Here is a 144,179-nt window from a genome sequence, read left to right on the forward strand (position 1 = left end):
CACCTAGGATTTTCTGAAGAGGGAAATGGGAGTTTGACCTCCTGAAAATATCATTTCATCTCTTCAGACATAACAAGTCACATGCATATTATTCTTATGACTAGTGGCAGTTGCCTTATGTTTCAAATCTAAAACCAGCTATGTTCGACCTCTTCAGGCATCCCTCAGCCACATCTAGCAGTTCGTTGTTGCAAGTTGGCTCGCAGAATCTGTCTCACTGTAGATAAAGAAACACCCTTTAGTTTGAAACATCTGCTGGATGATGATGCATCTACAGACCAGATTTGGATGTGAGTTGTACAGATGGGGGTCATTTTTAGTTGCAGCTGGAGTGGTAAGCAAGGCATTACTTGCCACGTAACTCACACCCGTGCACATGGACTTCCCATCCCTGAGATAACTGGGAGGAGGGATAAATTAGTTCATCAGAACAGCCGAATGCAGGAACATGTGCAGTCAATTTACACACCAGCTCACAACCTGAAAATTTGGCTAGACTGATTCTGGTCTTATTTGTTCGATGATCTCCAGATTGCCTCAGCATGTCAGCGTTTCATATGCGAAGTTAGAAAAGAATCTGTTGGTCCATTTGAAATGAAATAGTGCTCCCTATCAAGCCCAGGACTGCTACAGGGACAAGATATAAAACAGAGAAAGAACACTGATGAAAGTCTGTTTAATTCCCTTTTACATTTCTCAGACCATTTGCTTTATTACAGCAAATATGATGTAAATCTCCCTGAAGTCATATTAATAAATCTTGTATTGCCTGCCAAGAGTCTGCCTTGAAGCATTATACACTTCAGGGTGGTGTTTTACTACTACTGTTCTACAGGAACTGCTATTTTCACCCCAAAGACTGTTTTATTTTCTATAATTTTGTACCATATGGTATTACGTTGTTGCTGTCTTGGAACTGGACCAAGTTGTGTTGTAACAATTTATCCCACCTTATCTTTACTTATATGAACCCTTTGACCATGCTATGAGACTGCTGTTGCAGGCGCATGATTAAGTATTATAGAAGTACCTGAGATATATCCTACTGAGGAGCTTCAGAAAGTGTTTTGGGAGAGTCTGTGGGGGCACCATTCCTTGTCACACAATGTTTCTGCAGTGGGCTGATTGCTGGATGATTTAGGAAGTTTTTACTTGTTTTCATTAATGGGCTTTTGTGTCCTCTGCAAAGACATTGCCTTCCACCGCTGCGCCTTTGACATGTCCTGAAGTAAATGTAAATGTTCATGTAAATAAGTAGAGTTATTTTAAATTAATCTTAATCCTTTTGACTAACTTTTATTCCAGATTTTAATCCATGTAAGCATGGGACTTAATAAAGTTCTGTGTGTGTGCTGTAAGATGGACTTTAGACTTACATTACAGGAGCTAGAGATGTGTGCACACCTCCAAGGCTACGATCTCATTGGCATCGTAGAAACTTGGTGGGATGACTCCTGTGACTGGAGTGTTGGCATGGAAGGCTACAGGCTCTTCAGGAGAGACAGGCAAGGGAAACGAGGAGGTGGTGTTGCCTCATATGTCAAGGAGCAGCTGGAATGCATGGAGCTCAGCCTAGGGATAGATAAAGAGCCAACTGAGAGCCTATGGGTCAGGATTAAAGGGAAATCGGAAGCAGGGGAGATTACAGTGGGGGTCTGCTACAGGCCACCCAACCAAGAAGTCCGAGTGGATGAAGCCCTCTATAGACAGATAGGGACGGCATCACGTTCATAGACGCTGGTTCTCGTGGGTGACTTCAACCACCCAGTTATCTGTTGGAAGGGTAACACAGACAGGCATAGACAATCCAGGAGGTTCTTGGATTGCATTGAGGACAACTTCCTTCTCCAAGTGGTTGAGGAGCCAACGAGGAGAGGAGCTATGCTGGATCTTGTTCTTACCAACAAGGAGGGGCTGGTAAACAGTGTCAAACTCAAGGGTAGCCTGGGCTGTAGTGACCATGAAATGGTCGAGTTTGAGATCCCTGAGGCAGCGAGGAAGGTGTGCAGCAGGCTGACCACCCTTAGCTTTGGGAGAGCTGACTTTGTCCTCTTGAAGAATCTGCTTGGTATGGTGCCATGAGATGAAGCGCTGGAGGGAAGGGGGGGTCCAAGAAAGTCGGTTAATATTCAAGGACCACCTCCTCCAAGCTCAGGAGCGATGCATCCCTACAAAGAGGAAGGCAGGCAGAAAAGCCAGAAGGCTTGCATGGATGAACAAGGCGCTCCTGGACATGACCAAAAGGAAAAAGGAGGCCTATAGGGAGTGGAAACAGGGGCAGGTAGCCTGGGAGGAATACAGAGGAATCGTTCGAGCAGCCAGGGATAAGGTTAGACAAGCTAAAGCCCAGATAGAACTAAATCTGGCCAGGGACATCAAGACAAACAAAAAATCCTTCTTTAAGTATGTCAGTGAGAAAAGAAAGACTAGGGAAGATGTGGGCCCTCTCCAGAAGAAAACGAAAGAACTGGTTACCCGGGACAGAGACAGAGATGAGGTACTCAATGACTTTTTTGCCTCAGTCTTCACTGGAAAGGACTGCAGCCACACCGCCCATGACGCAGAATGCAAAGGTGAGGATTGGGCAAATGGAGAACCGCCCGCTGTAGGTGAAGATCAAGTGCGAGACCACCTGAGGACCATGCCCAAGTCCATGGGACCTGAGGAGATACATCCGCGGGTCCTGAGGGAACTGGCAGATGAAGTCGCTAAGCCACTAGCCATCATATCTGAGAAGTTGTGGCCATCTGGTGAGGTTCCTGCTGACTGGAAAAGGGGAAACATAACCCCTATTTTCAAAAAGGGAAATAAGGAAGACCTGGGGAACTAGAGGCCAGTCAGTCTCACCTCTATGCCTGGCAAGATCATGGAGCAGATCCTCCCGGAAACTCTGCTAAGGCACATAGAAAACAAGGAGGTGATTGGTGACAGCCAGCATGGCTTCACCAAGGGCAAGTCATGCCTTTACAGATTTGGTGGCCTTCTGCGAAGGGGTTACAGCGTCAGTGGACAAGGGAAGAGCAACCAATGTCATCTACCTGGACTTGTGCAAAGCATTTGACAGTGTCCCACACGATATCCTGGTCTCTAAATTGGAGAGACGTGGGTTCAACAAATGGGCCACTCTGTGGATAAAGAACTGGCTGGACGGTTGCACTCAAAGAGTTGTGGTCAATGGCTCGATGTCCAAGTGGAGATCAGTGATGAGTGGCGTTCCTCAGGGGTCAGTACTGGGACCTGTACTGTTCAACATCTTTGTCGGCGACATGGACAGTGGGGTTGAGTGCACCCTCAGCAAGTTTGCCGATGATACCAAACTGTTTGGCGACGTAGACACACTGGAGGGGAGGGATGCCATCCAGAGGGACCTGGACAGGCTGGAGTGGTGGGCCCAAGCCTACCTCATGTAGTTCAACAAGGCCAAGTGCAAGGTCCTACATCTGGGTCGGGGCAATCCCAAGCACAAATACAGGCTTGGCGAGGAATGGCTGGAAAGCAGCCCTGAGGAGAAGGACCTGGGTGTGCTGATTGACGAGAAGCTCAATATGAGCCAGCAATGTGTGATCGCAGCCCAGAAGGCCAACCGTATCCTGGGCTGCATCAAAAGAAGTGTGGCCAGCAGGTCAAGGGAGGTGATTCTGCCCCTCTACTCCAATCTTGTGAGACACCACCTGGAGTACTGCATCCAGCTCTGGAGTCCCCAATGTAAGAAGGACATGGACCTGCTGGAGCGCGTCCAGAGGAGGGCCACGAGAATGATCCAAGGGCTGGAGCACCTCTCCTATGAGGAGAGGCTGAAAGAGTTGGGGCTGTTCAGGCTGGAGAAGAGAAGGCTCCGGGGAGATCTTATTGTGGCCTTCCAGTATCTAAAGGGGGCCTACAGGAGAGCTGGGGAAGGACTTTTTACTAGGGCATGCAGCGATAGGACGAGGGGAAATGGCTTTAAACTGGAAGAGGGCAAGTTCAGATTAAACATTAGGAAGACATTTTTCACTTTGAGGGTGTTGAGGCACTGGAACAGGTTGCCCAGAGAAGTTGTTGAGGTCCCATTCCTGGAGGTGTTTATGGCCAGGCTGGACGTGGCCTTGGGCAACCTGGTCTAGTGGGAGGTGTCCCTGCCTATGGCAGGGGGGTTGGAACTTGATGATCTTCAAGGTCCTTTCCAACCTAAACCATTCTATGATTCTATGATTTTATGATTACCATTTCCTGACTTCCAGCAAGAAGAGGATGAGAAAGGATCAGAGATCCAGGACATCAATATTAGCACCCACTAAATACAGAGGTAGCTAATAACACAAAGAACAGGGCAGTGCATATTAAAGCCTCAATTACTACACTATACTGCAGCAGTTAAATTACCCAGATGGCATATGTTATTAACTGAAATACAACATAAAACGTGACCACAATGATTTTAAATATATTTGGGATTTGCCTTTTTTATGAAAGTGAATTTTAATAGAAGTTCTTTCTTGTTCCCGGAAATCTGAACAGAGGCTTTGTTAAAAAGCTTCCAGCTTTGAGATACGCAACTTCAGAGGCTGGAGTATGAGGATTTAGATAAAAGGCAGATGTGGGACTCTTAACAGTTAAATGTTTTTTTGAAAAGCAAGGCAACTGCACTACATATCTTGCCTGAAAAAGAAGATATGGATCTTCTTAAGGATTGAATGCATCCTCTTATGGTAGTGGCTTTTTGAAGCATGTATTATATATGGTGCAAATAACAAAAAAGAAGAAAAAAAGCTGTACGTTGTATACAGCGGATGTCAGATTTCAGGGTCAGTATAGGCAAATGTATTTCATCTTTTCCTGTAAAAGAGATTTCTTATAGTTTTGATGATTCATCTTTCCTTGCACTATACATTTATCCCAGCATAGAACATAGCAGTGCTCAAGTATGACAACTTCTGGAATTACAATCAGAGACTGTAAGGGATGTGGGAGGAGGAGTGTGTGCGTTCTACCAGGTCTAGTAAAAATGGTGGGGATGACCTCTACAAGATCCTTGTCATGATTATTACCCTTTTATCATATTCTCTTGCTGTACACAATAATGTGAAATATATACATGCAAAAATATTTCAGGCTGAAAATTTATTTCCGTACCTGAAAGAAGAAGAAAAGAAAAAGATATAGGGTAAAATTCTCAAAAATGCTCCAGTGATTTAGGTTCATTTCCAAATGTAGCATAACATGTGTAGCAGCAGGAGTCCACTTCCCTAATTCTACCTGTGTTAGAGTTACTTAAGCCTATACAATCGTATGGATTCTCTCCTTCTCCATAGGGCGAGATAGTCATATCCAGAGGGGAATGAGTTCCCACTATCTTATGTACCTGTTTTAGGAGAAAAAGAATTATCATCTGAAAATGTATTTTTCTCTCTAAATGCCGTATAGGGACTCCAGGCATCGGGCAATCAGATATCTGCCACCTAATCCTGGGTGAGGCAAGTTCTGTGTTTAGTATCCAACTCCCCTTTCAGGCATTCGCACTGAAATTAGACACCTAAACATCTTTTTCTCTCTGACTACTATGTAGTAGTAAAAAGCCAATTTTTGTAAATGGGACTAAACAATGTAGGTGCCTCGTTGAGTTCAACGGGATAAGATGAACCTGTTCCTAGTTTAGTCCTGTCTTGTTTGCAGAGAGGATATAATCCAACTGGTACATTTGCTGGTTTAGAAATAAGTGAAGATTATCTGGGCAAAGCACAAAAATAGTCTGAATTGTCCAATGTCAGCCTAGAAGACACAAATTCAATACAGCACAGATAAAAACAAAGACAAACCTTTCTTCCAGCACCACACACACAGACACAAATGCAAAATCCACAATATCATTGAAATTTATAATACAAGTGGATCCATGGCTTTGGTAGAATTTAAATTATATTACAGAAAGACTACTTTATATTTAGGATGAAACTCGTCTACACTTAGAGGACATGGAAATCTTATATTGTTCTTGACAACTCTGAAAAGCCCTCCAATATTAAAAGAATAGCTCTCAGGTTTTGTGGGGTTTTTGAAGCAAAAAAAAAAAAAAAAAGAGTGTAATACAAACCATATGTATTTGGTTGCGGATGTAACTGATTCTTTTTTTAAAAAACGTTTAAAAAACTGCTTTATCAAGCAGAACAAATAAAAGCGGAGATCTGAAAAGTCATATTGTGTGTAGCATCTAAGCTGCAACTCTGCATGCAGATTCAGCCAAGATTAAGAGCTACCAAGACAAATCATAGCATTACATTTGGTGCCTGACTCCACCATTGCGCCACTTACGCGCAGTTGTCCATCCAAGATCAGAAGGTTTGTAAATCCGCGTTCCAGTCCTGTGGCTTTATACACCTTTTATAGTGATGAACTCTGAGGTCTGGGGATTTCTTGTAGTTCTCCATATAGAGTTTTCTACTTAGGTTGCTCTGTTGAACTTTTGCTGTATATATTTTCCAAAACAGTTTTCCCCATAGAAACCAGGAATAACAACTTTTTAAAAAGCTGTGGAAAATATTTCAAATAATGCTAAGCTTCTACTGCTTCCCCCCTCCAAGCTTAATCACAATAAATATTTAAAAGGGACAGAGGAGTTATTCAAAGACCAGGCTTCATTTTCCATTATATTAAAAAAAAAAAATAGAAAATGCAGTCTTTGCTACTTCATTAACATCTTCTTGGTAGATCCTTTTTTTTTTAGATAAAATGGGCAATGTGTAATTGCAGCAAATCTTTATTTTTTTTAAATAGGGTTGTAAGCGTAAGTAAAATTAATCTTGAAGCTGTGTGAATCTGATCTTTTTATATGATGTCACAAGTTCTATGACACAGCACTATGGGAATTCTGTCACTGTAACAAATTTAGAAGTAAAATAAAGACTTAATAGACCGTAACATATAATTTACTCTGAAAATTCGATATATATTGCTATATTAGCATAAAACCCTGGTATAAATGCTATACATAAGTATAAAATAAGTCAAGGAATTTATTCCCACTTGCTCAGCAAAATAACCATGAGAGATTTTTCCAAAACAGCTACTTTAGTGTCAAAATAACCCGCACGCATGGGTGAATGATGGTGATTTCAGCTCTTCACTTGAGAAACGGGAGAGACTGGAAGCCTACATGTAGCTACCTCAGTTTGGCTAATGAGTGGTAGCTCATTATGGTCCAGTGACTTGATTGCTATTGTTGGTGTGCCATAAAGTGCACATAGAGGGAGACCTATGGACTGGTCCGCCATATGGAAAATGGCAGCGAGAGCTTCTGTCAGCTGAAACCAGAACAGCTTGTTATGTGAACACTGCCCAGAGTACAGACACCCTTCCTTTCCTGTTTAGCCAGTTAAATAAACCAAGACAATTCAAGTGGAGAGCGCTCAGCTGGGAGCTGTGAACCCATACCCGCAGTAGCTAGTGGGTCATTTTCCTCACATTGGTGAGTCCTAATTTATTAAAACCTTTTTTTTTCCGCTTCCGCTATTCCTCCACCATTTAGGCTCCTTTGGGTTTAGCCGGCCAAGCCGATGGAAGCCCACCGCAGCGTGGGAATCATTGCCAAGCTGGACTGTGGATTTCAACCAGCCTCGGAGCGAGGAGCCAAACCTCAGGGGGGTTCCTTATGAATTTTTTGCACCACCCCCCCTCCCGCCCTCCAAAAGCCATCAGGTAAAGCATCATCTGTCCTTAAACTGCCCATCCGCCACCGTCACGTACGCCCTCTCCCTCATCCCCGGGGCGGGGGGGAAGCGGGGGGAGAGAGCGGGCGGACCGGACCGGGCTTGGTTCCCTCCCCGCGCCGCCCTAATCCGCCCGCCCCTCCCGGACCGCGGGGCCACCAGCCCGCCCCGCTGGGAGGGAGCCCGGTGGCCACCGTCGTCGCCGCCGCCGCGCAGTGAGTGGGCGCCCGGCGGGGGAGCGGCGGGGGCCGGGGGCTGCGCGGCGGGATGGGGGGCGGCGCATCCTTCCCCGCTGCCCCGGGGGTCCTCCTTCGCTGCGGCGGGGCCGCCGAGCATCGCCCCCTGCCAGCGGCTGCCTCCCGCTGCTGGCGGGGGTGGCAGTGCCCGGTTCGGTTCCGCGCCGCCGCCGCCTCGGCCGCTGCAGCCGCAGTAGCTCCGGCTTCGGGGGGTGGCGGGGTGGCGGAGGGCTCGCCTGCTGCAGGCTGACGTGGGAAACGGGGTGAAACATTGTGCGTGGGGATCCCTGAGAATCGGCGTGTGGTTTTTTCCCATTCACTCACAGGTCCGAACATACCCTGGAACATTTTGAATTCCCGTTATTGCCTTTCTTTTTATCCCCCCCCCCCCCCCCCCCCCCCGGCACATTGAAAAGCCCAGATACAAAAAATAGTTGCAGAGCAGAGCAGAATGTGTTCTGACGTTTAAGAGGTTTTCGTTTTTCTTAATCCTTTGAAAAATGTATTTCAAAACATTTTAGGTTGTCGTGCAGAGGAATGAAAGCACTTCATTTAGAAACAACAAAATGAAACATGCTGGTTGCTTTCACGTTCTTTTTACCTTCTTTTTTTTCCCCTCCCGTTTAAACAATTTGTTAGAAATCATGGAGCTGAATGACAATGAACCAGATTTTTATGTTTTGGTAAAGAAAATTGTGACCATAAATGCTACTCACTTCTGTCTGAAATTATACGTATTTTCAGAAATATCACATGACAGTGCTACTTTAAATGATGATTAGATGGGTTAAAGATTTCATTTTATCTTCTTTAATGAAACATAGATATATAGCAGAAGTCAGAAGCTTTCAATCCACAATCTGTTTTCTCAAGCACTGAACTTCAATACATAAAAGGGAAGGGGAAAAAGGCAAAAAATGTAAATGCAAGTAAAACATTTCAAGTACCATAGAGGACGGTTGAGGACTGTCTCTGTTGCTCAGTGTAATGCTGTGTTGAGGTTTTATGACAATGGGAGGTAACAGCAGGTGCTAATTTTCTCTAGATCTGAGGTTTCCGCTTTCTTATCCCTACAATCCTAAGGTAAAAAACACCCAAGAAAAAGGAACGAGCTGGGTTTGCCAAGATTTTGATGAGTCCTGCCAGTGTTTGGCCTCAGCCATCCAACTACATTCTCATCTCAGAGATCACTGTAATCCCTTTCATGGTGTGAAAACATCTTTGACCTCAATCCATTGGAAACCATTTGCTCTCTAGTGCTGGAGATGCAAACCCTGGATTCTGCAAGGTCTGGGCAAATTCTGTCCCGAGGGCCTCCGGCTCTGCTACCTAACGACTGAACAGCTGTCCTCAAAACCACTCTGCATGACCACGTGTCCTGTGATGCACCACCAAGTCCCGGATCTTTGCTATTTGTGGCCACGAGTCATAGGGCTCAAGTGAAACCATCACGATGGAAAATCTGAACCGTGGCATATCTTGGTTCAATGGCACGAAAAGAAAATGAGCAAACAACCCAACCGACTGCGTGTAGGCTCTCTCGGGACTTCTTTCTCTCTGAGTAAACATATACACTGTATTCTGCAGCCAAAAAAAATATTATCCCTTGTAAATAAGGGCTATTGTATTGAAAATAATATTCCTGGTGTAAGCATCAAATTAATTTGGAATTTTATTTCAAGTTTTAAAAAATCTCTTTCCATGTGATCAGAAAGAGGGGTTTGGTCTGCATTTTAAACAGAATAGTCTGGAGGGATCTAGGGTAAAGTAAAATATCTGAGTAGCCTTCTCTTTTCTGCTCAGGATGATGGAAGACGTGCAAAATTATGTTGTCAAATTCAAATTATCCGAGATTAATTCAAAAGAATTCAAAAGCTGAGGCTCCCCAAGCCTGCCAAAAGTTAGACTACCTTGTCTAAATCAATTACTTCAGAATAACCATCTGCTAATAGTCTGTGCGCTGTAACGCAGCCCCTTGGAATCTTACTACTCCAGTGAGGGAAAAATGAAAATAAAAGCAAGCAGAAGAAATCCCAGGGGACTGCAGCTTCAGGAGGCGAAAAATTGGTGCTTTTTGCTTGCCGGTCTCTTCCCAGTTTCCTGCCCCCTTCGGCGTATGAGAAAGACAAGAAGAGTTTGTGCGCTTTGGAAACTCGATAGGAGGCAGCAGCTGATCTTCCCATCACCAGCCTAAAAATAATCCACTCCAGGGCTTGGAGCGGCTTCACTAAGTGGAGGAAAATCCTGCCATCGGGATGATATTGATCACATAGCACAACCGAGTGACAATTTGGGTTGGTATTTTGTTTTTGTGTTTACAAAGGTAAGCTACAGAGTTTGATCTAACATTCAGCAACCAAACGGGGCATGCGATGACCCTCCCCCATTATCTCCCACTAACCGCCTCCTCCTCCTTCCCTTTATATCTGTGGGACAGGGCTGCTCCTTGTTCTTTCCTGGGATTACAACTCCAATCTCTTTTTCCTTTTTTCCTTTTCCATTCACAGGCATTCTCAGCCTTTACCGTCCCCTCCTGCTGATGTTTTCTTTGCTGCTGTTCACAGGGTTACGTTTCTTTTTTTAAACTGTCCTGTCTTGGCATGCGAAGGCGAAGGTTTTGCAGCAGGCAGCGTAGCACGCCGATGCTGGAAATCGCATTGTGTTAAGAAGCTTACCAAAAAAGAAAAAAAAAAAGCAAAAGCAAAAAAAAAAAGCAATGTATTAGATGCGTGTGAGACCACTGCAGATGTTTGTGTGAAATGCTTTTCAGTGCCAGTAGCCTGTTTAGGGCCACTGCTGTTGCGATTTTCTCTGTGTTTGGAGCCTGATCCAAAAACCTACCAAAGTCAATGAGATTCTTCGCACTGGCTTCAGTAACGTTTGGATCGGGCTGCTGGTATATGCCAGTTAGTGGTGCGGACGCTGACAAGTATCAGAGGTAATTCATCACCTTAAGGCCCAAGGTAACTGGGACAGTGCTTAGCAAGGAAGCAGCGTCTATCTAGAACAGGTGGTCACAGCTTACATAGGAGTAAAAAGGAAAATGATTTTTTTTCTGTACAGGATCATTTTTGATAAAATAGATTTTAAAGGGGCAGCACTTTTTGCCATTACCATAGCAGAACTCTCTGCAAATAATGCATGGACGATGTAGAAAACAGAGATTGTGTGAGGTCCAGTGCTTTTAGGAAGCTAAGAAGAACAACCTCGTGGGTTTATACCTAGAAAGGAAAAAGATTCAGACCACTAACCTGAAATCTGTGGCAAAACTCAGTTAGGCCTTCCGTTGTGCTTATCCAAACCTATAAATTCATAGTTTGACCTCAGTTAAAATTTTCTCTGTGAAATTCAAGAAGAAAAAACAAATTCTTGCTTTTGTGATGACTTAATTATTCAGAAGATAATAACTAACTGCTTCTGTAAAACTGTGTACTTTCTCCATCCTCCATCTGTATGCATACACATATCTATATATATGTGTATATATGCATATATGGGCATATAATGCACATTATATGTAAGACCCCAAAAAAAATCTGAACCGAGACCCAAGTATGCTCTGTAAACTGATATATTTTAATTAGGAAGTGCAGCTACTGATTATTTATTTTTTTTTTAATATAGGCAACAGAACTACTGAATTTTTTTTTTTTTCAAACTATCCATATTTCCCCCAAACAAGGTCCACCTGAGGAGTGTGTTTATACTCTTTTCTTTATAGTCATAAGCATCTTGCAGAGCATGCTGAACAGAGTGATCCTTCAGGTAAGATGAAACTCTTGAATATGAAGACTTTTAAGTGCACTTTGAAAGACCCTAAGGTAATTGAAATGTCTTTAACTGGAATTCTTACAGTTTTGCACTCAGTAAGGATGTTCTCGTCATTTTTATGGAAATTTACATTATCTGCTGTTTTGCCATTGTCTTCTTCATTATTGCTTATGGAAAATATATCTCAGGAACTGGCTTGGTGCCCTGAGAATCCCCATTTCTGCTTGTTAAAATGAGATTTGTAAGCGTTTAAGTTCAATGCTACATCATAATAATGTTTACAACTTTGTAATTTTTTTTTCTTCCCTAAGACCTTTTCTTATTCACAGTGAGTATTTATTCCTGAATCTTTCTTGTACTGATTTCCTTTATTATATTATGACAATGACAGTACACCTTAAACCAAAACCAGAAAGTCTCAGCTTGCCAGAGATGGGGGCTTTAGGATGAAAATTTAAATGCTTAAAGGACACAGGTTTTTTTAGATGTTTCATTACAGGATGATCTACTGTTCAGACAGTTCACATCCTCATTAAAGTAAACCAACAGGGAATCAGATTCCCAAATGATGTAAAGGAGAGCTGAAACTTGCCTTCCACTGGCACCATCGTGGGCCCGGCCTCCTGATTGTTCTTTCCATTCCCCTCCTCTGGGAAGTTTTGCTTGTGGTTTTAGCTCGTAGCTGACTGCTCAGCAAAGGCCTTTTTCAAAGGGAGAAAGAAAAAACACCTCTGAAAATTTCTGACCGGTTCTAGAGGTTGTAAAGACTGATGTTAAAGTGAGCAATTTGTCAATAATTTTGAAGGACAAAGGCCTTCCAGCCTGAAAGTGTTAAAATGAAAAAATTAGCTGGTATTTGGCACCCCTGCTAGGGTGCTGAATGTAGCTGGTACCCTCAGATAGCATGTGCTTGTTATGGGAAGATCTTTATCACATCGCTGCATTTCCCTGACTGAAATGCTAGGTTAAACCTAGTATGCTTGGCAACCTTATAATAAAGTATAAAATTCCTGCTGTAATAAGTAGTGAAGCAAATATATTATACACCTTGGTGTAATCACCCCAGCATAATTTGGTGGCCTACTATATTCAACAGAAAGGGAAATTTTCTCTGGGAAAGCCATTTTTTTGTAACGACTACGAATAGCGTTGTCTTCTTAAATGAGTATACGAGGATCTCAAGTTATTCTGAAAGGCTGCTTTGGCCTGATGAGAAATAGTGGTCCATAACTTCAGATGACCAACAAATTTCAGAACAACTTGCTACCTTTTCATCTGTTCTCTCCTGAATATTCATGTTTAGGTTATGTATTTTGTTGTTTTAATGGGGCAGACTGCTCCCATTCTTTGCAGATGTTGCTGTTTGCTAGACAAAGCCATTGGCCTGTAAAGAAACCTTCAGCTCCAAAGATTAGAACCTGAATGTGAGGTTAGAGAAAAGGTCTTGGCAATCCGTATGAGAGGAAGAGGCCTTTGCTTTCCAGTCAATACCCTTTCACATGGATAAAGATTTGCTAAGAGACTAACGAGCATTTCTCAGCTGTTACACCCCATGGCTCATGGGTGCTCCATGAGCTAACTTAGGAATTGAAGTATGGCAGCTGCAACAACTCACCACCGATCTCAAGCTCACTGTGAGCTGGGCCTCTTAGCTTGGGAACAGCACCATGGGGATATAAGACCATTAATTCTAAGACTGAACTAATGCTTGCGTGGCTCTTCACTAGACCGTGTAGCCTACAGCAAAGCAGGCGGCTGCCTACAGCAGCAGACTGCTGAGGATGATCAAACCATCTGGCTTTGCTGCTTAATTCACCTATGTGCAGTTCCAGGAAGCCCAGCTTTGTGCTGCCGCCGGTCATGCCAAGGAAGGGGTCTTGACAGGTGCAAGAGGGCAACTGCTACTAAGGAATGTGATAACCTCTCTGAATTGCAGCAATCACTGCTTTTCTCTCTTCCATCCCTTGACAACAGAAGTCTCTTCAGCTCCCCTTGTGTGGCTCTGCAGCCCAGTTTTTCCTCTTTGTCCTCTCCCTGCATGCTTACTGTGGCTTAAAAAAGTCTATCATCTTCTGCTTTTTGGTAAGAAGAAAATCACCTTTGGCTACACTGTGGGAAACCTTGAGTCAGTTCTGTATTCTGACTTGCTTAGGGCTAATTCAGAGGTCTGAATTAGCTGTTCATGACAGGTTTAGACTGCTGTTTGGTGTGGTCAGCATTCTGTCTATGGCAATGATCAACAACTTGTTCTTGGGGAAAATATAAAGTCTTCAGTGTATTTAATTACGTACTTGCACAATGCTCAGCGCTGAGTGAAACAGCCCTTCCTCACATAGGCAAGGTACCTCTCTTCACCTCTCTACAGACCTAGTTCTGGCTGAAGCCCAGCATTGCCTTACTAGAAGAGTTAAAGCCAATGGAAGAAGAGTTTATTATTATTAAGGGAGCCAAATTTGGTCAGTGACTAGTCATGAAAGTGTTCCATCTTCCTTTCTAAATCCAGCTGCAGTTTTTGATGAGTTACAACAGTAAGCACAACTGCGATTCTTCATGTTTTTTCTAAATTTGTTGTTCTTCCATTTCACATTTTCATTTCATGAAATGAAATCTTACGGTTTTACAGAAGAGGAAGGAATACCGCCTTTTCACTCTCTTTCATTGGTTATCTGCAGTCAAGATCTTCCAAACTGTCTTCATTTCCAGGCTCAGTTTTTTGAGTGAAAATTTTCAAAACTGGGACTCATTAAAAGTCAGCATAGCTGAGGCCTTTTAAAGCTCTTTAAAATTTTTAGCATGATTAAAGATCTCTTTAGCCTTAAGTCCCAATACTGAAATACTGTTTGAAAACAAAACCGAGAGTCTCAAGTTAGTCTGAAGCTTCTGAGCAGGTGACTTGCACTGTTTGCAGCCCAAAGAATGTGTTCATCTCTAGCCAGGCTGAACTTTGCGAGCATGGGATCTGAGTGTGGGCAGCAGAAATTTTGCTGTTATATTGTTAAATTTTCCTTCGAAGAAGACTGAAGATTACAGTTTCCTTGGGTGAGCAATTGCATCTGGAAACCTGTCATGGTCCAACTCCTGTTAACTTTGGTGGAGCTGCGCAAGCATCGTTGTAAAATGCCCCATGCTGTCTAGAGAAGTCAAGGACTTTTCTTCTACCTTAGGGACTTTTCTTTCTGTCCTTCTTTGGAAATGAACACTGCTTGTTAAACCTTGAAGCCAATGAAAATGAGCTTCTGGAGGCATGCCCTGCTGCAGCAGAAAGTAATGGCTGATTTCAGCTTCGAACCAAACGGGAGCCTCACTCGCGTTGACTGTAAATGCAAAGCATCCTCCCTTACATGTCAGTAAAATTTCATCCAATATATTTCCTCTGTCTGTGAAACTTGAGCAAAGAAGTAGAAACTGCTTTCTGCCTGAGGCGATGGGCCTGCACATCAGTGCCTCTCCAGAGCCTCCTATGTACGTAAGTTTTCCAAAACTTAGAGCAAGGTCCAGTGGTTTGAGTCACGTGGGCAAAACTGTGGAGGGTGTATCGGATCTGCCTTCTGCACCAGAAGTGGATGGGAAGGGAATGATGGAGAGGTTTCTTGCTCCCTGTGAGGCACACTGGAGGTAAAATTATTTCTTAGAGCTCTGATGTACTGCAGTGTATTTTCATAGGCCACTCTTGAAGATGCAGAGAACTACTAGCAGCCTGTCTGTGTAAACACCAGAAAATGTCTATGAAAGTTGGCATACATCAACAGATGCAGAACATGAGTCCTCCGCTTCCAGTCATAGTTCATTTCTCGCACAGTGGTGATGGAGAAACGGATGGAAGAAAGGAAGGAAGGGAGGAAGGAAGGATCACTGGACTACTAATGCTTCTACAGTTCTTTTCTATTTCTTATCAGTGCCACGCTGTAGTAGATGTGTGTCCTGAAGTGGGTGCTGCTAAAAAGGGAGGTTGTACCTGGTGAGCATTTTATGAAGCCAAATCATAAGCTGCATTGGGTCAACACAGCATCATGACGCTGATCAGAATGTTTTGATAGATTTTAAGCCTTTGGAGGTTTCATGAACACGGTCACTTGATGTGCTGATTAAGGATAAAGCATTTTCCGATTTAAAACCTTGGGAATTTATTGTCAATTACCCTATCTCATTTCATTGGCAATGCAGTCTTTTGATTTTCTGGGTTTTTTTTTAAAAACTAACCAACCTAGGCTCTTTGATTTTCTCTCTCACTTTAAGAGAAGACAATTAAATTCTGCCTCTTTTTTGAAACCAACCTGTAACAAAAGTATTGTCAATAGACTGCTTATACCTGTTCTTGAAAATGATCATCAGTATGACGGGCACTGTCTCGTTACATCAATATTAACAATAGGACCAGATTCTTTCCTCAGCCCTGCCAACGTACAAAGGACAGTCGGTTTTAAGAATGTGTTGTTGGACATACTCCAGCACAAAACCAGGCACAGCACAGGCTCTTGTGGAGATTCAGATGTGATTCTTGAAAGATGCATCTTTCTTGGGAGCTTTTATGGACTGTTGTCTGAAGTATAATATGCAACTTCTACAAACTGATGGTAGGTCCTAGCTAGCAGGTAGCACTCTCCATGCAGTTAATAGTCCTTACTTCCACAGGAGCATCTACTGCCTATATTCCATTTCCCTTCCAGAAAAATGGAAAAAACAACTGTTCCCTTAGCTTCTCTTGGACACGGCTTTAATCCTTTCTCCCAGATTTATTTTTGACTCGAAGCCAAAAGCTACACTGGAAGTCAGTGCTCATTTGAACCCAGGATCCTCCTGCCTTTCGGTACCAGTCCAACCCCTAGACCACAACAGCATCTTCCGCTGTCTCAGAAAAGAGTCCTCTTTGTGGGAAAGGGAGGAAAATTCCCAGCAGAACTCCCTTGGACTTCTGACCTTCGATAAAAATGAGGAAACAACACTTATGATTTTCAAGAGATTATCATTACTATTATGTTTCTCTTAAAGGAGACATGTCAAGCTTTTACAAATTAAAAACAAACAATCTCTGTGTAGTTTTTTGAAATGTTCCATATTTGTTTTGCTAACAACTCCTCAGTCTGTTCAGACAGCATTCATATTAACATAATGTTTCTTGTGTGGTACTAGTCATACGCATTTATGAATATATTTTTATATAAAAATAAAACGATAGAATGATAGTGGTTATATCACTCTATTCATTATAGAGAATGGGCCAAACTCTGCGTCAAATTGTGTTCTACTGAAGATCGAGTGGGCTGCCTGTCAACTTTTGCACCACAGTAAGTACATGCATGCATTTTCGCAGGATGCGGTCCACCGTATGACTGAGTTATACTTAACTTCCAGCAAATCTCAGACCATGAATTGCTGATATGTTTGGAAAAGGGACTGCGTTTATCACATTCTCTTCAATGAAACACCGTTACAAATTTCACTGATGTATTTCAATGTGGATTATGCATTTCAGCTCCAGCGAAAAGTTAGTTAAAACAAAAAGGGGGTTTAGCAGATGTTCAAAGTGCCTCTTTGAACTCTGTATTCTTTTGAAGATCTGTATGTTTCTGCTCTGTCTAAGGGCATCCTTGAGTAGTTTATGCTTGCCTTCTAATGCTTACCTTGTTTAAACAACTAAGCTCATAGAACTAATCTGAACTATTTGAGGAAAGAAGGAAAGGCTTTTTCTCCCCATTCAACTAACTTTTGGTTTTTAAACTGTGTTCGTGCATTTTTTGCATGTCTGTATTGTTCTCATTCCGCAAAACTCATTAATGCCAGTGTTGTTGCAGAAAGCATATACTTTGCTGAATTAAAGATACTCTTTACATTTTGTATGCAAAATTTGGAAAAACAAATGTGAGCAAATGAGTTTACACGACCTATTCTACAGCACTGTGTTGCTGTGTATAAGCCTCAGGCAAAGAAATCGGCAAGGAAACATTTTGGTTGCAATCTTGTTTCATCTTCTTGTAAAGAAGAACGAATAAATAAACGATGCACGGGTTGATAAAAGCCAGAAGCTGGCTGTAACTCTGGGTCATGCTATGGCCCACACTCTGTAAGCACGAACGCATGAGCTTATCTTGGTGTACAAAGGTAATCTCATAAGAAATCATGGAAATCAGAGAACTGCTTAGATGAGGCTAAGCACGTTCATAAGGATTTGCAGGATCAAGCATAAATGCTGATTTACTGCCTATGCAATCTTCGATACAACCTACTTTGATTAAGAGTTTGGCAATTATCTGTAGTGACTAGTGTATGTGACCATTGTTCTATGCGACAATGGAGAAATACAAAATATCCGTGAACGCAAAGCTGCCAAATCACAAATATCAAAGGTTCGGAGCTTGCACTGAGAACGTAGTGCAACAAATCGTATGAACAGAGATGTTGCACAGAGAATGTTGGCTCATCAAAGAAGCAGTAACACACACGAATCAGCTTATGTGCATTTGAGTATTCTTGTGAGAAGTGGAAAAAAAAATTTTTTAAAACTTTTATTCTTTCTCTATATTCTCGTAGAGCCTTTGCAGCAAAACTTTTTTGCATATAATGAACGCTAGAAGACATAGCATAGTGTATTTAATAAATAGTACCTATAATAAATAGTAAACATAAATAATAATAAGTAAATATAAATAATATTAATTTAATATAAACACAGCCTTCCTTCTCGTGTGCTTATACTTGACGGAGCCCAAAAGAAGTTTCAAAATACAACTGAGTTATTCTCTATGGGTTGTTCAGTGTGCTCCTTCTGTACCTCTTTATTTTATTTTATTTATTTTGTGTTTGGCTAAAAGGAGTGCTAGCAGTCTTGGTAGTCAACTACCCTCTCTTTTTTTTGTAGTAGTCAGACCTCCTGGAAGCGATGAGGCTCGCATTTTGTGGTAACGACAATGCTTCAGCCTATAATATCACTGCTGGTGTCCTAAGAAATGTCTGCTTTGTGGATGCCCTCAACTTGGTTCCCCATGTCTTCTTGCTATTTATCACCTTCCCAATTTTGTTCATTGGTGAGTTATTCAATAGAGCTGTGCAATCCTACAAACATTTGAACATGTATTTATACTCAGTCATGTTTATATGTGCTTGGAGGCCTGTGGTTCAAACTGTTAGATGCTTTGCATTTATTAATTTTTAAAAAGAAGAGACAGAATGGCTTGACCCAGAGGATGTGACGCCAACCCATTTGGAATTTTAGATACAAATCTGAACTAAACAGCATGAAAAGATGGATGAGAACCAGAGAAATCACATCCAAATGCTTTGAAACTTGTCTCTGGAGCAGTTTTCTTCAGATTTGAAACTGGCAGCCTGTAACCTTTGCTATTATTAGATATTAGAAGACTTAGGGCAGTGGGTCTGAATTCCCTTCAAGTTACGTGAATTTCAGAGAATATCCAAAATGTGCAACTTGGATCGAAGCCTAGGAGAAGTGTAAGAAGCTTTTAAAACAGAATAATTACTTCTTTTGCCAACATTTGTAAACACAAGTAAAGCAAAAGAGAATCTTTTTCCACAGGAATGAAAATAAGAAAAATCTCTCTTGAAGAATTTAGGACATATATGCTTGTAAAAAGTCCCATCTAATCTAGTACTCTAATGATACTTTTTCTCTATGGTTGTTTCTTTATCCCAGTTATTTGCAGTGATGAAGTAATTACAATATAATACTTTTTCAGCGCTGTCAGACAGTGGCATTCTACCTGATTACTTGAATAACCATCAAAAGGCAATAACTAGTAATAAAAATAAATATCCTCCTGACAACTGCAGGAGAAATGGCATGTCAGTTCTTCCATGTTACCTTCCTGGTGTCGCATATGTACATAGTAATATATTTCTTCTATGAGGAAGGTTTGAATTTGGGACTATATTTGAACTGGAGATTTAAGGAGTTCCATTATGCAAAAAGACTCTGAAGTGATTGAATAATAGGCTACAGAAGCTGTGAGCTAAGACACTCAGTACATAGTGATCAAAGGTACAACAAGATCCAGTGGCTGAAAACTAATTAAATAATTAAGCAAGAGAATAAGAAACAAGTTCTAACAAAAGAATAACTAAAGACTGGAAAAAAGCCCCAGGGGTTATGGTGAACTCTCTCCAATAGTGGTGGATCTTTATGTCAGTGCTGGCTCTTTCTTTGAGATGAGATACAAGTCATCCTCGAATTACAGGGCTTTCTGCAGACGTGTTTGGTGGAAACTCAATGCAAGGTCTGAGGGCAGAGGTAATATTTTACAACATTCTGCGTTATGCATCAAGTGGGAGCAGGCTGCTTTGATTTTTTTACAGGTATTATCTAATTAATTTTGAAATGGTATTGCAGCCACTGCAAATTCCCTCTATTTTCTAACAACGTTAGGAAAAAAAATAATAGCTTAAATTGTAAGTTATGTACGTATGTTTGTATGTATGTATGTATGCAATTCTTTGTTTTCTATTTTGTAGCTTGATTATCAGGACAAATAATTGTTGAACAGAGCATTAAAAGCCAACTGGAGTCCACAGTATTGACTGACTCCAAAACTGAAAGTTGATGACGAGCCGTGTTTGTGCGGATGTATGGGCAAAGAGGAAATAAAAATGAAAAGCAGCTTGGAAGAGACAAAGATAGGAGCGAGTTCAGAGAAAGCCACATTAGACTAGGAAAATCTCAGGAAACTATAGAAAAAGCTTGAGATAGATATGGAGAAGAGAGAATGTTTTGTTCCTGCAGTACTTTGCATGTGAAACAAGGATGAAATTGTGAAATCCTAACAGTTTCCAAGAATGAATAAACCGGGCTCTGGTTTATGTGTTTCTGAGTCACCTGGTGAGCCTCTAGGCATGATGAGATACTGCATCCTTGTGTATCAAAAGCATACCCTGGATTTTAAACTCAGGGGTTTTTTTTGTTTTATTCTGTTTTGTTTCTTCACTTCCCTGAAATGTACTGTTCTTGGGATTCTCTATGGGTTTCGGGAAGTCTGTCATGGAATTTCATGAGTAAGAGGGACATGTACTGCCATTTGGGCTGTCTGACTCAGGACAGCCCTGTACCAGGGTGGGAAGGGACAGAGGCCAAAGCAACATGCAGCACAGTAACATCCTCGGTCTGTCCCCAGCTCCCCCCCAGCACCGTCACATCCCTCAGGTCCTTGGTGTCCCGCTTCTTGCCGGCTTGCTGGCCTCAGAGAGGATCTCGCCTGAAAAGGATAGGTGCCATCTGAGGTGATGACATGGAAATAATCAAGATTCATTTCTTGATTAAATCAGCTGAGTCCTGGTGCTGTGCTGGGAGCTTTAATGTGCCAGGAACGTACAGGGCAAGGAGGCTGGGCTGCGCCTGGGGAGCGGAGACTGGGAAATTGCTGTTCCGCATCCCCTGAGACAGTGCTCCCAACCAGGCCTGAGACAGAGATAATAAATTTTATTGATTTGAAGTAAATATATCTCTTTGAGGCCTCATTGGAGGATGTAACTTTTATATCAGTCGAAGACTTTGCCCATTCTCGTCTGTGACTGGGAAAGACACAATGACGCCATCACTTAATATCTGTCAGTCCCTGTTATGTGAGGGTAAGACTCTGAGATGTTTCTTTTGGTTTTCTCATCTTTGTTCTTGGCCAGGAACCTCTTCTCTTTGACTGTGATTGTGGGAACTCTGCTGTCCCATTGTCTACAGGGTTAGATCGAAATTATGGGAGGCTGCCTGGCAACTGAGACACTCCTGGGACATCTTATTAGTAACTACAGCCCCCATAGTCTTGTAGGGGTTTTGTATTGATTGCATGCTATTAGGTGGGACCTATGTATTAGAATACGGAACTGATAACCAGATCAGTCACTGGCTGGCTGTGTGATAACTCTTTCATTACTATGATTTCCCAGGCTGGGGAAGCCAAAGCTCCAAAGTCCAGATTCACCACAATACCTGGCTGCACTTCCCTGGACACAACCTGCGGTGGATCCTGACGTTCACCCTCCTGTTTGTACATGTGTGTGAAATAGCAGAGGGCATCGTTTCCGATACGTAAGTGACGGTGTTTGGTGGATAGCCAAGCTAATTGCATTCATGATTGTATAGTGTTAATGTGTGATGGGCTGGCGAGTAAGGCGTAAGGAGTTTTTCTCCAAAAAAGGGGGCATCATTTTATGAACTGTGCAGATTTTAATGGGATGAAGGTGAAACGATCGTTGTTAGAACTTTGTTATTCTCCTGTCAAGCTATAATGGCAAGTAAATATTGACAAAAGTTAAAGCATTCACATAGGAAAAAGTCTTTTTGTCTCTAGGAAAGTTGTATGTGTCCTCTTAAACGGATTTGCAGAACACTTAGGAATGTAACAACGGTGAAAAAAGACACCAAATTTACTAATTTATACCTTATTTATTTTCAGGCAAATGAAATCTCGCCATCTGCATCTCTTTCTACCAGCTATAATGGGATTTGTGGCTGCCACTGTATCCATAGTCTATTACCATAATATTGAAACATCTAACTTTCCAAAGTTACTGTTGGGTAAGTCTAAGTCTGATATTTATTTACTCTTACAAGACCCATCAGTTTAGCCAAAGTCAGCTTGCATAGGTTGGAGAGGATGGTGAAACGTGTGATAAAATTAAGAGAGGAATAGTTCTCTGCTTTTCAAACTAGTATTATTGTAGGAGTTATTGCACCTTTTATAAGGTACACACTGAAAACTATTCTTCAAAACAATCACAAAAGGAAAAGCACTGTATTTCTAGCATGAGCTTTTAGCTATTTTTTAACACTGCTCATTATCTTGAGGCAAAAACTTGTCTTCGTTCAAAAGGGCTATTTTAAAAGGCTGCTTCTAATAGTAATCCGATCACAAAGCATCCTGTACAGATGGCTGTTGTTTCTCAGCATCCTTTGCAGTTGATTGTGAGATTATGCAGTCTACTGTCTCAGTCAGGAAATGGTCAGAAGAATTTGACTAGACATTGCAGGATGTTTCACACAAGTATACCCTCCAAATTACGTATAACTCAACAACCTGAACGAGCCATTGACAGATACAAGCCAGGAGGCAGAATATAATTAAACTATTTGATCTCTTTTTCAATCTTAGCACATTTCCATATGCTCACCTGGGATGCACCCTGCTTTTTCAAAGCAGCAATATATTTGTCAAGTTAAGTGACTTCTACTTCATTTTAATAACAAAGTTCCCCTGCAGATTGCCTTCAGTGGACTTCTGTAATTCTGTGAAGACCCACCATTGTGAATGTCTTTGAAGGGTGATGGCCCAGGAAAGAAAACAGTGACTTCGGAAAAGGAAGTGCAAAGCGAATCTTTTGAATCTGAATTCCTGACTGTGGCTGACATCACGCGTCACTGGCCTGCAGGATCACCGTGCCTGCATTGCACTAAGCCATCAAATTTTTCTGTTTGAGAGAGCTAAAACTTCTGCAGCACTGGTGTAGTTAATTTTTTTTTTTTTTTAATGATGCATGTGTACCTGTTTTACAGCTCTCTTTCTTTACTGGATAATGGCCTTTGTCACCAAAACGATCAAGCTTGTCAGATACTGCCAGGACGGTGTGCCTTTTTCTCAGCTGCGTTTCTGCATCACTGGAATTATGGTCATTCTCTATGGGCTGCTGATGGCTGTGGAGATCAATGTCATTCGAGTTAGGGTATGTGGTTTCTTTATCTTGGGGATGAAGATGGGTCTTAAGTCCCAGTAACTCTGGCTTGTGTCAAGTTTACGCCTAAGTTTAGCTTAGCTGTAAATGTCTGGTTAATTCTATAGAAATCAAAGGGACCTGGCATCTCTTTAAAATGTATGTCCTTGATGTGTCCCCTGGACTTGGTGTATATATGTGCCTGTGTATATGTATACACGCAGAAAGTGCATGCATATTTGTATAGAGACATATACGTGCATATTTGTGCATGTAAGTTTATATGTGTGTGTGTATGTAATCTATACAGTATACACTATGTTAATGCAGATAAACTATATATGCAGTGAATGTAGAAGTTAGCATACGTTCTTAACTTAAAATATAATTATATCCCAAGAATTCTTTTTTGTTGTTGTTGTTCAGATAGAGATAGGTGGTACTGACAGGCTATAGAGCTGTGTCCGCATCCTGTATTGCTCTGTTTCTTGCCAGTTATGCTGTCAAAATGGAAATGCTCCTATTTACATGCAAATTTATATTTAAATTCAACGTATAATTACCTTTAAATGCAAATTTGACACTGTAGTTGTGTTATACGTAATTTTTACTAAAAATTACCGCTAGCAAGATGATTCCTGAGCATGTGCTGTCTATTTTCTCCTCTCCAGAGGTATGTATTTTTCATGAACCCTCAGAAAGTAAAGCCACCAGAGGATCTACAGGACCTGGGGGTGAGGTTTCTGCAGCCATTTGTCAATTTGCTCTCAAAGGCGACTTACTGGTGGATGAATACTCTCATTATATCTGCTCACAAGAAACCTGTGGACCTAAAGGCAATCGGAAAGCTTCCAATTGCAATGAGAGCACTGACAAATTACATTTGTCTCAAAGAAGCGTATGAGGAACAAAAGGTAACCAAAGGTGTTCATGACACTGTTTGGCCTTAGAAACTATTGTGTCACTTTGAATGTTTTCTGCTTCTACGAAATCCCAGTTTTAGGAATTTTTAACTTAGGACTGTTTGTTCCAAGGTGAAACTTGGCTTAGGAAGTTCCAATCCAATGGTTACTGTTTGGTTTTAAGTGAATTTACAGCAAGGGAGAGTTGCCAGATTGAGAGTGACTGGAAACTAAAACCATAAGAGACTGATCACTTGCTAGATTTCATTTTAAAAGTGAAAGCTTTGTTTAAATCTTAGCTACTTATGACAGCATCTTAAATTAGAAGACGTTCTGTTCATAGTTTCCACTGGAAACACTCATCTCCAATTTTTTTCCTCCAGAAGGAGAAATAGCCAAAAACACACGTCAAGAATAGCCAAAACACTGGTGTCTTAACTGCGTCTTAGTCACCATTCCAAAACACAGCACCATATGGGCTGCTGTGAAGAAAATTAACCTCATCCCAGTCAGACACAGTACGGAAACCACGGTTGGGCAAACTCATTGGGTAGGGCAGGAGTTTCCAGAGAAACTTCTGGATGCATTTAGGAAAAACTGTGGTGTTTAATTTGTGCTTAAAGCTGGCGATTTCTGCCAAAAAAAAAAGAAATTTTGTTTTGCGGAAAGGAGGAAGGATTTGAGAGCCTGCCTCCCTGATCTGTACATACACATCAATTCTCAAGCATATACAGAGAGAATACAGGCATTCAGAGGCCGCTTTGGGAAACATAGCACATAGTACAAAAGCATATAAATCCGGTTCCTGCACACTCCAGATAAACGTGTTTCCACGCAGTGTACGGTTGAGAACTGCAATGCGAGGGGAAGACAGGAGGAGCAGCTCTCTGCTCCCAGCAACTGCTGGAGCTGCAGGCTCCTTTCTGTGCCCTCTGAAATGTAACCATAATCAGCACAATTGTTTCTATTTTAATAGCTTTAGGTTGCTTCTCTTTCCTCTTGTAGTTGATGTTTACGGAGACCAGAGACCAAGACCCTTCTGCTTTAAGCAGAAAACTACTCAGTCATTGGAACTGAGCTTTTCACAGCAAAGGCGAAGGGCATCCCTTAGACCAGCTCCTTAAAGAATCATAGAATTATAGAATGGTTTAGGTTGGAAAGGACCTTGAAGATCATCGAGTTCCAACCCCCCTGCCATGGGCAGGGACACCTCCCACTAGACCAGGTTGCTCAAAGCCCCATCCAGCCTGGCCTTGATCACCTCCAGGGTTGGGGTCTCAACAACTTCTCTGGGCAACCTGTTCCAGTGCCTCACAACCTCCAAAGTGAAAAATGTCTTCCTAATGTTTAATCTAAACCTGCCCTCTTCCAGTTTAAAGCCATTCCCCCTCGTCCTATCGCTACATGCCCTAGTAAAAAGTCCTTCCCCAGCTCTCCTGTAGGCCCCCTTTAGGTACTGGAAGGCCGCAATAAGGTCTCCCTGGAGCCTTCTCTTCTCCAGGCTGAACAACTCCAACTCTCTCAGCTTTTCCTCATAGGAGAGGTGCTCCAGCCCTCTGATCATCTTCGTGGCCCTTGAAGAAGCATTCAGTGCCTAAATCCTACTTAAAGAGACCAAAGAGTCTTAGGCACCTACATGCCCCGAGGATCAGGGTCTCTGTGCCATTCGTAATGCCAGGCGTGATGAGTGGGTGCAAGCATTTCTCTGTAGCTCATTTACATCTGCAGATACGGTGTGTGCCTGCGCAAATATGCGGTTCAGATGCCAAAAGCCAAGTGTCCTATTGCTCATGTGTGTGAACACAAACTTTCAACGTGTAGTCTCTCTCCGCATGCGTCACGCACGTATGAAGACTTGCATAAACATAGCCATGCCGTTACACGCGCACGGTCATAAAGCTGGCTTACATCAGATATTTTGGTTTCCATAGTTATTTAAAGTCTTGAGATTACCACAGCTTCTAGCACATTTGTGCTAATATTCGAAAACAGGCTGCAACCCTTAAGTAAACTGATACTTCATAGATAAAGTTAAAGTAAACCAAAGGGCTGAAGCCAATCTGAAGACCCAGGCAGTGGAACTTGCTGCAGTTCACTCCCACAGAAAAATGTGCTGCCTTGTGCATGGTTGGGCCAGAAAACAGCCACAGAATTAGGAAAATCCTTCAGGTTGAAGTGTGGTCTGCAATCTGGAAGAGGTGATAAGTCACTGTCTCTGCTGCCAGGGTGTATTTTACACTAATCTTCTGCAGCTGCTGAGGGGAGCCCCCCCCCTGCCCCCCAGCATCCTCTGGATTAAGTGGGGTTACCCCTGCCTGCCCCTGGAGATAGCTGATCTCAGCTGCGCTCCGTGGTGCTGCAGAAAGAAAGCTTCTGTTTCTTTCCAAACCCTTCTTATCACGCCCTGATGAAAGACACTGAACATCACCGTGAATATTCTGTATTGAAAAATGTCTTTGAGATATAGCTCATGTGACATTGTCCCTTCTGCACGCTATGAAAATTGAAACCAGCTGAGGTTCTCTACCAAATAATAGCATGAGGGAAATGAGTCACATTAACTTTTGATGACCGTTTTCTCAAAATCACTGTTTTCCACACCTGTGTCCCAGGCATACAGGAGTGTAAACTATAGGGTCTGAGATTAACTTTTCAGGGCTGCTATATTCTGCTAAAATAGCATATTGCCACTTGTGTAACCATGAGGCCTCTGAACGCTGGGTTCAACCTTTGCTTGTTTTCTTTGGTGCCAGCAGACAACTCCTGAAATCCACGTTCAACTATTCAGACAGAATTCTTCTGGCTCCTACCATATGAAGGTTTGCCCACTGGCACATGAGACCTAAGCTAACAGTTCTCAGTGACCAATCTGAATTCGCTATTCCGTTAGAGTTTTTTTTTACATTTTCAAATTTGCATCAAGCAATTCTTAGCATTATGAATACATTCGCTACTCAAAATTCTTTAGTTATAAGTAATTTTTTCAAAGCATCAAGTGATTTCATTTTAATTTGACTTTCATGCTACATGGTATTTTATAGAATTTTAAAGCCAGTTATCAGCAATTTTATTGTAATATTCAGTAATATAAACCAATACAATACAAGGCTAAATAACTGGTGATTGATATTATAATTGGCTATTAGTCTGGTAGTCGCTACTGCAAAAGGCATTCCAACTCTTACAGTAAGATATAGGTCATTTGTTACTGTTTTCATAGATTATGTTTGGCAACATAGCATAACACAGCATAGCATATGAAAAGAACATAGCATATGTTCCTTCGAATTAGAATATAATATAAAACTACAGGTAGAACAAGCTCTTTTGATAATTAAGCTTACTTAAATATGTTGTTTGAGTTTTTTCCTAAACAAAGTATTGCCAAAACCCCACATTGTAATTGGCTTTCCTTATCTCATTTTTTCCTGCCATCAGTAAATATTCTAAAAGACGGACATGCTGTATTTTCTTGTTTTTCTGGACAGTCTCCTGTAGAACCAGAAATACCTCATCTTACGCTATTTTTATGATACCTTTCTAAGAATCCTGGAGAATTTCTAACTGTGGATAGGAAGGTTGCTTCTGCAGAATAAGCAGTGATGCACATCATACCCATAGGGTTAGGCCCATGAACTTAAATTCATATATTCTCTTTAACATAAGTTCACAGTTCCTACTATATTAATGGACATTTTGGCTGAAGATAAAGGATAAGAATATAAAGAAGTGCTTAACGATATACAGTGAAATTCTCACAGCCAAATTTTCGGACCAATGTAATATATGTGGGTAGTACTCATCACACAATTGCTCCCCTCCGCCTCCCTGAATTTGATCCTGTTTCTGTTGTTGCTTGGGTTTTGTTTTGGTTTCTACACAAGTGGTGTAGATGTTTCAAACCACAGACTAATGCATCATACATCACATATCCCAAAATAGATTTAGCGCATTGATAGTACATTTGGTTTACCCCATCAACCAAAATCCCGTGTAGTTTGCTCTGACAGTCAATAGACAGTTTTACTTTTGGAATGGTGTAATCGTAAACGCAATTTTTAAAGTCAAGGACCATCAGAATTTCCTATACCTGCTATTCATGTGCCACTGTGGATCTTACCTGTTATGGAAAAAAAGAAATGGAAGGAAAGTATGTTAGATCGCTAGAAGTTATGGGAAGAGAGTGTTGCCCTTCAGCATCAGGCTGACACTATGAGTTACAGCACTAAGGGAACATTCCGCTTTCCATATTGACTGAGGAGTACCTTACAGATGGCTTTATTCGCCAGCAGGTGCTGTCTCACTGCCCTTATTTCTGCTGTTGAGTGCAGAAGGTAAGGAAAACTACAGTGATTTAAAAGGGAGGTGACAAAGACAAGGAAAACCTAAGCAAGTGCCACAGATAAGAGCAGCAGTCCAGCCTGGTAATTCACACAACAACAAATGCTGCCAACCACACCAACAAAAATAATCCTTGCAAATTTAAACAAGGTGCTGAGATGCACGGATGTGTAAACTGGTTAAGCTGACATTTGTGTTGCTGCAGCTCTTCTCTGTCTTCAGTACTCTAACCAGACAGAGTTTTTTATTTAATTCTTATGACACTGGCCACACTTGCAACTGTGGAGACATGTCAGTGGTCTTCAGTAATGAGTGGTGATTGACAGATCGTCCTTCAGCACCTGAATAAAGTATAGGTTTGGCACATGCAACATAGTATATCGCAAGCCAATAACATTGGCCTTAAGAACCATTCTGTAGTAGAGTTTTAGAAAAAAATCCACTCTTCTTTCTCCCCCCGCCCCATTAGATGCTTCAGCTAATTCAAAGTCTTGATTAAAACAGAAGAAATGGCAATAGAGATTACTAGACAGTTTAATTGATTTTGGGGGGTGAAAAGTAAATAGATTTCTTGTAGTGATGACAATTAATGTGAATTTTGTAGTAGTAGTGAAAATGGCTATTGAAATAGCAATATCTTATAAATGAAATAAAGATTTACCATTGCCATTTACGAAATTTACCGTTAATTGAATGCCCAGAATAATACGTGCAATTTTTTTTCCAAAAGACGGCAGATGTGTTTTCCTAAAAAGTTAGCTTAGCTCCTATCAAGCTGTTAAAGTGCAGATTGTTTATTTGAGGAGGATGACAGTAGCCTGTGTAGAGCTAGCTTAAAACCCATTAGGCAACAAATTCAAACCCTTTTGTCTGGGAAACTCACGTGAGGCCCTTGTGCTCTTTCCCTCATCAGAAGAAGCAGCTTCGTTCTTACCACTTTCTGAAATGTTAGCTCTAATTTGTCCCCGTGCTGCTTATTTCTCTGTACTAAGCTTCTTGGCATTGGGTATGACCAGCCTGGCTTAATCTCTAGAAGCCAGTAAGCAGCTAGCCGGCCCTCCTGTACACTTGTACATCTTTGGCACCATGCACATATTCTCTCACTGTTGAAGCGGTGTAAAAGGAAAAATGGAGAAAAGAGGAAAAAAAAAAAAAAGACACGAGACAGCCAGGCAGGGTCCAGGCATACTTGCTTTTCTTTGGCTAATTTGCTGGGGCAGGAGGTTGTTATTACCGGGCTGTACTTAAAATGTCTCTGTGAATGCTCAAGAGGGCTTGGCTTGGGTTACAGCTTGCAGGCATCTGTGCTACTTGAAAAATGACAGATGCTTTTTTAAAGTGTCAAAAGCTGCTGCCTGAAGTGCAAGGAAGCGCTCTGCAGACCATGGGTCTGTTAAGTAAAACTCTCTCTTCTTTAGATTAAAAGGATCTCGGAAATATCAGAAGTCCTCTGACTAGATACAGAGATATCTGCTGGTTGGTGGTTTAGGGCAAGAATTGTGATATTGCATAGAGTCACAGAAGTGAAAGCTAGAAAGGACCCTTAGCTGATTTCATCTTACCTCCTGACATAGCCTGTTACTTACACCTTTTTGAGCCCTGTAATTAGTGACCAACTCAAACGTGTCTTCCTGGCAGGCACCCGAGAGATAGATAGAAAAGAATCCAGAAAAATTAAATTAAACTATATTCTTTCATTTATCCGTCCATGTTTTTTCCCGCAATCCCTTTCTCACATCAGAAGCCGTTACCGGATCAAGTGGTTTCACAGGTACTGTGAAAGCCAAGATTACCCGAATGAGCAAAGGGCTTGAAAGGTCAGACCTTTTCCTGAGCACACATGTGACAAGGAGCAATGGCTACGTGCCAGTACGATTAATCTGTGTTTGCATTCCTGTGTTCAGAGGTTGAGAAAAGTGGTAGGATTTAGAGGTGAGGAACCATGGTTACCAAGAGGAGCCAGAATTTGAATTTTCTGGGAAGAATGTCTGAAATCTGTTGATAAGTACATGTTTGCTACCTCACCTACCCCAAAACACCCTTCAGGAACCATGTGGGCATCCAGACAGGAACGAAATGGAAGTTGCCGTATAAATCCAGGGAGGCCTTTTCTTGGTGCATTGATACCTGTTTCTCTGTTTTCCAGAAAAAGGTCGCAGACCAGCCCAATCGGAGTCCCTCCATATGGTTAGCCATGTACAGTGCTTTTGGAAGACCAATTCTTCTCAGCAGCACGTTCCGTTACTTGGCTGACTTGCTGGGTTTTGCTGGGCCACTATGCATTTCGGGCATTGTCCAGGGCTTCCAGAATACAACCAATAATACAAATACAACCGAAAAGGTAACCTGACAACATGGATTGAAAAACTTTGTTTGGTATTAGTTCTAGATTCATATCAGCTATTCAATATGTCTGGCTGCCCACTTTTATGTGTCTGTGATCAGCATTGTATTACTTCATTGTTTCTTTCAAGCAAATTGTGTGGTTTTTTTTAATTTTTTTTATTTTTTTTTGTGAGAGACAGTCAAGTTATAAACCTGAGTAGTGGAAGCCTTTGGTAAGAATGCAACACAGGTAGTGGAGGCTTCTCCTGGTTGCCCAGCTTTCTGCCTCTTGGTGGAGTCATCCCTGCAGTTCTGGGGAGAAGGAACAGCTTTTCTGCTCCTCTTCAACTGTGCCTCCTCGTTTCAGGCAGGACACCCGCTGGTGGTGCCTCAGGGATGCATCCAGCAGGGATGAGCCTGGGAATTTTGCTTAATTTCTGTCCATCCGTCCATTTGTAGTTCATCGACAGGTTTGAGCTCTCTGAAATCTGTTTTCCACTGGGAAGCCAAGAGTAGTCACTCCCTGTCTGAGACTGATTATGCTGCTTGTTGCTGTGGTGGAATGCATTGGCGCATGTGAGAAGTTGAAAAGCATCCCCTTTATTGAATGGCATTCTTGATACTAGAGATGCACAAATGATGCTAGTTCACAGCCCATTTCAAGTTTCAGCGAGACTGAACTTTCAGAGATCACCTCTAAGCACCAAGCAAGTCTCTGATACAGAATATTTTCTATCATAAGAAAAGGAATTTATTAGTAACTAGTGAAAAGATACAGGTGAAATTGTTTTACTAGCTGACAGCAGAGAAGGTAAGATGAAGAAATTTTCCTACATCTGTCTTCTGATATGGAAACATCTCAATACACATTATGCAGTGAGTGTTTTGTATTTGAATGAGCAGATAGGTATGTAATGGAATAACATTTTCCCCTCCAGATAAAGCATTTGACTGTCATCACTATCCAAACATCTTCTCCTTGGCTGCTCACTCCTGACATTCATTTTCTTGACTGATGGACTGAATTTGGCTTTAGACTATCATTCAGCCATTGCGCTGAAGGAGAGTTTAATCATCCAGCTTATCAAATAAAGCTCTTTATCATCCTTAAACCTCCACATGTTGGATTTGAGCCACAGAGTTAAAAGGAAAAGTGCATATTTTGCCTTCAAAAATGGGGGGTGGGGGTTAGCATGTTGAACAGACAAGGTGTTTTAGCTTGTGTCCTCAAACCGGGACAGCTTGAAATTGGTCATTTCTGGATCTCAGATTTAGGAATCTGTACCTTGTCTGCTTCCTTTACCTTTTGTACTCTTCAGTGCAGTGGTTTTAGTTGTGGTGTTTTTTAAGTTTTAGTCAACACTGGCTAAAGGGAAGATTAAAATCATCGGAGAACTTGAAACCACTCCAAGAGCCTGGCTTGGTGACAGTCACTATTTCTCTTGGATACATTTCAGAATACATTTGCCTTTGATTTATGGATTTTGATAGACTTTCTCTTGGTTGTTCTTGCTATTATACATTTCTCCTTTAAATTCTTTCTAGTTTCAATTAATGTGAATAAATTGAATTTTATGCTTATTCCCCCTTAATTCCTGAGAACTTTATATACATCCATAAAGATAGCTCCAAAGTTATTTTATTATTGATATCCCCGCTATGTAAACATGGGGAAATTAGATGCAGCGGAACATTAAGTGAAGAGTTCTCAAATATATTTATCTAACCAATCGTGCACTGAAGCAACCCTCATTTGGAGGATTCTTGGGCTGGTTGAGCACCTTAGTCCTATTATTTCAGTGGGATTTAGGTGTCTTACAAACACTGGAGCTTTTGAAGACACTGTTAGGTGCTTATACTCACCTTTAGGGTGTCAGCTGCCTGTGGCAGAGGGAGGAGCGTGTGGTGGGGAGAGGCTGGGGTCACTGCGGGGAGGTGAGCCTGGGCGGCTCGGAGCGCCTCTCTCCTGCCTGCGCTCTCGTGGCAGATGACAGTGATCCAGAGCGACAAAGGAATCTTCAAGAGGGTGGGCACGTGGCTTACTTTCCAATATTTCCCAACCCTTTCATCTCAGAATCAGGCTGGGCATTTCAGTAGAACAGGCATTTTCCTTCTTCTTTTTTTTTTTTTTTATTTTGTTGTTTTTTTTTTTTTTTTATTTTGGTAAGAATTCCAGTACATCCTGCTTCCAGCTGGATCGGAAATACCAAAGGAACAGCCTTCCTCGCAGTATTTTGGTCCATTTCTTTCCTTTTCTGCCTGAAACAGAGCAGCACTGTGAACATAAAAACTAGAAAATGGAAACAAATAAAATGATCTAAACAAGATTTTTTTTTCCCTGTTGAGGCATTTAAACCTCATTTTGTGGGGAATAGTGGCATATATATTCTTAGTTTATTCAGAACTCACAGGTATCATAGACTATATTTCTGGAAGGAATTGTTTCCATAATATGCAAATGCAACATAAGTAACTAATCCCATATAATAAAAAATATTTTCTTGCAGCTTCTTTGTGGTGCAGATAGAATGAGCTTTATTTTCTACTGAGTAGCATTCTAGCCTACAAATCACCAGAATTTGATGGAAAAACTAAAGATAAGGCATACATTATGATCTCATTGTCCCTTTCCTGCTAAAAACAATTCATTTTAGAACGGCTAAAAGTTAAGATCCTAAGTCTTTGGAACATGAGTGGAGTATTTAATTTGTATCCAAATGATTTTGATTCATATGACAGTGAGAAATCTGATTTCCATAACTTTCCCATAATACCGTCGATATTTTTCATTCTAACGCAATGACTTAATTTCCTTATTTCCAGTGTCTCAAGAATATGCAATCCCTGCTATGCAACTTTCATAATTTTTTCCTTTCTTTTCAGGTGAAGGATCCGTCAAATTCATATCTTTCCTCAGAGGAATTCCTCAGGAACGTTTATGTTTTGGCAGTTCTTCTCTTCCTGGCCCTTATCTTGCAGAGGACATTCCTGCAGGCATCCTACTATGTGACTACAGAAACTGGCATCAACCTACGAGGTGCTTTACTGGTGAGCAAAGATGTTCCCATGATTTGCCAAGAAATTCATTAATAATAGCTCCAGCTTTGCACTTTCATTTTCCTTATTCTTTATCTGAAGACACAGTTAGCAGTTGTTGGAGAGAAGATACGCACTGTATTTTTATACAGAAAACTGGAAAAAGTAATATCCAAACTGATGGCAGCAAATCCTTTTGCCAAAATCTAAACCCATCATGCTATCACGCAGAAGTTTAAAACTCACTCCCTGCATATAAGAACTTATCTTTCCAGATGAGGTTAGGTATATGAAGATAAGCAGTGTCATTTGGGCTGTGCATCTGCTTTGTTCATCTGCTTATGAGGTTACTTCTGCTGACTGTGAACAGAGCCATCTGCAGAGTATCTCTGGCCGAGCTGTGTTTTACGGGAACATTGTCCATGCATCGCGAGTGGTGATTCTGAATATTTATGCCCTTTTGCACAGAGCCCCGTGGGATGGGACGGGAATGATTCATCTGCAAAACTGTGTCTCTCAAACTGGCACCCATTAACCCTCTGCGAAAGTCGTGTTTATGAACTGGAGACAGCAGCTCCAGCTGAGCACGTGGGTGGGTTGTTGCAGGGATCTCCGCAGAGCGATCTCCATGGACAGCAGTAGCACTGTGGGCAAAACAGAAGTTGGAACTGGTGTTCTGCCAGGTGTAACTAACCAGAGGAATATCATCTCAGCGGGGAAGCTTCTTTTGTTTTGTGCCCGCTGTGATTGATGTCGCTGTTCCAAACATTTTCTGCCTTCTCCCAGGGTAGATGGTACAGCCTTGGTGAAGAAAGAGTACCTGATTATTTCCTCGTGCTTTTGTGACTCCCACTTGCCGAAATGGGGACTCTTAGGCCCATAGGCAGCTGATGTAGTTCACCATGGTCTGTAGGCAGATCTTTGCCCAGTCTCCTCCTAAATGTTGATGTTTTGTTATCATTTTGTTCTATTTTAGGTCTGCGTTTAGCAACAAAACTTTTAAGAGGAATTCGAGTTTTTTAAAGTCAGTTCTCTCTCTTGTGCTTTCTCTCACTCTGTCTCCATCTCTCTCTCTGTCGCAGGTGAGAGACTGGGAGAAGGGCTGTCTTAGGTAAAGATTGATACCGCAGTTTGAAACGTCCTGCTCCTACTGTTGTTTTATAATGATACCATTTTCATATCTTCCATTTTATTCCTCTTCCACAGGCAATGATATATAATAAGATCCTGAGGCTTTCCACATCCAACTTGTCCATGGGAGAGATGACGCTGGGACAAATCAATAACTTGGTTGCCATAGAAACAAATCAATTAATGTGGTTCCTGTTCCTGTGCCCCAATCTGTGGGCGATGCCTGTTCAGGTAGAGCATCAAAGTAAGGGCCTGATTTCAGAGATCCTCCAACCTCGTTGAAAAGAGTATATGTCGGTGAGACTACTACAAAATCCAGAGGGCGACCTGGACTGCACACTCCTTTGCCAGGAGGACTAGCAAACAGAAATGTGGCCCACTGTCTCCTCCAACAGCTGGGAGGCTGTCTCTCCAAGGGCCAGTAAAGAAAGAGGATTTTTTTGAGCAGGATTTCCATGTCATGGATGGGGTCTGTGACTTTAGGAATGATGACCTGTCATCCTTTCCCTGCTCAGATTTCTTCCACTACTGACACAACTCATTGCTTTTATTTCTGCCACATGGCAGCAAGCACAGGCATCTGACCAGTGCTAAGTATCGCATTTGCGGTGTCCACTTGTAACGGCGTTTGGTGGCAGGAGGAAAAAGCAGTTGCATCCTGTTTAGTGACGGACAGCAGCACCGAGAGTAAACTGCACGAAATGTTCAGAGGAGCTCTCATGTAAACAAGCTTAGTTACTGTAAACATCTGGTTCTTAAGAAGGCTGGGAAAGAGCTGTAGGCAGTTCTGTAGGAAGGAAAGGTGAAAATTATTAGCCTGAAAGAAATCTTCAGGCTTAATGACCTAAGCCATGCTGATTTTCCACGAAGCTTGGACTCCTGTAGCACCTTCAGAATTTTAGATTGGGGTGGGATTGGCACGGTCCTTACCTATAGGCGATCCCACTGACATTAAACAAGTTTAAAAAGGGATAGAAGCTGCTCTGATAGTGGATCTGTGTTGCCGAAATTCCTGGAACTATATCAGTAATTGATTGTAATAGTCAGCAATAATAGTTCTACTAATGGAAACAAATACTGGTTTTATGTGTCTGTTTTAGGATCAAGTAGGGTTTAGAGAATCATGAAATAATTTACGGAGAAAAAGACAAAAAATTTGCACAGCAACTGAAGTTAGAAATAATACAGAGGGTTTCATTTTAAGTCACTGTTTCATATCCAGGTTTATTTGGAAGTGTTGCTCTTAATACTTTGAATGTTATTAAATGAACAGGTGGTCTGATTCCTGTGGCTAATGAATAATTATATGTAGCCTAAATTCACCACTCATTTGTCTCTGTCTCCCCTACTGTAGCAATGCAATGGCCTTCCTCACCGCTACGGTAAAAGGCTGGTTTGAGGAAGCTTCTGTTGATTTTTCTGGTTCCTGTAGCTCACCTTCAGGCAATCAGGAGACAGGGAACTTGGTGAGTGAGCATCTGTGGCGTAAGCTATAGAGGGCTCCTTCTGCTTGATTAGCTCAATCGACTGCTTTTTGGAAAAAAAAAAAGAGGGAAGAAACTAACTCTGGGAAACTATAGACTGGATTATAACCATACCACTCTGGAAAAGGTGGGGGAACTACCCTGTCTTGCTTTATGCAAGGGACTTGAGCTTCAAGGAATATCCCAAGAAACTGCAATTGTGAAGGCTGCCCCCTCCTCGAGCAGAACAGCTTGGAGCAAATACTGAACTTGTATCCTTCCAGTATAGGCCAGTATAGCCATAGCCTGCTGAAGACTGCAGTGAATCTTAGGAAATATGTTGTGTATCCACCGATTATAGCCTGTTATCAAGAATAAAAACTCATTGCAGGATCAGGCCCCCCATAACTGTTTCAGTTTACCCCGAGTACAAATTACTACCTGTAACCTTGTATTATTCTGCTAAGAAAATGGCATGTAGGTATGCTAATTTACATTACAGAAGCCTGAAAAGCTACACAGTGCTTTCAGAACGTTGAACTCCACTGGTTCTTATTTCTGATATTGCATAATAAAGCAGATTTAAAGACAGAAGTGACTCACTGAAGAGAGAGCGAAAACACAAAGTAAGGAACTAGTTCTGTATGTCCTGTTACTGAGGACATCTCTGTACCTTTGTGAACCTTTGCGGGAAATGTTCCCAAACTCTTTGCAGGGCTAAGATAGCATCTTGATATTTTCCTACAGAGAAACATGGTATTGATTCACAAGCTCAGGTTTGTGTCAGTCTCAGCACATCTGCATCGTGTTTCAGTGCCTGCCTTAGACGTGCTTCTGTGTGCAGTTGCAAGAGGACCACTATAACAGAATGCAACTGTGATTCATGGCCATCCTAAGACCTTTGAATAATTCCAGAGTAATGTAAGGAGCGCTAATGTAAATAGGACTTGAGGCCAGCGATTCTGTGAAATGCCTTGGGGCAAGCACCATCATTTTAGTGCTCCTTTAGTTCTGTGGAAACCTTGTCTGGAATTAGGACTACCAGGCAGTAACACAAACTATGCAGTTAATGTAAAAAATAAAGGCTTCTGCGTTCATTTCCCACCCTTTCCAAACATGACCTTCTGAAGTACGGGCTCAGTTGGTTCCTACGAAGCATTTAACTGTTTATTAGAAGAAAAAAAAAAAAAAAATTCTTGAAAGCATTCCTGCATATTCAAATCTCCTTTTTTTTCTATCTACTTTTCTTTCTTTTTTCTTCGCAGATAATAATGGGTGTGATCCTACTCTATAATTTACTCGGAGTGAGTGCCTTGGTTGGTGCCGCTGTCATTGTACTGTTAGCTCCAATACAGTACTTCATAGCTACAAAGTTGGCTGAGGCTCAGAAAAGCACACTTGTAAGTAAATTATTTCAGTGACATTTGTGGTCCAGAAATGAGAACGGGGAACCAGGGGTTCTGCATTCTGCTCTTGCTATTAGTAAACATTTATGGCGGAGGTTTGGGCGAGCCATCACTTGATTCCGTCATCCCTCCCTTTCTGTTTTTCTATCACTCGGTATCTCTTCCTTCCTAATATTTGTCAGACAAGAATCTGAAAAAAGTATGAGGGCTTCGACCTGCCTTCTCCACAGAGAGCATTTTTCGCCCAGCTAGCACAGTTTCATCTGAATTCAATGTCATGAAAGGGTGTTATTCCAACATTCAGATGTTGTATTTCATGGGATGTTAGCGAACAGTGCAAATGACTGATAAATTATAAGAGGACAGAATTAAAGAATACGTACAACACCCCTCTGAAATGGCTAGAGAATTTATGCTCTCACCACAAGCTTTGGTAAAAATCAGATGGCATTTCTGGATTAATATCTATCGTACGTTCTTCAGTAAATCTATTTTGCTGTTTAATTTAGAAATGTTTTCTGATACTTTGTCTAATTTTTAACTTTATTCTCATGATCCTTGAACTTTTTTAATCTACCTTTGATGTTTGATTCGTCAAATATTTGAAGATCCCTGTTATCTTACTATTCAATAAACAAATTATACATACATGGATCTAATCTTCAGCACACTTCAATCCTGTTGAGTTGTGCCAATTTATACCAACAGACGATTTATCTTTGCATAATTTCAGAAATAGTCTGAATCTTTCTTTTTGCTCTTTTCTGAGTTCTTCTGACTCATAACATCTTTTGGATTATGATTTTACCAAAACTTTTGATTACTGTTTTCTGGTGAGGGGCAATTGGCTAAATATATCAGTAAACATCTCACTTACTTTCATGACCAGTCTGTATGAACACCAGAATGAATCTTGTCTCAGCAATTATACGCAGTCTTCTGTCTATTGTTAAGGACACCACTTACCTACTAATCCACCTCCCTGAGTTTCACTCACTATTTGAAGGATTTGGATGTTTTGATTTATTTTTCTTCTCAGAACAGGGTTACTTAATTTCCCCTAATGATTGTAAGCATTTTAGTATCTCCAAAGAACATGGAATTTTATATTGTTTTACTCAGTTTGGCAAGTGAAAACCTGTACAAAATCACAAACAAATAAATTAATAAATCTTTAATGAATTTTACAACAGAAGTAAAAGGGAAGGGCATTCTCATTAAAACTACAAGCCATTATCAGTTTCTTATCCTTGTTTTCTTTTGAAATGAAGGACTATTCTACTGAGAGATTAAAGAAAACCAATGAGATCCTAAAAGGCATTAAGTTGTTAAAGCTGTATGCCTGGGAGCACATATTTTGTACTAGTGTGGAAGAAACAAGAATGAAGGAACTCACCAGTCTCAAAACCTTTGCGCTTCATACATCTCTTTCCAGTAAGTAACTGTTTTTAACGCTCCGAAATGGATCCTGTTCTTCATGTCAACATTCCTCCTGACTTCAAGTAAGGCGAGATACAGCTGTGCCTATGACACTTTTTTGTGTGTGTGGTATGTGATTAAAATAAAAAGGCATAAAAATATATATATAACACAGAAAATATAGAGCATATCTTGTTGATTATTTTTTTTGCAGTACGTTTTCTGTCACCTTCATTATGACATTACAATTAGGAATTCTTTTATAGTAAGGAGGCTCCAGATAATATTAGCAGCTCTGATTACAGCAAAGATAAATCACTGTCTGAAAGAAATTGTATTTTCTGTAATGTAGAAAAGCTGAGAGGGTAATCTTTTTGTTGCATTGCATGATAATTGGGCACATAAAACTTTTTATCCCGTTCACTAAAGTATACAAATGAGAGAATTCCTTGGCTGCTTTGTTTCTCTGTTTAAGATCTCTCTCTGTCATGGAAGGAAGTTTATTCCTGCAGAGGAGTTTTACTTTGGGAGTTTTAATTACTTGAATTGGAAATAACTGGCTGTTTCTAGTGCCATGCAATTGTAAAACTGTTTTTTTTTCTTATTTCATATAATCTGATGCCTATTTTATTTCTCTTTCACAGTTTTTATGAATGCGGCCATACCAATAGCAGCTGTTCTTGCAGTAAGATATGTTTCTTTCACTTTTCCTTATAATACGGGAGAGAAAAGAAGAGGGGGAGAAAGAAAGAAAAGACACCTTTGTTATTGTAGGACATACTCCTCATAAAGTCGTCAGATGAGTTAATGTGCCCCTGCTAACTGTAGGATAGCATGACACTGGAAGTGCCCCTTCCCAGAGCTAGGATTTCACCAGCTGTGTTTTGGATTGGTAAAAACAAAAAGAAATATAATTTGTTACTGTAAGAAAGAAAGAAAAAAAGTCATTGCAACTGGAAAGATCTATTTTGAGAAGCTCTCATTTTGAAGGGGTTTTGGGTGACTTTGCTTCTATTGTCTAGCAGCGAAAAGCATCCCTGTTTCAAAATGCATTATAAACCACCGTTTCAGTTTTCAAGAAAGGGTACTCAGCAGTTTAAGGAGAAATAAAATTTGCTTGTCCTCTGGCCAGGTTTAAATCTCAGCCTAACAAACTAGAGAAACCATGGCATGCCGGTCAGGAAGGAGTCTTCATAGACTAAATTCTCAGGGTATACTGACAGTGTGTATCAGAATTAGATAAAATATGACCATAGTTCTTCATCTGTCAAAAAACCCACATAAGATTTATTAGATTCTTACTGATTTTTCTGGGTTGTTTGTTTTTTCTAAACCCTGAACTTGATTACAAAACTTGACGAAACTAAATGCTTTGATTTTACAAAGAAAATTTTTTCATTCTTAAATATGTAAATCTCTTGAAAGCACTGACAAGGTTTTAAAATATTTTTCACTATAATAGAAGACACCTTTCTCTTCAGTTTACTGGGATTCCCAATAAATTGAGTTATATAGTTATTGGCCTTAGTTGAGCAAAATATTTTGCTTGCTGTTCTTGTCCAAATTTTTCAAGAGTCCTTATCCTGACATACTCTTTTCCTGATGTGACAGACCTTTGTGACTTATGCGTATACCAATGACAAGCCGCTGCAGCCCGCCCAGGCCTTTGCATCACTGTCCCTGTTTCACATCCTTGTCACACCACTGTTCCTGCTCTCCACTGTGGTTCGTTTTGCCGTCAAGGCTATCATAAGGTAAGTGGCCCTTCTAGTTTCTCCTACTCTTGAACACTTACGTGTCATAATACAACAGGGAAGGTGCTGGAGAAAAAGATTGCTTCTACCTGCTCATCTGGAAGAAGATTTAGATGTGGGACTCTGATGTGCAGAAATGGGAGAGAAATCAGAGCAACCCTTTCTTTTTACTGCATGATATGGAGAAAAAGAAATGTTCTGTTTTTTTTTTTTTAATAATTTCAACAAGTTTGGCAGTTTGGATTCAGAACCAGACTGTCATTCCTTGGGATATGCTCCTCTTCCCACAGTATGGCCAACCACCATCGCTCTCACCTAGTACCTTTCTGGGCTTTTGTCAACACAGAGGAAGATGAGAGACTGGCATGAAGCTATCTAGCAAGACAGGTCCTGCTGCTGCAAGGAAAAGCAACTAGCTTAACTCTACCTCCACAAAGGGTGCATTGGACTTTAAGTGAAAATTTGGTATTGTCCCGCCTCTCATTATCTAGTACTAGCATGGATTCTCTTAGGAAAGAGAGGGGTTGGAGGAACATCGGGCACTGAAGGACTAGTTGTTCAAGGGAAACTGAGCCCTACAGGACGTACGTTACAGAGGAAGTGCTGTTCCCCTGAATGGCAATAAAGAGACGCAGGAGAGGAAGACATGGCAAGGCAGACACGTGGGAGTTTTGTCTGTGAGGTTTAGGGATCTGCGTGGCAGGACAGCAAGGAAGTTGGCATGCAGTGGAAAAGATTTTTTTTAAAAAAAGGAAAAGGAACTCATAAAATGTGTTGCTTCATCAGTAACTTATAAGTTCCAGGCATTTATTTCTGCAAATAGCTTGAGAAAACAACTTCCTTTGTGCTGGGCCATAGAACACTTAATCTCAAGGGAGCTGGTTGGTAGTAAGTCAAATTTCAGACTTTTGGCTGTTGCATCAGTAGTCTCTATAGAAAGAGTCATGGGCATGGGGCGGTTATGTAGACATACACACTGCCAAGATGTCCCAAGAGGCACAAACTGACACCTGACTGGCAGAAACATGTCAGATGCCAAGCACTAGCAGGATGTAAAGACCAAACTAACTTTCCCACCCAGAAACGTAGTTCTTTCTGGCTAAAACTGAGGCACATTGGCAAGGTATTGCCTTGCTGCTGCCACTGCCTCTTTTTGGTATGTAATGATAATAACAAATAGCAGTCAAGGGGACTTCAGGCTCCACAGCTGTCATTTGCCAGTACCACACTCACTTAAAAAAAAAAAAAAAATTAAATAGGGTTTATCTTTATCAAAGCAGCAGCAGGGCCACCTGAGAGATTTTTCCTAGGTTGAAAGTGATTTCTGACTAGTGGAAAATCTCAAGTCTCCTTTATGAATCATCCCAGCCTCTACATCCCTACGCTATGTTTAGCATAGCCTTAATATCAAAATGGTGTGTACATTTTCCTTAGCACTGCTGCATTATTTAAAGACCATATTTGCCAAAACAAACTTTACCTTTTGGCAAGCTTATTTCCTAACATCTTCCTCCCATGAACATCATGTTCCCCAAGTGAAGAATGAAGAATGTGTGCTTGACCACTCCATGGCTCTATCATCAATCAAATATGTGTGTATGAGTATGCACTCATTTGTGTTATGTTTAAGTGATTATAATTTGGTCAGAATCTCCATTTTATTGCAAAGAGTAGTTCTAGTACCATGAAGGCTTTTGAGGGCACCTATCCGCATTCAAATGCAAAGTAATGGTTGATGTCTTCCTAGTCAGATGATCAGAACAAGATCTCTTATCTTCTACAAGAAGATAAATTCTTGCTTGATGCAATTATATAGGACTGAAACTTTGATATGGGATTTAGACATGTAAATTTTCCTTTCATAAGAGGAGACAGAAACAGGTATATTGGCAGGAGGAAATAATGACAATAGCAGGGCTTTCTTGCTAACCAGTACCTCTGTGGCTTGAACATGTATTGACAATTTCATATAAAATGCTCAGACAGGCCTTGAAACAAGGATAGTCTCTGGCACAGTGCACCTTGATTTTGGTTTTTGCAAAGTAGCGTAGCTTCACTATGATCGGTGGCTGCTATTGTTCATCCCTTCGCCAGAATGATCAAGAGCTTACAGCACTCTGTGGCAGTGGGGCAGAAAGAGGATCAAATCCTTCTGTAATGAAGGATGACTTGAACCTGTGCACTGTATTTCCCAGGGGACGGTTTTAGGAAGTAGGCAAAGAGAGCTACTGCTGTATTTCTACAAGGCGGGCAGTAGATGTGCTCATTTGTGCAGTATTCAGTCCTGTTTGCATGCGGTGTATGCAAAAGCTGTGTTCAGGATGCATCTAGTGCATTGGCATTTTCAGAGAATGTAGGTGGGTGAATGACTCATTTGTGCATCCTGACTGTGTGTAGGCATGAGAAAGCCATCAGAAAGAAAAGCCTGCCAAGATGGAAGCTGTCCCACAGAGCACTCACGTGTGGCACTCACATGACTAGTTGTCCTCTTCATGCCCAGCTACTAATGTCCTTATTCCACATAATTCTTCACTTGCCATCAGGGGGGCAGACAGTCCAGTAGAAAACCAAAAGTATCCCATAAACTTCTTTTGGAATGCTTCTGATACATCCTGCTGGCGGGACTGCACAAAAATGGAAATGGACTCATGGAAACCTGGGTTTATTTAACTCACTGTTCTGTTTTCTTTCAAGTGTACAGAAGCTGAATGAGTTTCTCCTGAGTGATGAGATTGGAGATGACAGCTGGAGAGGTGGGGACAGCTCTGTAGCCTATGAATCCTGTAAGAAGCACACAGGACTTGTAAGTTCTGTTTTATGACACTGAATTTTAAAGCAGAGAGACCATATAGCTCCATACAAGGCCAATGCCCTAGCTGATAGGGCTCCGGAGTTTTGGCTTCTCACCTGACACTGAAGATGACCAGTTTTGCCTCTTCTATGTTGGGATCTCTGCGTTTCTATGACATGAAGGGTTCCCAAACACATTTAAGCATTGCTGAAGTGCCGGTAGTAATAAAACCCCTGTAACACACCAGCACATTTACACAGGGTTCAGATTCAGCCTTCTCAGTTTTTATAAAAAGCACAGGTGCATTTCCTGTGGTTATGGGGTTTGTATTGTATATTACCAGGATAACTCATTGTATGTTGGGCATTTTTAGATAGGATCGATTCCTGGTCTGGGAAATTCAAAATTGGAGGTGGGAAAAACAACACCAAACTTTGTGAAACAGGAATTCATTCCAAAATGCTGTTTCTGGAGCCCTAAACATATAGTGAATTTAAGTAAAATTTAAAGGGAAAAAAACCCAAGGGAGATGATATTGAAGGGAAAAAAAAAACAAGGGAGGATCTTTGCTCACAAGCTAGTGGGGCTCATTGACAGAGCTTTAAATTAGGCTTGAGGGGGGAGGAGGGCAATATTGGGCTTGCCCGTGACAAGCTGTGGCATGACAGGCAACAGTTAGAGGGACAGTGATCATGCACTGGTGGAGTTCACAATCCTGAGGGATATCGATCAGGGGAAGAGTAAAGTCAGGACCCTGAATTTTAGGAAAGCAAACTTCCAGCTCTTCAAGGAGTTGGTCAATAGGACCACCTGGGAAACTGCCCTCAGGGACAAGACAGTAGAACAGAGCTGGCAGATCTTTAAGGAGACTCTCCTTAGAGCGCAAGAGCTCTCAATCCCCAGGTGTAAGAAACCAGAAAAGGAGGGCAAGAGACTGGCATGGCTGACTTGAGACCTGCTCGTCAAACTAAAAGTCAAGAAAGAGATGCACAGGCAGTGGCAGCGGGAACAGGTATTCTGGAAAGAGTATAGGAACACCCAGTTGTGTAGGGATGGGGTCAGGAAGGCAGCTGGAGGTGAACTGGGCAAGGGTTGAAAAGAATAATAAGGCTTCTACAGGTATGTCAGCCAGAAAAAGAAGTTTAAAGAAAGCATACCCCCTTATGAGCAAGACTGGTAACAACAGAGGAGAAGAAAGCTGAGGTACTCAACAAATTTTTGGCCTCAATCTTCACTGGCAACCTCTGTCCCCACACCTCTCGAGTAGACAGACCACAAGGCAGGGACTGGGGAAGCAAAGTCCCTCCCACTGTGAAAGAAGATCAGGTTCGTGACTGCCTGAGGAACCTGAAATACAGAAGTCTATGGGACCTGATGAGATGCATACCAGAGTCCTGAGGGAGTTGGCTGATGTAGTTGCCAAGCCACTCTCCATGATATTTGAAAAGTCATGGCAGTCTGGTGAAGTTCCTGGTGACTGGAGCAGCATGGCTTCACCAAGGGCAGGTCCTGCCGTTCCAGCCTAGTGGCCTTCTATGATGGAGTGACTACATCAGTGGACAAGGAAAGGCCTACGGATGTCATCTATTTCGACTTCTGTAAAGCCTTTGACACAGTTCCCCAGAGCATCCTGCTCTCTACATTGGAGAGATATGGGTTTTGATGGGTGGTCTGTTCAGTGGGTGAGGAATTGGTTGGATGGTTGCATCCAGAGGGTAGTGGTCAATGGCTCAATGTCCAGATGGAGATCAGTGACAAATGGCATCCCTCAGGGGTCCGTACTGGAACCAATACTGTCCAATATCTTCAGCAATGACATAGACAGTGGGATCAAGCGCACCCTCAGCAAGTTTGTGGATGACACCAAGTTGAGTGGTGCAGTTGACACATCTGAGGGATGGGATGCAATCCAGAGGGACCTGGACAGGCTCAAGAAGTAGGCCCATGTAAACCTCATGAGGTTCAACAAGGCCAAGTGCAGGATCCTACGTCTGGGTCAAAGCAGTCCCCGGTATCAATACAGGCTGGGGCATGAAGGGATTGAGAGCAGCCCTGCCAAGAAGGACTTGGGGATGCTGGCGGATGAAAAACTGGACATGAGCTGACAATGTGCACTCACAGTCCAGAAAACCAACCATATCCTGGGTTCCATCAAAAGAAGCGTGGCCAGCAGGTCAAGGGAGGGGATTCTGCCCCTCTACTCCTCTCTCGTGCGACCCCACCTGGAGTACTGCAGCTCTGGAGTACTCAGCGCTGGAAAGGCATGGACCTGTTGGAGCAGGTCCAGAGGAGGGCCACAAAAATGGTCAGAGGGCCGGAGCACCTCTCCTATGAGGACAGGCTGAGAGAGCTGGCGTTGTTCAGCCTGGAGGTCTCTGGGGACACCTTATTGCAGCCTTTCAATAATTAAAGAGGGCTTATAAGAAAGACGGGGACAGACTTTTTAGTAGTGCCTCTAGTGATAGAACAAAGGGTAATGGTTTTACACTGAAAGAGGGTAGATTTAGACCAGATATAAGGCAGAAATGTTTTACAGTGAGGGTGGTGAAACACTGGAACAGGTTGCCGAGAGAGGTGGCAGATGCACCATCCCTGGAAACATTCAAGGTTAGGCTGGATGGGGCTTTGAGCAACCTGATGTAGCTGAAGACATCCCTGCTCATTGCAGGGGGCTTGGACTAGATGACCTTTAAAAGTCCTTTCCAACACAAACTAGGCTATAATTCTATTATTCTAAGATTCTATGAATTGGGAAAAGTTGGTTTTTTTTTTTCATTTTGATGTTTTTCTAAAGCTAGATATTTCAACTGTTTCAAACTGATTATATAATTTGAAATGTGGCTGAAACTTGAAGATCACAACAGAAAGAAAGGATTAGCACAAAATAAGTTCTATTTTGAGTGGATTAAAATTAGTTTGCTAACCCAAAACATTTTTCTTGTTTCCCTGGGTTAACAATTATAATAAAGAAAACAAAAATTAAATTGTTTCAGCATTTATTTTGTTTCTCCTGTCCACCTTTTGCCCAGCCCTACAGACAGAGACAGACAAAATCTAGATGATGGAGAGAGTGAAAAATAAAGGTAGTATCTGTAAAGATTAAATCAATTACTATGTACAGCCCAGCTATAAGGAATCACTAAGATTACGTGGATTCAGCTCGATGCAGTGGTGCTTACAAATACCACAGGTAGCCGTGAATGAGCTAGCTCCACAGTCACTCTTATGCATTAGCGAGGTGCTCTGCACAAGCTAGTTTGATACGCTTCTCACTCCTGCAGCTATTCTGCTTCCAAGACCCAAACTGGTAACTCTGCATGACATATTACACTTTTACCAACACAGCTTTGTTTGGAGCCAGTTCAGGTAGGGCAGACTTTACCTTGCGGTTTGAGGAGCAGGACAGAGCTGAAATTTGGGATGGTTATGCATGGGAAACCAAAAATCAGATATTTCCTGTGCTTCAGTTAAGGGTGTTTGGAACATTGCGGTATGTGCATCACAGTAGTGTGTCTTTATCACCACACATATTGAAAAGCACTGGTTTCTTCTTGTGACCTAGACTGGCAGTAAGAAGGGGAATGGATTGTTTGTTTTATAGGGAACCAAATGCTGTCCTCTCTTGAGAATTCCAACTTTTCTCCTTTCTTCTTTTCCCTATGTAGCACACCAAGGCCATCAACAGGAGGCAGCCCTTGAGGTATCAGCTTGAAAGCTATGAACAGCCAACAAGGAAGCAAACACGTCCTGTGGAGATAGATGATATCGCAATCAAGGTGGTTTGGAAACATCATCTCATTCTTTATGAGGAGCAGGTCCTCCTGCAACAGTACCATTTGCTGCTGTTCTTCCAAAGGCAAATTGTCCATTCAAAGAACAAGCACTTTAGCCAAAACTAAAGTGAGAATAATTCTCTTCAGACCAGCTTTTTATAGTGGTTCTCTGTCTTCTCAGGAAACAGAGGCATCATGAGTCTGAAGGAACAAAAGATAGATAGATATGCAGATAATCTGATATGCAGAAATTAATATAGAGTTTTTTAGACTTCCTCTTCATGCATTTCTCTTTCACTCTTAGAACCAGGATCAAAACCTTTAAGTCATTTTTTGACATTTATTATGGTGTGTCATTTATTATGACATTATTTTAAGTCATGTTGGCCAACTTTCCCCCACATATGTGCTCTGTGCAAAGAATGTTTCATGGCCCTGTCGACTCCAAAGTATGCACAAAAAGGCTGGGGTGCACTGGGGCAAATTTTTCTTATGCCCAGCATAAACCTTGTGAATATTCAATTTGTACTTTGGGAATACATTCACAAGGGTCCCTACATCCCAATATGCAGAATAATTCATTCCTTTATAAGCTGTGCTATTTAGATTGTTACCTGTGAGATCTTTTGATCATTATTCTTAGTCTTTAATTTTGTACTTGACAGAAACATTTGGTAAATGGAGTTCAACTCAAGATCATCCCTTTATTGCATTTTATACAGTATATATATTTGTGTATATAACTTTTCTTATTCACAAACTTCTGAGTTTGGCAATCTCTACTAGCCTGAATTGCTTTATTTTATTTATGAGCATACCTCACCCACCTTGTCTATTAATCAGAGATTTCTTTTAGTAACATATTTCAAATCCAAACTAGATATTCTGTTTGTTTTTCCCTCACGTGTTTATATATCTGACATGTGGCAATTGTCCTGTAGGTGACTAATGGATACTTTTCATGGGGAAGTGGTTTAGCTACGTTGTCCAACATAAACATCAGAATCCCAACAGGTAGGATAAATGCGCACCTTAAACATGGAATACGTAATATGAAATTGCTGCTAATTCTATTTCTTGATGTTGTGAAAAGCACAAAGCCACACATTTAGGTTTTCACAGGAAAAAAAATGAATGTTAAAAATGTATACAAGGTCATGAACTGTATTGGTCGTATAGCTATGTCATTAACCTAAAGTACTATAAATAAACAAAAACTTAAATGTTTTTTACATACTTATATAGTTTATATAGATTTTATAATAGCAGGAACAAAGTTAAGAGTAAGAATAAATATGAAATGATGGTTTTTAAAAAATAATTATCATTTTTAATAGGCAAATTAAAAAAAGAAAGAGGAAGAACTCCATACTCATTCAAATCAAGGGTCCATCTAATTCAGTATTTTATTTCCAGCAGTGGCTACCAGTGGATGCACAGGGACACAGCAGTCATACATTATACTTCTCTTACCATTCTTCTACATTGCAGTCTCCCACTTCACATCTATTTTCATCTCAGAGAATTCCTTAAGCCTCATGCAGTTTGTCTGTCAAGAAATCCTCAATGAATTTCTTTTTCAATTAATTTCTCTTTGTCCAGTTGAGTTCCTGTCATTTCTTACATCCTCGGTGTCTTTTGTCTAGGAGTTTCACAGATTTACAAAACATTGATTTGTTTTGGAAGACTTACATAGCAAGCATGAGAAGTAGCAACTTCTTCTTCTCCTCCTTCTCCTCCTCTTCCTCTTTCTCTTTCTTCTTCTTCTTCTTACCGTAAAATCCTAACACTTTTGGTGTTTCATGTTATTAAATAGTCTTATATATTATTTCTCTATCCTATCAAGTGTTTAGTTTTAAAATAGCTTATTATGTTAGGTTGACACATCTTAGGTATCACATAGTTATTAAGTAATTCCGAAGTACTATAGGTAATCCCAAAGTCTGTATCATTCGTTTCACCTGTAGCATTAGGTGTCCCATACACGGATGAACACTGGCCTAGCGCACCACCAGAAGGTCTTTGCTCCAAGGAGTTTACAATCTAAGGCCATGGGTTTACAAGCTGGGTGAGCCCGTCTAAGGGTTTACCTCCTTTAGAAGGAATGAGACCATTAACTCCCCAGCTGGCGAGAAGCTCACCTGGCAAATGCACTAGCCAGCACAGTTAGTGAGTTCGGTTAGTTTATGGGAAGATCTGAGGAGCACCTTTGCCACTACAGAGTGGGACTGAAGGTAGGAAAGCGATGGTGGTAGGGAAGGAGAAGTACAGCAAAGGAGGAGAGTAGTGGATCTTCTTTGAGTTGTAGTTGCTTTATTAGATTGGCCCAAAATTTCAAGGAGCCACAATAATCACTTCCCACTTTGTATCATTTGACCCTAAGAAACTTCAATAAAGCAACAGATTCCCATACAGTGTATGATAATGTATGTCAAAGCAATAGTCTCATTCCTTTCGAGATTTCTTATAGTAATAAGTACTTATAGTGTCCATTAATGTATATTTCCATACATGAATACATGCAATATTGCCCATTCACATAGTGGATGCTAACAAATGTAACCAACTATTTCAAGTGGCTTAGAGTTGGGTCTAGTTAGTCCTTGTGGACTTGAGTAGAACTGGTGTTTTTCTTTTTTTGAAAATGTTTTTGTTATTATTATTATTATCATAGGTCAGATGACAATGATTGTGGGTCAGGTTGGCTGTGGCAAGTCGTCACTTCTCCTTGCTATATTGGGAGAGATGCAGACGCTGGAGGGAAAAGTTCACTGGAGCAAGTATGTTTCCTATAGCTCTTAATTGCTGTATTCATTTAAGAAGGATGGAGTTGGGTTTTGCTGTGAGAAATGTAAACTTCATGTCTCAGAACTGCATGTTAAATGATTATTATCACACAGATCCTCTCTGGAGGGCATCACCTGCAAACTTATGAAGGATTTTCATAGCTGTCCTGTTTATGGTTCAGATCAGACTGCCTCAGGAAGGGAGAGAGGATAGCCTGGTGATTAATAGCTAATATACTAATGTATTATAATATCTAATATATTAGCCCTATCAAATGACCTGAATAGAAGGCATATACTATTCCCGTTATCCAAGAGTTTTCCGTGCTGGGATTGGGCTCTGGATTTACAGTACTGACTATAATTGAAGACAGCCTTACAGCAAATAACACCCATTACCATGCTGTCTCCAAACCCCGTTTTGGTAAGAGCAATGAGGTGCAATTTACTTTTGCTGTGTTTCATCGAAGGTGTTTGCAGTCTGGTAACCTTTCAGACAGTGCTTGCAACTCGGGTTGTGCGAATAACGAAATTCTTCAAGAAGCATCGGCGGGGTGGGATAGTTAAGACGTAAAAGGCAAAACAGGGCTCCGGTATGAATTCCTACCTAGATTATTAACTCAGCATCGTTACTCTGCTACTGTACGCACCTGTGAAAGCATGACAGGCTGGAGCTTCTTCTGTAGTGGGGTACCAGCATACAGGAAAGGCTGTCTTTCCCACCCAGTGATGCTGCTGCTAGCAGAAGAAAAAAGGAGATGTAATAACACGTGAGTGATGCTTTTCCCCTTCCCTGGGATCTGCCCAAGCCTCACCTATGGAAGTCAGCGTTACTCTTCACAGTCATACGTGCAGAAGGCAGCCTGAGCACACCAAATACCTAAGGACTAAAAGCTCTGAAGAAGCTGTTGCCGAAGAGGGAATTGCCAGTGAGGTCAGGCCTCCAATCCGCATAAATTCAGATCCAGTGAATGAGAACTTCCTACAGAAACTAAGCAGGGCAGCAACCACTTTTCCAGCCTAGGCAGGGCAGAGGCTGCGGAAGGGATGTGCTGTAACCCCAAGACTTGTTCTTTGACTTTAAAGATCAGTTCTGTTTCCTTAAAACTACCGAGCCAAACTCTTCTTAATTCGCTTTTTGAGGAGAAAGGGTGAATTTTGGCACAGAGACCACTATTTTGTTACCCCATCCCTTGAGTAGTAACCTCTTGTGTGATCTTTCTTCTTACAGCAATGGTGCAGGCTGGATATTTTTGCTTTTCCTGTGCTGCTATGCGTGGCATTTTTTGTTCCCCAGCCATATTTCACTGTCTGCTATTCTAAATGTATGATCTCACTGGAGTAGCAGGTACAGTTGGAGCCAAGGCCAGACTAACTTTAGTTTAATTATAAGTGAGTTTAAGCTTCGAAGGCTGGAGAATATGTGACTTACCACAGTTAATTTCTTTGGGACATATAATGAAGATTTTGACTTCACAATCAGGCATTTTTTTTTTCTGAGTAGTTTAAGAAAATGCAAGGAGTAGAGTTCACCTTAAAATTATTCACACAGCTGTTTTCAAAGGTATATTTGAGAAAGGATTAAAGTTGTCCTAGAGAAAGATATGGAATATTAGGAAGATCAGACAAAAGGAGAAATCTTAGGAAGATACTAGAGACAGATTGTGAAATACTATTTGTTTCACATTGTTCAAGAGGGATTAAGATCGTATTTTCAGTTGATTAACATAACGAAACAGGTAACTCATGCTTTAGCAAGCATCTCAGGCCTTACTGAGTGACTTTTTTCATTGCAAACTCTCTTTTGGTACTGTGATATAGCTGATGTCAACATGGTTATGTTTTGCTGGTAATTTCAGACTGCCTGACAGACAGACGAATACAGAAGGATACGTCAGGTATTTAACTAAGTGGATCCTGTTCTTTACAAAACTATAATGAAGGTCCTGTTTACTATCTTAAATCCCTTTCCATGTGATTCCACATGCATGACTAACGCAGCTACTGATCCAGGGATGAAATGCAGGCTAGGTGAATTCCCCAACAAATTCAGGTATAACAGCACAGTAATAGTAATGATGGACCTAATTTCAATTCCCGTTGTATTGGGGCAATCCTGCAATGCATCGTTGTGAGAGCCCATCACCGGGTTTGAATACCCTGTTGCTGTTGTGGTTGTTGGCAGTGAGAGCTGTATGTCCTGCTGCCAGGGTTGTCCCTGGTTTGGGATCTTAGGAAAGAAAGCGTGTTAGTGTATCTTTCTGCAAGAGATCTCGGCCAGGGCAAATCTTATGGGCCAGATCTCAGTTCTTCCCACTTATACAAGACATGCCTCAGACAGATTACAAACCTGAGACAAGGAGCTGGCTTTTTGTTTTCCCAGCGAGCAATCAGCTAGAGAGACTTCTTAAACACTGAAGCATGAGGCTATCCAGATGCAGTGATTCAGCTGAGCCTGTTGCAGATCTGAGTTATTAAGTCTATACAGGGACAGATGTGGGGAATATGCAGAGACATGTATTCCCCTCATCCGCACCAAACCAAACAGTCAGAACCCTCTTCTCAGGCCACCGAGCAAAGATGAGCAGCTAAGTGGAAGCCCTTCACTTAGTGTAGATTTTCTGTACGTCGGACCGGTTTCTGTGCAAACAGGCTGTTGTGTACTAAGTGAAAAGCACAGGAAACACAAGAATTATGAAATAGATCCTCCCAAACGGCCTGTTCTGCCCTCAAGCTATGGAAGGCTGAAAAAGAAAAAATAGAAAAAGTCAGTGCAATCCCCTCAGAAGGATTACCAAGTACAACTCCTTAAGGGGAGGTTGTGACCACAGTAGCTCATAGAAAACACTGAAGGGCCTCATCCACAGATGGATAAATGGTCAACCAGATAAATGTCAGTAGCCAAAATCAGCATACCTACTAGTGCTGCTGTGCTGCTATGGCCACTTGGAGGGACAGGAACAAATTCCTCCAAACTGCTGGACAGAATTTGTGTAGATTCTTCGTCCTTGTCTTGCCTCAAATCTCTTGCCTATATTAGCAGAGGAAATGGGTCATTCCGCCGTTACAGTGATATCCTAGAGAATTTGTATGCCTTTTGTCTCCTCCATTTTCATTTTGTGGGTTGAGGGAATCTGGGCCTGGTTAGAGATGCATTAGTCTGTTTTAAAACATCCAGAGTTAGCATAAAAGTTGTCCAAACTTCAACAAGGTTTCTTTTTGACTTTTCCTTAAAACTTTGAGTTGAATACATTTCCGACAGATCAGTTTATATATCCAACATTTTATAAAAATATCTAATCAACATAGTCAGTTTGGTCTTTCCTACCATTTCAGACTTGAACTCACCATGCCCCATTTTGGGGAATATGTATATTTTATAGTATGGAATAAAAATCAGTATAAATAGCCACATTTCAATAAATAAATTAGAACTAAGAGTACTAATCCCAGCAAGCAAATAAAACACTCTTTTTAGAAATCTCAGGAACTTCTGTTTCAGCCCACTCCCATGCCCTGGAATTGCATCACTCTTTCAAAGTCAGTAGGCTAATAAAGTACAAGACCAAATACTTAATCCCCTTATTTGTGAAGGCCCCAGGTCAGCAAAGGCCTTATATGTGTTTATTCATGAGATTATTAATGAGTGTGGGTTCTCATAGAAACTTCACTCAGAATTTGGAAGAATTAAAGTGTATTTGTCAAGCGAAGAGTGGAATGAAATTTCTAACTAAGGAAGAATAGTTTAAGAAATGGAGATCCTAAAATTGATCCTTGCTCATTCAGACAATATATTTGATTATAATAGCAAGCATATTAAATCTGGTGTGGAATTGCAAGGGATCCGGCAAGGCTTGTGCTCAGTTTTTGTTAAACTGTACTTCCGAGGGCACTCCCAAATAGATACGTGAAAGCATTATCCCTTTCTCTACCATTGCAATGCTCTGCTGATAAAAGTTTCTCTTTTTTTAATAGGGGAAATTTAGGTTTTCTAATTTTTGTTTGGCTTGACCTAATTTCCAACCTCTTTTTAATCTCTTATTAGACTCCATCTTTTGCTTTCTCATGACTTTTTTCCATTGTAGAGAAGACTGGAAGCTTCCGCTCAATAAAGGACCAACTCTGGTGAAGCAATATCTGTTTTGAGCCTCAATTTATGGCTCTCTAACCCTTTTGAGATAACCAACAGGCCTTATTCACTTCTGAGTAACATCTTCTCTGGCGATAGGTGCACGAAGGAAACAAACTGGTTGTGCATTTCAGGAGGCATGATATATCAAAGTTCTTACAGAGCTGATGTGCAGCCCAGAAAGCAAAATGTCTCAGTTCTGGCATTTTGGGAAGATGCTTAACACGCTAGTCTGGCATTACGAGGGCTCTGCTATTAGAATTTTTATGCCCTTTGCCAGACTTGGATCATCTGCTTATGAGTGCAGCTGCAGTTACTGGTATCCCAGAAGGCAAGCAGGCATTTCTGTCTCAGCAGTAAAATATTTCATCTGGAGGATTTGTAGGCCTGGGAGGGGAGGTTTTGTTTGTTTGTTTGGTTGGTTTTTTAAGTCAGGCAAATAACACATTAACATAATTTTTCTAGTCCCTTCTAATGCCTGTTTCCATTTACCTAGCACAAACTTACTCTTTTAGGTTTTGCACTTTGCAGTGACGTGTTGCTATGCCTGGACACGAGCACCGTTGCTGGTCCAGAACTGCTTTGCCGTTCCATGCCCTCGACACTGTTAAGAAGTCAATTAACAAACAGAGGGAGCTGCAAAATCATTCATGTCATTACTGCCAGTGCATGTTCTTCAAAATGTATTTCATGGATATGATCCTTAAGAAGCAGAGGTTGACAAGAAAAGCCGACGTGTTGTCATGCCGTGCATGGCTTCATGTAGCCTTACTGCTATAAACAGGTTCAAAATCTGTTCTGATTCAAAAGTGTGTTTGCACCTTGCAAATCATATCTGCAAAGCTTATCGTTGCTTCAGGAGAAATTTGACATTAGAGTACTTACCAACTTTCGCAGGTCATTAGCGGAACTGTGTGGAGTAGGTAACTTATTGCTTGTCAACCTTTCATATGCCCAAGCAGTATTAATAACTTCATTTACTTCATTTTTAATAGGTTTTACAACACCCTTTTCATTTTTAATACGTTTTCTAACACCATAGCTTGCCTGTTTAGCCTTGATGAACTATGGATACGAAACTGTTGTTTTTTAGAAAAGTTATATACTTTTAATTAGACCTTGTTTATTTTACCTTTAAGAACAAAAAAACCCAAAGTGATGAAATATGTACTTAACTCCAGTTTCCCTGTATATAAAACTGCACAAAATGTTATTCTCTGTATTTCCTGCTTACTAAATGTCATTTACCATAACTTACAGTGTAAATGAAACTGAACCTTCTTTTGAAGCTTCCAGAAGGTATTATTTCTGTTTTTAGTGTATCATAATACACTCATTCATTTCTTCAGAATTTCCTCAAACCTTCATCTTTGTACCCTTCAGCCATCTCTGTTTTCTTACCATGTTGATTATCATTTACCATAGGATTAACTGACAGATTGTGTTAAATCCAGTGGATCCCAATCTTCTCCAGCCATTGTACCACTACCTCGGTCTTGCCTGAAAGATGTTCGGTGCTCCCAGCTCCTGTTTGACATCACTGGGAGTTTAGTGTGCTCCATATCTTGCAAGACAGGGACTCCAGATCCAAGACATCATTACATGTACCCTCCCATGTGTTTGCGTGTTTTCTGATCAGCGCTGGGTTTCGTGTTGCTTGTAACCCAGATGATTGATTGATGACTGTGTGATGGAGCAGGGCACACAGCGTGCGACGGGAGCCAGCTGTGCTCCAGCTGAAGCCAAGCAGTGTCTCCACCGCTAGCTTCAGGGGAAGGGCCTGCAGGTTTAAAAGAAGGGCAAGCTAAGCTAAAAACACGTCATAAATGATAGAGAAGTAGTGGCACACATAGCTGCGGTTGGGAGCCACACCATGATTTGCTACCTGATAATCCTGAGGACATACTTCGTACTAGTGCATACTGAACCGCTAAAACTCCTAAAAGTTTTAGGATATTACTGGCTGCTTCTAACCAGCTATTTCTCACGCCCTAGTACCCTCTCTCTCAATAGCAAATCCTAGATGCTTACATACAAAGCTGTATCAAATGTATGGTTTGAAGCAGTATCATCAAAGAGACTGAGAAGGAAGAGGTCCAGAGGGACCTGGACATAAGTAAAGGAGCCAGAAGCAAAGAACATTCATACCCCTATTGTACACCTTGTATTAGGTATTTAGACACATTTAAAGTATGTCTCATAAATACTTGGGAGACTGTAGTGATTCCTTTCCGATCTGTATTAAACTGCCCTCTTTTCCAATTATCGTGTCAGTCCCCTGAGGATCTAATAGACTTAAAGGAAAGAAGCGTTCGCTGAGAACAAAGTATTTCCTGGGCACACCATGTAAAATAATCTAAAACTTCAGAAAGCAGCAAGTCAAGTGTCCTAATGCCATTTGAACAGTGCCTTTTCACTACTTGTTTTGATGTTAGATGTTAGAGAAAAAAATACCAAATAACTATTCTGGTGAGACTTTAATCATTTTGATTATTTATAATTTTTCTTTGGATTGAAATTGAGGTAGGTACCAGCTATTTATAGGAGAATAGAAAACAACTTAGAGTGTAGTTGTTGCCATCAGGGGAGAGAGTGGGTGCTGTTCTAACAAAAGCATCTAATTTAAAATTCTTCACTTTTGTAACAGTTGCTTTGCCTGTGCATTTCCCTGCATTTTTATGAATGCACATTCGTAAAATTAATTTTTAAAAAACTGGTTCTCAGACATTTCATAATATGGGTGCTTCACTTTTTACTAACGCTCTTATCTGTCTACAGTAGAAACAGGTACTCAGTGGCTTATGCGGCGCAGAAGCCATGGCTGCTGAATGCAACCGTGGAGGAGAACATTATCTTTGGAAGCCCATTTAATAAACAGAGGTAAATATCAGCCTCCTTGCAAAAACACCTAGCAGCTTCTTTTAAAGAGGTTTTTGGCTTCTCCTTCTGGAGGAAATTTGTACATTGTGAAAAATATCAATGCATGCGATCCCTGGTGTTGGAATTAGCTAACTTGACTTTAGCCATCTCAAAGGAAGGTTTATATTTGTAATTAGTCTTTCAAGGCTCCCCCTCTAACCGGAGCGCACCTCTAAGATGCTTGTGAGAAATCACACAGCAGCAGTGGCTCTCCATGGAATACAGCAGAAGCCACATGTGTATTTTTCAAGCAGCTGAAGTTAGGTGAGTTGAATCCCATCTTTGGAGCCTACTGACATATTTTTGTTTTGTTTAATGGAGCCTGAGGTTGCCAGAGGACTCTGGAAATAGGGGTTCTAGGCATATTTCCACTGAGTTGATGTGCTAATCCTGTTGTGATCGAGTTACTGGAGCAGCCACTTTACAAAAACACTGCATGAAGATGGGGTGCCTCAAGGAAATAATCTTAATTCTTTCTTTAGAAATACAGAAGGGAGTGTGAAAAATGAAGTGCACAGCCTCTGCTGTGCCTATCCAGCACTTGCTTCTTGCGCCCTTCTAAATGGTCAGCTAACGAAGGCAGTGGAAAGTGACTTGATTTAAGGAAAACAAATTGCTGATGTTTTCAAAGGCAACACTCCTTGTTTTAAGTTATTAAAAATACATCCCATTCCTCTCAGTGTCTGCTTTGTTAAGATGTATGACTCCATTGCTACTTTATAAAAACTCAGCAATAACCAAATATCTCAAAATCCAGATGAGCATCTAAAATTTCAGGGACCAGATTCTTCAGCTACTGCATCCATCAGCCTAACTTCACTCATATCAAAGGGGCAAGGCTGAATTACACCACTCAGATGGTCTGATCCCAGTTGCTTACCAGCAGATCATCTGTGATACCCCACAGACCTAGAAATCTCACAACAAATTTCAAGTTTTCGCAAGTGGTTTCCTGCTTCTGGCAAGACCAGGAGCACTGTAAGGATCCTTTGTCCTGTAATATCACACCGAAGTAAATGAAGAGGCGCTTGAAAAGGGGAAAAATAAGAACTCGTTGGAAAATGGCTTCAAATACTCCAGAGTCCAGCAAAACAGCTCTGTGATAAGGAGGAAAGTACTCAATAATTTATGTAACTAAATCTTTAAAAAGTTGACTTGCCAATAAGGATGTCCAATAAATATGTCATTTTTTTGCAGTGCTTAGTTTACAATGCTCCATGATTAGTTGCTGAATAATCATTTTGCCCTACTTACTTTCTCAATTATCCAACCATGACAGAGCCATAATAACTTAGCAGTGAATTTGAGCTGGAGGTTTTTGTGTTGGCGAAATAAATGGCTGGCTAAATAATTGCAATGACCATATTGCTTTTACAGGTACAAAGCTGTTACAGATGCGTGCTCTCTGCAGCCTGACATTGACTTACTACCGTTCGGTGATCAGACAGAAATTGGAGAAAGGGTAAATAATATGAATGCTTTTAAGTCTGCTTAGCCTATGCATTAAGAAGGCGCTGTCTGATGTCACTCAGACAGATCTAGTCTGTATTGGGCTGTCAGCCTGCTAAATTATTGTAATTCATCAGGGGTTGCTGCAAAAAAAAAACTGTAAACTTTTTTGCTTTCTCAGCTGTTTCTCAAATGGTTTTTTTTTGATCAAAGTCTCTTATATTTTGCTTTCAGAATTTTATTCTGGTATTGGCTGCATTTTTCAATCTAAGCAGCCTACTGTGCTCAGAGAAGCTCTTCATAGTTTACACTTACTCATGATCAGTTGCTGAATAATCGTTTTTCTTCTGATATCATATGAGGATTATGCTTGTTTATCAACTAGATTAGCATTTTAACAAAGCTTTTTATTTTTATTGGGACTCTGTATAATTGTAAAGAATCACATTTCCAAAGTCCTATCATAATGTTTATTCAAAGATGCATATTTCTGATCCATTATATTCATTAGGGGATTAATTTAAGTGGCGGCCAGCGACAGAGAATCTGCGTAGCTCGAGCACTCTATCAGAACACGAACATTGTCTTCTTGGTAAGATTTTTCTCTTTCACATGGAGCATGGAAAGTTAGTAATAATAGTGTCATTCCCTTTATTTAGCTTTAGAAAAATTTATGTTAGATTTAGAAAACTATAGGGACTTGTATTCAACTCCAAATCCAAGTTATAGAGATAGGAAATAAACATCCACCAGAGGCAGCATCAAAACATACTGGGAGAGTGACGAAGGTGGGATTTCCTACAGAGATTGACACTGGAAGAGTAGAACACAGTGTCTAACTCGTGCTCGCTCTCAGTGGTGTCCTAGTGTCAACATAGTCCCACTGAAATCAGCAGGACCCCTGACAGGGAAAAGCACCATAGTGCAACTACACGAGCAATGAACAGATTGAGTGTTCAGCAGTCTGCCGCAGAATGCTGTGGCTTCAGACAAATTTTCCCTTCTCTGACACTAATTTCAAGGCATGTCAGGAATTTCAGGAGGCTACTGCTCATGAAGAGGCTGTTCGAGCCTCTTCAGAATTAACCAGGGACTTCTGTTCTTAGAGAAAAAGTGTGTGCGTATTAATATCCTTACCTGAATGTTGTCCTATTGCTAGCCACACTCACTCAAAGTGAAGACCAAGCCACATCTGCAGTTTAGTTGCAGGAAATTAGAACAGTTCCTAACTCTGCTTTATTTTCCTGTGTCATTTTCCCATCAAAATTAGGCCCAAGCTTGGCTCCGGATCCTGGCATTTTCAAATTTGGATTGGAAATTTCAGTTCCTGCTAAGGATTACTCCACACTGTCAGTGTGGCACCAGCACTGCACACATCTAAACACAAAAAATTGATTGAGTCCATTGCTATGAATTGAAGAGCAATGGATTCTCACTCACTGTTTCATAGTGCGTCCCTCTGACTAAGTCTTATTCATTAGAGAGAGATGAAACATTAGTAATGGCAGATGCTTTCTAATTAAAAAAAAAAATCTTGAAAGAAAAAAAAAACCCTACTTTTTGTATCCTGTTCTAATTTATTTTTTAAATTTGATTTGATTGCAGGATGACCCATTCTCTGCACTGGACATTCACTTAAGTGATCATTTGATGCAGGAAGGCATTTTGAAGTTTCTCCAAGAAGACAAGAGGACTCTTGTTCTGGTGACACACAAGTTACAATACCTACCACATGCTGACTGGGTAAGAGAAGAGATACCATGATGCAGGTTTGCTACTGGTGAACATACCCTTGAAGTTAACACCACAACGCTTGATGAAAACACTATTTTTCTGTGTAATAGAGTCCCTCCTTCTTAATTCCATATGTCATGTGTCTAACTGCAACTTTACAAAAATATGGATTTTATAGTAGAAGGAACAAATTTATTTTTACATTATCTGTGTAGGTTTTTTCTATTGGAAGCCACTGGCAAATTGTGACTTAATTGCAAGTATGACTATTACTTATTATCCATATTTTTTACAAGTACAGGTAAGCATGGCTTATAGAAGTTTCAGTTTATGAGCTGTGTCAACAAGCTTAAAAAGTAATTAATCAAATACTGAACACAGTGAGCACAGAAATTTGAATAATGGTAATCTCACCAATACTGAGATCCAGTGTCTTGTAGGATCTGGGTCAGTGCCTATGGTACATTGCTGAGCAGACCTATTGGATGCTTTCTCCCCTAGATCATAGCAATGAAGGATGGAATGGTGCTTAGAGAAGGGACACTAAAAGATATCCAAAACAAGGATATTGAGCTGTATGAACACTGGAAAACCTTGATGAATCGCCAAGATCAAGAATTGGAAAAGGTAAATAGGAGCATTTGAGCAAGGATGACCTTTCTGAAATGAAATGCTTTTCAGTTAATTTCTAAAAAAACAAGCCATGTCAGGACACAAGTTTTAAACTAGGCATTAGGGAAAAAAACACATGAACTGTGAGGAACGTTAAGGACTGGAATAGATTGTCTAGGAAGTGTGTGGTATATCTGTCATGGGTGGTTTGTAAGGACACGTTAGGCAAACAACCTTTTGGAGTGCTGCGCACAACTGATCCTCTGCTGGGGCAAGGGGTGGGCTAAGGGACATCCTAAAGCATCTCTCAGCCTTTTATTGTGTTATTGCCATGAGCATTTAGGACTCATAGAATCACAGAATCAGAGCATGGTCAGGGTTGGAAGGGACCTCTGGAGATCATCTAGTACAACCCGCAAAGTCCAACCCCAAAGTCCAACCCCATCATCTAGTCCAACCCCCCAATTCTCTACAGACTATTTCTGAAGTTTTTATCATTCCAGAAGAGAGGGAATGAAAGAATGGAAGAAAGAGAGAGGGAAGGAAGTAGACAAAGCAGGATTTTCTGAAAGATAAATCCTAAAATACTGTGCTTTTGCATTCTGTGAGCTAAATGGTCCAAATAAAGTCTCTTTGAGGTTACTGTTGGTGCTACCATAGTGGCAGATAGCTAAGCTCTCAAATTAATAAGTTTCCTTTTTACAGGATATGGAAGCTGACCAGACTACTCTTGAGAGAAAAACCCTTAGAAGGGCCATGTACCCCAGAGAATCTAAATCACAACTGGAAGATGAAGATGAAGGTATGTTTTATCATTTCACTTTATTTACTCTATTACCATGTTTCATTGCCTTTCCACTTGAATAGCTGGCAGTTCTTAGCAATGAAGCATGAAGATGCTGATGACACCTGGTAATAACAGTGGAAAGTCCAATATTTTGACCTGTTTACAATGTGACTTGTTTAAGGGATTCTCCATAGATTTCTCTAAACATTGTGCAGGGATAAGGGTCTAGCAAAACAAGTTAATTTCTTTGCTAACTCATAGTGCCTGGAGGTATTGAGGGGTGAGATAGAAGTAAAACAACAGTAAGAATTGTAATTAAAGCAAATTGAGGTAGCTCTGCCTAGTCATTGGCACAATAATGTTAGATCAGCTGTAGCCCTGTCCCTCAGGAGATATCTGTGAATGGTCTGTTCTGGGCTTTTAAAACACCACCTTGTGATCAAACTCGTAGCTACTTTCAATTCCTTTTTGGATATGGAGTTAACCTGCTATTTTTTCTAGCTACGACTATTTATGGGAGAAGCTTTAGGCTTTGTTCTCAAGCTTACCTTATTGTTCCCCCCAGGTCTTGTTGCTTTTAGAGGTGCAGATTGAGGTTCACATCACTTTTAAAGTGGGGCGGGGGGCACAATGGTTGGATATTGGAAGCTGGCAACAAGACCCATCAAGAACATCCCTGGGATGCTAGACCAGGCCTAAAGAGAGTAGTCAGCCCTGGGAACCAGTAAGTTTGTGCCAGGAAAGAGAGAGGTGAACTGCAGGCTTCACCTTAATTCAACAGGAGCACTAATTTCAGGGATTATCATAGTGATGTTGGCTGGAGTGATCGCAGAACGCACACTGACTATTAGCAGGCTCTTTATTGCTGCCTTGTGTTTCATCTGGCAACACTCATGATGGATTGTCGTCTTAAGTCACAGGTCTGTAGGTCCTGGATTGCTCCATTTTGAAGAGATTCTGAATCACTGCACAATAGGCAGTGCTGGACCCCATAGCCCTTGAGATGGAAATACAATGTTGGCTTCATACTTTTTTGGCAAAGCTGAGCAAAACACCACTTACTATGTGCAGTCATCAGTACACTTTACCAGTTAAATTTTTGGAGAAGTTTAAATTGAGGTGATTCCTGAGCACCTCCTTTTGGTCCATGCCAGAAAGCCTTGCCAAAAACCTGTATCTTCTTTGTGGGGTAATACAGAAAACACAGGGGAAACATGTCCATATAGTCCACAGAATGCCTGCAAAAAGAAGACATCATTCAGATAAAAAAACACGTATCAGTAATGTCAGGGCAGAAATATAACCTGACATTGCATTCTAGGTCATCCATACGTGACCTAGGGAATGTACACAAAGTCTCTGTGTCCCAAAAAGTGCAGAATTTCAACTTTCAAGAAATCACTTACTAATTCATTTTTAATGTTCAAAATCAGAAATGAGTGGAAATGCTGTTAGTTCAGGGCTGCCAAGATGAGGTCAACATTTCTTTTCCCCAAGTCCAACCTGCAAGGCTGTGAGATGTATATTCTAATTACCTGGGGGAAAAAAAAAAAAACAACAGAATTTAAATGTCATGTTAATGCACCTATGAAATATATATTTCCCATAGCAGAAGCCTTCCACCAATTGTACTTCAATATAATGTGAACAATTAGCATTTGATCATAGACAAAACTTTAGTGCTCTTGAATGAAGGGAAAATTGAACTCTTTCATGTAACAGAAGTCAGAGCCTCTGGATGGAAAGCTTTGGAGAGCTTTCTAGAATCTTCCATGTGACCCAAAGTGACTGTATAATAAAAGTAGCTGAAGGGGTTGGGAAAGGCCTAGTCTCTTACTATAAAGAGTCAGTACTGAAGACCTGACTTACGAAAATATTTTATTAACAAAACTGTAACAAGTCAAAGACTGACAGTCTATGGAGTTGCTCAAAGAGCACAGAGAAGTCTTATGAAAATATGTCTGAAGTGTTTGCTGTATTTAAATGGCAAATTGAATTTTGCCCTTAAAATTAAAATTAAAACAAAAAAAAAGTCAACCAAATCCATTAAAACCAAGTATCATTCTTAGTACTGCCTCCCAGCTAACATGATCAAATTTCTGAGTCACAGAGGAAGAAGAGGAAGAAGATGAAGATGATAACATGTCAACTGTCTTGAGGCTCAGGACAAAGATGCCATGGAAAACCTGCTGGAGATATCTAACTTCTGGAGGATTTTTCTTGCTCTTTCTGATGATTTTCTCAAAGTTGTTGAAACACTCAGTTATAGTGGCCATAGATTATTGGCTTGCTACGTGGACATCCATGGACAATACAAATGAAGTCAGGAACATTGATGATGTTAAGAGCACAAATAAGGTGGGCCATATCTTGGAGCTTGATAGGGAAAAAAGGAAAAAAAAAAAAAAGAGTTCTAAAGTAATTATTTGCTGTTCATCTAGAAGCCAGCTAGTTTGGAAAGACAGATAGATATATTAAGATTGATTATTATATAGGATGGATGAATTGTTTATGCTAAAACATGAGACGATTCAAATTTTATCAGTCTTTTCAAACATGCAAAACCAAAACAGAAGCATGTTTGAGGTTAGGAAAAGTATTGACTTTTCAAAGGAAGGAATCTCATACTAAACTTTTCCATCTGGATTTTTTAACACCTAAGTCAATGACTCCATTTTCCTAAGTACTGGTTGTCCAGTAATGTCCTGTCAGAAAAAAAAAAAAAAAGTCTTCAAATGTACTACTTAAATACAATCTGCTTATAGCTGTAAATTTGACTCATATACAAATATCTTACTGGAATCCACTTAGTAAACTTTCAGAAGGCTTAAATGTGTTATATAGCCCTGGCAGATTAGTTCAAGATTTGCTCTGGGAATTTCAGTGGTGCTTGAACTTAATAAAGTGGAACTTTCCATCTTCTCTCAAATGCCTTAATTCTTGAGAGGTTCTACTTTGGTTGTCTGAGTTTCTTGGCTAAAAATTTGCATACTTTTGTATTTATCCAGTTAGTCTATCTTCACAGTTCTAAGTACTATCACTTCAAGTTCTTGAAGGGTACTGATCGGTAGGTTGAGAGATCTTAGAACTGCCAGTCCTTCTAATTATTTGAACCTAATGAACTGCAGTTCCATCATAGTTCTTTTATTTCTCAAAGATTATATTAATATAATTATGTAATATAAGTCATGTGACATACTAGCTGATTGGTACCACGTACCTTGGGAACTTCCTAGTAGAAAAGAGAAATGCATGTTTATTTCTAGGACTGATGTATTTGTTATTTTATTAGACTTATCATGTAGCTGTCTTCAGCATCCTCTCTGGAGCAGGGATTGTCCTTTGCCTCATCACATCTCTGACTGTGGAGTGGATGGGCCTCACAGCAGCCAAGAACCTACACCATAATCTCCTCAACAAGATCATCCTTGGACCAATCAGGTATGGCATAAATAATATTTCTCCTGAAAAGCTACATGGTCAAAACCCATCGTCTTTGTAACTGGGAGGGTACTCCTGTGAAAAGCTCTTGTATTTGCCCTGTTTCCTTCAAGCCCTCAAAAAGTGAATCAGGGAAGAATATTCCATGTCAGAACGTGTGAAATTCTGTTCCCTTTTTTATCTGGCTGAAACGTGTCAGGTAGCTGACACCTCCTCCAAGGCTGGGGTGTCAAGGAAGGCTTTGAGTGTAGTTCTAGCTCCAGGGCACACAGCTCCAGCTCTGAGCAATGGGCATGGTGTCAAACGATGTGGCTTCTTCTGATGGCTGGGGACAGGTTCTGTGCACGATAACTACAGTCTCTCACAGGCAGCGGGATAGCCAAAAGGATGCCCGCTTAACAAACACAGTCATCACAGTGCTGTCATGAAACAACTGAGTCCTGGTGCAGGAGGTTGAGTAGCAGCCATGGACAGGCTGTGATCTTTGGAAGGGATTGTAAATCTTAAGGGACCATGGATGAAAGAGCAGGAGGCAAGACAGTAGGTTTTTGGAAGAGGAGACTTAAAACTTTTGGTGGGGGCAATCCCAAGAGATGCGTTTAGACAGTCAGGTTGCAGACATCTGTTATGTTATTCGTATTTACTGCTTGATTTTAGAAAACAGCTGGACACAGCTCTGTGTTCTGTCTGACCAGGCTTTTTATCCAAAACTGGGATTCCTTTTTGGGTAACTTTTTGTTTAATTTGATCAACAGGTTCTTCGATATGACTCCATTGGGGCTAATTCTAAATCGCTTCTCTGCTGATACAAATATCATTGATCAGGTAGGCGTATCAATATATTCTGTTTTATTACATCTTGGCTTTGTAAATTTTCACTTATCTACTGGGTAAGATGATGTATTAAAATATTCAGTAGAGAAAGGCATAGCAAAAACAGGCTCTGGGAACGATAATAGACAAACTCAAAATAGAAAGTACGCATATTTGTAGTAAGGTAAGTGGGCAGTTAACCATTAGAATAAACATTTCCTCGTATGCAGACTGGTTGCTTCTGTTGGAAGATCTAGATCAGCAAAATACCAGATTTTGGGCTTAAACCAGGAAAAAGGATAGAATATAATAACTTTAACTATATGGAAGTACACGTGACAAATAGATGTTCCATCCTGGCTGTAGCACATGGGAATTTAGAGCATTCAGGGAGAGGAAGGGATGCTTTCACTATGGCTGTGAATTAAAATGATTGGATGAGCAATAATCCTGAATATAAGGGTGATGGGAACATGGAAGGAAGATTAAGAGGCTCTGAGAAAGAACATGCTCTTTCTCTAAATATTTGGCATATCAAGAACAATTTTCTCTTTCTTGCCTGTTATATAAACAAGGTGGAAATGGCTCCTATTTCCCCATGATCTTGGAAACACTGACCTTTAGAAAAAAAACTACTGACTCATTTTTTAACCTCTGCACATTTGAGTAGTAGGCACACAAAACCACAAAGGCTCCTCATATAAGGAGAAGATCAAGGAGTGCAGTGGTGTCATTCCGCTTTCCCTATGGTCCTCTATAGGAAAAGGCATATTGTGGTACTACTACCTGTGACAAATGCCTTGTCTGTTTTTTGTTTCGCTCTAGCACATTCCTCCTACCCTGGAGTCTCTTACCCGGTCCACCTTACTCTGCCTGTCAGCCATCGGAATGATCTCCTACGCCACTCCATGGTTCCTTGTCGCCCTTGTGCCTCTTGGGATAGCATTTTATTTCATCCAGAAATACTTCAGAGTTGCTTCCAAGTACGTATTAAAAAACTGACCTGAAAATGTCTTCTAAAAAATTTGTACATGAGAATTGTGATGGAATGTGAGGTTATAGGAGCTAGTATAAGGGGAAAATGGCCACGGCATCCTCCTTTTGATCCTGAGGTATGAGTTTGAGACATACATTGGAGGATGTTTCCAGCTGACCTGACTACAAATGGGATATTTGGGGAAGTAACACTAGTTGCATCACTTTCATACACTGTTGGCTATAAAGTCAGATGAGCATGAAGTTTGTTAATCAACTGAGCCAGCTCCCATCTGGTCAAAGCTCCTCTTTGACCTTTTGAGGGCTAGTAGAGAATGGAAAATAACTGCTTGGATTAACGTCAGTCACAGCTTTTTATTCATATTGGGGAAAAAAAAAACTGCACAAAAAGTCATTTCCACTGTACGGCAACATTTCACATTCAGAATGGCTTCTGGCTATAAAGAGTACATTTTTTCGGCAAAGAGAGTGTCATGATTTCTTAGAGTCACGCTTCTAGTGCTAACTCCATCATCTGAGTAAAATATCTTAAGCAAGTCATTTGAAGTTTTTCCTTAAATTCAATCAGCCATGCTTCTTTTTTTTTTTTTTTTAATCAGCCAGATTTCTGGCAGGATTTACTCCACTTTCTGATATTCAAAACAAACGTCAAGATGCCTGCTGACCTGCAGGGAGGCCCAAATAACCTACTACCATTAGCAGCTGTCACTTCTCGCCTTGTCCTTGTAGTATGCACATGGTGAAGCATTAACTGCTGTTTGGTATCATCCAGTTAAGAGACACGGTGATATTTTCAACTGAGCGTTCCAGTACAGTTGGCTTCATGGACAATACTCTTATTTAGGTAGCCTGAGAAGGAATTGTGTCAGTTATTCCCCTTAAATCAATGGAGCAGGAGGGGCACAGAACAACATATTAATAATTTAGCTTCACTTTAGCCTACTTTTCATCAGCTTTCCTCAGAATTTCCAAGATTTATTCCTAAGAAAACTCTATAATCAGAATTCACAAACCAAAAATGTTTAATTCTGAAATAACTTGCTTAAATTCTCTGAGATTTTTCAGAAACCTTGTTCTTTCCCCACCAGGTTTCCAAACTAATGCATGTATATGGCAGTTCACCGGGTCTCAGGGTGGCTAAGGAATCAGGAGACCTGGTTTTCATTCTTAAATGCATTATGATCTTCTGAGTGTCCCCCTGTCCTGCTACACATAGCAGTGCACACTGTTGAAACTTCTTGCTTAAAATATACAAGACTAGGCAAAAACTGATGCATTAGACCTCAGGGAAATACTACAGTTTCTCTCTGTGATTTTGTATGTGAGCATAAAGTCTCCATCTGTCTCCAAACCTGTTTCTTCCACCTGCTGTACCCATAGCCATACCATGCAACCTAGCGAGAAGTTGATCAACCCTGTAGGTCAGCGCACACATACACCCAACACCCCCATTGGCTCTGCAATTGTAGTCCATAACTACTTCATTCATTTTATTCCCTTACATTTTTCTGGGAAAGTCTGTATCAGCAAGCGTTTTGGGGGTGGGTTTTTTTTGTTTGTTTGTTTGTTTGTTTGTTTTTCAATCTGTTTAAATTAAACTCTTTTAAATCACTTGTAAAGCATCCAGGGTTGACTTCAGGGTTGACTTGTGTTCTTTCAATCCACAATAAAAATTAATAAATCCAATTTCTTTCTAGAAAAAAAAATAGTCTTGGGAAATGTAGGATGAAGGAATAGCTTCAGCCTGTATTTATAACTTACTTGCATGCACTACTTTCCAGGCATATAAGCTTCACTAATTTTTAGAAATGCAAATATTTACAGTATTTCTTGCAGCACTTTGACTCTTTGTTGTATTTTCCATTACATCTCTCAAAAACGTCTATGTATTTTCCATCATAAATTTGAAAGAGAGCATATTTATCATCAAAACATAAGCAGCAAATTCAGTTGTGTATACTATAACATTCAGCATCATGAAGCAGTTATTTCTCCTGCCCTATCCAATACAGTGTGCAAACACAGTAGATTTTTAATAAAGAGTTTAAATATCTAATGATCTGCCCTCTCTTCTGTTTATACAACTGGCAGCTATGCTAATGACAGAGTGTTACAGAAAGATGTATTTGTCTCTGTGGTTTAGAAAACGTTCATGTTTCAGGAGACTGGAACTTTTTAGACAAATATCATTGCACCATGCAGGTCCTGAATACACTGTGGCTGAATAATTGAGGAAATTTCTCATTCATATTATCTGTCAGTGCTGTCTCTATTTCAACCACTGTGATTATGTTAACACTACAAATAGAAGGTCTGCTACAGTCTGTTATATTTATGTTGTAGTACTTACAGATACTCAAAATGAGGCAAAGTTTATATGGAAAGGCACCCTTTTTCTTAGGCTAGCTGATACAGTTGCAATAAAATAGATAGATAGACTTGCAGATACACAAACTCTATTTTATACCTGATATAAGAGCCACGAATAACATGCTATAAAGTTTAAAATCAGCTGCTCTGAATTTAATTATATTAGCTGTATTAATAAATTAGAATGAGAATAAAAGGTAATTATAATCTGGCTAAAACGAACAGCAGTTTTTTATCCAAGAGAGATGGGATAATGTCATTATTGCTGTGGGACAAAGAGCAGCTTGGCTGTGACCAAAAGCTAGATCGTGGAGGTGGCTGGGAGGCGATTCAAAGGCTCCTATGGCAAGAGAGAAACGTGATATTCCTCTGTCAGTGTCTTTCTATACTACAGAAATACTGTTTTGTGTGATCCTGGAAAGAATATGTCAATACATAAAAAGTCTGTTCTTGTCTATTATGCAGTAAAATTTCGACAGAGATGTTTCCATTGTAATGGCTGATGTTGTTTTTCATGCTCCCAGGGACCTCCAGGAACTTGACGACAGCACCCAGCTACCTTTGCTCTGTCATTTCTCTGAGACAGCTGAAGGCCTTACCACCATTAGAGCATTCAGGTCTGTGAAACAAATGATTAGAGGGAGGCTTGGGCTTTGCTCTGGCCCGTGCAGCTTGGCTGGAGCACATCTGAGGGCAATTTCTTGCATTTGGTGGACTTTAATTAAGCCATCTCAAAAAAGGGAAGAGGCTTTGTTTTCCTGTTGCTTTGCCATGCCTCTAAACACTTGTGTGTATTTTCAGTAACACACTAATTTGGTTTTCCACTGAATTAAAGATTATGACTTCTTTAGGATATAGCATTTAAACTTTTAAGGTGTCCGGTTTAACCGTGCCTTGCTTGGACAGCAGGAAGCTCTTCTTTGCTGGGAAGGCGCAGGCCCCACTCCTTCAGACCCCCTGCTGTATCCCACAAGCTGTGCTATCCGAGTGCCCCTGAGTCATTTCTGTATTTAATCCGCTTCTGAGGCAGGGAGACATCATTATAGTGCTCTCCAACTGAAAGTCAGTATGCAGCAAGGGAGGCTTTCCAAGAAAACTACGACAGAACAGAACTTCACAGTCTAAAACCTAGCCTGGTCAATCGAAATCAAAAAACACATTCTAGAAGATTCACTTTTTCCAACTTTCCATGCATATATTTTTTTTTCTCTACTTACTACATGAAATATAGCCCAAATTCTCCTTGTATATTCACACGTTATAGCTGACATGACTCTGTCAAAGTGCCAGCTCGATGTTGCCCCCCAGTAAGCGTAACTTGCGCTCAGTCTGTACAGTGTAGAATTTCGAACAGGTGCAGACCTCACTGCAATGCTATTTACGCATCTATCTGATCAGTTTAAGACTGCTTTGTCGCTTCAAGCTAGCTTTAGGACACCCAGGCTGTTAGCTGAGAGTGCTGCAGTAAGGACTGTGGCAGGACAAGCGAAACCGTTGCTGTGTTGAAGAGATGTCAGCCAGTGGTCAGCATGAAATGTTGTAACAAGCTTTATCAACCAGAACGATGTATCGAAACAGTAAATCGTAATTAAGGCCTGATGCTGATGTATGCTGAGTGCTTTTTGAGGCATTCAGAGGGGCCTTTCATCACGCTGTCTCCTGAGAAAGGTGAAGGAGCTTAGCATGTCAGGAGTCGAGTCGGTCAACTTTTCTTTACCTTGCAAAACGGCAACGTGGGCTTGGGTGGCTGAGAGCAAAAGGCGGCCCTAGGGAAGGACTAGGCATCGTAACCATCACTTGGGTTTTCCAGTATCTCTGGTGCTAACCTAAGCCATTTCATTTCCCTGCCTGTGCTCCACTGTCAACCAAACCTGAAGTCTCCAGCGGTTTTTGTCAGCAAGCTCGTATTTACTAATAGTCCTGTTAGTCATTCTCTGCAGTTTGAGTTCAGTATGTTCCAGGATAAAATAGAGCAGCTCCTCACATAACTTACCGCAAAGTAGCACAGTTGGATCAGAACGCAATTTCAGTGACCTTTGCTGTTTGTCATCTGACAGGATAAAAGTCTAAAACTGACCAGAAGATGAGCTGGACGTGGATGAAAAGATACAGATTGAGCATGTCATATTTTCCATTAGGAAAACAGGAGTTTTGCTGCCAGGAAGGCAGAGGAGCAGAATATTCAGTGCATCTTTGCTCCTCCCCACGTCATTACTGTTACCAGTTGTTGTTTTGGGGATGTTGCTTGCCATGTTTACAAGCTGTGCGGAGGGAAATAAAGTATCAGTGGGAAAAGGAGGAAGAGAAAGACGTTTCTGGCAGAAGAGAGGTTACAGGTGCTTCACAGCAGGGCCCTGAAACTTCGAAATGGAAGAGCTGGCCATTTAAAACAGATGATAAGCTGCTGAATGAAGCTCAGCTAGTTTATTCAAGTGAGGGTGTTCAGCAGACAGTAGAATGTGAAACAGCGAAATGGTTTCCATCTGACTGCAGGTCATACGTAAAGTACTGCAAGGTGCCATGAATTTAATACGCTTGCACCAACAGAGATTTCCCCGTTCCTTCCCAAAGCGTACCTCTGCTCTTAGGTGCTCTGACATCCTTGCACCGTTTTTTAAACATGAAGGACATTACATGGGAAAGGAGAGAAGCAAGTGACAGTTGAAGTAAAGCCACTCATTTTTGTAATTCAGAAATGATTGACGGCTCTCCCTCGTTGTAGCTGTCTGAGTTGCTTAGGCAATGGGTGACTGGCTGAGAAAACAGCTCAGCTGAGTAGCTGAAAGGTATTGATCCACTGATCAATCTACAGTCTACATTAGTTGAAGCCTTAGAGATGTCACTCCTGTTGAAGACTCCTGCAGCCGGCCAGGTAGCATCTGAAATCAGATTTTAAGCTGAGAGGTGAGCCCTCTGCTATTGCTTGTGAGGAAGAAGCGAGGGGCCACGGCAGCGCTCACCTGGGAGAGGACTGGAAGGCTGCAGCAGCCACAGTCCGCAGCTACGATGGCGGATATGCAGTGGGAAGTAAAACCTGTCCCTAGGATGCTGGCATTGCAGTCACCTTTAGGGGACAGGCTGTGATCCAAAACCTAGTGCAAGGTAATTGCCTGTGGAAGAAACTCCTCCCCACTGTACGTGTCACTCTGCCTGGCTAAGGAGAACCCTGGCAGCAGGTATGGGTCCTTAGGGAAGAGTTCTTAACCCAAAGTTTGGCAAAGAGAGAAAGGCAGAAGGTTTTGGTTTGGGGGGGAGGGAGAGAAGAGTCTAATGCTTCATCCTTTTGTGTATGAGTGTGTAATGTGTTGTAATATAACAACTTTGCTCTTGGCAGGCACGAAGCCCGATTTAAACAACGTATGCTGGAACTAACGGACACAAACAACATTGCCTATTTATTTCTATCGGCTGCCAACAGATGGCTGGAGGTCAGGACGGTACGTTCAGTTTAGTCCCAGCCACGGTTTTGAAACCTTGGAAGCAAACAGAGACTTTGCCTGATGCAGAGAAGATAATAACGAGAATTAATCTCGCGATGAGATTATACACACTGTTCCTTAAAATAGATCAGGATTGTTTATGTTAAACCCATAGGGTTTTTTCAGCTTTCTTGGCCAGTTGTAAGAAAATACAAGTCCCCCTCATCTTTCGCTGTTGTGATGTCTAGCGTCTGAAGAGAGTGCAAGAACAAACATTTACATAACTCGAAATAAGGCTTTCTCTACTACTGTGCAGCATCTGCAGACCTGCTGCAGCGGGAACTACTTTCAAAGCAGAGCAGGGCTTTCTAGTAGTTCTGTGAACTCTGCCATCATTCTGCCAGGGTAGTTTTAGGCGCCACTGAGCTTCCAGGTCCTGCGGTATCTCTCCAGCACCAGGTTTAAGCCCGCAGCTGTAATTTCAACGCCTCCTTTGCAGTGCCCTTCCTGCAGCTGTGAGGCCATACTGTTTGTGATTTTACTGTTCAATATCATGAAAGATGGCAGGACTAGACTCCAACTGAAAAACAGATGACAGGAGGGCACGACACAGCCACTGCCGGCGAGACAGGCTCCTGGCTTTCACGGGGGCTCTCCAGGGGGATCACAAGAGGAACTTCCCTGATCTGCAAGGCAAAGGGAGGCAAGCAAAATCACTGTGATTTCCTTATTCATCTGACACTAAAAGAGCAGTGAATAAACACAGCAGGGACCTGATTCTGCTAGACACAAATAGTAACAGGCAGGATTAATCCTCACATCAAAGGCTGTATCCTCACCTTCATTTCCTGGCACGCTGCCAGAGCAACAAAGTTGTGCCCCATTTCTTACCATGGCAAAGCTTTCCCTTTTGCATGAAGCTTTCAGCTCCCTGCAGCGTCCAAGATCAAGCTGAACTTGCTTCCAAATCAAAGACAGATAAATAAGAGAGCAGCAGCCAGTCCTGGAATAAGCTGTGGCAATGCCTGTTAATGTCTCACAGTCTTAGACTTGCTTACACGCGGAATGAATTTGATCCAAGAACATGCATTGCTTCATCATAGCATTAGAAATAATGTGGTCTTGCCAAGGAATAGTTTGTTTAGCTCTGCCGAATGGCACAGTGGTATTAAGGTCACTCAAAAGTTTGTAGGATTTAACAGCAACTGTGAAGTCCCAACCACTGATGGAGACTCGAGACTTGTGCTTCTACTTCCCTGTAGATGTTAAGTTCAAGTCTTTCATCTGCTCACCAATACTTTTTACAAGACAGATGAACTAGGCAGTCCTCATTTTAAATCTCAGAGGGAAAGACTCCAGGCAGGGTATTATCAGACAGGAGGGAAAAAAATGGATGGAAAATGCTAACCCTGTAATCCAAAGTAAATACAATGCAGGGAGCAGTGGGAGAGTGGGAATACCAGCAGTCTCATGAATCAGGCACCTTGACAACTGCATGAGATCACATGTGGCATTCATTTCAAAACTGAGCTACACATCAAGAAGATGGGTTGAAGCGCCTGCAAAGCTTTTGAGAAGTCAGATCTTTCTAACACAGCAATTTCTGTAAAGCAAGTCATCACCATGCAACAGAGCTGAGATCCGTCAGGTATCTACCATGGAATCACTCCAAAACTCAAAGTGCTGTGGCAGGAGCAAGGCTTAGTAACTTGTTTGCAGCACCACAACTACACAGCTACACTGCTTTCAGAGTCTACACTACCAACACCCACAGGGTGTTTCACTGCGGGCTGTGAGTGTATAGCAGGCTTGGGGATGCCTTCACCACCCACAGTGTCCCATTGCATGATGTAGACGCTTTAAGTCAGTCTGCCCGCTTGTGCCCATAAAACATGTGCGTTACCTTTATAAATTCTACCAAAATTCTTCATGGAGTTTCTGAAGTCACTGATACTTCTCTTTTTTGGGGAGGCAAAACCATGTTTGAGAAGACCCGAAGGGGAGTGGAGAGAGTGGAACTGATTTGTTTTAGCGGTAGGAATTAGGGGTGTCAGTATTATCATGTTTTTATTGTTTTTTTTTTTTTATGTGGTCATTAGATTTTTTTGATACCTGCTCTTTTTGGGGTGGCCACAATAAGATACCCCAGCCCAACTGGACTTGCAGAAAATGCTGGCCCTTTTCCCTTGTGTTCAGCAAGTTCATTTAGAGTGTTTCAGGTTGGGCACCAAAACCCCTAACCTTTTCCAGGAAAAACAACCCAGAATTAAGGACTAGGTGTCATTATAGAAATAATCCTTAGAAAATCAAATGTGCTCTGTATCTGAAGAAATTTCATTGTTGTTGCGGTTTAACATTGTCTAGAATCTTTCTCGCCCTCTCTGTCATTCCAGGATTACCTCGGTGCCTGTATAGTTCTGACTGCGGCTGTCACTTCCATCACTGAAGGACCTAACTCAGGGTTTGTGGGGCTAGGTCTCCTGTACGCTCTGACGGTATGTACCAAGGCAAAGCGTCAGAACTTTCAGACCAACGTGTTAATTCTATGGTATCTTTAAAAATACATATACTCAGTTATCTTCCAGTTTTCTTAATCTTGAAAAAAAACAATCTTGCAAATAATGGATTCGAGCCAAAGTTGAGAGAGTTCAGGGCAACTTGGACATGCTTCAGTTTTTATGAGCCAATGAAAAAAAAACAACCATTCCCAGGCCCTGCGTGCTCCCAAGCAGAGCAGGAAAATTAAAAATGCGTAAGAGGACCTGCTGTGCACTCTGTTTTGCACAACACAGTGTTGATTCCGCCTGTATATGGCAAAACCTGCCAGAAAATACTATCCCACAGACTGTCATAACCTGAGTAATGTTTAACCAAAGACCAAATAAATAATTGCTGAAGAACCAGAAATGCCAGTTCTAGTTTTTGAAGGAAACTACTCAGAGGCTCAATATTGTCCATGAAATTCTGAATGGATTTGGGGACTGGGACCTTTCGGGCTGGTAGGCATGGTTCGTCATAACAGGTAGCAGTAAGAAAGCAGTGCATTATGAACATAGAGTGAGTACGATCACCATAGAGAGTAGAAATATCACTGAATTAACCACAAGAGCGGGGACAAAAGTAGGATGAGGGTAATGGCAGGAAGAATTTTTGAAATAATAGCTAACATGGCAGAAAACTGCCTGCTTTATGGCACTGGTATGAGGGAGGGATATGGATATGGGTCTAACACTGAGATTTGGCTTTGCATGTAAACTCTGGCAAGCCCATGGTTACAACAGAAAGTTCTCAACAGCTGCCTTAGGGTGGCCTTAGATCCCCTTCATGCCGCTGTTGCAGCACTGTGAGAATCTGCCAGCAAGTGAGAATCAGTCCCAGGGCTTCAACTTCACTCTGAAAACATTCCTGGTAATCCTGCTTCATTAGCAGAGATCTGGAAGCGCCAAGATGTCTGCATCATCTTTGGCTTCTTTGTATTTAGTCTGTATTTGCAAACAGATCGTTAGTGCAAATTAGCCCTTTGCTGAAATCTGGCACAGCAGAGGAAGAAATGCTGCAGTCACCAGGCGATTACCTGTCTCTGTCCTGCCCCACAATAACACTGATGAAACTTGGAATGCAGTTGGATCGTTACCTGCGTCCCCTGACAGGTTTTTGAATCATTTCTCTTTGGAGCTAAAAGAGACCCGATGTTTGGACGTGGATGAGAGCAAACTGTTTGTACCAACATTGGGTTTACAGTAGACATCCATAAGCTTATTCTCTCCCCTTGTATAAACACAGCCAACTCCCTTGCACAACTGCCGTGAAGGCTGGAATAATGGGTAGAGCCTTTTGGATGCCAGGCTCTGTTATCCACTCTGCCAGATCTACGATTGCAGCCTGCTACTCCGCAACAGCAGTTCTGCAGCGTGTTTAGCTTATCTGCAAACGTACCCTCTTCTATAACCTCCTGACTCAAAGACTGGACTCCGAATAAGTGGGTTTCTGAACAACAAAGAAAATAATACCCCCTAGAATAACTCTATCCTAAGGATAAAGCAAGCAATTAAACCCTCTAGATTGATGACAAGTGTTATTGCTGAATCCCAGTGAAAATTATTTACTGTATGACTATTGCATCGATATTAGGTTAGTGGAAAAGAAGTAGGGCTGGGTGATTTATTCATAATAAATTCTTATTTGGCAGATTCAGCAATATCCCCCAAATAAATGACAAAACCCTTCTCTTAATGAGTTTGTGTATAGGATGTTCTTTCTCACTGCCTAAGTTAAGTTTCTAATCCTTTATTCAGGCATGGAAAGCACCTCAATTTTTAAAGGTGCTTGGCAACCAACTGTTCATAATAAGATGAGTTGTTTTTTTTTTTTATATGAGCACCTAAATAAAGACTTAGGAATGTTTAGGAAATTGCTTTACAATTTTCAGCCTTAAATAGTCAGTCCTGCCTAGAGATCAGTTTCTCTAAGCTACTGGGTATTGTTAGACAACTAATTATCAACTATTATCTACTACAAGTAATACCTTTACTACTGATCAAATCCTTTTGATTACAAATGGGAATAAAAACCAAGAAGGAAATACCACTGAGCTGATAATACATTTTTTCTCATACATTCCCTATGCTAAAAAACCTCACATTTTCCACAGAGACAAATGAATTATCTAAATAGGCACAGAAGGAAACAGAGGTGAAATGGCCATCAAATCTCTGAAGTATATTTGCAAATCTTTAGTTGCAGTCTTTGAAAGATTAGAAAATGCAGTATTTCCAAACATTACTTCCAGTTTTGATTTTTTATGTTTAAAGAAGATGCCTTTCAGTTCTGATTACTAGATGCCAAGAACAAGAGATTCCCTTAATCAGTCACATTGTCAGACAGTAGGTACAACCTTTCCATATTTCTCCTTCAAAAAACAAGGATGAGAACACTGAGCGCTAAATTACTATGTCAGGGTTTTTTTCTGTTGGAGTATGACAGGCTTATTGCGTATTTGATGATGTTGCACTGAGTCTTGAACTGTTGTACTGTCAATAAGAGACCCGCTGTGCTGAGTCAGGCCAAAGACTTACAAATTTATCCAACCTTTATTCGCAAACAGGTAGATGAACAGACAGAAGGCTGAACCTTGTCCTTGTTTTCATTTTGTGATGCAGATAACCAACTATTTGAACTGGGTGGTGAGGAATCTGGCTGATCTGGAGGTGCAGATGGGTGCGGTAAAAAAAGTACACAGCTTCCTGAACATGGAGTCGGAGAACTACGATGGCTACTTGGGTACTGCACTCTAATTTTTGGGAGGTTTAATGCGGCAATGAGAAAGCACGGTAGACTTAGTCATGTAAACTGTATACGCCTCTTTGGCCAAAATCTGTTCTCATTGACATGTAGGAACTCCACTGATCTAAGTGACAAGGATAGCCAAAAGCAGCTATGAGATATGTAGCCCACGCTACTCAACATTAAACCCCCCTGCCAAATGCCAGGGAGACAGAGCGCAGCCCTGTAGTACAATCAGAAACTACCAGGGCACAGTTATAGATGGGACGAACAAAATGTCCACGTAGCTCTTCAGAAAACACAAATATGGACACAAATTAGAAATGCACTAACAATCCCATGCTTTGCAGCAAAGGGGGTCTACAGGACAGGGGTGCGTTGGCAATCAGACCTCAGGAACTCTTCCCTGAACTGCACGTTGCTGTTTGGACTCCTCTTATTTCAAATTGGCTTTGTTCGGTATTTTGGAAGTGCTTGAAGTGCAAGGCCAAAACACTCGCAGGTCAGCAAGCTTCCCTGGAAAGCCAAGCCCTTAGTCTGGAGACAAAACCTGCCTGTGTATTTGCAAATTAAGATGAAATATGAGCTGTGATAATGTCAACAGCTCATGTTGTACGGCAGTAACAACATCCTTCATTGCACTGCCCTTCCTGTGCCGGTTACTGACCGCAGAACATGTTAACACTGCGCTGACACCACATTCTTCTCTACTCGTTTGGCTTCTTCCCGTTTCACTGCCAAGAGCCATTTTGGCATTTGCCCTCTCGTCTTACGTGTTGAGATCTGGAAGCTAAGTGCTAACCTGCCTGCCAGGCAGTTCCCAGCTCCCCCTCGGCAGGGAACCAGGACTCCATTTCTCGAGTGGCTTCGGGAAGGTGCCAAGGCAGGAGAGAGGGGGAAAGGGGAATGTCATAAAAGGTGACCCTCTGATAGCATTCCTTTGGGTTTTTTTTACTGTTAACTATTTCAGATCCCTCTCAAGTCCCAAAAGACTGGCCCCAAGAAGGGGAAATCAAGATTGAAAATTTGTGCGTTCGATATGAGAACAACCTGAAGCCTGTTCTTAAGCACGTTAAGGCATATATCAAACCAGGACAAAAGGTACTGTGCCAAGCAATTGCCTATCATCCTCATTCTGGAGCAGATCCTTCCTTAGTGTGTTTCCTTTCCTAAGGTGGCAGAACAGCAAGAATAACAATTTGCAGTGACATCTATATACATTGATGGTCCTCTCTGAGGTCCCTGGGCATGGATCAAGAAATTTTCACTGATGACATCTTATTCTTGGCTGGGAATTCCTTCCAAGAATCCCATTTCTTTCCAAGTCCACTGCCTTTGCATAGAGTGAGCCTAGGTGCCCAGATGAGATTAGATGAACACCAGACTGGAACTGAGTGAAAAAGCAAGAATATTTCACATTTCAGCACATAGTGTCATTGGAGTCCAGGTCAAAACGATGAAGTTTCAAAAATGTTCCTGGGACAACTCCTCACGATGCTGAGAGGTAGAAAATAGGAGTGTGCTTGCCATGCTCTTTTGGTTTTTTCCCTGGCATCTGCCACTGGCCACTGGGAAGGACCTTTCTTCTCACCAGTAGGCCAGTCGAGTCCAGCTTTCCCAGAAGGACTGCAAGTATGATTTACAGCTTCCCTGTATAAGTAAGTGACATCTTGCTTTCTTTTGCAGGTTGGGATCTGTGGTCGTACTGGCAGCGGCAAGTCATCCCTGTCTTTGGCGTTCTTCAGAATGGTGGACATATTTGATGGTTAGTTTTCACTGGACTACATGGTCACTCCTAACCTGGTCCCCCTTTATTTCTTGAGAAGAAGTACGGAGACTTTTTGATAGTTTATATCCCAGCTCTCTGGCTCGGAAGATACTTGATTAGAGTGGGGCTTGTTATGCCTGATCCTTCAAAGTACAAAGTGTCCTACTGTGAGGAGCACTTGGTTCTTCCAGGAAATGTTACGCACAGATTACACTTCTAATATTTTTTTAAATTTTTTTTGCGTATGCTCTGACAAAAAAAAAAAAACAGGCCATTTTTTAAGTAGGAGGAAAAAATATGCAACTCTCTGGAGCCTCTAAATTTCTCCCTAAAGAATAACTGCATTAACTTATGATAGCTGTCAAAATGTTAGCAGAATAGAAACTAGGATTTAACAAGTCCATTCCCTTGATATTTATTTTTTATTTTATTGTGGTTTCCCACAACTACAGCAGAAACTGACTAGAGGTTTTGGAAACATTTTGCTGTGTTTTCACTCTTGCAGCATTTCACTCTCCCAGCTAACTGGAATGAACCGGTATGCAGCAATATGCACCCTGGCATTTATGATACATATATGTATGTACTGTTGCAGGAGTATGGAAACCTACTGGAAAGTCATTTTTTTTTTTTGTTTCAAAGACTTCCATGCTTCTAATTTAGCCGTTGTACATGGAACATTTGCTAGGGAAGCCCCAGTAGGATGTGGGAGGTTAAGTAATGCAGCTAATACTTGCTTTTGTTGTGGTTCTGTGCCTATATGTATCTATGGTAATAGGTTTCTGACTAATGACCGGGGTTCCTGGCTATATAAATAGTGCAAACAAATAATAGTTATATTTATGGCCACCTTTAGGTTTCCTTCTACTTTAATCTTCTTTCTGTATCTTTTCTTTGTCTGTTCCTTCTGTATCCCTGATTTTTCCCAATGGGAATGCCTAAGTCTTTTCTAATCAAGCTCTGTTTATCCTTTGTGTATATCTCTCTCTCAGCTAGACCCATATTTGGCCTCTATGCTGGTCCACTTCTGGGTGGAGTCCTGGCTCTAATAAAAGTTACATAACAAGATTTCGAGTAACTTTACTGGAGCCAGATTTCATTCATGTTGTCCATCTTGGTTCCTTATGACTCTGTTATTTCTTTGAATTTGTATGTGTTCCATGTTATTCCTCTACTCTCACTTCTTTTTTTCTCCTTTAGTATTTCCCTTCTCTTGCCCTCTTTTCAAACCAGCTCTTTTCTCTTCTGTCTTGCTTGGCCGCCCCTCATTACTTTCCTGAATTCCCAATTCCTCTCTAATTTACTTTTCCCCTTAGGGCCCCTCATCTGCTCTTCTCTTTTCCTTGAACGCCGTGGCTTCTATCAAAAATGCATTTCCCTATTCCCAATGCATGCCATAATATTTTTTCTCTCATTAGTCTACCTCGTCTCCTGCTAACCCTCGCTCATGTCCTTATTTGTGAAGAAAAGGAATTGCTTAAGTTTATGCAACCACCAATGTCTCATGCTGAAGTCTTACGATCTGTTTCAGACTTTCTGAAAGTCTGAAAACAGTTGGACTTTGCACCCTACAGATGAAATCTTGGTCCCTCTGAACTTCTCATAAAAGCATAAGACTAATGGTAGTCCAACTAGGTGGAGATTAAGTCTTTCATCGAAACAGAGCCACATAGATTAAACTACAAAATGCAGTATCATGACAATTGGGAGCGACAGAAGAGGCATACATGCAGAGCTTTGAATATCCATGTGTTTGCCAGTTCACCGTTAGGTTCTCACTGTTGGGAGAGAGAACTGATGAACTCAATGTTAGGTATTTCCCAGGTCTGAGTGCAGCTGCCCAGAGAAGTAATCCACAGGGAAACTGCAGAAGTGACCCTGATGAAAATACCCCTCACCATACCCTCATTCAGCCTGCCCTGGCCCACCCCTTCCCCATAACCCAGAGGAAGTTTCTGTGTCCAGGGAAAGTCAGTGGGGACAGTAGTTCCTGAGTTTTGTTTGAGAATTCAAGGGAAGAGATTCCTTCTGCCCTTCTCACCCTCTTCTACTTACAGAGCAGCCAACCAGTTTCTCCTGTACGTTTCTCCCATCTCCCTTGCCTGAATATCAGCAGTTGCCACACCCAGCACATCATAAATCAGATTTTCAGATGAGATCCATATGCTCATTGACCCGAAGTAGTGACTAGAAAAGGAAAAATCCTCTTACTTTACCAAGTATCCCAGCTGTTGCAGCAACTTCTTGTCGGGGAATGAACTACTAGTTTAAGGAGTGATTAATGTGACAGCTTCCAGTAATCTTAAGTTAACAGAACAGTATGTGGCTAATTCACAACCAAATGCTCAAATGAAACTGAGCTGTAGGAACCAGCATGAATGGTATTAAAATGCCTTGGAGTAGGACATCCTTTTTGCGATCTGCCTCTTGTTAAAAAGTTAATGCTACCCCATTCCTTCTAGAGTTTGAAGGATAGTTTTGGCTCCTGATGAGGAGATCTTATTCCGGCCTTCCAGTACCTAAAGGGGTACTTCCCCAGGAGAGCTGGGGAAGGACTTTTTACTGGGGCATGTAGATAGGACGAGGGGGAATGGCTTTAAACTGGAAGAGGGCAGGTTTAGATTGAACATTAGGAAGAAATTTTTCACTTTAAGGGTGGTGAGGCACTGAAACAGGTTGCCCAGAGAGGTTGTTGAGGCCCCATCCCTGGAGGTGTTTAAGGCCAGGCTGGACGTGGCCTTGGGCAACCTGGTCTAGTGGGAGGTGTCCCTGCCTATGGCAGGGGGGTTGGATCTCAATGATATTCAAGGTCCCTTCCAACCTAAACCATTCTATGATTCTATGATGATGTGATGTAGGGGTTGCAGATACATACATATATTATGCAAAAGAAATTGTGCACAATCTCAAATTGAATATCTTCTGCAACTGTTAAGGAGAACAGAGAAAGGCACGGGACGTGGCTAATTATGTAAGTTGCTCTTGTTCTCACTCTGTTTGGCTGTAAAGCTCAGGTTGCCCCATAATAAACTATCCTTCTGGTGCTATCAATAATCACATAGCATGGGAGCCACTTATTTCCTTCAAGGGAAAGTGGCGGGGCGGGGGGGGGGGGGGGGGGGGGTGAACAAAGAGCAAGGCAACAGTATCACTAATTAGCTGGGTACCCTCTGGTTTGCGTTACAACGTGAATACATTCACCTTCCCGATGTTTATACAATGGTGCTGCGAGATCGCAGAGGCGCGCTGCCTCATTGGAGTCCAGCCCCAACTAGTTGTTTTCTCTTTCTGTCTGCTACCTGCAGATCACACGCTTTGCGCAATTCCCTCACGTGTCTTCTGCATGTTGTTTTAAACAGGGAGGATAGTGATTGACGGAATAGACATCAGCAAATTGCCTCTTCACACTCTCCGTTCCCGACTCTCTATTATTCTCCAGGATCCAATATTGTTCAGTGGCTCCATCCGGTAGGTGTATGCCATCAGGGGGTGACAAGCAGCATTGCACGGCGTGTTTATGATGGGCGCTGTGGAACAGGAAGGGATGTAAAAGGGAAGGAACCTTCCCAGCTCAGTCCAATCTGTCTACACAGTTTGTCCAAGGGAAAGTCAAGTGACACGCACTATGCCAAAATGTTCCTTTGCAGAACACCTGAATGAACTGTAATTGCAGTAACAAGACTCCTGTTATGGTTTTCTTTGCAGCTTTAATTTGGATCCAGAATGCAAGTGCACTGATGATAGACTCTGGGAAGCTTTGGAGATTGCTCAGTTGAAGAACATGGTCAAGTCATTGCCAGGAGGCCTTGGTATGTCTCAACCAAGTCTCTGGAAACACAGACCAATAATGAAATTACACATGTATGAACTGACACACATATAAACAGATATATGGGATCTTAAGCTCGGAACCATCATGTAGGAGTTGATAAGCACCTAATGAATATTCTGTCTCTATGCTAGAGAGAACATTCTTATTAAGAAGCTGAAGAGTAATCCGGTTTTCCACTCATTGCAGAAAAATCCTGGAGCACCTCAGCATCATAGTGGGGTGACTAGTCAGCAAAGACATAAAATAGAGCAGTTTTACCTCCCCTCCTTCAGCGGAATCTGGCTCTGCCAGCAGAGCTGTAGCTCTTGTCTAGAACACTGACGGAGCATTTTGCTTATCATTTCAGATCTGGTTCATGAAGGAAACTCACATACTTCCTTCCACATTAAGTGTATTTCGTATTACTAAGATATTATCCTGCAGCCTAGCAGATTTGCTAGCTATTTGTGCCAACTATTTGCTTAATAATATATTGCTCCTTTCCCAGGAAGCTGTGCTCACTTTTGGGTATCACTCCATTACAGTATTCAGTCAAGATTATGCTTCTTGGCTTTTATAGGGATTTTGCTTGACCCCGGAACAGCGCACAACCAGAGCTTTCACGGCGCCCAAAATCAGTGGGTCCTGACTGTATGAATGCACAGCATTTCAGTGGTGCGGCATTCAAAGTAACTGATTTTATTACAGATGCAATGGTAACAGAAGGTGGAGAGAACTTCAGTGTAGGGCAAAGGCAGCTCTTCTGTCTGGCCCGAGCCTTCGTCCGCAAGAGTAGCATTCTCATCATGGATGAAGCCACAGCATCTATTGACATGGCCACAGTGAGTATAGCAATTAGCACTATCGATGCATGGATCTACTAGGAGAGGAGGCATCATCTTCCCTAAATGTCAGCCTTGAGATCTCTTTAGCAGAAAAAACTGACAGCTTTTTTTGCCTCTCTCTTGTGTTTGGTTTCAGCCATTGCTGTTGATGTGTTTTGGGAACTGATGCCTATAGTGAGGGGAAAAAAGACAAAATGAAATGTTTTAGAATATCCCCTGTGCGGCATTTCGTTACTGAAAATCTGGTGCACAGATCAGAGATCGTATGGAATACAATCCTCTCTTATGTGCTTGACGACATATGAGTTAAAATGTAAAAGGATGGAGTAACTGAAGTAAGCCTTTTCCTTTGACAGGAAAACATTTTGCAGAAGGTTGTGATGACTGCCTTTGCAGACCGCACAGTTGTAACAATAGCGGTAAGTACTGATACCAGCAGCAAATGCTCTCTTTCCTCATTCCTCAGGCAGTTAATCTTGCCTTTCACCAGTCAAACATCACTACATAAAACTAAAAACATCAAAAAATTAAAAGACAAGGTCAGAATATATCCAGATACTAGAATAAGTCAAGACACATACTATCGACCTGAACTTTTCCAGTAAATGCTATCTTGCAAGTGGGTCAAATTAAAACATTTAGATCTGAAGAACCAAACACAGGGACCTTAAGCATCTACACTGTCTACAAGAAAATGTAAAGTCATTCTCACAAAAAAAAATTGAAACTGGACCCATGGGTTAAACCATTATCGAAAGTTGAGTCAAAATCTAGATTTGAATTTTGCCTCTAAAGTCTATGCATGTATAGTGTCTACAACTGTGGCACTAATTTATAAAAGGAGCTGAGATTTCAAAAGCTTGTTGGTGTGGTTTCTCAAGTTGGGTTATCTTTTCTTTCAGAATAGAAATTTGGTTTTATGGTAAAGATTTTAAAAGTTGGAATCAATGGGAATTGCTCAAAAATGAATATCTGTTCAACTAAGGGTTTATGATATTTTTTCCTGTTTTCCTGCCATTTCTAGTACCCCAAAGTTCCATATATCTGTGCAGGTATGCACGTGTATGTGCATACGTGTACATGCATATGCATGTACACACATACATATTGCTCCACCTTGTGATGGCAGACTTACTCAACAAACAGATGTTTTATCCATGAGATAAATACGTGTTTCAACAGCTGTTTCCCTCGCTTTGTCTGGAATCCAGTCCTGCGGTTAGAGATTAGAGTTACGTCTCCTGGACTCTGGTTTCAAGTCTGTCAGTGACTAGTTTGTGTCAAGCAAACCACTTAACCTAGCTCATTTGCAACAGGCTCTAAGGTTCTCCGATGCGTAAATGCTGAAAAGATGCTAGCAGTAAGCGTATTCTCCTCCAGTTACCTGCCATTCAAATTTTCAGTATTGTTCTTCTGACTGAAATCTCATTTTTCTTTTGCTTTGCCTTTCCAAAGTCAGCGTCTCAAGCGAAATGGCACACTTTAACATTTAGCTTTCCTCACAGAGTTGGCTTCATTTCCTTCCTCTCTTCATTCATGGCTGATCCTTCCTTCACCCACCTGTTTTTCTTTTCTTTTTTCCAGCATCGCGTATCTCACATCTTGGACGCCAATATTGTCCTAGTCCTTTCTGAGGGCTTTCTAGTTGAATGTGACACTGCCTCAAACTTACTCCTCAAAGAGGACGGCCTGTTCACCACTTTGGTGAAGACTCACAAGTAGACTCTCTCAGTCCACACTATTCGCGAGACTTCTGGCTCTTTGGTAGTTATTTTTACCTCTTTAGTTTCCTTTCACTCTGCTTCCTTTCTACCTACCGCACAGCTTCTGAGATGACAGTGCAAGAAGGTGTTTATTGTGTGGTTCCGGGGTTTGTTTAATTTCATGACTGTCTATGCTGACTATATTTATCTAAAGCTTAGACAGGCAGCTAACATTGAACCTATAATGTTAGAGGAATCCACTCCATAAAGTATTCCCTGATCTTCAGTGCAATATCACGCTTTTAGAGTCCATCCTGTCTATACCTGACTGGCTGTATTCATAAGGCATTGAAGTCAAACTCAACCTGGTTTCATTCCTGTTGCCTACGGGGCTGAACTATTGCCTGTAGCACGCACATATTTAATCTTAGGGGGAGCTAATTGATTTACAGAAGGAGACAGCCCGGGAGTGCCCTCAGCTAGACGCAGAGCAGACAGTCAGGGTACAGAGGCCAAGGAGCGGAGCGGGACGCTAAGCCAGCTGACGGTGCAGGCATACCCAGGATGTTTCTCACCCATATCTCCTAAAGGGGAAGATGTTTGTCAGTGATGCCGTAAGATTTATTCCAACAGCTGTGCTGTCCATAATGGCAATTAGCAGACCGAAAGTGAAGTGCGTGCTTGAGTATTTTCAGGCTTGGTGCCAGAGGCTGTAAAGTAATTGGAGATCTCTTCAGATTAAAGATATAGTACAAGGACCTACTCCAAACACCACAAGGATAGCCTTTCACCAACTTGGTATGCCTTGCATTAGGCCCCTTAATGAACTGCAGTGAGAATTATCATAACAAAAACTTCCGTATGCTTTTCTTTACGGCAGCATCGGGTTCACACCATCCTAACGGCAGACCTGGTCATCGTCATGAAGCGAGGGACCATTTTAGAATATGATACGCCCGAGAACCTACTTTCTCAAGAAGATGGCATCTTTGCTTCATTTGTCCGGGCTGACATGTGAAGAATCACGTGATGCATTTTAACAGCTTATTTTTAAACAAATGCAATGCAAATATTTTCTATTCAATGTAACATCACTTTTATTTTTTAGAGCATCTTTCTTCACACTTCCATCTTCCAAAATAATAAAACCTATTGCAATACATGTATGCCTCAAAGCAATAAAAATGTCACTTCATTCAAAAGTTATTAAACTTCACACACACACACAGAGGCAGAAGTTTTTATTTCCTGGCAATTTGGCATTTTCCGTAGTGACTTTCTTTTCTTTTATAGAAAGCAAAAGAATGCGCTGCTCTTATAAACTGCATATGTTATGCTGGAACCGGCAATCAAATCGTGCAGTTTGTCAAGGAAATGAGAGATCCCCAGAAGCATTCTGTCCCCAGAGGGGAAAAATTAACAACAACAAAAAAATACAAACCTGTAACACTTGGGGCAATCTGCTGCATTCCAAAGGCATAAACTTTGCTCTTCAAGTTGTAGTGGAGGAGCAGTGAATGAGGGAAAGGAATTTTATCAGAAGTAAGGAAATTCTTCCTGTTCTTCACTTTAGTTTGCACACTGTAGTTGGCACGGTACTATTTTTAAGTGCAATGATGGCTTATCCCTACAGCCAGTTCCTAAAACCATATTTGTGCTGCAAACTTTCTTCAAAGATGTAAATCATCCTATAATTAAGCATGCTTTGATAGGCTTATAGTGGAATTTTGTACACTATCTTAAGACTTTGTATTAAAAATAATCTGAATTTATAAAATTGATATTAGTCAATCTTTTAAACATGTCCACTAAAATATTCTACTTAAAATGCCATGTAATTAGCCAACCACTAATTGTTTTGTATGTCCTTAGTCCTTCACATTATTTTTTATCCTGGGACAACCTTTCTTTTCCTTTACACATTTCTGGCATACCTCTAAATCAGATCTAGTCCAAGAAGGTATGATTTTCAAATTGTTTCTGTATCTTCAAGAATTTAGGTGAATTTAGATACATATTTGCATCATGCAGCTTTGAAAAGGTTGCTTGCACTTGACTAACGCATATGGGTAGATTCTGAACCACGACAACTGCACAATGGCCACTAAACCTCCAGAAGGAGTTTCACAGACACTTTCAAAGGCAGAGTTTGAGACATCAGCTTCACTAGGACTAGTCAATGTGATTCTTGTTCATCTATTGTTATCAGATTTAAGAAGACCTCGAGGTGGGCTTAAGCCTATTTCTAGTGTAATGAAAAGAACATAAGGCACAGTACTTGGCAATAAAAACTGCGGTGAATTTTGCAATCGTAGGACTTAGAATTGGAATTACATTCAGTCTAGTAGTGTAAAAAGGATACAGTGGTTTACCTTTTCTTCCCCCCCCCCCCTTTTAACTATTGGAAATAAAAGCTGTGTGACACAACTAAACAAAAAAAACCTCAGTCTTGAACATTTTATGAGGGGAAGTACTTCTGTGATTTCCCTGTCTGCTGCTGTGAAAAGTTTTTGCTCTTTTCTGGATTAATTCCCTGTGTTGAACTTTGTCATACACAGAAAATAAAAAAATAAAGCAGATGTTTACAGCGGAAGTGCATGTTGTTACACAGATTTTGGAGCCAAAAGGCCAAAATCATGCTTGATTTAATTTCATTGTCTTCAGTGAAAAGCTAATTGGATTCGTTGCTGTCAGACTCAGTCAGTATGAAGATGAAGTACACATGACTTTGTTTATCTGTGTGCCTTTGATGACGATGCAATCCTGATTTATTTTAAGTGGTGACAACTAGTTCAACGAGATCCCGGTTCCCACTATGTTAAATGGCTGCCATGGGCCTGGGATTGTGTCAGGGATCTTTAAGTACTTAAGAGGGTCCAATAACTAGTACCTCTTTCCTCTTACATTTGTCCCAGAGCCATTACAGGAGTAAGAACCACCTTCTTTGCTCAGCCATCCCTCCAGAGCTGTAGAATTTACACTGCTCTTGAAACACATAGAAAAGAAAATATCTTAGGGGCTGCGAAAAACCTGAGAAAAAATGCTTCATTCGTTTTGATGGAGGCGTGCAGGAATATTGGCCCTAGTATTATATCAAAATTGCTTCATCAAAGGGCTTGATGATCATTGTAGCATATCCCACAGCTGCCCAGCAGGTTTAAAAGCACAATTTGATTCCTGAAGTAATTAATCTTATTCAACATACACAAATCCCAGGAGAGAAAGCAAACATAAACCAACTGCTGGAGACATACCAGATTTGCTCTCATTATAGCCACTGTGCATATGACGTTATATACTCACCAAGGGCAGAGGCTGAACTTTGCTTTTTTGTGTTTTCCTCTAATGGAAGAGGGTGTTCCCAACAGCCGCACAGCTGTTTCGTTACTAAGAAGGGTGAGAAAGGGACAAAGTCTTTGAAAGAAATTTCTCTTAATTTCATGTAAGGGTCTTAAATGTGTCCCCTTTATGAGCAGTGTCCTTAGGCTGTGGCGCGTACATGATAAAAGAAAGATCAGCCCGGAGATTTTGCTTCTTTGACTCTTGTCACACTGCCTCTTCTGCCGGTCAGCCCTTACTCTCTTGCCACATTCTCTTACCCTCCTGCTTGTATCCCTGAATGCTCCTTATTCTGCCTGTGGCCTCCCACTCCTTCCTGATTTAGCTCCGTACCCTCTGCTCCATTTCCTCTCTGACACAGCTCTGCACTCACTCTCCTTTCCCCCTTGGCTTTCTCTAGCTTTCTATCATTAACACCCCTCCTCTTCAGGGGGACGCTCACTCTAGTGTCATCATATTTTGGGGTTGTTGTTTTTGGGTTTTTTCCAAGCATTAAACTAAGCAAGCTTTCAGTACTGTGATATTATGCTCTAGAACTAGAAGTTCTTCCTTTTACAAAGGAGTTTTGAATGCAAACACTGGCCATGTGTACATGTATTTAACTATGGACAGAGGAAAATCATCCCTGTGAGAAATCCTAAATTATATTTCTCATCTCATATGCCTTTCTTTTTCTGTTTAGTGTTTCTGTGACAGAAGCAGAAAAATAGGAGTAAGATGCCTTGTTGACAATCACAGGATTATAGAATCATAGAATAGTTAGACTTGGGAGGGACCTTAAAGATCATCCAGTCCCACCCCCCTGCCATGGACAGGAACACCTCCCATTAGCCCAGGTTGCTCAAAGCCCCATCCAGCCTGGCCTTGAACACCTCCAGGGATGGGGCATCCACAGCTCCTCTGGGCAACCTGTTCCAGTGCCTTACCACACCCACAGCAACGAATTTCTTCCTAATATCTAATCTAAATCTACCTTCTTTCAGTTTAAAACCATTACTCCTCATCCTATCACTACAGTCCCTGACAAAGGGTCCCTCCCCATCTTTCCTGTAGGCCCCCTTTAAGCACTGAAAGGGCTTGTGCAACTGCTTGTGGAGCCACAACAGTGTTTCTCAACCTTTGACTTGCAACCAGTGGGTTATCTTCCCCACTCCTTGAGCCGAGTCCAATGGCCGGCACGGATGAGACCGCTCCCTTCCTTTATGCGGCCTTTCATCAAACTCATAACAGTTAGCTGCTCATTACTCCTTCTTCTAAACTAGAAATATCCCATACAACCTTTGTGTTTATTACAGAGCCCAAACTTAGATGTGCTGGGAAACACACCGTAGGGGTTTTAAGTAGTTCCTGAAGCAGCTCCACAAGCCTCTGCCATAAAGCAACAGTGCTGACAGGGAGCAAGGGGAAGCTCTTCCCCCCTCAAGATCCAGTGCTTCAAACAGCTCTCTCCATCCATTCACTTTGCTGGGGATCTCCATTAGCATAGCGAATGCTGGGATTCATCTAAGATGAATTATTTTGATGATGTTTTCCAGGCAATCGCAGCTTGCAAGACGATGAGAATCTCCTTAAGAATAGCTTTGCCCGAACCACTTGTGTTCTGCTAATTGTTATTTACGCTTCAGGGATTTTGGGAGCATGACAATTATTTGGACTTGACATTTCAAACAATACAGTTACCAAATAGGAAAGTTGGTTTGGGGTTTTATTTTTAAAGGAAATAAATCAAGTCAGTGGCTGTGAAGACTTCTAATTCTGAGCTGAGTTGCTGACTTTGTTGCTGATTTCTTTTGTAACTTCAAATTTGTTTTAGATTAATATTATATGTCATTTCAAAGAGTCCCTTATAACTTCCTTTGCTTTGTTAAGGAGACCTTTTAAAAACACCTGGATAAGTTTGCCATTTCACATATAGCATGTTTTCTGTATGTGTGTGTGCTTATATACGAAAACACACACGTGATCTTTTCTTCTGAGGAAGAATACGGTACAAGTAACTCAAGGTTCATTTCCGTTCTGTTCAGAAGAAAGGTTTCCAAGAACAAAAGCAAGCTTTTTTTCAATGCCAGGCAAAGATCCACATCACTCAGTCAGTGGGATGATTCACCCGCTGGAGGTGCCTGTCTCTCACCCGCGTCTGCAGAAGGAGCCGAGGCAATGAGCTTGAAATAGATGTCTGCCTTTTCCATCGCTAACTTTTAGCCTCAGGGAACCTCCGAAAGGGGGAGGTAGTCACTCAGTGGGATTTTTAGCCATGTATAAACCAAAGAGGATGCACTGATCCACCGGCATTTCCTGCAAGGCAGACAGCCCTATAGAAGTTTGGGATATCTCTGATAAGCCAAGGGCATAAGCAAGGCAAAGTCTGAGGGGAGAGGTCATTGCTTTGTTAGGCAAATCGATATGCAAAATAGGTGTCTCAAGTGTTTATAAGTTCCAGTTTCATTGCGGACCTCAAAAAGCTCTTCATTTGCAAGAGCATGCCTGCTTTTTCCAACTGTATCGTTCAGCTGAAAGAAAGTATTATCAAAGACTTCTCTAGCGCTTGGATGAGCCCCTTTTAGGTTAGTGTAAACTAGCAGAACACCTCCGCTATAAATTAATACACTTCAATCAGGACCATTCAATCAGTACCAACATGAATATGGCCCAAAGGACTTGGCGTCTCATTATACGTAAAACCTCTGTCAGCAAAAAGTAATTGTACTGAATTATGTTTTCTTAAAATACAGATGACATCAATTTCAAATGTGGTCAAGTAAGTCTCTTCAAGCTTCTTACACAATAAATTGCTTGATTTGATTAATCATGTTCTTTTCGCTTCCTAAAGCAATGGGCTCTTGTGCTTTGCTGTGAAAAGATGCCGATACATTCACATGCCATTCTGCTAACATGTCATGAGAAGCTGAAGGAAACATCACTCACGCATTTTACACAAGCTACGTAGGCATTTTATCACAAGTGGAGATATAATGTATTGGAGGGAAACGCTTGCCTTCATTAAAAAGCTGTGGACAAGGGTCATGTTTTCATTATGTTTCCATTAACTAGTGGCAAAAGTTGGAGTATGTTTCCCTTGCAAGCACTATGGCCTACTGTCCCCAGTGCGATACTGCCAATAGAAATCCGTTCTAAAATATCTAGGGAAACCACACTGCTACTTGTGAAAACCTCTTTGGAGCAAAGATTCTCCCATAAAATGGGTTTAAAAGCAAAAATGGATTCAGCACATTTGCTATTTTATATCCTCAAGTAGTATCTTTTGAAAGCCTAATTTAAAATCAAAATATGTTATGTAAATGCTCTGATATGAATTCAATGATGGCATGTAAAGAGCTCCTTAGTTTCTCTGGAAATAAATCCTCTCAAAGGCAAAACTAAAAGAGTACTAAAAAAAGTCTGAAAACAAAACTGTAAATCAAATTCTTCATTGCCATGCAAACATCCCAATCATTTTCACATTGGTTTTTTACTGCTCTGGTTTTTCTCTACCAGAACTGACCTCTGTGTGGAATTGTGGGGAAACATTATCAGGTTTTCAAATTATCAAAAAATTGTTGTGAGGCAGAAGATCTCTGACTCTTACAAATTAGCAATGTGCTGATGCTGTTTTGGCAGGGCAGCTTAGAGTATCGGCTTGTATGAAGCCATGGAGCTCAGAGAAGCTTGCAAATGTAATCCCTCAAGAGAAGACAGATTTTTAGAAAAGTCTTAATCTATTTACTACATAGTTATTATTAATTATTCACTATTGATAGCATCTGTCTGCTGCTAGGCACTATCCATGCAAACATAACAGACATTCCTGGCAGGAGCTGTTTATTTCTCTAATATAATAAGCCACATTCTGAAGAGACTATAAACGAGCAGTCATTAAAAAAAAATAATATATATTTTAAAAATTAGTTTCTATTTGGTGTAATTGACATTCATCGTGTGCAAGGCACCTTCTTTCATTTTCATTGAACATACAGATTTTCATCCTATTAATTAGTTTATAATAATGCAGCATTCAGCTCACATGTTACCATGTTGCACATTTCATGAATGCCCAGCGCATTCATTCCCATGCATGTATACTAGTCATTTTTATATATAAATACATTACATGGTTATACATCCTTTGCATAAAAGGCATAAATAAATAATGAACAGTGCCAGATAGCACTGTCCGTAAGAGTGCCTCATAGCTATTCCCATGACATTTAACTCTCCCTTTAATTTACTTCAGGGTTTTCTGGCTGTACCAGCCTACATCCATAAATATCACTTAAACGTCCAGTAAAATATTTAACCGTGTAACTAAGGAACTAATGCAGCTTAGTGTAAATGACATGGTCCAGAACCACCACCCTTCAGTCTCACAGTTACAGATGCCCCAAAGCATCTATCTTGGAAAAGCAGAGAATTACAGACTCATGTTTAACGGTTATATGTGTTTTTATCACACTAGCTAGATTAGGCCCCTACTGTTTCAGCAATACCAACTATGACCATTAGACCTCTCCATCAGAGGCAGGAACCTGAGGTTCTAAGAGGCTCTGTGTTCTGCAGATTTTCATGGCTGAATCTTTTGGGTTTGGGGCCACGTACTTCTCCAGATCCCACCATAGAATCCAAGATCAGAGACCTCGGAGTTGCCAGTTGTTCTGTGCTATGATCTGAAGATGAGAGATGGTATCTATCTTCCATCAATGGCATAATCTTAGTTTAACCCTCACTCTGCAGCCAGAGGAGATATCAATCACTTGTAGGCAAGGGGGACCTGGAAGCACAAAGATGGAAATGAAAAAAAATCTATTCCACAAATCAGAAGAAAAATCTCCTTCAGCTGGTGGTATGGTCCTCTGAGTCAGCTCCAGGCTTCTCAGAAGAGAAGACAAAATTTTGTTATGCTATGCTGAGTCTGAAGCCAGCCAGAAGCCTTCTGGCTCTGGCTACACAAGAGGAATAAACACAGTTTGGACAAGGAGATGGAATGAAAAATCTTTGACACCTGGCTTTCTCGCTCCAGATACTACCAGAGGAAAAGGAGAAGAGAAATGGCAGCTATCGTTTGTCCCAGCTGTCGGAGTACATACCGTCTCTTAGTTTCTGGGGTTTTGCTGCCCCCAGCACTTTGTCTCCTGAGGTAGCCTTACCTGTTCCTAGAGCCAACTCTTAGGCTCTACCTCCACTGCTAAATAAAATGGGAAAAGTGGCACAGCCCACCTGTGAGAGGGTCTGTGTGTCTAAAACCACAGCTATCCCAAAACAAGGTTGCCTTGTCCATCCTGTGCATTTACAACAGTCCAACACATTTACAGTCCAATGCATTTACAACATTTACAACGCTTACAACACAAAGGACCATGCTTGGGGGCATCCCACACCCAAGCTGTACCTGGATACTGGGTGGGAGGGTGCCACTTGACACAAGCCAAAACCCTACCATGGAAGAATTGGAGAAACAACATTGCAGTGGAAGACGTCTTAAAAAAATCAGGTATTAGACACCTTGAGATATCATTTAGCGAGGAGATCCCTGCCCCACAAAACTTAAAAACCAAATGTTGTATGGAAATCTGAGATGAGACTGAGCAGATGGAAGAGGGCAATGACACCAAGGGAAGTACAGAGCCGCGCACGGTCGCTGAGGAGCAGGTTAGCAGGCATTGCTCTCAGACTCTCTTGAGTTTGGAAACAGCTCAGATGTTCGGAGAGCTCTGCTGTTTTGAGTGTAGTCTGCTATGGGTAGACCTGCAGGGAAAAAGGGAGGAGTACAAGAGGAAGATGCTAAGGAGGCCAAACCCTCATTTACCTTTTTCCCAATGCCCTGGTGATATGAAGTACCGCACTGAAGCTTCCCGCCAGCTCTTCCACCCCAGCTGCAGGGAGCCACTTTGGCATTGGCAGGTTAGGAGCTTGTAGGAAATTCTCCTACACTGTGGTTTGACCTGTGAGTGAACTGAAAAGATATGAAACCTCCATCCGATGACTGATCATAAGAGTTTGGCAAAGAGTGGGAAGAGAAGCATCCACAACTCCACTAGCTAAAGGAGGCAAAGAGTTCACATCTCTACTCAGCCTATTCAGAGGTTGGTCTGGCCCACAAACTCAGAAATGGGAATCCTCATAGACAGATGGATCAGCAGATAGATCCGTAGAAAACAAAGTCACCAGGAAGTCAGTGAGCCAGAGGGGAGAAGCACCTAAGGGAAAAAAACCAACACTTCAGTGAATTAGCAACACAGCTAGAGACTTATTCTAACCATGTTCAACCTACCTAGAAACTGATTTACAGCCTTTACACAAATTACAGCCCAGGGAGACACACACACAAAAAAAATCCCAAACCGTTCTCTTCCCAGAGTCTTAGATGTAATCCCTGTTCCAGGTAGGGACATGTAACTTGACAGATAGATACACTTCAGGGCACCAGGTATCAGAAAAAGGCTGAACCCCTGTGACTATTGCCATCTCACCCTGTAGCAGAGACTTGGGTAAGTCCCAGATGTGACAGTACAGTATTTCTGTACTTTGAGCAAAAGGCTTAAACTGAAGTACGTAGGAGCTTATATCTGCTGTGCACTGAAAAAAAAAGAGAGGATCACCTAGCTTTGCTGGTCAGGGATACCATGACCTAAAAGGTGGACTGGGTAGAAGTGGTGCCAGCGTTCCTGAAAAGGAGGTGATGTGACAGGATGAGTCTCTGTAACACTGTGGCTCAGCAAAGTGCAGCCTTTGGTTTTCAGCCTGCACTAGAAACGAGACATCTGGGATGAAGCAAACACACAGCTAAAATTAAAGACAAAGATAGGGAGACCGATAAGTAGTGTAGGGCTGCAAGAAATCTTGCTGGGTTTTGCACAAGGATTTAATATGATGTGGTCATCTCTGGAGGGAAATGATGCTAGGGCTTACGGCAGAGAGTGAGTATAAGGTATATCCTGGAGCACAAGGCATTTCTTTCAACTACCCCTTTCTTGGCTCACACACGTCCCTGGAGCAGAGGTGGACTTAGGGAAACAGAGGCTAAAAGACGTTGGATTGCATAAATGAGACAACTGAAGGAATGATGCGATTTGGGTGTGATAACCTTTCCTCTCCTCTCCCCCCTCCACTCCCCCCACCCCTGCTGTCTGTGCAGGGGGCCATGGGCTGCAGCCCCAGCCCAAAACGGTTCCCTGCCTGCTCTCTCACGCTGTGGGGATGAATGCATTTCTCTAAGACCACGCTCTCTCTCACCGACGCTTGCTGGCGGCCCATGTGCTGACCCTCTGCAGAACCAGGTGAGCCCTGTTATGGTTTGAAGAACCCATAACAATTTATTGCTGTTTAGACAATTATTCTATCACCCGATGACCCCTCCCCACCCAGGAAGGAGAATCAGAAAAAAACAAGAAAACCCAGGGGTTGAAATATAAACAGATTTACTGGAATAAGACTAGATAGTCATAGAATCATAGAATCATAGAATGGTTAGAGTTGGAAGGGACCTTCAAGATCATCGAGTTCCAACCCCCCTGCTGTAGGCAGGGACACCTCCCACTAGACCAGGTTGCCCAAGGCCACATCCAGCCTGGCCTTGAACACCTCCAGGGATGGGGCATCCACAGCTCCTCTGGGCAACCTGTTCCAGTGCCTCACCACCCTCACTGTAAAGAACTTCTTCCTAATATCTCATCTAATAATTACCATTAATAATACTAAAGAACCAATATTGATCCCAATGCCAATATAAAACAAAATATACAAGGATTATACTCAGGCAATTATATCAGTAGGAAGCTGTGCACTCGCAGCAGTGGATAGCAAATGTCGGACACTGAGAGTGCTACAGCTCTGGGGGGAAAGGAAGGCCTCAGGTGTCCGGCACTGGAGTAAGAAGTTCTCAGGATGGCAGCCATCAAAGGAGAGAGAGAACTTTGCAGCAAACTTTCTAATTTGTATTGAATGTGATGTTCATGGTATGAAATAAGCTGTCGGCCAGCTTGGGTCAAGTGCCCGGGTCTTGCTCCTCCTTGTCCCCACACCAGGCTAACTCAAAAACATTGAGACCTTGAAACCTGCATACCATAGCTGGCTATAAAATAAATAGTTTCGCAAATTCAGACACTAGAGTCTTCTAAAATGCAGTTTTCCCAAGCATTAGAAAAGACCTTGCTGAAAGAGAAATTAATCCTGCGTCTCTCAACCCAGGACAGCCCCCAAAAGACAGCAGCACTTCTTAGAAGAGGCCACAGGAGCCAGCGGGGCCGGAGGAGTGCGTGTGGCATTGCACGCAGCATCAGGGACCCGGCTGTGGGCAGGTTTGGCTGGAGCATCGCTGCCCACCGAGCCCACGGGGCCAGCTGCAAGCAAAGGCAGCCTGAAGTCAACCTAATGCTGTCCAACCTATAGCAAGCTCGGACCCGCTTGAGGGGCGAAGGACATGCTCTAGGGGATATAGCTGCTGCCAGTTACGACAGTTCACCCAAGGTGGTGTGGCGCTCTCTTTTTTCCCCCTACTATGCAGGGAGCAGATACAAAAGCAGGGGATACCTTTCCCATGGCCAGCAGCGCTGTGTAAACCAAACCAGCCCATCGGCTGACTCAACTGCAGAACCTAAACCACAACCTATCACCCCATCTGCTACCTGGTGACTACATGCAGGGAGCTGGAAAATACTAAACTCCCGGTGACAAATGCACCAGACCCCATTTGTCGGCACTGGAAGTACCGCAACAGAGATTTACAGAACTGCCAACGTATTGCTAGTTTTGCTGCAGCCCATAGCCTGACACACACGGAGAAGTCAGAGTACCAGATTTCGTCAAACAAGGCAGATGTATCACTTTCAAACCAGATAGTTTTAATGGGAAGCAATCCCTCTGCCAGCAAACCCAGAGAACATCTACAAACTTCACTATGCAACCTAGCAATATCGGACGATGGCCACTAGTTACATGGATTTTGGTGATAAAGACTATTTTTGTCCTGCTGCTCTTGCATGAAACAGGAAAAAAAAAAAAAAAAAAAAAAAGCTGGTTCAGGGTAACAGACGCCCTTAGTTTGCAGTTTCTGCTCTTTCATGTTTGATGGATCTACTGCCAGTTCAGCTGGGGAAGAGTTCATCCATGCTATCCGAATATGGCTTATCAGCTTTGTGTCTTTATGGAAGCCTCGTGCTGAGTGCATGACATCTCTGGACGCCTGCAAAGTCATCCTATCTCTAAAGCTAAGATTAGAATTTCAAACAAAACTTATTACGAAGCAGGATTTTCTGAAAGGGCTGGACACAGTTATAATGTGGAAATTTCAGATTCATGTCCAAGCACATTATTTAATTCTTTTTTTAGATAGGCATAATTGTAAAGTGATATTCACCATAATATCAGTAACTCTTGCGGATGGAAGGGAAATGGAACAGCAAGAAGGGAGATGCATAATGGGCCGCAATAAAACTGGACCCAAACGGGCCATCAATTCTGATCATTTTTTTGCCTGAAAAGGCTGTGTTCACAGCACTCAGACACTATGTTCCTTACAAAAAGGGTTAGGAGACATTTTGGGAGATTTTCCCAGCTATTACTTAAATCTCAGGCTTAAATGTGCATGTGGCAACCAAGCAAGTATTTAAAAGGGCAAAGGGGAACATTTTTAGTTGCTGTCACTCTCCAGAGCACACTGTAACTTGGAGAAGTGGATGCTGTGCTCAAAATCATGTCTCGTAATGTTTAACCAGGAAGAGGGAATAGTTCTGGTGCTCCTGATCTTCACATCCCGGCGGTCGGGGCCCAGCAGGCTTCCTCGAAGCTAATCTTAAGTGTAAGAAAGGAGGAAGGCGTCCCCTCCTGTGAGGAGGAAGCTCTTCCAGTGTCAAACAGGCAGAGATGGAAAGAAGGGCCTTCATGAGCGCTTTTCTTCCAATGTATGATGGTGATGGGGAAAACGATCAATAACTTTTGTTTAGTCACGCTGGAGTCATGCCAAGGCTGGTTTTGTGTGTGTTTGGTGGGATCCCTTCCGACCTCAGCCACAAAAAAACCCAGCCCCTGCGTGGTGCCCAATTCAGGGGGAGGAAACTTCCAGCGAGTTAGCGGGGAACGAGTGGGGCTGAGAGGTCGTAGGGGTCTGACAGCACCAGCCCTGCCAGCAGTTTCTCTTCCACCTGACCAGCTTAAGGAAGGTCCCTCCTTGCCTCCACCTGCCCTCAGAGACGATTTTGATCCATTTTGCCAAACTCGTGGCTAACCCACACGCTAACTTTGTGCCACACAGTCCCAGTCGCTGCCAGCAGAGGTGGGGGCGAGGAGCACCCCGGCAGTAGCTCCTGTTCCCGCGCACCCCAACACGGCTGAGGGGCTGGGGCTGAATACAGCCGCAGGGGTGGGTTATGCTCTCACGTGGCAAGTAAATAAAAGTGACATTTCTTGGTGTTTCTGTGTCCCTGTTTATAAAGCTGTGGATTCCAATAACTTCAGAGGAAACTGTGCAATTGGGCATATGACATGTGTAAATTTGTGTCAGAAGCGAAAGGAAAAAGAAAGGGGGTTTCCACGCAGTTCCCGGACAGTTCTTTATTTTTTGAGATGCAAAAAATAGCAGCCATACAGGGGAACATCAACCTTGTTTCTAGCCCTAGCATGGAACAAATATTTCATAGGAGCTAAAAGGGAGAAAGGAGGAGGAAAAGGACAAGGAAAAGGCAAAAAGGAAAAGGGAACGGATTTTTTTTTTTTTTTCATGTGTATTAAATCACTTATTTCCAATAGTTACACCCAGGTGAGATGCACTTTTGGAGGCTGCATCAAACCCCCAAGACGTCTGCCACCCCATCTGTGGTAACGCCCCAAGTTCTCCAAGCCCAGCCCATGAAATGCCATAGGTGGCACCAACGACGCTGATCCTGCAGATAGACACCCAAGTGACTTTAGGTTTGTGTACTTAGAGTCTGGTTCGAATCTAAAGGTAATTGGTTGAGATCTGATTTTTCAGACTGGAGCTGGTCATCTGTCTAAAGTTAATTTCACACACAAACGTTTAGCTAATTGCCTAATATGACTGGGGCTTTGAGTCTGTCCCTTTTCTGACTACTGGATATCTGGTATTAGAAAAGGATAGTGCTAGAAAAGTTTCCAGGAATCACTCATCTATTTAAAGTTGAGCACGTGCATGAGTTCAACAGGGTGGATATCTTCAAGCTGAGGATTACACTGCCTGTCAAATGCACCTTCTCATTTTTTCCAAGCCTGAATACACTTAAAACCGTCTTGATCACAGCAGGCTTGCCAAGTGTTTCTTTCTCTAGTTTACAGAGAAAAGTAAGGTATTTTGTTCTGTATGAATTGTATACCGTATAGGTCGTTCGCTCGAGTGATACACAGAAAAGTTTAGAAACCTCCCTACTGTACACACACACATTCCTTGGACATGGGGGAGTTAATCTGACAGAATGAAATCTCTGTATTTTGCTTCATTAACATCTAAATTTAGATCTTTTCATAAAGTTGATGTACTGTTTATTCTTCCTGCTACAAACCCTAAGACTTCGGGAAAAAAAAAAGCTGCAATTTCCAAGAATGCAAGTTTCCATTAAACACAAGAGCCAAAACTGTAAACCTCGACCTGTGGGAAAAAGAATGAACTTCTGCGATTTCAGTGTTTGTTTTTCGCCATTGCATGTAATTTCTCCTATACCCATCCCATACACAAATAGCCATCTGCCAATGCCCATTACACCAGCTGAACATTATAACAGGCCTGACTCTGTGCCCAACAAGAGCTGTGAACCATAAAAAGGAATGTCTGTCTTCTTAATTATTTTTTCTTCCCTCCTTGCCGAAACAGGTAATTAAGTTTGTCAAAAGCGGCAAAGGCCATGAGATTCTGGCTTTGGTCCTCCAAACACTTACGCACATGCTTCGCTTTCTTGCCTGCGAGCTGTCTCAGCCAGATTCGAGGTTAAGAGAAGTTAAAAAGCCGCAACTCTGTGGCTTCCCCGAGGCGGCAAAGCAGAGCGTCCCGCTGCCCTGCCGCAGCCGGTCGGGGGGTCGGCTTCGCCTTTGCGCACCCAGTCGGAGCCCGCTCCCTACCGAAAAGGCGCAAGCAGCCGGTGTGGGCACCTCGCCCCTCCGCTAAATTTGCTGGACCCGACCTCAACCGCCACCCCCCCCCACCCCTCGCCCCATCCCCCCGCGCAGGTATCGCTCCCCCCACGGAAGCGCCTGCGTGTCTGTGCCCCGCACCGCACCCACGGGCTGCGCTCCCCGCCGCTCCCCGCCGCCTCCCGCCGCTCAGCCCCCAGCCCCGATCCCGGCTGGGTGCTGCGGGGCCGAACCGCCCGTACCCCCCGCACCGCACCGCACCGCACCGCACCGCTCCGTTCCGCTCCTCCCGCCCCGCTCCGCCCCCGCCCGGCCCGGCCGCGTCCCGCCCCGCCGCGCCGCGCTGCGGTAAGTGGCGGAGGGGGCGCCGGCCGGTGGGAGCCCCGGGCTGGGGTTGGGGGGTGGGGGGGAAGGGAAAGGGGGGGGGTCCCTGCGAAGCGGTGGGGGGTCAGGCAGCCCCTGCACTCCCCTCCCCCGGTGGGACGGGCGAACCGGCGGGGGAGCTGCGGGGGAGCCGGGCTTTCCGTGGGTTTGTTGTGTCACCCCTTTGGGGGACAAAGTTTGGGAATAAAGGCAGGGTTTCCCCGCCTAATACCGGAAAGGAAGGAGAGCTGCGAAGGGGAAATGCGACCGCCTGCTCCGTGGAGTCCCGTTTCCTGCCTCCCGCTCTTCCAGCTCAGCTCCTTCTTGTGATGCTCGGAGGGAACGGGACAGGAGCTTTGAGCAGGGCTCCTGCCTCACTGCGGGGCCACAGCCATAAGGAATGAGTCTCCACGGCCTCTCCGCACACTCGCCTTGGTTGACACCAGAGAAATCTGATTCTCCAAGTCCTGAAGGATGCGAATAACTTAGTGCTTCGTGTTGAGGTACCCAACCTGGGCACGGCTACCTCCTGGAGAAACAGCCCAAGGAACCAACCTGTCGTACGTCGTGTTACACCGTTTGCAAGACTGTTCTGCAGCCTCCCTTCCTGCACAGTGTCAAAAGAGCATCTTCTGTTTCTTTTGCAAGCTGATACCACTTGCTCATATAAAAATGATGGTCGGAAAGAGAGAGGGCACTGTAGAATAAGTAGTCAGGCGGTGACATTTAATATAATGGTTGTTGGTGCAGGGGTACCTAATCGGGGCTTCTTGCTGTAGTGCATAGGTGACAACTCTGACCAGGTTCTCTCTTTTTGCAGGGTAGAGTGCGCCTTGCGGAGATGCGCTAGAGGGACCACCCCCCATTTCACATCTCGCTAAGTGGACTATGGTGGCAGGAAGATGTTGGCTCGGAAAAGTATTATCCCTGAAGAGTATGTGTTGGCACGCATCGCTGCCGAGAACCTGCGCAAGCCGCGCATCCGAGACCGGCCACGCAAAGCCCGCTTCATCGCCAAGAACGGGGCATGCAACCTGGCACACAAGAACATCCGTGAGCAGGGGCGATTCCTGCAAGACATTTTCACCACCTTGGTGGACCTGAAGTGGCGTCACACGCTGGTCATCTTTACTATGTCCTTCCTGTGCAGTTGGCTGCTCTTCGCCATGATGTGGTGGCTGGTGGCTTTTGCCCACGGTGACATGGACCCAAGCACAGAAAGCGTGACAAACAGCACAAAGTGGACACCATGTGTGACATGTGTCAGGTAAAGTACAGTCGGTGGGATTACTAAAGGGGGGGAACGGAGCTGCCTGCTGCCCTGCCAATGCCTAAAATGCAGCTTTTGGTTTACATGAACCGTTGCGTTTGGTTGAGACAATTGAAAAGTGCAGTGTTTTCCTCTAGATGACGTAAATTCAGCAAGCCTTCTGGGCTTGGAAAATACTGTACTGTAGATTTCTTTGATTCCTTACAGGATCTGAAAGAGGGAGACCTGCTGCTTTTCATGTGTCTCCACACTCTGTGGGTAACATACCTTGCCTGTCGAGATAAGAGCCTGCTACAAGAGTGGGTACGTGCTATATGTATTGTAACGTTGTCTACGGCAGTGGGAGCATCCCCAGCGTGGTGAGAGCCGCTCGCTGCGCTGGCGAAAGGTGACCACCCCAAAAGCGGTGCCTGAGAGGCAGGGCACCAGCCATGGGTGTCAGGCAGGGCTAGCAAGAAAAGTGCCCCTTAGGGCAAAACCAGATGTCTATCAAGATGAGTCTCATGAGACAGCTAAATATGGGGTGCTCCAAAATACCTTGATGAAGCCATAGGCCAGCAGTTTGACAGAGGAACAGTTTCCACGGCATGCATGACATGTCAGACAGTGAAAACTTCAGGCACTACTCGGTTAAAAAGAACGACTGAGGCAACTGGGGTTGTCTAGCCTGGAGAAGAGGAGGCTGAGAGGAGACCTTATCACCCTCTACACCTACCTGAAAGGAGGTTGTAGAGAGGTAGGGGCTGACCTCTTCTCCCTGGTGACAAGTGACAGGACGAGAGGAAATGGGTTTAAGTTATGTCAGGGGAGGTTTAGATTGAATATTAGGAAACACTTTTTCACTGAAAGGGGTATTAAACATTGGAATAGGCTGCCCAGGGAAGGGGTGGATTCACCATCCCTGGAGGTGTTTAAAAAAAGGGTGGATGTGGTACTTAGGGACATGGTATAGTAGTGGTTTTTGTCAGGGCAGGTTAATGGCTGGACTTGATGGTCTTAAAGGTCCCTTCCAACCTCAGCAATTCTATGATTCTGTGATTCTGTGATTCTATTAAAAGTATTTCACTCTCCATCCCCAAAGCCACGATGATTTGCATGAAACTGATAAACTGACACATACACACACGAAATAGAAAAGTGTTAATTGGAGGTGGCGATAAGCAATAAGGTCGCTTTGTCATCGCATCAGTAAAATCTCTTTTTATAGCACTAGGTTTTTAAGCAGAACAATCCTGATTCGGTACAGCCAGGCAGCCCCAGATCAGCTGCCGTTACACACTGCAGCGCTGTGAGGGACTGGGGGGGGGGGGCTGTAGGGTCCTCTGAGACATCAGAGTCTCCGCTTCCTGCTTCTCCTTTCTCCTGCACGTAGGTTTGAGGCACCTCACCAAGTTTGAAGGGACATTGTATCTGGCTGATGGAGGAGTGGAGATTTCAGTCTCCCTTTGCTTTGACACTTTTTTGCTAAATGGGGATTTTCCAAGCTAAAGGAAATGGGGATTTTTTCCCAGTTAACCTTCATTAGGTTGGGAGGTTGGGGTGGGGGAGCGGGGGTTTACTGTCTTATTTCTTTTTCAATAACTGGCCACAGGCGGTCGTCTCTGAAAGGAGACGTCATGACCCAGCTCGCACCAGCTATGGTTTCACCCCCGGCATGTCTGGGATTTGTGGGATTTGTCCAACCCGAATTAACAAGTAGCTACACCCCGCCGGCTCTTCGGGGTCAGCCAGGGGGATGTCCCTCTGCTCGGCCGGTGGCCCCCTCCGCTCAGCCCACCCCATGGGGCCCCCCATGAGGCTCCAGGGCCACCCTGCAGAGCCTGAGTCGGCTGCCGAGGGCTTCGTGCCGCTGGGATGAGGCAGACCCACAGCCATGGCTCTTCCAGGAAAGCCAGTAGCCTCTGCTGCAAGGACAGCCTGGAGGGGTGGGAAAAAGCAGAGCGAATGAATAGGTGTAACTTTCTGGTTTAGCCCCTAATAAAGAACACACGTCGCTCCCTCGTGCGAGTACCTGGAGTGGTTCAGCCAACAGCTGCTCAAGTGTCCATGTCCAAGCCATGGAAAATCTCTTCCCTTCATAGTGAAATACTTCATCTTGTTACATCTGGCTACCGCTTTGGACAAAGTCATGAAATAGCAATATGATTGCTCATGTTTTTAAAAATGGTGAGTTGTTAGATGTAAAATATATTTAATATTGCAACGATACATATGCCAAAATAATGGCAAATGTTTTTTAACCTACTTTTCTGAGATTGAGGCCCACAGATATTTCAGGAGAGCTTTCTTGGGTAGGTGCCATTACAGATTTACGGGAAACCTGGTTTGGGAAATTTTAACCAGTGCCTAGAACCTGCACGGCACTTTAACCGTTCAAAGTATTGCAGAAATTTCTAAGTCTCACAGATCTTTGCCGCAGAAAGCAAATATTATCCAAAGAGGAAAACTGTTACACAGCTGTAAGGGGAAGGACCTGGGAATAGTGTGATTTTGAGTTTCTGGCTCCCTCCTCACAGGGTCAAAATGCTTACAAACTTGCTGCTTCAGTTATGTCCACTGTACAAAGGTGGATTCTCTTTTCTTATTTTTTTTTTAAGAAGGACTACTGTTAAGGAAATCAGAATATTTACTCCACAGAGCTTTAAGCTGAATTAAGCTGAATTAAGTTTAAACCAGAAGCTTTACTCTGCATGTAACTAAATATTCATGAACGTATGAAATCATTCCATGGATTTTATTAATTAACTCCTTCGTCCCTGATTTCTTCAGAGTGAAATGCAAAAATAAAACCCTCAATACAGGGAATCTGACAAAGATTAAAAAAATGGAAAAGCGGGGAAAAAAAAGACAGAGTTCTTTCAAATATATCTGCAGAGACTGGCTGGTTTTCTGCAAGATGAACTTTCTCATTCTACAGAAAATTATCCCTGATATTGCACATGCTATTTAATGTCTCCTCATGACCCAAGGTTCACTGAAAATATGGTTAGGAAAAAAAAAAAAAAAACAACAGAAAAAATTATTTAAAAGCAGATTAATTGAAAAGCAAACCAACCCCAATGAATGGTTTAGAACCGTCTTCGTGGGTAGGATGTATTTTCCATAGGTAAAGCCGTATTGAGCATAGTGATGCTTCAAATGTTGGTGGATTGCACTGTGTTAAAAGGGTGACTATAATATTACTTCATATGGGACCCAGTATGCTGCAGGTCTACCAGATAAACCCCAAGGTACTGATTTTAGACATAAGGGACTTTGGTGAAGGATGTATCTGGTTATAAAAGGAAATTAAAGACCCTGGTATATACAGGGGACATGATATTGTGGACTATATAAATAATATATTTTGGAATGTCTGCGGACAGCATCCTCTGATGACCATCACTAAAGCATATTAGGGACATTTAACTTAATTCACTCTTCTACAACCCACTTCTGTGTTGAAATTGTCCAGCTAGTCTGGCCACCGCAGTGGGCTAAACCCAAACCTTGGGTTACAGCATTGTCCTCCTGTCGGGATGTGCAGGGGAGTCCATGGAGGCCACTGGCCTCTCTCTGCAGCCTCATCACAGTCACAAGGCAAGCAAGGGTTTGGGAAGTGTCATGAATCTGGGAGTATCTCCTTTCCCTCGAGGAAATCCTGCTAAAGGCAGTCACGACTCAGGTAGTAGGAGTGAAATGCTGCAACTTTCCCCGTTTCCTTTCCCTGCACGGGCTGGTGGAAGAATCTCGGTGTGCCAGCTGATTGCTCGCTATTGCCAAAGCCACCACTCTCCACCAAGAGCTTCACGGAATGGAGAAGGTGGAAAGCCCAGGTGTTAGAGCACTTTTGACTAACACAGTGGGTAGCGTGTGTTCTTGAACAGAGGATCTACTGAGCTTCTCAGGGTCACCTAGTGTTACAGTCTTTTAGGAGCTCAGTCTCTGAGGTCTTCTCTGTCACCATCAGGTACTGCATTGGTCATACAAAACCAGAATCACTGAACGTGCAATGCTTTTGCTGGTGTTAACAGAAGGCTTAAGTGTACCAGGACTCTACAAATAGGTCCTGAAGTTTGTTTCTAGAAAGTATTTTTTAATATCTTCTCAATTTGCGTTCAATGTCCTTAAAGTTAACTTTGTGCAATCTTCTTCTCCAGGTCTTTCACCTCCGCTTTCCTCTTCTCCATTGAAGTTCAGGTGACCATTGGTTTTGGGGGCAGGATGATGACAGAGGAATGTCCCTTGGCCATCACAGTCTTGATCCTGCAGAACATTGTGGGTCTGATCATCAACGCTGTCATGCTGGGCTGCATTTTCATGAAAACCGCACAAGCTCACAGGCGGGCTGAGACTTTGATTTTCAGCCGGCAGGCGGTCATTGCAGTTCGAAATGGCAAACTTTGCTTCATGTTTCGAGTAGGAGACCTGAGGAAGAGTATGATCATTAGTGCCTCGGTGAGAATCCAGGTTGTGAGGAAGACTACGACCCCTGAAGGAGAAGTCATACCCATTCACCAAGTAGATATCCCCGTGGATAACCCCATTGAAAGCAACAACATTTTCCTTGTGGCTCCTTTAATCATTTGTCATGTCATAGACAAGCGGAGTCCTCTTTACGATATCTCTGCCGCTGACCTGGCACTTCAGGACCTGGAGCTCATTGTGATACTTGAAGGAGTCGTAGAAACAACTGGCATCACAACACAGGCGAGAACCTCCTACATAGCAGAGGAGATCCTGTGGGGTCACCGCTTTGTGCCCATCGTCACTGAAGAGGAAGGTGTGTACGCAGTTGACTACTCCAAGTTTGGCAACACGGTCAAAGTGGCGGCGCCACGTTGCAGCGCTCGAGAGCTTGACGAGAAGCCATCCATTCTTATCCAGACCCTGCAGAAGAGTGAGCTATCCCACCAAAACTCCCTGCGGAAACGCAACTCCATGAGGAGAAACAACTCCATTCGGAGGAGCAACTCCATGCGGAGAACCAATCCCTCCCTCATCGTGCCCAAAGTGCAGTTTATCACGCCCGAGGGGAGCCAGAGTGCCTCAGAAACGTGATACACAGCTCTCTGTGAGGCCGGTGGGCTTTGGAAAGAGGAAACACCGTTGTGTTTCGTTTAAATGTTCTTTTACTTAAGAAAAAGAGAACACCATGCAGAGAAGAACCGGGCAAGAACTATTTATTCTATTACTTACTGAAAGCACCACCTAATGGCATTAGGAAACACTTTAGCACTTAGTGTATGAATTAATAAGAAAATGGCACGTACACTAAAGAAAACACAGTTCACTTATGTAATATAATGTGTATTTATACTTGTTTTAATGGCATGCTATTTTTTTTAATCATGTTTTTCCTATCAAGGGTCTCTTTCTTATCGTTTTCTGATGGCTGTCACAAAATGTGTCTTTCTATGTAAGTGGGTTACCCACCTGCAGGCAGAAGTGAGTGCTTTTTCAAAACTGCTGCGTACAGTCTGCTCCCGCAGATTTTGTGCGGGATATTTGGATATCCATCTTTTTTGGGATGAGTTCCTTGTGTTCTTGAAAGGAGTAGCTAAACTTCTTGGTGATTTCACTGGAGAAGAGCTAGGATTTTACCTTCAGTTTTCCAGATCTTTTCTTTCCATTGGTTTATGGCAAAGGCATTTTGAGAGCAAATTCAGGTCAGCTGGAGTGACCTGACCGTCCCACAGGAAAACTGATGCCGCTCTGGGCAGCACCGGCAGAAGAACCAGCGGAACGGCATGGCCTCTTGCAGGGCACTGTTCTTTTCAGGGCGAGAAACTCCGTTGCGTGACAGTGTGTGTCTGTCAGCCCAAGCTGAGAAACTCGACTCCTCCCAGCTGCCACCCGAGCATCCGTTTCACCAAATTCAAGTTGAAAAAAGCACATGCCTCTTTAACATCCTCTTCATATCAGTGGAAGACCAAATCCTGGTTTGTTTTCTCTTATAGATTCATGCAAGGAAGGCAACAAGTGTATTTCCTTCACTTACAGTATTTTTTGTAGGATTAAGTCTGTTTGCTTCAGCAGAAGGTTACTTTTTGCCAGTGGGAATTCACGAATCGGAAGGAGATGGAACCATGCCAATGATATTAAAGACAGTATTTTCAAAACTATCTTAATAATTTTCAGGGGGACTTGGGCGCTGCTGCTGAATTACTGTTTTTCAGCAGTGTCTCACCTGTGGTTTTATACGACATGACATTGAGAATTGGTGGCAAGCAGCTTTTCTCTTCAATTAAAATGGGCATTTGGTACCTAGATCCTTCCCAAAAATGTCATCACAAGAATATTTTCTACGAGAATAAATAAATGTATGGCAACTAATTGTATCAAATTTGGATATGCTAAATTGAAGCGTGCTTTTTTCCTCTGTGAATAAGAAGTATAATTATGGACAAATTCCTGTTTAAATTTCTTACAGGAGTTGCCTTATGTCTGTGGCTCAAGAGAAGTACTAGGCCTGTGCTGACTCTCTGAGGCACTCAACCACTAAAATACATTTCTAATTTTAAATATTTGCTTATGCCCATCAGGTAGAATAGTCAAAAGCAATGCTAGATTCTCTTTCTCATTGGAAGTCTGTTCATCAGCACTTGTATGGAGGGTTTGCAGGCTTTGTGTGGTGTTGGATGGTTGCATGGAGGGGCATTGCTCTGTAGTGTAGGCTCCATGTATTTGGAGCAGGTGCTCTCCAGAAAATAAACAGCGACAAAATGCTTCATCTGAAGCAGTAGCGGAAACTGAAGTTTCTGCTAAAAGCATTCATTCCCTGGCCTGCCTAATAATGTTCTGGGAGGATGGATGGCGAACAGCTGGAGACATTAATCTGTCCATTGTGTGTCCAAACAATGAACATCTGTAGCTTCCAAGAAGAGTTGGAGTGAAGCATATATGATTTGTCTCTAGTCTCCGTTTCCAGGGCTGTGAATTTCTTTGAGGCTGTTTGATAAATGGTTAAGTCAGATGCTGTACAAAAGCAAATTTTCTACAAAATAAAAAAGTGACAATAATGATTTCTCCCGTCTCTGATTTTTCCCTATTTCTTTCCTTTTTTTCTCTCTGTATTCTCCATTCATTCTTCTATACTCTTAGTCTTATATCCTAGCCTTTTCCATGGTCCTTTTGAGTAATAAATTGATATTATCTCAGTAGTCTCTCAGTATTTCAGCTGAGATATTTTTTTAACTGCAACCATTTGCTCATTTTCTCCTTAAGTATAATCTTCCTTCCAATTTCTATTTTGCCTTCATGTCTCTCTCTGCTTTACACCTACTGTATTCTCCTTCCTGTAAGGCTATTATAGGGATATTGGTATTTTGAGGTAACACTAAGACACCTCAGTCATATGCAAGGATGCCGATCAGATAAAAAAGCAGAATCATGACAAGGTATGTCATGAATGTTGTGTTCATATGTGCTGTGCTCCTGCTCCTTGGGGGAAAATCCCTTAGTTCAAAGCCCCTTTCTTGAGCAAGTTTTGCAGTCCTGGAAGAGGCCGGCAGCAGAAGCAGTTGGGGTAAGCTGCCTGGCCGGCCACGGAGAGCGACAGGGAGGTTTTGGGGCTGGGAGCTGTGTTCCTCACAGAAGGACAGGTTTCAGATGCAGCTTTGCAGCATTGTGCCTGCCGAGAGCAGATGAGCTGGCAGCACCATGGTTCAATATGTTTAATTATTTATTCTCCCTGGCAACTTTATCAGATGAAAGGGGATTTAAAATTTGAAGTGTTTAAAGTACACTGCCAAGTAAAGAATGACAGTTGAGATTTCTACCAAATACTGCTGACAGTTCATGCTAGCATTTAACTGTCCATCTCTCTCATTGGTGATAATTTAAAAAATTAGAAGCAATAATGCATAAGCATCGTCTGACTTCACACTTATTCAGGTCATCCCTTCGCACTTATTTGTGTCCCTACCATTTCCATCCCCCAGTAACATGGTGTAACTGGAACTGCGTTATTTGACATCACTTGTTCCATGCATTTAATATACTTTGGCTCTTTGAACAGCCTACCAGGCAGATGTCGCTCTCGCTGGTGTAGCCTTCTGTGGGGAGAAAATCTATTTCCTAAGAGCAAAAAAGTGATTATAAAGTCCTTCCAGGACCGGCATAATATCTGGGACCGCAGTTTATTTTTTCTTTCTAGCCTTAACTTAAAAGACTTCTCTATTTTAAAAAGAAAAATGGCAGTGGGACCCTTTGGCCTCTCTGTGGACACCCAGGAGATTTGGAGTTAACCGTGGTGAGGACGTAGAGAGCAAACAAACACAGACAGCGCTAACAGGAGATATAAAGCTTAACGCTCCAGGGTCGAAGCCAACCTCTGAGTAAGAAGATTTGGAGGCAACTTTCCCTGATGGCAGGTTATCCTGTAGCTATCACCTTCAGGATGTCTTGTGCGAGCCAGGGACAGTGGCAGGACCCTGGCGCAGTCACTCCCTGAGCCAGGCGGGTAAATCAGGACTCCGCAGGAGCGCTGGCAGCCTGCAAACACAAGGCCTCTTCCTTTCCTCCCACCCAGGGCGATGCCATCAGACCCCACAGTGAAGCCGACCACCGGAGAGCCTCAGCTGCGGCCAAGTCTTGCCAGGAGGCATGACATACAGTCATCGAGAACTGCCCAGAGCCCAAAAAGTCTGGCTTCAGAGAGGAGGCCTCAGCCCCCATGGCACGGAGGAGAGCGCTGCCGAACCAGACAGAGCTCAATGTGGGGTTTGGAGCCGCCTGCTGGAGGGGGGTAACCTGGCTGAGAGGGACTCCTGAGGGGTCTGTGCTGCAGGCAAGGCAAGGGGGTTGCCTTTCAAGCCTGGGCTGGACTGGGGCTGCTGAAGATACAAGCAGGATAGGTACCTAAGCCTTCAGAGCTGATGAAAATGGGATTGTGACTCATTGAGTGATAACTGGGTGTATTTTGGGTGCCGCAGGGCACCCTGTCTGGCCCCCAAAGCTGCTTGGATGGCCACCGGTCTCCCATCAAGACCACGACATTCCTGCCCACTCAAAGCACCCCTCTTAAGCAGCCTCCAGTGCACTCAGCTGCATCCTGCTCTGTGTTCCAAACCCCCCTAAAGCCTGCTGCAAGCCACACTTCGAACCTCTCCATAACACTTGGCATCACCGTGGCCTTGTAAAACGATTGGCCTCCTGAGTATTGCTGCATGAGCATGTGTTGCACCACAGCATTTTGCCCTAGTGAATGCAGCTGCTTGGCTCCATCCACAGAAGGGTTATCCCAAACTTTCTGGGATACTCAAGACATCGTACAGCAAGAAAGCAAGTATATTCAGATTTAGTTAATACCTCATGTATGTGATTGGCCTTTACTGTAACACCATGTCTTCGTGCAGTCCATCAGGTCATTTCAGAGGCACGGGACTCAACTTACCTCACAGCCGACTTGAATGTATTTCACAAAAATAGACACCTTTATCTATATTGCATGAAGTTCAGGCAGGGTATTATGCTTCTGCTTTTCCATCTGGAAAGCAGTATACACACACCATTTTTGCTGACTGACAAAACATGACTAAGTTTGCATATCTTTTCTTCATTCACAAACTAAGACTGAGGACATTTTGTGAAACCAATTTCCAAGCTGACCAGTGATTATTATTAGCGAATGCTTCTCACTGCAAGCTTAAAAAGTAGTTAGTGCACGACCAGAAAGGAACTTTAAAAGGAGATAAAAAACCATTAGCTATTACATGATGAAAGGAAGAGAGCTTTCTTTATTTTTGAAAAAAGATATTCTCTGCGGAGCCTGATATTTTCAAAACACTGGTGGGGGTTTGGAGGGCACCATCAAGCAATAAATCATGTCCTGCTAGACTCTGATTTTGTGCTGTGCTACTATTTGCAACAGGGTTTTGTAGCCCCAGCACGGCATCCTACCAGTGTGCATCAGCCTGGTCTCCGGATGCTTGCAGTCACCGAACGTGATGGTAGGGATTCGTGGTGAGCTGGGTGGTGGCTGACTCCAGGAGCTGTGGTCACCAGTCTCTATGAGGAGTGAAGCTGGAGCTTGTGGCTTGGGGCTTGGGGCTGGATGCAGTGAGGACCCTGGTGTCAGTGCCCTGTGTTGGTGAACTGTCCCCAGGAGCAGACTGGGAAGCAGTGTGGCTCTCCAGGTGCTTTGGACAGTGTCCTTCACAGGAAGGTGTTGTTCTTCATGTCAAGCTGATGGGGGACACTCGTGCTGTATGTGATGGATGGCAGTGAAATACAGAATGATGGAGTAAATTCCCACTAATTCCCCTGTAATTCCCACTAAACCTATTTTCCTGGTCTGGGTTGCTTGCATAGCCAGGTGAGAGTTAACTTTTTCTCCCCCAAAATGCTTATGTTAAAATATATTTTCCATATATGTGTGTTTACATCACATCCAGACTAATTTAAGCTGATAGGCAAGAATTTCTAATACCCCTAGCATATTAATAATGCTTCTTGGCCCTATCTCTCTGAATTATGTTTCCTACTTCCCCTTAAGAATTCTTTGAACTTGAAAAAAAAAAAAAGATTTCTCATGTGATAACTGGACAGTAAAGATAAAATAATGTTCCCACATTCCCTTATTGGACAATGTAGAGAGATTTAGCCTGCAGAGATGAGATCAGTGCTGTCCAAGAGAAACAGCCACTGAGATTGAGGCTCTCTCAGTTAGGACACATCACCAAGGGGCTTTTATTAGAAGAAATATTTAAAAATACTAAGTATTCAGCAGGTTTCTGGCTGAGGACTCCTTTCAGACCACTGATGAGTTATCAGTTAATAGTGAAGGGAATAAACTAAGACCACCAAGACATACTATAATATAGAGAAAGACAAAAACCATGCATTCAAGGAAAATATTGTCCATACTTTAGTTATTGCTACCAACAATTTTAACATTTAGGTTGTTAAAAATTCAAAGAGGCAGACAAAACAGGGATGGATTCTCTCTTCACCTTTAACAAAGTTTTAACACCTTTTTTTTTTTTCCTCTACTCTAAAAGAGTTGATCCAACTGAAGACTTTACTTCTACCCACAAACATGGTATAGTTTTCTGGGGGGAAACATGTTAGCCTCAACACACTTTTCTGGGCTCAGTGTGAGAGTAGTTGTGTATGATGTCACGGCCTGTGCTGCTCAGGAGGCCAGACGGGATGATCTCATAGTCCCTTTTGCACTCCAAATTTATGAATAGGGAAGGTTAATGAGTGTTGGTCAAGAGAAAGGCTTCCTCTGATTCAAAAGTCTTAAATTAAGCTCCCACGGAGGAAACAAACAAACAACAACAACAAAAACCCCAGAGTTAGGTATCACCAAACGGTTGATTTAATTTGACAAATGCATTTCAGTGCTAATTATGGATCCTTCCAACAGTACTGACAAATGTCCCTGGGGATAATTTGTAAAAATTAGGATATCTTATCATTACAGGAGTTTACTTTGCTTCCTACTGTTGTTAAATTTTGGCTTAGTAGCAAGGACAAGAAAGTCAGCTTCTGTGTGGGCCAAAGTGAAATTGTGTTTCTTGGTTTTATGTTCTGAGGTCTACTGCAAAGATCATTAAATTGAGGAATGGCACTGGAGTGACTGCAAAGGGCTGTCGTGGTTTGGGGCTCAGTGTTTAACTCACCCCGGGAACATCACTGCTCTCCTCAAGTGCTATTTTTGTAACCACATTAGCCACGAAAATTAATTGCATCCTTTCATGACCCAGCCTTGTTATTCTTCAGGGTATATTTTTTGATGTTAGGTCTTTGATCCTGGGTGATCTGCGTCGGTCTGTCAAAAATGGGTTGCTTCTGCTGACTGTCACGGTTTTCAGATTCAGTCAAGGCCAGGATTTAAAGCAAAACTGAAGGGTTGCAACACCCAGTAAACGAGACTCTGCTGAGCGTGAGGGAGAGCAAGTGATAATTGTTAGCCCCTTGGGTGGTCAGCTTTGCATCCCATAGGATTTTAAAAATATACCAAATAATAAAAGATGCTCTATGCTCAGCCTTAGCCGGTGTTTCTAAATTGTGTTATAAACAGATATTATTCCTGGCCAATCAGATTAAATTGTTTGTGATGTGCTATTTTTTCCATATACAAAATCTCACCGTATTCTCTAAATCTTTTGTATTAGATTATGAGAATAATAAGATTCCTGAACTGATACTCTCCTTATAGTCAGCCCCTTTGTACTGCCTACACATCAACATGAAAAATAGAATACAAGTCTGAATGGGCTTCTTGAAACATTTAATTTAACCTTACTTTAAAGACATGAGTATCCTTCAGTTAATACTGGTATTAAGTATGCCGTTATCAGTCATGGGGTTTTTTGCTTCAGGGACAATAATCGGTTCAAATATCAATTCTGATATTCTGGTTAAAGATAAAGGGTAACAGGCAATGATCAATCCCTGCAAAAGCACTGATGTGGAGTAAGAGGTTTCCATTCTTCCCTTAGGGGCATGGGCTTGATAACATTAACCCACCTGCATGATGCATGTCCCCAGACACCCTTGCTGTCTGTAGGCCATGGTTAACTCACACAGGACTTCAGGTTAGCACTCAAGTGCTTTGTTCAGTCACAGCCTAAGTCATGAACGCCAGGCCAATAGAGAAAACCTACGTATGTCACCCATAAGACATTCACGGAATTAAACCACAAGTAGTAAGACGACCACGTAAGGCCACAAAGCAGCTGCCGCCAGTGGAGGTACATGACTTTTACTTGTGCCCCTTCTGTCAAGGAAAGCTGCAGGCAAAATGGGACGTCTTCTGGGAGGGTTTTCTTCCTTGCTTCAGTCCTAACAAATTTTTCACCCCTGTTTATTTAAACTCGGAAATAGTGCAAACCCAAATCATACACAACCCCTGAAACTTTTCATCACAACAGTTTAAAACCTCTCGAGTTTATAAGAAATGGAAAATTTTACCTTTAAAATGCAAAAGGCTATGCTGTATGTTGTTTTCAGGGGGAGTTGGAGAAGGTCCAGGGCTAATATACTTCAGTCATATCAATTAGTAGCATAAAGGCATGAAACTAGAGTAATGAGAAGTTAAGATTACTAAAATAGTAATATAGTAATAAAGTTTTCCTGACCATGCACTGAACGGTAAGTAGAATGGTCTGCAAAGCAGAGGTGGCACAAACTTTACTGATGGAGATGTTTAAAGTGAGACCATATGCAGACATGTACAAGCAGGGAAACATGTAGATTAAATCAACCGTATCTTTCTCATTTCACATGTCAACACCTGAACACTCATTCACTGAGAGGCTGCCAGCAATGTCCACAAAACAGAAAGATCATCTTAAGTAGGTGGCCACACCTTGCACAGTGCTTGCAATTCACTGCAAATCACACAGCTAGCAGCTAGTAATAACTCCTTATGTCCTTCCAACATGTTACATCTGTGTAGATAAATACATTCTTTCCTATTCTGCTTCAAGCACAGGACTATTAATTCATCATTAAATTCCTTAAACTTAAATTCTCCTTGTGTACATTATCAAATCAAAGGAGAAAAGCTTGTTTAACTTGGTATTTATACAAATAGGTATATGCATAAAAATTTATACAAAGAGTTTGCACTGCCAGATTTGACAGTAGGGATTTTCCAGGTTATTGTTGCTTTGGCTTTCCAGCCAATAGATTTCACTTAAAGCTTGGTCTCTGGCCACACACACACACAAATTTTTTATATATATGTATATATATCTCACAAATCCTCATGTCTCAGAGACCCCCTTGTGTGCTTTAGAGAGGAAAAGGCAATCACTCTGATGGACTTCTCTCCCATCCAGGGCCTCGACTAACCACACTGACCTTTGAGCAAAGCTACCAGCTCCATCTGTTCTGGCAGACATTAAGGAAGGTCCGACACAGCAGAAGATGCATTTTTTGTTTGGGAGAACAGGCTGTGAAGAGGGAATTTTCATCCTTATTAGGGCAACCTAGCAGTGATTAATGTGACATGATGTCACAGGAGAAACACTGGTTTTGAGACTGATTTTTGTTTGTAACTCTTTGCAATGTGTTGGTTTAGATTTCTGTCAAGTGTCTCGGAGAGCTTCACATGACCGCTTTCCTCTTTGAAGTTTTCAACTTGACTTACATATGTACGCAGTGGTGGAGAAAGGCTGGTATGTGTCAGTGTGCCATCTGGACAAAAAATGGAACAGGATAGTTACAAAGGGAATGTTATTTTTCTTCTCCTGTTAGGATTTCCAGGCATATCATATGGGTATTTCAGAAATGTCATTTTGGCGTATTACACAGGGGAAATAAACACTAAGGGAAAAATATGTGCGTGTACAAGTGTGTGTGCACAAACACTCATGCAAAGGCCATTTATGTTTTGTTCCTGAACCTTTTTTGTGAAAAAGGAAGGTTTGTTTTAGTAGAAACAGATTTCAGACCTCCCTTGGAAAAACTTCCCCATAGTAATTTGGGGCATGGAATCATCAAGAGGCTGTGGCAGTTCAACTCAGTGAACTTGCCTCACATATGGACCCATCTGCCCAACATCAGCAGTCATGGCACGCACGCAAAAGAACGTACAAATGTACCTTCCAAGGGGTGAAATATTTATTAGCAAAGACATGGCAGGCTTACCAAATGGTTTCATTGAGAGATCGGAGTTTTTAAAGGCTAACACTCACTCTCAGTACCCACCCATGGCCCCAGGTTGCTCCACGAGCGCTCAAAGCCACAGATGATGCCGTGTGGGGACCTGCACACACCGCGCAGGACATGCGCTTTCAGTCGTGAAAAGCAGCAGTGACCACACAGCTACGTGCCTCCCCGTTCACATCAGGCGGGGACTCACTGCCAGCTGGGTCGCATGCCGTGGCCATGCGAACTTCACAGCAACAGCGAGGATCAGCGCCGGATCTTCTTGCTCTCAAAAACACATGTGCCTAATGTCCCCCAGGGGAAGGCTCACTCCCAGCTGCCAGAAGCACAGTTCAAAGGACTGTGAAAGACAAACCAGATTCCTGATTCCCTTCCACAGCTTTTGCTTTGCCTCTTGCTAAACAATTGATTATTGCATGTAAAGGTCTTCGCACGCTCTGAACTGGAATAGCCCCTTGTGCCCTCTGACTGAGCGGTAACGACCTGGATTCCCTGTAATAAATAGTGGATAGCGAACGCTGAAACAGTTCCTATGGTGTCAGCTGTGCCATGATGGTGAATGAGCTCAACAAAGGATTGTTAGACAAAAGAAAGAGAAAACCCAGGAATGGTAGGACAAGCCATCTTCAGCACACCTGGAGTATTGTAAAGAAACAATGACAGGGCAAGAAGGAGCCCGGGGATACGGGAGACCAAAGCACTGCAGCAGACTTGAAGGGACACATCATCCAAGGGAGGAGAAGACAGCTCCTCCAGGGAACCAGGCTAATGTGGGAATGCACCGAAGAAGTCAAGGGATAGATGGCTTTTAAGGAAAGCAGAAGTGAATATCAGCTGTTCACAGTTTTAAAAACATTTCTTACTAAATCTACTATTCTTTTTTGTAAAATTAATGTGGTTTTGGTTTATTTCAGATCAAAGACTTCTGAAAAGGAGATCTGCAAGTACTGGATTCCAGTTGCCGTGCTAGGACATAGGTACCTAATAAAGTGTGAACAAGAGAGTACCATCTGCTAGTAGGAATAAACATAGTTAAAACACTGAGGATGCTGTTACCCAATGAGACAGGTAGAAACACCTGAGCACCTCTGAAATCCTAAACAGTTCGGCAATCTCTGTAGACTTGCTTTAAGTCCCCTCCAATACAGAAGGGCTCTCAAGGAAGCCTCTAAAGTTAAATACATGCTTAAGAGTCCAGAGTGGAGGCAGGAAGAGCACTCAGAGTGAAAAGTGGCAGCATCTCCAGAGCATAAATCTGTCTAGCAGGGGAGTTTTCCTAATCCTCAAGCAGCCCTTCCCAGGCAGCGTGGGTGTGGGCCTTCCAGCCCCAGAGAGTTATTTAACCCTAAACTTGCATACAAACACAGGCATCTCTGTTTGGACTTTTCAATGCAACCCCTGCTGGAAAAGAAAACAGCAGTAAGGTTCTACCTGCCCTTTCTGTATGACAGCAGCGTACTTTTGTTTCATAGATTTCTGGTAAGAAAAAAGAAGATTATGTAGCAACAGGAGCTCAATTAATAACGAAAAAAAACGCATCACTCATCAAGTAAGTGACAAGATTTACCTTTCCCTATTTTATACCTCATGGTTCAGTACTGTTTTTGAAAACATCGTCTCCTTTTTGATAGAGTCAGAACTCCAGACACTGGAGGGTAGACTGATATGTTTGCAATTACAGATGTGAAAGCTGTACAGTGAAAGTAAATTTAGTCACACTGTTTGAATCACTTATGTGCAGTTATTAGATCTGTCCTTCCTGTGAGTCTGCAAAGTGCCTTCCAAATGCTGTGATTGCAAGCAGCTCACATCAGAAAACACTCTCAGGTAGAAAGTAGAGGTCCAGGTTAGCTAAAATCTGTGATTAGTTCTGACATAATCTGAACATAATCTGAATCTTCCTAATTCTAACTCCTAACTGGCACAATGTGGTCTTCTGTGGAGGACCTCAGATTTTCCAGATGCAACTCCGATGTATTCTACAAGTATTATTCACACTAACTATGCTGTATTTCCAGAAGACAGAGCAAATACGTATTTTCATTTTATAAAAAAAGCAGAGTTTGTTTCTGATTCAACATTGTGATAAGCACACCGCAGTTACAGCAGGCGCAAATCATCACTGACCCTTTATGCCATGGATGTTGCTCTGGTTTGCACTCAAGCCTGTTGTCTCTGGCCCCCAAATTCCCTGTTGAAGAATGTATGAAAGCAGGGATGGGCAATGGCCCAGTACTGAACTGGGATTTCCAGAGTTCACGGTGCTACCTGCCACCAAATTGTAGCCAAAGTAGCCCAGCCCAGCTCAGTTTTGCTCAAACGGGCACTGGGAAGACAAACCCCTGTATATCCACTGTCATAAGCCAATTTAGCCTTAAGCATAAAGGAAAAAGCCTTACAATTACATAATTACATGTACTACTTGAAGGCAGGGAAAGAAAAATGACTTCTCTCATCTGAGCAAAGGCTCAGTAATCGCTTGAGGAACTAAATGTCAAACGAGAAGCATCTCCAGGGTACTGAGCATTCCCAGAGGAAGCGAGAGACACATTTCTCCTTGGGAAAATTTCCCACCGGCAGAAAGCAAGGCCATCATGCAGTTTACATAACAAAAAATTGTACAGATCCTAGTAGTAATAGATCAATTGAGCTTTTTTGGGGGCGTGATTGTTTTGTTTTGCCTTTGATCTAGTTCATATACCTGAAATTAAATATCTGCAAACAGTATTTTGTGTCGTTTTCCTGTTTATATGGCTTTCTCTTTGCCATTTAGAACAGAAGAGCCAGGATTGCAATGCAAAATCTCATCAGTATCAAAACAAGACCACAGCGCGCTCATCACTTTCTGACATACATTGTTATATTATATGAAAGGAATTGGAAAACATGATAAGGTTGTAACAACTTAAGTCACGGGAGCGGGTTTACTGCTGAATTCTCCTCTAAAACAAGTCCCAGAGTACAGGAGAGGGCGGTTCTGCTTAGTCCTCTGTGCATCAGCCAAAATCTGTCACAAAAATGGAGAAACACCTCAACACCTAAAATAAATGCCATGTTTTGATATAACCTTTCCTTACTGAGTGCTAAACCCCAACATGCTAAGGAGAAGGATAATTCTTCTTTCCCTTGTTTAACAAAATGAAGTCCTGGAAAATGACAACTCTCATAAATAAGCCCCTTTTCTTAATCTAATCCTAGGTTTTGGTTACCCCTACATACACATGCACACCCCCTTTTTTCCTCTGACTATAGTCATCCCTGTCCTTTCCCACTTCTTGTTCCCATATGGGCAACTCAGTGTCAGCATGGAGCTCCTGGTCTGGAGATGCAGCCTGGCTCAGGCCACCCTTCTTCTGGAAGCAATGTCACCATGGCGCCACATGGTGACCCAGAACTGGCAGTCTTCTCTAGTGATCAGCCTGGCAAAAAAAAAAAAAAAAAGTAATAATCAGAGATGTAATTGAATTTGTGGCCTGAAATTTGACTGAAGATGGCAGACTTTTTTTTTTTTTAATCTGAAGACAACCCAAATTTTAACGTCATGGTAAAAGTATGATATTTTTCATACTTTTGTTTTGATCTGAACTCAAGGAATCACAGAAGTTGAGACAGAGACACTTTACATTTGTCTTTCTCTTAATGGCCTCTTTCATGGGATTCGTTCCAAGTCTTGCTGGAAATATGTTTATCACACCAACAGAAACAGCCAAACTATTCTGACAGACTATAGGATAGGGTGAAATTATAGCCATAGGAATCAATTCTTATTAGTGATCAAGCCTGGAGGCTGTTTATCAGACTGACTTTACAAGAAACCAAACCATAGAAATCCCCAGACATCCATTCCTTTCCACAAAATACAAAGCTTTGGGAGAGTGGAAAATTAGAATAAACATTCTTTACTCTGTGTATATATATCTATATAAACACATGCATATACGTAGCTAAAGGAACATTTAAGCAGTGAAGATTAACAGATATGCTACATTAGTCCTTTATGTTGATTTTCTAAAAGCTGCAATGGATTTCTACTGAAAGCCTTTAAAAGATGGATCCTGACCTCTGCTGTAGCATTGACTAAGTGGAGGAGGATGCAGAGCAGATGAAGGCTCATGTAAGAAATACAGCATACTCTGTCTGATAGGACAGTATTAAGAAATAAGCCACTGAGACAGTATGTCATCCTTCAGTGATAAGGAACTGTTAGATCATGCTTCATTCAGAAGAGAAGGCATATTGCGGCATATTTCTTGTTGCACTCATCAGTAAGAAGGGCCAAGCATTCACCAAATATTTTTGTAATCCATTCTCTGAATTTCCCAGCAGATACATCATTCCATAACTTAGCAATGTCATACATCAATGGTCATTCCTCTTACTGAAAGATACGGGATAGCATTCAACTGAAACTCGCTTACCTTCCTCGTGCTTTTGTCCCTGTTTTGGTTGAGACAAACAGAGTTAGTCAGGGACAAACAGAGATATTCAATAAACACACCCATCATTTTGTTTGATGGAGAGGAAAATGGTGGATGGATGACCAGACTTTCTGGACTATTAAGGGTAGCTGGGAGCATTGCATTCTTCAGTATCACTGGCCTGTCACCTTGGGGAGTTCATTTCCACATAAATCAGATGTTAACCAGGCAGGGTAAAACTGTTCTCACTGTTACAAAGGAGGCAGCCGGCCAGCTCGAAAGGACTAGATCTCTATTCCTCTGGGACATACGGAAATGGTCATTACAAGACAATATTTATTTATAAACACACTTGGCCCCGTCAATTGGGCTTGAATATATAGAGGAATGGAGCTTATTAGTAAGATAAAGCTTTCCCATGACCTATAGAGGACACTGCATAGGGACCACAGATGTTCCGTATTAGAAAAGCTGGAAAATTTATGTCAATGGCCATGGAAAGCTCAGTTTGAAAATAAGTAAATAAATAAATAAGGAGGTCACCAGCAAAGACAAGGTTAAGGACACTGGAAAATAGATCTTCCAGGATATTTAACCTTTATTTATTTAATTAAGTGGAACAGATCCTGGCCTCGACTGCATGTGTCTCTCCTGAGCAGCTCTGCTGAAGTTACCAGAATTATTCCGGATTTGCCCCAGAGCAGAGCCAGGCAGACAGCAGCCTCTGTGGCGACTGGTCTGTCATGCGGGTGAACACAGGCGCACAGAGGTTTGCCTTTGCAATGAGATTCAAGAAGTGCCAGACAAGGGCCAGGGAAGAACTGTACTTCCGAAGTTAATCCGCACCACTTTCCCTATGAAGGTATGGAACAAACTCTGTCCCCAACAGATAAACTCATAACGATTCAGCTTCTGCTGCGTAACTTGAGTCATGGAGCTTCTTAACACAGAATTCGTAGCCTTTTTTAAGACACAAAAACATCACAAGACCTGATTCAGTTTTTGTTTAGTGGGGCCTGTTTCTTCAGGTTGTGCAGGCTGGCCTGTCTAAGCCCAAGGAACATATCTGCTTACACCAGCTCTGGATCTGGTCCTGACCAAATGCAAACTGTATCACATCCTGGCTGGCACGAAACCTTGAATCAAAGGTTTTGTGTATCTATGCAGGCTGTGCTCATGAAAATCTGCTCATGAAAGGTTGATGTTGTTTGCACAGCTGCAGGCTCACTGTACACTTGTGATCTGGCTTGCAGCCTCCTCCTGCATCTCAGCTGCTTCTTCCTCCAGCACAACATGGAGCAATCAGACCAGCATCTCCTCACCTGTCTGTTTGGCAAGGGACTTTTCTGTCACACAATAGCTCCTTGGGAAGTCTTGGTCCCCCCATCTGCCAGAGGGTGCTGGCTAGTTACCTTCCAGTAGAGCCTTCTGAGACACGTTCGGCATGGACAACTGGACACGGTTTTTCCAACCATTGAAATGGCCTTCTCATGTTCAGGTGTGCCAGGCTACTCACTGATGCAGCAGAAACTACAAAAAAAAAATAATAATCCCTATTTTTTCTAGCTAGGACTGAGAGAAGCCTCATTAACCTGCAGGAATAGGAGCAAGGCCACGGAACACTTGAGGTGGTGAGACATCTTCCCTACCACAGTTCTGCAATGAAAATGCTACAGCTGTCTCATGGCTGAGAGCACCACAGATGTGTGAGTGACTGATTGACTGCCATCAGGCAATCGCAGCCTTAGTTCTTCTAAACCCTTATGGTGCTGCAGGAGGTTTCCAACTGTTCCTGACTTCAGAAGGCCAGACGAGCATTCACACAACTACAAAATATGGGTGCACATCTACCCTCAGTTGCCTGACTTTCTTTTTTTCCCTAAGCACCTGGTCACACAGATATCCCCACCTTCCAGCTCACTGTAGTCCAGAGCAACCCAGCTTTCTCCCATGCATGGAAAAGGCAGTATATCCTCAGCCAGCTGCCTACGGAGGCTTGGGCCCAGGACGACATGCTCCTGTTCTCCTGGGACCCACTGGTGTGGGCCTTCCTGGCAGCACAGAGCTACCCAGTTTGCACCGTGGTTGATCTTCTGCCAGGCAAGAGCCCGAAAGTGCCGAGACAGGGGCAGTCATCCTGTTCCTCCCAGGGCAGTGGCTGGTGAGGCGATGGAGGAGCAGAGGACCGTGAGCACCGCAGAATTTGAGCAGGTGGACACCCACTGATCTGAAATTCTTGTGCTAAACAAAACAAACAAACCACGCTGCAGTTCGACATTTTTTAGTATTGTTTCCCATGGTAGGATAGATATAAAATATCAGTCTGATTACTGCAACTCAGGCTGTGTTTACTGCAAGGGCAATTACTGAAGATTTTTTCTTTTCCTGTGAGCTTGGTATAGCTTACATTGAGAGAAAAATCCCACAGTGTTGTTTTACAGAGTAATTTTCCTTACATTTGTTCTGTTTCAACTTTTCTAGGATTTTTTTTAGAGCAGTTAAGAAGAAAGAAAAGAATTGAAGTACATATAACCCTCTGGCTTATGAGAATTCAAGGAATTCCCACTACTTTTCAATGCCGAGGGGAAAATTTTCATCTGGAGCGTAACAGTACCTGCAACATGGCCATTTTTGGATATGGTATATTTGGTTCAGTCTTTGATCCATTGAATCTTCATGGGGACTTCTGCAATTGAAAGTAAAACAGAATCTATGATAATTTATTATTTCCAATAAAAATATAAGAAAAAATTATCAGCGCTTTTATAGCACATCATCCCTGAGGATTACCAAATGTATCACAAACAGGAACCACGAGCATTTCTGTAGGTTAAGTAATACTTTCGTCAGTTCTTTGACTGTCCTTTGCCATACTTCTTCCCCTCAAACTTATTTGGAATTTTTTCACTGGTCAATGGAAAACTTGCACTATATCATGGCCCTCTCATGATCCTACAACATATGACAATATACAGAATCACTGAAGGGTTGAGGTTGTAAGTCACCTCTGGAGATCACCTAGTCTAAACCCTTTGTTTAAAGCAGAGTGAACTACAGCAGGTTGCCCAGGACTACATCCAGTTGGGTTTTGAATATCTCCAGTGATGCAGGCTCCACCGTCTCTCTGGGCAACCCCTTTCAGTGTTCAGTCACTGTCACAGTAAAAAAAAAGTTTTTTTCTTATGCTTAAGTGGAATTTCTTGTATTTCAATTTGTGCTCATTGCCTCTTGTCCTGTCATAGGGCATCACTGAAAAGAGTCTGGTTCCCTCTTCTTCATCCCCTCCCATCAGGCATTTATACACATGGATAAGATCCCCCAACCCTTCTCCAGACTGAACAATCCCAGCTCTCTCAGCCTTTCCTCAAATGAAAGATGCTCCAGTCAGTTAACTACCTTCATGGCCCTTCACTGGACTTGCTCCAGAACTCCCATGTCTCCCTTGTACTGGGGAATGCAGACTGGGACCCAGCAATCAAGATTTGTCTCACCAGGGCTGAGTGGAGGGGAAGACTCACCTCCCTCAGCCTGCTGGAAATGGTCTGCCTAATGTAGCCCAGGGTGCTGTGGACCTTCTTTGCCACAAGGGCATGTGGCTGGCTCTTGGTCATCTTGTCCAGAACAACCCTCAGATCCTTTTCTGTAGAGTTACTCTCCAGCCAGTCAAGTCTCCAGAGTGTACTGGTACATGGGGTTATTCATCCCCAGGGGCAGGACTTTACATCTCCCTTTGTTGAACTTTGTGGGATTCCTCTCAGCCCAATACTCCATCCTGCTGAGGTCCCTCTGAATGGTAGCACAACTATCTGGTCTATCAACCACTCCTATCAGTTCTGCAAACTTGCTGAGGGTGATCCCACTGTGCCACATCACCCAGACCATTAACAGAACTTTTAAATAGTATTGGCCCCACTATCAGTTCCTGAGGTACAGCGCTAGTGACTGGCATCCACTGGACTTCATGTCACTGATCACAGCTGTTTGATCCTGGCAGGTTAGCCGGTTTTCAGTTCACCTCACTGTCCACCTATCTAAACCATAGTTTATCAGTTTGTCTATGAGGACGTTATGGGAGACAGGGTCAAATTCTTTGCTGAAGTCAAGATAAACAATATCCACTGATCTTCCCTCATCTACCAAGCCGGTCATTTCATCACAAAGAGTTACAAGGTTGATCAGGCATGATTTCCCCTTTGTAAATCTGTGCTGACTATTTCTAATCACCTCCTTGTCCTTAATATGTTTAGAAATGATTTCCAGGATTAGTTGCTCCATCACCTTCCCAGGGATCAAGGTGAAGCTGGCTGGCTTGTAGTTCACAGGATGGTTCTTCTTGCCCTTCCTGAAGATAGAGGTGATATTTGCTTTCTTCCAGTCCTCAGGAACAACTCTTGATTGCCATAACTTTTCAAAGACAATCTAGAGTGGCCTCACAAAGACATTGGCCAGCTCTTGTGGGAGCGACCCTCAGGCCCCATGGACTTGTGCATGTCCAGTTTGATTAAATACAAGTATTTCATTATTTTTTGACTGATTTCTCTGTTTTACTTCTAGAAACACTGGTGCTGAACTTACCTCACAGTTTGCAAGTTTTTAAAGCGGCCCATCATACCATTAATGGAGTCAGAAGTTAGAGACTTCACTACTTCTCCACTGCAGTCTTCACTCTCTGCTTCATCCCTCAAGGTATTCCAGTTTCTAAAACATGAAGAACAGAAGATAAAACCATTTTAATGTTGTTCGTTGTGCTTTTAGTTATAACGAGGTCCCAGAGCCTATCTGTTTGTGTGCATTACTTACTGTCACGCCCCTTGAAATACCCAGCTATGTTTCTACCACTAGCGCTCCCTGTTTTGACACTAACCTCTCTGGTTCTCACAGAGGCTATTCTATGTGGAATTAGAAACACTGATTCATCCCAATTAGTCTATGGTCAGAGCCGTTCCTCATCTTCCCATGCAAGATTCTGAGTAACCCACAAAGGGAAAAATACTATCACAGTGCAACCTTTCTTTCCAAATCCTCTGCCGTCCCTGGATACCACGGGAGCCCATTTCAGCCACAGTAGGGACAAAGATATTTATTTTGATTTATGCTTTCCTATCTGCTCCCCCTTAGCCACAAGAAGCTGATCTCCAAGCAGACGCATCATCTCTGCGTGTATCTGCTCCCCAACCAGACAATGACCTATTTCAGAAGTCAAACTGAGATCAAATGTTACTTTCTGGTTCATGGGTAAAAAAAAATTGAATCACAAGAGGAACTAGAGGAAAAAGATGTCCATCCTGCACACTGCTGTGTTCACCCTGAGTACGGTTGGTTCCTTTCCCACACATCTTTGCTGTTTATTTGTTTTTTTTGATTAAGCTAACATGCATTTCAACAGCTGGATCCTTGAGAGTTTTAAAACATATCAAGGAGTGGGCTAACCCATTAACAGGAAAATAGGACTGGGAGAAAGAACAATTGTAACCTGGCAGATGCTGAAGCTTGTTTTTCTCTTAGTGTCTCCATGTACCCAAGGAAGTGGTGAGGTAAACGCATGTGGGAAGATTTCACCAAGCACGTAAATGACAACACAATGTGTGCTGATCAGCTTAAAAAATTGTTACATTTAGAAGGAGAAGGAGAAGGAGAAGGAGAAGGAGAAGGAGAAGGAGAAGGAGAAGGAGAAGGAGAAGGAGAAGGAGAAGGAGAAGGAGAAGGAGAAGGAGAAGGAGAAGGAGAAGGAGAAGGAGAAGGAGAAGGAGAAGGAGAAGGAGAAGGAGAAGGAGAAGGAGAAGGAGAAGGAGAAGGAGAAGGAGAAGGAGAAGGAGAAGGAGAAGGAGGACGAGGAGGAGAAGGAAAAGGAGAAGGAGAAGGAGAAGGAGAAGCAGAAGGAGAAGGAGAAGGGGAAGGAGAAGCAGAAGGAGAAGGAGAAGGGGAAGGGGAAGGGGAAGGGGAAGGGGAAGGGGAAGGGGAAGGGGAAAGGGAAGGGGAAGGGGAAGGGGAAGGGGAAGGGGAAGAAAAAAGAGATAAAAGGGCCCAGCCAATAGTCCTTGTTTCAGCAAATTAAAGCTGGAGCCATTGAACATAAATAAGCCAGTTATAAGATTGGGTCTGAGTCCCAGAGTTCATATTCATGAACTGGTAGCTCATGGTCAGACTGAGGCTCTTAAATCAAGATACTGAAATAACACAGCAATAGAGCCTCCCTACATTTAAGGGTATTTAGACTTGAACTCTATAACCTCAGCTTCTTGCCATATCTCCCTTTCCCCTTCTGTTTCACCATTAAAGCTTCAAGTTTTTTACAGGTTTTGCTGTGTACAACGTCTACGAAGAATAATGGTTCTCTGCACTCCAAAGCCACTGGCTGAAGTGATCAAGCCATAAATTTGTCTTTGTTCAATATGTCATCAAAACATAAGTTAAATATGCTTTCTGTTTCTTTTTATGTTCCTTATAGAAATAATGCAAAACTTTGCCTTAACAAGGACAGATTAAATGCAACATGTCTCTAGTTTGTTGTTTGGATCACTTCTCTTTCTAAACCACGTCCACCAGTTATTTGTCTTAGATGGAAACCAGTGAACCTTTAAAAAATGGGTGAAAAAATAACGGAAGGAGAATTAAGCAGCTTCCTAGTACCTGCCCTAAGCTTGATCAACCCAGATCTGTGTTCTTTCTTATGGCTTCTCATATTCCTGGTACTGGTCGTATGAAGTCACTTGGTAATAGGGGCTCAATCTGATTCCAACAGAAATAAAAGGAAAGGGGTGATTTCTCATATGTGTTGCCCTAGAAATAGCCAACACCATGTGAAAGGCTCTACTTTGTTATGAAACACTGCGCTAGCACAATCATTTGGCCACAGTTTGTTTAAAGAGCAGCGGAGACAGGGAGAACGTAAAAGAAAACACGGTTTTACATCTATTCAGGATGGAGGCACAGTTATTTCCAAACAACAAAAAGATAACGTTGCTAAGTGCAGATTCAAAGTTGACTTGCCTGTTAAACACATCCAGGTTTAAAAAAAAAAAAAAAAAAAGAAAGAAAGAAAGAAAGAAAGAAAGAAAAAACCAAGCAAGAAAGCAAGCAAGCTTTAAAATTTTAAAAAGCAATGGTAATCACAAGCTAATGTTCCTAATGTTCCAAAAGCAATTTATGTGCCAACTTCAACTAATTCATAATACACACACAAATACTTTCTTCCGGGATGTACCATGCTAGAGAAGTCTCTGTGGGGCTGAGGGAGAGAGCTTTCTGGAGCTGTCCTGGCCAGTCCTGAGGGACCATTTCTTTTATGTCCTATAACCCCAGGAAAACAGAGATTGGAGGGGGTAAACCACTAGATCAAAACTGGTGACCTCTCTTGGACAGAAATTGGTGAGCAGTCTGCTGTGGAGCAGCCCAGGGGAGGAGAGAGAGTTGTTTAAAAAAATGATCATTCAACTTGATATAGAGAACTTTTGTGGTACGTTTCAACTGCCCCATTCAGATCCTACAAAAAAGGGGTTAAGACTGCACAGCCTTGTCCACTTCTTTGATCTTGTAAGTGCAGATTTCCCTTACTACGAAAAAGACCCTCGGTTTAGCCTAAATTATGCATGGGCTCAGTAGCTAACCTTCTCATAGACCCCAGGCCCTGAGCTGGTTCAACTGGAAAACTGTACATGCTGGAAAGACTCTGCTCCCCTTGTCTCCCGCACCAAATAAAACCCAGTGCAGGTGGTTCTGGGGCTTTGAGGATACTTTTGTATTGTTTGAGTCCTTTGCCACAAAGAAAAGGGACTGGAAAGTCTGTTCTTCCAGTTGGGAAGCAGAAAATATTGCAGAAGTTGTAGTTGTCTGCTTATAAAGGCCTGGAGTTTCGAATAACGTATGTAAAAACTCTCACTTAATCAGAAAGCCGTGCTCTCTACCACTTTACAGAAAAGCTATTTTTATATATACTTCAAATATGAATGAGTACATAGAAAAAGACTTCTTGGCCTGTTCAGAGATTGTAACAATAATCTAGATTATTGCCATTTTTGAGAGACAGGATTTCAAAGAGAAACAAGTGATTCCCTGAGCAGCCAAACTAATGACACCTCCTTTCATAAGGATTTTACATTTTTAGTTACTTGACTTTGGTGTCCAAGGATTTAAGAATTCCAGGTGATACTGGGTATAATTGGACATTTATTTAAAAAGGCACTCTCTTATGCAGGTTCTCTACTGACTAAAAAGGTGTAGACTTACACTACAACCCTTCCCTCAGTAACAATGCTAATAAAGTCTCCCTCTTCCACTTGGACACTTATTTTCACAAAACTTATAGCGTCTTAGTTATCCTTGAAGCCTCTGCCCTTTGTGGTTGATGGTCACCAAGGTTAAAAGGTTTAAAGGATCAAAAGGTTACTAAGGAGAGAGAAGGAAGAAAGGGACACAAACACAAAGGCACAGTGGTTGCATTCATGGTGTTGTCATCTGCAAAAACTCTGCAACATAGTTTCAGGGCATGAAAAGCAATAGGATTTGCACCTTTTTTTTTTTTTTTGGCTTTTTGATCTGGGGAGAAAATGGTAGAAAGGATAACATTTAGCCTTATCTTTGGGAAGACGCAGTTATCTTAGACTAAGGTAACACAAACAAAAATATGAGTTACAAGTAATGGAAACAATATACCTGGGAAGAGGCAAATGTGGCAGACCATAGCAAGGCTGAAGATATCTCTAGCCTGATTTTCCCAAGCCTACGAGGAAGGAGTACAGGGTCCCTCGCAGTGACAAAGTGGAGGAGTGCTTGGGCCAAATCTCCCTGCTGGGACCTCCAGTCTACAGGCATGAGTACCATGGCTGTTGAGGGAGTTTGCTTCTGTGGGTAATCACTGTCATCATCAGGCAACCTATTTCTCACGTGAATGTGTGTTTCTTTAATGCTAGCTGCCAGCTCTTGTTCTGACAACCCACAACCTGTTCTTGTTCTGGCACCACAACCTCAAACTTTGATGGATTTTTGTTCTCTGAATTTGTCAAAACACTTTTTGAATATGTGTACATTGATAGCATCCATCACATCCATCCATGACAGCTTAAGTATATTTTGTGTGATGGATCATATAGTCACAGAATGGCTAAGGTTGGAAGTGCCCTCTGGAAGTCACCTTGTCCAACCCCACTGCTCAAGCAGGACCACCTAGAGCCAGTTGCCCAAGGTCAGGTCTGGATGGCTTTTGAATGCTTCCAAGGATGGAGACTCCACAACCTCCCTGGGCAACCTATGCTGGTGCTTGGTCACTCTCATGGTGAAAAAGTGTTTCCTGATGTTTGGACAGAACCTCTGGCATTTTAGTTTGGGTGCATTGCCCCTGGTCCTGTCACTGGGCACCACTGAAAAGAGCCTGGCTCCATCTTCTTTGCATCCTCCCTCCAGGTATTTATATACATTGATAAGATTCCCGCGCTGAACCTTCTCTTCTCTAGGCTGAACAGTCCCACCTCTCTCAGCCTTTCTCACATCTGTTTGTTCTGAACCTTCTCTGACAGTTTGAGGTGATGCCCATTAGCTTGCATAGGAGACAGTGAGAAGCCAACACACATCTGAACATGTCATATTCCCCTGCGGATACTGCTTTTTCAGGCTCAGAGGTCCTAGCTCATTTACTCCTTCCACTTTATTGATCATCTTGGTTGTGTTTCTTTCAGTTCTGCCATGTCCTTTCTGAACTGAGAGGACCTGAACTGTACACAGTATTCAAGGTACACCATGGACCCACACAAGGACATCTGTTTTCCTTTGTTTTCCTTTCGTAAGGATTCCCAAGGTCCAGGTGCCACGGAGCATCCGAAGCAGATGTCTCCAGGAAGGATGATGCAATCTGTGTTCCAGAAATGCCAGAAACAAGGGGTAAGGATTTTGCAAATAATAACTATCCTTTTCCATCAACAGTTTCAGTGGTGGCTGTGTGAACTGATTGACAGGAAATTCAAACTCCCTCTCTTTTATCCTTCACAACCTCAGTTCAGGTTCAGATTCCCCCGTAAAACAGTGAGGCGGATTTGGGGTTTTCAAACCCTCACTACTTGCCTACCAACATCATTAGGTGCTCAAAGAGTTAAAGTCTGGATCGGAGGGTTTTGAGTAAAATCTACAGAGACGAGGTAATTAAACCCATGCTTTCTACTTCCCATGCTAGTCACAGTCAGGGCAAAGTGACACACGACGGTTTGAGCCGAACGAATCGCTTTCTGCATCAGCTCAACCAACAGCACAGTGAGCTAAATAGAAAGGGTGACTTTGTCTAAAAAGAGCAGGAGAGAGGGGAGACTTTTCTGCCCAGTTTATCAGCCTGAGCAGCTCCAGGATGGGTGCAACAGAGCAAGATCAGCACAAGCAAGCAGGCCCAGCTGAGCCACCAGACTTCATCCCCAAAGGGGTGCAGGGACCCTGGTGAGGGGTCCCACGCTGCCCACCCATACCCAGGTGCTGTGGTATGTGGCAACCTCTTCTTGTCTCCCACGGACTTGCAGCATGGGGATGGTCCTCCATGGTTATTGAGCCTGCAAACTCCCTGTCAGCTTGTAGAGATGCTGTTGTTGAGCAAAACCCTAATTTACCTGACAAATGCAATGACAAATGATAAAGCTTCAGTGTACTCTGGCTTATTTGTTACTAGCTGTGGTGTAAATGTTCTAGGAAAACAACATTTAATACCACCATCAGCTAATAAAATGGCTTTTTCGGTGGTATTTACAGGAAGGGCTCGTTTCCTTTGAGTAAGTTTGCTTTGACGTTATTGGGAGATGTTTTGTGGCAGATATTTACACTCGACTGAATTCCTGTGGCATTCTCCAAGCGCATTTGACACAGGCTTGGGACCCGGGCTGCCAGAAGACGAAAGAGCACTTTGCACAGCACCTTATCAATTTGTTGTGCTGACTGAGTGGCGTGATTACTTTTCCATGGCCGGGAAGGTTGGCTAACCCTCCCTGAACCATTAATCTCAGGACAGTTTGAACTAAGAGAGATCTCTGTAAAAATAGACCACAAAGAATGCATTAGAGAGGAGAGGCTTTGCGTCTTTTACAGCTTCTTGACCTCTTCTGGCTGGATTTTTTTACTAATGGGAAGGATTAAACAGAATATCCCGGTGCCTCAGCGCAACACAGTGACCGGTTTGCACAGCTGTTCTTAGTCATGTCTCCAAACAGTATGGCTGCTTGGGCTTTGCTATCGAGCACACAAAATAAGAGCCTGACTCATTGCTGCTTCAACTCCGTTTCGGACGAGTAGCTCAGATTTTTCAAGTCTCAAACTCAGCCCTGACTTATGCTCACTTTTTTGAAGCTTGGTTTGACTGGAGCCAGGCTGGAGAAAAAATGGAAGAAAAGGGTAAGAAAGGAACACCTGAGAAGACTGCTATTTTCCTAGCGTATAACTTTCGTCTAGTTGGTGATTAGTTGTGGTGGCAGGCCACCTGGGTCCAATAAATCACAACACTGAGTAATCATTGCGCACACAGTAATGTAAGATTCATAAGAATAAAACAATTGAATGCTAATGCAACATATCCTACGATTACAAAAAATATGAAGTACACGGGGCATGGAACAATTTGCCTCAAACTGGAAAAAAAAGCCTCCTACTGTTTAAAACTCTATTTGTTAAATAAGGTTATTTCTTTTGTCATATATTTTATCTAATACCATAAAATTGAATATAGCTTTTATTTTGTGGGAGAAATGCACTCAACCTTACCAAGTAAGTCTCAGAAGGCTTCATAAATTTAAGAACTGGAGTAGTGAAGATTGCAGAATATGGAAGTGGTTCTTTACTGGGATTCATTTTGTGAGTGCAATAATCAAGTCAGTCTTCAACACAGATTACAATTAAGCATATATCAGTGTAACTCCCTTTATTTTCATATATGTTTAGCTACAACATCAAATTCACTGTCAAGTGGAATGACATAAGCAGTTACAGCAGCTGAAGTGCTTACACCAGCAGATATATATGCTAATTTAGACACAGAGGGAATCCAAGTTTTACACCCCAGTATGAATTTTTGTGTATGTAAAGCTCAGTTGCACTGCGGTTGTTAGCGTACTGCCCGTGCAAGGACTTGGCTGCAAAGGTGAAGAAAATACTCGTGCAGTACAACGTCTGGACATTGGTCTAATGAACACAGATTCATTTTCTTGATTTGGTGAGTTTTCGGTTTGAAAAACCTTAACTACTGGGGAATGCGAGTCCAGGGGATAGGTCAAGATACATTTGAGCATCCACTAGCTTAAATTTTGTTCCACTGGAACTGAACCAACACCTAGCAGCAGTCTTATGGCCCAAAGCTGCAGACAAAGAAATACGCCAGCAAACAGTAAGAGACATCCTTATCTTACCGTCTATAATTTTATTTAGTTTCACTAAAAAAAAAAAAAAAAAAGTAATTTGGTTGGGCTTTCAAGTTCTAAACCTTACACCAGCTGAAGCTGCTGCAGCATGAGTCTTGCAACACCCGGGTGCTAACGTGAAAGTGGGTACTAGTGCAAAAGTGAGAATTTAACCATGAATCGAAATCTCCTGGCCTTTAAATATAGAGGCATTTAAACAGCAAATCTGTAACGAGAAAGGAAAACAACCCCTTCCCTTTACAGTCAGCTCCTCTGTAATTAGCAGTATCTAATCTATCTCCAGTTTCTGTAACTGAGCTGTTTGTGGCTCTTTCTGGGGGAGCCACATTCTTTCCCACCGCTGGACTATGAGCCTGCGGTTTCCGATTCACATCTGGCTCCTGACGGGTGTTTCATCACCATCTAACAAACTGTTCACGCGGTGCCATGAACACAAAACCGTGAAACCTTTCTTCAAAGAAAAAAAAAAAACCTGCCACCACCACCACCAAGAAATTGCGTTGTTACCACCACCTAGTGGTGGTCTTGGTAGACTTGCAGCAAGCACTTAAATTGCACAAAAACCACTTCAGAAAAAGGCTTATGTGCACATGATTTATATGACTTTTCTTTAGATTCCTGGCTCTTGGGTGTGGATACAAAAGGCTCGCTCGTTTTTCCACTTTTGCTGCTTTTAACTTGATTTTAACGATTAAGGACGCTGACAAGTTCTCGGTAAATTACTTACAAGCGTCTTTTGAAAAATTTAAAGTTGAAGCTGTTAAGAAGCCAACCGATAATGCACGAACTTCCACAGTCATTACCACATGCTTTATTCCTTCACGGTGGTTTTCAGCAGCCAGCACGCCCTTGATGGAAAAGAATGGAGTTTCAAAGACCAAGAGCCAACTTATTCGTAAACCCCAGCAAACAGAAATCATTTTCTCCATATGGAGACAGTCCTGACTCTCTTAGGAATTGTCCTGACCTCACCTATTATCACCATCCTTCCAGCACTCCCAGTGACTTCTAGGACAGCAAGTACAGCATAGCCTATCCACCAGGCTGGTTGCGGCTGGACCCCAGAATAGGAGTTAGGAGTAAAGAGCACGCAGTATGCAGCAAAGAACAGGTTTGTAGGAAATGCTTATTTTTCCAGCAGACTCCTCAGATGCCCCTCCAGGCAGGTGTTAAGACTACTCTGTGTTTAGCAGGTTGCACACCTTCAAACACAGGGTAAGGAATACGGGCAGGTAAAGCCTGAAAACAGTTCACGGTGGATTCCTGGGAATTTTGAGGATAAGGTATAACAAATAAATATGAAGTCCGTTAAATAAGCACGGTCAGTGGTCATGATATCATGGTCAGCTTTCAGCAGCACAGAAACTGCCAGCCTGTGGAAGAGCAGGCTCTGGTCACTGACCGAAGCAGACCCGGACCCAGCAGGAGTGCTGCTCCACAAGCTCCCACACCTGCAGCCAGAAAGTGAGGGGCTATAGTTTCCCCTGCAGTGGAGTGATCTGGTGTCAATGACTCCAAAGAATGGTATTTGATATCGTACGTGACTATTGTCACACACTGATAAAAACTGGTCCCATTCATTACCCAGGCCAGAGGTGGGATAGACAGCCCACCTGCCTCTGGTTTAGACAGTCCATTTACTCTCACCTCCCCCTATGGGCTCGGCTTCTCCAGAGACCTGGGAAAGTGGGCAGGGGATACTGTGCTGCCCCCTGTGATGTCCTGTCCTCAATGCTGGCCTGCTTGGACTGTGCCTCCCAGCAGCCCCTGACCGGCCATGTGTGCCACAGCAGCTCCTGGAGCAGAGGGAGCTGAGGGCTGTGCTGCCCCTGCACCTTGCCCTCTCCCAGCACAGCCTGCAGCAGAGGAGCCCACTCCTCTGACTGGAAACTGGGTTCCAGGGAATCCCAGGGGAAGCACTCTCGTCTCTCCTGTTCCATGAACCTGCCTCAGGCTTCAATTTCTTTACAATATTAAATATTAAACTTATAAATTTTTATAATAAATGAACTAATGTAATTATGTAATTCAAATATAATCTGTATGTACATACACACAAGCAAATAAAAATTCAGATATAGAATCATAGAATGATTTAAGTTGGAAGGGACCTTGAAGATCATCTAGTTCCAACCCCCCTTCCACGGGCAGGGACACCTCCCACTAGACCAGGTTGGACACCTAAAGTCAGGTTCCCACTGACCAAGACCAGGACCCTTCGTCCAGCAGGACAGAGGATGCATACCGGGGGATGAGCGCTAGCACAGAATACAAGATGAAGGTGTTGACGCTCAGCTCCTTGAAACCTGGTTCATCCACATGCTGTTGCTCTGTGTCATATCAGAGGCTGACAGAGCCCTGGCTGAGAGCAGACCCTCTGTGGAAGACACTGGGTTGCTCCTTTATTCCTTCACCTCAAAATGTCTCACAGTCAAGCTGTTGGATTGACCAGCCATTTACAGGCTGCCCAGAGATGTTGTGGAGTCTCCCACTCTGGAGACATTCACACCCGCCTGGACACTGTCCTGTGCAACCTGCTGTAGGTGACACTGCTCTGGCGGGGGGGTTGGACTAGATGATCTCCAGAGGTCCCTTCCAACCCTGACCATTCTGTGATTCTGTGACCAGGAGCTCTTGTAATTCAATGGCTCCAATAATTACATCCACAGTTGTATTTTATTGTGGGCGACATCATTATAATTCCTCACTATAAGGACAAGCAAAATAAAGGTTTGGTAGGGGAATTACTACATACAGAACTGCTAACTGTATTTTTCTTCATAGTGGCTGGCCAGCCTTCCACCAAACAAATTATCAGGTCCACTTTTTAGAGATTGTTTAGAGCAGAAGTTTCCACCCAGCCCTCTGCTCCCTGTCCTGCTGGTTGGCCGTCACCTCCGTGTAAGAGAAAAGCTTAGGTTTCTAACCTGTAGTGAAGTATATGTAGGTTTATTGGGGGGGGGGAGGGGGAGTTGCCACAAGAGGTCAGCGTACACCTCATTAAGTAGCAGCTATTCCTACCTACTCTAATCCAAACTAAAGGGGAAAGTCCTGGGCATCCCCGGACCCCGAAGGACCACCCTTCAAGGGCTCAAATTAATCGTGGTGAGCACAGATGGGGCTGAAATCCTTTTAAATGGGGGGAGAAGATTTTCCCTGCGACTCAGACAGGTCGGCCAGGGTTTGGGTTTATTCATCACTGTGTAAGAAGCTCTCCCTTTCCCACCAGTAGAATGACATGGAGGATTCAAACCATGCCTTTATTTTGCAAATTAAATGAGAAACACAGGTCTGGAGTTTGAGGTTGCTCTGGAATATCCACAGAGGTATGGCACCATTGATCCAGACTTCACTGACCAGAGGGTTTCTCATCCCTGCCTGGAGCCACTTTCCCAAGAATGGTGCTTGGGAGTATGCTTCCTCCTTTCTGGAAGCCGTGTTCAAAATGTTCAATTCTTTCCCCCTTTCCACAAGAAAACCCCAAACCCAACCTCAAAGCGCTGTGCAATAACAGTCATAAAATGCAAACTAAATTGCACTGCTTATACAGCTTGTGTCTAGAAACAGTTTTGAAAACGCGATGCCTCATAATGGCACAAACCTTTTCTTCATCTTTACAGATGGTTTTGGTCTGATGATCTTAACTCTAAATATTAAAAGGAGTCAGAGTATCATGGGAGTTATTGTTTTTCTTGTAGAGGTAATCTGACAGTGTAGAATTGTCCTGGTTTGAGGTAAAACAGAACCAATTTTGTTCAGGAACTTCGCTTCTTAGCTGGGCCTCTTCTAACTACTGAAATTAACTGCGTATCGTGCAGACAGTGTTCACTCTCTCAGAGTGATAAGACCGATGTTTATAGCTGATGCCCAGGCATGGTACGCAGAGAGGCTCTTGCTTATACTTATGGCTATACCACCCCAGGCCAACCAACTTTGGGATTTGCCCCGTTGGAGGGTTGGAAGCGGAAAAGCATAGTGGGGTCCCACCTGCGGAGAGGAGCGGACAGGACAGGTGACCCAAACCTGACCAACGGGGTATTCCATCCCATCTGCCTCATGCTCAGTATAAAAGCTGAGGGATCAAAGGGTCACTGGCTCTTCCTTCAATGGCCGACGTCTGAGGAGGACTCTTCGTCTGCCTGTGATCCCAATCCTGAATGCAGATCCGGAATCCAGTTCCCGCCTGTCACTGAGTCCAGCCTGGGACTGCCCCAGTGCCAGCCGGTGTCGTGATTGTCATCTCAGGAGCTTGATACGGTTTTGTATATATTTAATTATTTCTTTTTATTTTATTATTAATATTTCATTAAAGTAGTTTAGTTCCTTCTAAACTCATAAGTCTCTTTTTCCTCCTCTGCCTCTCTCTTTGAAGGGGGGTAGAGGGGAGCATCTGTCAGTCCCGTCTGGGGTCCCTCAGGTCCCCAGTGGTGCATTTGGCCTAAACCACAACATTTCTTCTTTCACCTGAACTTGTTCATTTCAAAATAGGTCTATAGGCATATAGTCTTTTTCATCTACATTGGGGAATGTCTCCCTTACTCAATTCCAGGGAGCTCAGGGCCCAAGGTCTGTTTTATTCCGTGTGCACCTTTCAGGCTGACCGATGCCATGCTTCTGCCTAAAGCGCCAGCAGAAGCTGCCGAGCAGCTCTGCACCTCTGCAACAGAGAAAACCCACAGCAAACAGGACTTAGCTCTTCTGCGCAGCGTACCCAGGGATGGGTCTTTACTGCTTGCAGTCTTTGTGCTTTGGAAAGTGCTTTGGCTGAGCCTGGCGTAAACATATCTGCCCATTGGTTTCAACAAGGACTAGAATTTATTTATTTATTTATTTATGGCTCCAGGACTTGACCTGAAGGTAATAAAAGTAATACATGAATAGCAGGTACTATGAATAGAGAGAAGTCTGGCACACTCTTGACAGAAAGAGGAATCAAGAAGATTCAAACTATTCAGAATGATAGATGACATAGCAAAGGTGGGTTGGGTGCTTGTTTTTCTTCTTGCAATGCAATGAAGTGACAAGCATTAGACTTAAAATGACTAAAAAAAAAAAAAAAAAAAAAAAAAACGTTTCTACAGATGCCTAATACCTCATTTAATTATCTATTGAGCAGAGGTATTAGACACCTGTAGGAACTTTCACAACTTCCAGAGAGGCTTTAAAAGAAAAAACTTAAACATTTGTGCTTTGGTGCTTTGGAACAGATGAGAGCCATTCACAGACAGGCATGTTACAGGCCCACTGGTTTACTACCTGTTCTCTTAACTCTTCTTCTGAAATGTTTGGTAAACTCTTCAGTGACAGAAGGGTTAATGGGCTTTGATGACCGATGTTGGGATATTACTGACTTTCCCAGGTCTTTAACCAGGGAGCCTGGGAGAGAGTTTTGCTACCTGCATATCCAGTTTCCTCCACAGCCTATTTATTTACCAACACACAAGAAAGAGACGTGTACCTGGCTAAAACTGGGTCAGATACTTGGCCCGCTGGTATCAGCTCATGCAACTTTTTGCTCATGCAAGTTTTGCCAGTGAAGCCTTGGGACCGAATCTCCTCACCGCACAGCTCCGCAGGGACACAGCCTGGCTTTCCATGCTGGCCCTGGCATGAACTTGCACCCCTGCAGGGAGCACAGCTCATCTACAGGGACCCGTAGCCTCCACGGTCTGGAAAATATACTACAGATCTACTGGGATGAACACGGTGAACTAGGCAGTGAGGCCTGGGTGATGCTGGCAGTGGAGTTTCTGCTTGGCTTTCTTGGGAGAAATGCCCTCACACCACACCACGAGTCTGGATTCAGGGTTGCTGAACAAGAGGAAGTTCCAAATTTTGCTATCAGCTGTTGATTTTGCCACTAAAATACACAACTGAACACGGTTCCCGTCTGACAGGGCTGTGTTTTTTAACTTGGTCAGTAGATGTCAGTGGTACACACGCACACTCACACATGGACAAATTTTGAAACCAAAAAGCTTCAAGAAAAACACAGCACCCTTTTTTCTCCCTGGGATCAACATGCAGCGTTTAGAAAAGGGGAGAAATGAATGTAGTTCAGAGAAAAAAAAAATCCTGAGGAACATTTGAGGTTCTTGTGTCCCACTTGCGAATGTGATGAAACAGAAAAACTGGGCAGTGACAATTTCAGGACTGACATATATAATTTCAGTCTGAATTCTGGAAAGCTTTAATTCATTCTTTGTGAAAACATGCATTCTCACCTTACGTTTTCAGACTAGTGCCTTCCACATAGCTATACAGTTAAAAAGTATATTATGTTTAAGTTATTAGGCTAATCCTAAACATTTCCCTACGGAAAACTAGTTAAATACTGACTCATTACATTTCAGCCCAGTTTATAGTACAGTTTATTAATTGTACAGTTTGTTTCACTTGCGTAGTAAATCAGGCAGGCAAAGCTGAACATCTCATTCAAGAATAAATACAATGTGGCTTTGTAAGCCTCCAGAACCTTCATAGCTTAACAGCTTGCTGAATTGCTACACAGTGCTACAAAACTTTTCAAAAATCAGCAGGTCAGCCCAGAAAGTCCTAGATGAATCATTTGACATCCCCTTTTGTGCAAAGTGAAGCACCAGACACCACTGCACGTGCCAAATGCCAAAGCGTGACACCTTGACAAATGGCTGAGAGCCTTTGCCTCCCCGATGACCACAGCTGAAAGTCCATCAGCTCCGAATCTCTCTCCTGCACCCAAACACGCTCCTCTCCTGCACTTCCAAGAAATGGAGGTAGGAGAATTTTGAGCTAACGCTGGGGGAGAGCCAGGCCCAAGATTAGGCAAAGGTTTCCAGCAAATGAAGATAATAAGGGGGAAATCATGCATTATGAATACTGCTAGATCAAAGAAGGAGTTACTAGAAGATGGTCAGTGCAAAGGAAGTTTGTTAGATAATCCCTATGTAAACTATCTTGGACCTAAAACTCGATTGTAGGTCCCACCCCAAGTTTAGATGGGGACATGAATGCTACACCTTTACCCACAACTTCCTCGTGCAATATGCATAGCAGAGGCAGAAATTAAAACCAGTTTAGATGCTGTGGATGCCCTGCTGTGACCATACAGGTTTAGCAGGGCTGTCTGCACTGCCGAATGCAGCAGCTGTAACATCTCAAATGAGCGCACTCGAAACATTTGCGGGGAGGTTAATCCTCTCCTGGTTACAAAGCTTCATACACCTGCTCTGATTGACCCAGACCTGTGGCCAGGTTTGCGCGCCTTCTGTTTGACATAAATGGATCGACAAGCCACTGACCAACTGGCTAGAGACCAGTGGAGGGATGGTTTGGGGCCCGGAGTGTACCGTGTATGAGGAGATGCTGAAGGAGCCGGGTTTGTTCAGCCTGTAGAGCTCTGTCTGTATCCTCCCTCCACTACTTTATGGGTGGGAAGGTAGTCAGGCTCTCAGAGGAGCACAGTGATGCTGTGAAACCTCCATCCTTGGAGCTGTTCAGAATTTGACTGGACAAGGCCGTGAGCATGCCGCTTTAACCGCGGAAGTCACCCTGGGCTAGGCAGGAGGATGGACTAGAGGAGTCCCTACCAACAGAAATTACCCTTTGATTCTGTTTTTCACACAAACATTTGGGGAACGGCTGTTCTTTCTAAAAACACTGGCATTCGCACACGACTATAGCTCTATAAAGCAGGGGAACCTCGTATCGCTTGGTTATTATTTCCCACTTGCTTTTGTTATTCATACCCTCCTTGGGCAAAGAGGGCCAGTCAAAGCTACCACTCATCTGCCATGAATACCAAGTGGTGGAAGTGACTATTTTATTCTCATCCGCCGTAAATTGATACTTGCTTTTAGGAATTGTTTCACATCTTTTCTATGTGACTACCTTGGCCACTTGTGTTTCAGGTAATTATGTCTGTTCGTTCTATAAAGCACACAAACCCCAAAGAGAGGGTTCTTAACATGCATTTGACCCAGCAATTGCTGTTGAAGGCCTTGTGCCTGAAAACTTCTCTTTTTTTTTCCCCAGGTAATTTAATAAAGGAGAGTACCACTCACTGCAGGCCTAGTACGTAAAGCTGTGGTCTGCAGAGTATTTCTGGTGTCAGCGTTAAAGTATACAAGAGGCCTTTCACGGTATGCGGGGGATTACTATCCATTCATCTGCACTGCTTTTGTGCTGAATGCTTCCAAGCCATGAATACACTAATGAAGAGGAAAAGAAAAAGTTGATGCAAGTTTGCCATGTAAGCGCAATACTCAGCTTTTGTTTTATCTTTGCCTTTCATACATGACTCCCTCTCTTCCTGAAGTTCCTCAACAGCCTGAGTACCCCTCACGGGAAGCGTGTGTGCTTATGGATTGGCACCATAGGAGAAACTGGCATCAGAGGAAAAACACGATTATGAATTGGTACCGTGCAGACCTCGGATGCCTGGCGAGGAATAAAAGGTACTTGAAAAACCTTGAGCTCAGCACTGAACATCTGACAGGCAGAATATGAAGCTGCTATGCTGCCAGCTGTCTGTGTATATCTCCATTACCTCTTCCTGCCCTGGCTTTATTCCTAAGGGACCTTTCCTCAAATGAATTGTCTTCCCATTTTTATTTTTTTTTTTCTAAAATCCTCGCCCACCTGGGAACACTAAAGGAAGATCAGATTGGCTTAGAGCCCTTGCAACTTCCAAATTTTTTCAATATGCAAACCAGTAAAACAAGTCAGTGAAAGTATTGACTGTTTTCCATGAATAAGCCAACAAAACAGCCTTCCTGTGCTTGCTTTTTTTTAGTTGTTGATACACCCACATACGTATGTGCACTCCCAGACACAGAGCCACCGATTCCAGTCTGAAAACCAATTTTCCAGAAGGCTTTCTCTGAAGCCAGTCATTGCCAAACATTTCAGAACTATAAAAAAGGTGACTTTGAAGACACACGTCAATCGAGGAAGCTTCTTACTAATCTGAGGCAGTTAGAAAATGACTCATTCTTACGAATAAGAATATATATTTCTCATAATATTTTATCCGGTAGACTGTAAAAGTAGATATTGGTCAAGTATGCCGAGTCCTTTTCAACGTCCTTTTGCATCCTGACCTTTTTTAAACATTGTAATACCAAAAAGCAGACCCCGCAGGCTGACTGCACGCAGCACCCAACAGTAGTCCTTTCTGTGCGTTTTCATTTACCTGCTTCTCCATTTGTACACCTA

General features: G+C 42.4%; 2 protein-coding genes across 2 annotated transcripts; both read left to right on the forward strand.

Annotated features, from left to right (window-relative positions):
• The first annotated feature begins 10,172 nt into the window (after positions 1–10,172).
• ABCC9 (ATP binding cassette subfamily C member 9) lies at positions 10,173–89,122 on the forward strand. The gene is made up of 41 exons (XM_082480582.1): positions 10,173–10,241; positions 11,543–11,683; positions 16,900–16,974; positions 18,546–18,711; positions 21,575–21,716; positions 22,084–22,205; positions 23,181–23,347; positions 24,007–24,249; positions 30,725–30,919; positions 33,787–33,951; positions 35,146–35,301; positions 37,799–37,933; positions 39,211–39,373; positions 40,003–40,043; positions 40,970–41,112; positions 43,807–43,915; positions 47,569–47,679; positions 48,618–48,690; positions 50,351–50,456; positions 55,852–55,890; positions 57,370–57,471; positions 58,888–58,972; positions 59,471–59,551; positions 60,565–60,702; positions 61,195–61,320; positions 62,011–62,107; positions 64,203–64,450; positions 65,385–65,533; positions 66,289–66,358; positions 67,172–67,329; positions 70,237–70,329; positions 73,047–73,149; positions 75,525–75,626; positions 78,291–78,411; positions 79,385–79,515; positions 80,101–80,179; positions 83,542–83,650; positions 83,888–83,991; positions 84,702–84,835; positions 85,195–85,257; positions 87,422–89,122. The coding sequence occupies exons 4-41, from the start codon at positions 18,567–18,569 to the stop codon at positions 87,557–87,559; spliced, it is 4,686 nt and encodes a 1,561-aa protein (XP_082336708.1). The 5' UTR covers positions 10,173–10,241; positions 11,543–11,683; positions 16,900–16,974; positions 18,546–18,566; the 3' UTR covers positions 87,560–89,122.
• A 13,279-nt stretch (positions 89,123–102,401) lies between these two features.
• On the forward strand, positions 102,402–110,580 carry KCNJ8 (potassium inwardly rectifying channel subfamily J member 8). The gene is made up of 2 exons (XM_082491311.1): positions 102,402–103,579; positions 107,722–110,580. Exons 1-2 carry the CDS (start codon positions 103,215–103,217, stop codon positions 108,620–108,622), a joined length of 1,266 nt encoding a protein of 421 aa, XP_082347437.1. The 5' UTR covers positions 102,402–103,214; the 3' UTR covers positions 108,623–110,580.
• The last annotated feature ends 33,599 nt before the right edge of the window (positions 110,581–144,179 follow it).

This window comes from Vanellus vanellus (assembly GCF_965231255.1).
Source record: "Vanellus vanellus genome assembly, chromosome: 1".
In the NCBI taxonomy this organism is placed as follows: Eukaryota; Metazoa; Chordata; class Aves; order Charadriiformes; family Charadriidae; genus Vanellus; species Vanellus vanellus.

Bases quoted from the DNA above. Each gene is read 5' to 3' on its own strand.
- ABCC9 (XM_082480582.1), top strand. From the start codon at position 18,567: ATGAGGCTCGCATTTTGTGGTAACGACAATGCTTCAGCCTATAATATC. The intron at 33,952-35,145 runs GTGAGCAAAGAT...CCTCTTCCACAG, and splicing joins ACCTACGAGGTGCTTTACTG to GCAATGATATATAATAAGAT. The intron at 84,836-85,194 runs GTGAGTATAGCA...TTCCTTTGACAG, and splicing joins CATCTATTGACATGGCCACA to GAAAACATTTTGCAGAAGGT.
- KCNJ8 (XM_082491311.1), top strand. From the start codon at position 103,215: ATGTTGGCTCGGAAAAGTATTATCCCTGAAGAGTATGTGTTGGCACGC. The intron at 103,580-107,721 runs GTAAAGTACAGT...CTTCTTCTCCAG, and splicing joins CCATGTGTGACATGTGTCAG to GTCTTTCACCTCCGCTTTCC.